The 143444-nt window shown below is 45.6% G+C and overlaps 2 protein-coding genes across 3 annotated transcripts; one reads left to right on the top strand and one right to left on the bottom strand.

Annotated features, from left to right (window-relative positions):
* Nucleotides 1–37432: 37432 nt before the first annotated feature.
* On the bottom strand, nucleotides 37433–41567 carry Tmem185b (transmembrane protein 185B). Its single transcript, XM_053743366.1, is given in 8 exon segments — nucleotides 37433–40101; nucleotides 40104–40262; nucleotides 40265–40502; nucleotides 40504–40550; nucleotides 40553–40663; nucleotides 40666–40768; nucleotides 40770–41004; nucleotides 41006–41567. Coding segments are annotated over 8 exon segments (1038 nt in total). The 5' UTR covers nucleotides 41125–41567; the 3' UTR covers nucleotides 37433–40075.
* A 27676-nt stretch (nucleotides 41568–69243) lies between these two features.
* Ralb (RAS like proto-oncogene B) lies at nucleotides 69244–111920 on the top strand. 2 transcript variants are annotated; one of them, XM_047547675.1, is made up of 5 exons: nucleotides 69244–69396; nucleotides 92214–92379; nucleotides 103180–103388; nucleotides 107633–107810; nucleotides 110383–111920. In XM_047547675.1, exons 2-5 carry the CDS (start codon nucleotides 92266–92268, stop codon nucleotides 110500–110502), a joined length of 621 nt encoding a protein of 206 aa, XP_047403631.1. In that variant the 5' UTR covers nucleotides 69244–69396; nucleotides 92214–92265; the 3' UTR covers nucleotides 110503–111920. The 2 variants fall into 2 exon arrangements, with proteins under 2 accessions (XP_047403631.1, XP_047403632.1); XM_047547676.1 differs by lacking the exon at nucleotides 69244–69396 and adding an exon at nucleotides 82124–82144.
* The last annotated feature ends 31524 nt before the right edge of the window (nucleotides 111921–143444 follow it).

Genomic DNA, 143444 nt, shown 5'->3' with positions numbered 1-143444 from the left:
TTGGGAGTTTTGTTAAGGAATTCTGATCCTAAGCCAACATGATGAAGATTTGGGCCTACTTTGTCTTCTCTTTGCTGCAGAGTCTCTACTTTAATTCCTAAGTCCTTAATCCATTTTGAGTTGAGTTTTGTGCGGGGTAAAACATAGAGACTTAATTTCATTTTACTGTGTCCCGACCCGCGGGACATCAACGCGGGACGGCAAACCTAAGAGAGAAGGAATGAAGGGACAAGAGACACAGGGAGTGACAGCAAGACAGGAATTCTGATCAAGCTGCAAATTTTTATTGTTCTCACGGGTATTTATGCTGAGGGAATGAGGGGTATGACGAGGTGCAGCCTGGTTGGTTGTATTCTTCTGCTGGGTTCCTGATAGGGTGCAAATTCGCGCTGGCGGGAAGGTGAAGTTCGCGCCGGCGGGAAAGTGTAGTCCCGGAAGAGAAGCCGTGGGCACCATGGGCGCCATACTGTCAGAATTATCAGCCAGGAGGGGGGGGAGGGGCGCTGCTGCTTATTGTAAAGGTCAGAATGTTCTCAGAATGAGAACTTCTTGGTCCCTGACATTTCCCCCTTTCTTATATAAAATTATTGACCATTTTTCGATAGCCATATTTTAAGGGGGTGATAGAGGTTATGTGGCGAGATGGGGGCACAGCTTGCCTGAACAGGTATAGGGCTGGAGTGACAATCCCTCGGGAACTGTGCCTGTCTTAGGTTTTCCGTGGCAGAGCAACATCCTTACCCGTCATTGGATAATGAGGCTCTGGCCCTCATTTCCTGTCTTAGGTTGGTATGAGCTCTCACGAATCTTACCCGTCATTGGCTGTCCAGTTCAGCTCACAGGGGTGATGGTCTTTTAAGATCACCATCACGATCCATCATCTCCAGTCGATGGTAATGAACCTGAATAGGTTTCGCCTGTATAGCCTCAATTTGAGCTTTAAGAAAAGCCATGATTTTGTTGAATATCAAAGGACCTATAGATACAATAAGCAGCAAGCAAAGGAGGGGACCTTAGCAGGGTCCTCAAGTCCTGCATGACTGTGGGAGAGCAGTGAACAGGCAGCCATTATCCAGAGAAGCAATGGTGTGCAGTCACAGGGTCTGTCATTCAGGGGATTTTTTGCATAGATTGTCGGCTGCATCTATAAGAGAGGAAGATTCATCCTCAGGGGGAAGGTTTCCGTCCCTGGGTTGTGGTAAATCATTGACCTGTTTGACCAGGCGTTCTGGTAACCATCTTGGGGCTGCTTGTTCTTGATCTAAAATACAAGCTGAGCCTCGTCCCCAAATGAGGACGGGATCTGGGCCTTTCCATTTATTTGTTAAAGGATCGCGCCACATAACAGATGGGCGAGCAGAATTAGAAGAGGGATGCCAATGTCTGTCTGCGGTCGAATGTCCTTCATTGTCTAGGGTAAGAAAGTTAAGAGCAAATAATGCATGATTAAGGCGATCCCTGGGAGTGGTAAATGCAAGGGAAGAGGCCTTAAGGCGGGTAAGCCAGGTTTTTAAGGTGAGGTGTGCACGTTCCACAATGCCTTGACCTTGAGGGTTATATGGAATTCCAGTAGTATGAGAGATTTGAAGAGTGGCACAAAACTGTTTGAACTTGGTACTGGTATATGCAGGGCCATTATCTGTCTTAATATGTGCTGGCTTTCCCATTATGGAAAAGGCTGAGACAAGATGAGAAATGACATCCTTGGTAGCTTTTCCGCAATGCGGTGATGCAAAAATAAAGCCACTAAAGGTATCTATGGAAACATGTATGTACTTTGTTTTCCCAAATTCAGGAAAGTGAGTAACATCCATCTGCCAAATCTGATTGGGCAGTAATCCTCGAGGGTTAACACCCAGATGTTGAATAGGAAGGGAGACAACGCAAGCAGGACACGCTTTTACAATTTCCCTTGCTTGTTGCCTGGTAATTTTACAGAGTAACCGAAGGCTCTGAGAATTTAAGTGGTGAAGTTTGTGTAAATCTGTGGCCTCTTGGATGGATCCAATAAGAACTGGGAAAAGGGACCGAGTGGCTGCATCAGCCTGAGCATTACCCCGTGATAGGGGACCGGGAAGATCAGAATGTGCTCTAATGTGTCCTAAGAAAAATGGATGTTTTCTAGCCTGAATTAGTTGTTGAAGCTGGTTAAACAAAAAGGCTGCGTTGGAGGAAGCCTTAATGGCGGGTGAAATCTCCAATAGGGGCACAGAATGGGCAATGTAAGCACTGTCTGTATAAATATTAATAGGTTTATCAAAAAATGTCATAAAGACTTGTGTTATAGCAAACAATTCTACAAGCTGTGCTGATGGATAAGCAGTGTCAAAGGTGGTAGGCTGATTATCAACAACAAAGGCTGCACGGCCATTGCTGGAGCCATCTGTAAAAACAGTAAGGGCTTGTGGAATAGGAGCCTTCCGAGTAACCCGAGGAAAAATAAATGGATGTAACTGAGCAAAATGCAAAAGGGGGTCATTGGGAAGGTGGTTATCGATTATTCCCAAAAAGCCTGATAGAGCAATACCCCATTCATCCCTCGTCTGTAGCAAAAATTGGGTTTGATCCTTAGTGTATGGAATCAGAATGTTATCAGGGTCTTTGCCAAAATGTTGTCGAGAAAGCAAGCGACCTTTAATAATGATAGAAGCTACCTGAGCAGGATAGACAGCAATAACTTTAGAGGATGTGGCGGGCAAATGAACCCAGAGCAAGGGGCAACCCTTATTTTTAAAATGTGGATCCCGCTGCCAGAATAGTCCCGTGGGTGTATGAGGGGTGTGTAATATAACCAAAACCAAAGGAAGGTTATAAGATATTTGTGTAACAAATTGTTGAGCGATGGCTTCTGTGACTTGAATTAATGCTTGCCGTGCCTCGGGAGTAAGCTCTCGAGGAGAAGAAGGGTCAGAATCTCCCCTTAAAATATCATTAAGAGGCAAAAGCACATAGGTGGGTAGTTTTAAATATGGTCTTAGCCATTGGATATCCCCTAGTAGTTTTTGGAAATCGTTAAGAGTGTGGAGATGGTCCACACGCAATTGTATATTAGGGATTTGAATTTGATTAGTTTGAAGTTTGAGGCCCAAGTAGGTGTAGGGGTCCTGTGTTTGAACCTTATCAGGGGCTATCTGAAGTCCCAAGGCAGTAAGGGCTTTATAGAGATCCAAATAACAATTGTTAAGATCATAGGTATTAGGTGCAGCAATTAACAAATCATCCATATAATGTAATATATAAACTTGTGGCCACCGCTCTCTCACAGGGTCTACTGCTTGAGCAACATATTTTTGGCAAAGACTAGGGCTGTTAGCCATACCCTGGGGAAGGACCTTCCATTGAAATCTTTGCATAGGGCCCTGAAAATTGATGCGGGGGAGGCTGAAAGCAAAATAGGGTCTGTCATCAGGATGTAAAGGAATAGTAAAAAAGCAGTCTTTTAAGTCGATGACCATTTTATAATAGTCCCTAGGAATAGCTACCGGTGTAGGGATGCCTGGCTGTAATGCCCCCATCGGGCGCATAACCTTATTGATAGCGCGCAAATCCTGTAAAAGGCGCCATTTGCCTGATTTCTTCTTAATAACAAAAATAGGAGTATTCCAGGGTGAGGTTGAGGGTTCCACATGGCCGGCTGTCAACTGTTCCTGTACTAACATGGAGGCAGCCTCTAATTTTTCTTGGGTAAGGGGCCACTGATCCACCCACACAGGAGTTTGAGTTTCCCAAATAATTTTGTCTGCATGGGGTACAGGAGGGTCAGGGACCGACACTAAAAATCCACATACCCAAGTCCAAATTTGTCTGTTTTTTGTATGGGCTGTACAGGCTCAACCTGTCCTTGTCCTAGCCTCCCAAGGCCTGTACCAGGGATAAAGCCCATACGAAGCATTTGATGAGTGACTAAAGAGTCGGGACTAGCAAGAATAACTTTCATTTGGCTTAGAATGTCTCGTCCCCAAAGGTTGACAGGGAGATCAGGAACAACGAAGGGGGTAACGGTTCCTTTATTCCCTGTGTTATCTTTTGTGTCAGTCCAATTAAGCACCCTGGAGCTAACTAAGGGGTTTCTTGACTGCCCTATTCCTTTAAGGTCAGTTAGTGATGAGGTGAGGGGCCATTCTGATGGCCAATATTTTTGAGAAATAACTGTGGCGTCCGCACCAGTATCTAGGATCCCTTGGAATTTCTTTCCTTCAATAAATAAGGTAAGAGTGGGTCTTTTGTGGGAGATAGGTTGGACCCAATACACATCAGAGGAACCTAAAGAGGCTGTGTTTCCTGGTGAATTTCCTGAATTGAGGGGAAGGAGTATTAATTGTGCAATTTTTGTTCCTGCAGGGATGGCAGCTACTCCGTTAACAGCTGTGGCCAGTATTTTAATTTCTCCAGTGTAATCATCATCAATGATGCCAGGGAAGACCTGAACACCTTGTAAGGTGGTAGGAGCTCTCCCAAGAATAAGAGCACACATATGAGGTGGAGGGGGGCCTACAATCCCAGTGGGTATTATTTGAGGTCCTTGCATAGAGTCTAATATTGTATCGGTGGAGGCACAGAGGTCCAATCCTGCGCTGCCTGGGGTAGCACGTTGGAGGGAGGTGATTGTGGAGAAGGACAGGGAGCCTGGATTGGGTTGGGAGTCTGAGAGGGAACAAACCTTATTGCCCCTGGGTTTGCTCTGGGGGTGGTCAGGGCCAGGGGCTGGCCCCGAGAGGAGTTTCCCGAGAAGTTAGAGGGAATAGGCTGTCCAAGGGCATTGGTCTTGGATCTACACTCCTTGGCCCAGTGGCAACCTTTACCACATTTAGGGCAAAGGGTGAGCGGAGGTGGTTTAGTCCCTGTTTGAGGAGATATGGGTCCTTGACCCAGTCTCCCTGTTGGGCAGTCTTGCGCAAAATGGCCAGGTTGTTTGCAAGTAAAGCAAGTACGTGGGCCAGGGTGGTGAAGGGCCTTGGTGAAGGCGGCACCAATGGCGAGACCCATGGCATAGGCTGTTCCTACCCCGGCACACAACCTAATGAAGTCAGAAAGGTCCCCTTTATCTTTGTGGGGCCGAAGAACATCTTGACATATTGGGTTGGCATTTTCAAAGGCAAGATATTTTACAAAGGAGCTCTCGTTTTCACTTGGTCCAAGTAAGCGCTCCGCAGTTAGATTAAGCCGAGCAACAAAGTCACTGTAAGGCTCGTCAGGACCCTGACGAATTTTTGCTAGGGAGGTGGTGGCCGAGCCCTTTTGAGGGATCCGTCTCCAAGCATGCAAACCAGCAGTTTGAACCTGTGCTAGGAGCCCAGTAGGAAAGCGTGCCTGTTTAGGGTTAGTATCAAATGGCGCATTACCCACTAGTTTAACATAGGTCCAGGATTTAGAGGAAGCCTTGGTTGAATTTTTTTGGGCAGTTTCCCGACAGTATTCCCTAAAGTCTGCGTTCCACAACAGGAAGTCACCCGCACTGAGGGTGGCTCGGGCCAAAAATTTCCAATCATTAGGGGTGAGCCACTGTGTACTATGGTTCTCTAGCAAGGCCAGTGTATAAGGTGCAGTGGGGCCATACTGTGTACAAGCCTTTTTAAGTCTTTCAAGAAAGCGGAGGCTCAGCCTTTTATAAGAACCAAGGGCTCCACTCTGTCCAGAGGTGGGCTCCTCCTCATCCCCTGATTCCTGGTCCTCCTCTTGTTCCCTCTCTGGTTCTACCTCTTGTTCCTCCCCTGATTCCTCTTCCTGACTTCCTTTTAAATTCTCTGCTTCAGTTTGTGCGGGCTGATCTGCTTGACTGCGAGTGACTGGAAAGGCAAGAACAGGCTGACCACGTGGCTTCACCTTACGAGTATTGAGGGGTCTTGGGCCAGTTTGTGTTAACTCTGTGCCCAAGGCCAGTGAGCGAAGCTCGGCATCAAGGGCTTTTAGTTCTTTTAAAAGTTGGATTTGTTCCCGCCTATGTTGGAGAGACTCGCGTAAAGGGGTTAGATTAGGCAAGGGAAGTGGGGAAAAAATGTCTGGGGGGGCAGTAGGTCCCTGAGGGGCCGGAGCACGAAAGGCAGGGGGTGTATAAGTGGGAAGTGGATTTTTAAGAGGTGGCAGGTCTGGAGAATGGTGTTGAGCCACTGCCTCCTCCAGGGTAGCCTCATCCTCTGGGGTCAACTCATCATGGGGATTTAAAACCGGATAAATCTTAGGGGGACTTTTAGGGGACTTTTTTGGTAAGGTGGGGTCTGGGAGGTTCCCGGGGTCTGGGAGGGTCCCAGGGTCCTGAGAATGCTGAGTAGGGGGCATATGAATACTAACCGAAGGGCATGCCGATGGGGGGCGAGAGGTGGATTGCATTGCCTGCTCCCCAATCTTTACAAGTTTTAAAGTACCACTGTCAAAGGGTGAGCTTTTAAGAATCTCATTAATTAAATTCCAATAAGAAAAGGCAGTGACAGGCACCTTTTGAGGACCAAAAGTCTCATAATAATCTTTGAGGCAGTCTCCTACTCTGAGCCACCTTTTACCATCAATTGACCCCTCGAGGGGAAACCAAGGACACAAATCCTCTATGTATGAAAAGAATGATCTTAAATCCTTTTTCTTAACACGCGCTCCCCGAGTCTTGAGGGCCTCCTCGAGACCCGTCAGAAACAAATCATGTGACGAAACTGCTTGTCCCATGGTGCGTCACTCACCTTGCGCTGGCCTCACTCTCCTCCTGGATCTGACTCCCGGTCGCGTCCACCGAGGCGATCCCAAATCCCGCTTGGCCAAGTCTTCCCCAGAGGGCAGCGTTCGCTTCTCAAAGGCTCGAGTCAACCACGTTGGGCGCCAACTGTCCCGACCCGCGGGACATCAACGCGGGACGGCAAACCTAAGAGAGAAGGAATGAAGGGACAAGAGACACAGGGAGTGACAGCAAGACAGGAATTCTGATCAAGCTGCAAATTTTTATTGTTCTCACGGGTATTTATGCTGAGGGAATGAGGGGTATGACGAGGTGCAGCCTGGTTGGTTGTATTCTTCTGCTGGGTTCCTGATAGGGTGCAAATTCGCGCTGGCGGGAAGGTGAAGTTCGCGCCGGCGGGAAAGTGTAGTCCCGGAAGAGAAGCCGTGGGCGCCATAGGCGCCATACTGTCAGAATTATCAGCCAGGAGGGGGGGGAGGGGCGCTGCTGCTTATTGTAAAGGTCAGAATGTTCTCAGAATGAGAACTTCTTGGTCCCTGACATTACTGCATATAGATTTCCGGTTTTCCCAGCACCGTTTGTTGAAGAGGCTATCTTTTCTCCATTGTATGATTTTGGCTCTTTTGTCTAGTCTGAGGTGACTGTATTTATGTGAGTTTCTCTGTGTCTTCTATTCTGTACCATTGGTCTGCCTATTTTGGTGCCAATACCATGCTGTTTTTTTTTTTTATTTTTTTTTATTTTTTTTCTTTTGTTTTATTTATTTATTTATTTTGCGGTGCTGGGGATCGAACCCAGGGCCTTGTGCTTGCAAAGCAAGCACTCTACCAACTGAGCTATCTCCCCAGCCCCCATGCTATTTTTGTTACTATTGCTCGTAGTGTAGTTTAAGGTCTGGTATTGTGATACCTCCTGCTTCACTTTTCCTGTTCAGGATAGTTTTGGCTATTCGAGGTCTCTTATTCTTCCAGATGAAGTTCATGATTGCTTTCTCTGTTTCTATGAGGAATGTCATTGGGATTTTAATTGGAAATGCATTGAATCTGTATAGCACTTTGGTAGAATGGCCATTTTGACAATATCCAAGAACATGGGAGATCTTTCCATCTTCTAAGGTTTTCTTCAATTTCCTTCTTTAGTGTTCTGTAGTTTTCATTATAGAGGTCTTTCACCTCTTTGTTAGATTGATTCCCAAGTGTATTTTTTTGAGGCTATTGTGAATGGAGTGGTTTTCCTAATTTCTCTTTCAGAGGATTCATCACTTATGAATAGAAATGCATTAGATTTAGATTTATGTGTATTGATTTTAGTTTTTTTTTTTTTTTTTTTTTTTTTCCCCAGTGCTAGGGATTGAACCCAGGACCTTATGCTTGTGAGGCAAGCACTCTACAAACTGAGCTATTTCTCCAGCCCTTCCACGTATTGATTTTATATCCTGCTACTTTGCTGAATTCATTTATTAGTTCTACAAGTTTTCTAGTGGAGTTCTTTTTGATCCTCTAAATATAGAATCATGTCATCAACAAATAGTGACAGCTTGTGTTCTTTTCCTATTTGTATCCCTTTAATTTTTTTGGTCTAATTACTCTGGCTAGTGTTTCAAGGACGTTGTTTAATAGAAGTGGTGAAAAAGGGCATCCCTATCTTGTTCCAGTTTTTAGAGAGAATGCTTTCAGTTTTTCTCCATTAAGAATGATGTTGGCTGTAGACTTAGCATAGTTAGCCTTTACAATGTTGAGGTATGTTCCTACTATTCCTATTTTTTCTGGTGTTTTAAGCATAAAGGGGTGCTGTGTTTTATCAAACGCTTTCTCAGCATTTATTGAAATAATCATATGATTCTTAACTTTAAATCTATTGATTTCCGGTTGTTGAACCAACCTTGCGTCCCTGGGATAAACCCCACTTGATCATGGTGCGCTATCATTTTAATATATTTTTGTATGCGATTTGCCAGTATTTTGTTTAAGATTTTTACATCTGTGTTCATCAGGGATATTGGTCTAAAGTTTTCTTTCCTTGATGAGTTTTGTATGGTTTTGGTATCAAAGTGATGCTAGCCTCATAGAATGAATTTGGAAGGGTTCCCTTCTTTTCTATTTCATGGAATATTTTGAGGAGTATTGGTAGTAGTTCTTCTTTAAAGGTATTGTAGAATTTGGCTGAGACGCCATCTGGTCCTGGACTTTTCTTGGTTGGTAGGCTTTTGATGACTTCCTCTATTTCGGTGCTTGAAATTGATCTGTTTAAATTGTGTATGTCTTCCTGATTCAGTTTGAGAGGATCATATGTCTCTAATAATTTGTCAATGTCTTCAATATTTTCTATTTTGTTGGAGTATAGATTTTCAAAGTAGCTTCTAATTATGTATTTCAATGGTATCTGTTATGATCTTTGCTTTTTCATCATAAATTCTAGTAATTTGAGTTTTCTCTCTCCTTCATTAGTGTGGTTAAGGGTTTATCAATTTTGTTTACTTTTTTAAAGAACCAACTTTTTGGTCAATTTTTTGAATTGTTTCTCTTGTTTCAATTTCATTGATTTCAGCTCTGATTTTAATTATTTCATCTCCTCTACTTTTTTTGGTGTTGATCTGTTCTTCTTTTTCTAGGGCTTTGAGATGTAATGTTAGGTCATTTAGTTGTTGACTTTTTATTTTTTTAATTTTTTGCCATCCTGGGGATTGAACCCAGGGCCTTGTGCTTGCAAAGCAAGCACTCTACCAACTGAGCTATCTCCCCATCCCAACTTTTTATTTTTTTAATGTCTGAGCTCAGAGCAATGAACTTTCCTCTTAGTACTGCTTTCTTAGTGTCCCAGAGATTTTGATATGTTGTGGTGGTGTTCTCATTTACCTCTAAGAATTTATTTATTTCTTCCCTGATGTCTTCTGTTATCATTGCATCATTCAATAGCATATTAGTCTCCAGATGTAGGAGTAGTTTTTGTTTGTTATTTTATCATTGATTTCTAATTGCATTCCATCATGGTCTGATAGGATACATGATAGTATCTCTATTTTTTTGTATTTACTAATGGCTTCTTTGTGGTATAGTATATGATCTGTTTTGGAGAAAGATTCATGAGCTGCTGAGAAAGTATATTCATTCGATAATGGATGAAATTCTCTGTAAATGTCCATTAAGTCTCTATCATTGATTGTATTATTTAGTTCTACAGTTTCTTTGTTCAGTTTTTGTTTGGAGGATCTATCCAGTGGTGAGAGCGGTGTGTTAAAGTCCCCCACTATTATTGTGTTTTGGTCTATATGATTCTTAAAATTGAGAAAGGTATATTTGACATACATAGATGCTCCATTGTTTGGGGCATAAATATTTAAAATCGTTATGTCTTACTGATTTATGCTTCCCTTAAGTAGTATGAAATGTCCTCCTTTATCTGTTCTGACTAACTTAGGTTTGAAGTCCACTTTATCTGATATGAGGATGGAGACCCCTGCTTTTTTACTGAGTTCATGTGTATGTTTTTCCCCATCCTTTCACCTTTAGACTGTGGATGTCTTTTTCTATGAGATGGGTCTCTTGAAGGCAGCATATTGTTGCGTCTTTCTTTTTAATCCAGTCTGCCAGTTTATGTCTTTTGATTATTGAGTTTAGGCCTTTAACATTTATTTAACTGTTTATTATTGTGATATGATTTCTATTCCTGGTCATTTTGGCTTATTTTTGGTTTTTAACTTGACTTGGTTTCTCCTTTGATTGGCTTTTCCTTTAAGGTAGTTCCTCCCTTTGCTGACTTTTCTTGTTTTCGTTTTCCATTTCCTCCTCATGAAATATTTTGCTGAGAATGTTCTATAGTGCAGGCTTTCTATTTGTAAATTCTTTTAACTTTTGTTTATCATGGAAAGATTTTATTTCATCATCAAATCTGAAGGTTAGTTTTGCTGGGTGTGGGATTCTTGGTTGGCATCCATGTTCTTTCAGAGTTTGAAATATATTGTTTTAGGCCCTTCTTGCTTTTAGAGTCTAGGCTGAGAAATCTGCTGATATCTGGATTGGCTTCCCCTTCTAAGCAATATGATACTTTTCTCTAGCAACCTTTACAATCTTATCTTCATTTTATATGTGAGGTATTTTCATTATAATGTGCCTTGGTGTGGATCTGTTGTAATTTTGTGCACCTGGTGTTCTGTTAGCCTCTTGTATTTGATTTTCCATTTTATTTTTCAGGTTTGGTAAATTTTCTCATTATTTCATTGAACAGGTTGTTCATTCCTTTGGTTTTTATATCTGTGCCTTCCTCAATCCCAATAATTATTAGATTTGGTCTTTTTATGATATCCCATAATTCTTAGAGGTTCCATTCATGATTTCTTAACATCTCAGTTTGTTCAACTTTATTTTCAAGATTAAATGTTTTGTCTTCATTGAAATTCTGTCTTCCCCAAGATCTATTCTTTGGTGATGCTTTCTATTGAGTTTTTAATTTGGGTTTATTGTTTCTTTCATTTCAAGTATTTGTTTTTTCTTTTCAGAATCTCTGTCTCTTTATTGAAGTGTTCTTTTGCTTCTTGCCTTTGCTCTTTTAACTGTTTATTGGAGTGATCATGCATTGCCTGCATTTGCTCTATTATCTCATCTTTTACTTCATGGATCATTTTAATTATGCAGATTCTAAACTCTTTTTCTGTCATTTCTACTGCCATGAGGTCATTGAATTCTATCAAAATAGCATCTTGGTTTGTTAGGGACACTTTCTTCCCCCTTTTTTTCATATTTCTGTATATTCCCCTCTAGCAGTGAAGATCTGAGGTACTGAAGTTTCCCCTCTGCAGGCTTATTGTGACCCTCAGTTTTTCAGTACCTCTCCTTTAAAGGGGAGATCAATATTAGCAGCACCCAATACAGAGAATAATGCAGCCCTGAGCCAGATATCCCCTATAAAGACTTTAACATTATTGTAATAAGCAGGATGAATTTGATTATTATTTACAGTATGTCTAGTGGTGAATGAAGATGATGGAGAAGGGTGTAGGTTGTAAGTGAGTAAATGGAGGTACCTGTCAAAGGGCCTCCAGTCTCCTGTAGGTGTCTCAGGAAGGGAGCCGCCCCTCCAGCGATGGTGGCCACACCCTCGGGAATAATTCAGAATGCCTGCACCAGCCTCCAAAGGAGCGGAGGAGCCGCATCCAAGGTGCACTGAGTCAGCGCAGCGGCGGGAGGGGGGCAGGTGGGCGCAGTATCCAGCGCCCATCTGCGGGGTAGTGGGGGGCAGGCAGGCTCAGTGTCCGGTGTTCATCTGCCGATACTGGCATTTCTTAATGCTGCTGTAGCTTTGGCTTCCTCCACACATCTCCATATATCACCCTCTCCCGAGTACTACCTGGGGGGATTCTGATCCTGCTTCACTTTACCTGGCCTCCTAGGCCTTCCTTTGAAATCTTGGTTGGAGCCTCCATGACCCCTTAACTCCAGTACCCTGCATTCCTGCAGAACCAGCACTACATGGTTGACAGCAAGGTCTGCTGCCATCTCAAGCAGTGGCCAAACCTCCAGGGATTCTGGCTGCAGCACCTCTGAGTACCTGGGTAGCTGAACTTGTTGAAAGAATTTCTAGATACCCTTGTGCAAGAAGCGTACCCCACTGGTCTATTCTCAAGAGAATTTTTACTTTTACTTCCCTGAGTCTGAGATGGATATGATCTTGCCAATTCCTGAGATGCCCTCAAGCCATCCTTATTGTCTCCGGGCAAAGTCTTTAGCATTTCTTTAGTGGTGGTACTGTCTTTAACAGCTGCAACTTCCTTAGCCCCAATTTACTCCCACCTTCCAAGTTTAAGTTTTTCAAATCTTTTTGCTCTGCTTTCTGCTTCTGATTATCACAAAAAATTTGACTAAGTGACACCAGCAATATTCATGTCATTGCCTGAGTGTAATGTCTAGAATCTATGCCAGATTAAGAAATCCATTGGTTTTAAAATCAGCCTCACAGAAAGTCTTAGGACATGGGCAAAGTGCAGATAACTTCTCAGCCAGAACATAACAGAAATGACCTCTACCTCAAGTTCCTCCCTCTCTGAACCTTCTTGAGCCCTATCTTCACTGTCCAAAGTCCTTTTGGCATTCTGGTCACCTGAGTTCCCACCAGAATCGGCCATTAAACTCTGCTTACAACAATCTAAACCATTTCCAACATGCATTGATACAAATCTCAAAATTCCTCCAGCAAGTTCCAAAAACCTCCAAAAATCTTCTGAACCACGTGGTCAGGTTAGTCACAGCAACAACCCCACTTCTGGGTACCAATTTCTGTTTTAGTCAGTTTTCTTGCTGCTGTGACTAAAAGACCCAAACTGTAGAAGAGGAAAAGTTTATTTGAGGACTCATGGTTTTAGAGGTCTCAATTTGTAGACAGCTAGCTCCATTCCTCAGGGCTCCAGATGAGGCTGAACATCAAGGCAGAAGAGTGTGGCAGAGGGAAACAGCTCACATGATCAGGAAGCAGAGCGATCTCCACTTGCCAGATATAAAATATATATAACAAAGACATTCCCCCAGTGACCCTTTCCCTCTAGCCACACCCTACCTGCCTTCAGGTAACATTCAGTCAATTCCATCAAAGAATTATTTGAGTGGATTAAGGCTCTCATAATCCAATCATTTATTTTTTAAACCTTTCATTTTCTCACATATGAATTTTTTGGGGGACACCTAATACCTAAACCATAGGATCAGGGCTTCAAACAGCCCTTTCCTCTTACCTCAGGTATAGCCAATACCCCTTACCTTGGGATGTTCACTCCATGTTTATCACATACTCCCAAATTTCCCAGGTGCTGTCTCTTGTGGAACTGAGTATTGTTTCATCTCTTTAGAACTCCATTGACACATTAGGAGCAGGGTGGGCAGAGGAGTCTGTTCCAAGAAAATTTAGTATAATAGAATAGATGACCATATGTGAAAATTCTAAGAAGTGGATTCAAAATTACATAGAGTGCAGTCTTTTGGGAATTTAATGTGGTCAAGAGCAAACAAGAAGACCAGTGGATCCCCATGACTTGGGTCAGAGGAAGGAAGTGTATTTAGTGGTCAGAACAAAAGTGACTTTCCTCAAACCTGAACACACCTGGTTTGTCTCAAGCTGGTATTAAGGACAGCAGGCATATTCCTGATGCTAATGGCACCTGGGTTCAGTAGTCAAGCTCCTCATACCCTCTAATGGTTTTGTTTATAGTATGCTGAGAAACTATGCACAGAAAACTTAGTCATCGTTGCTCACGGTCAGTTTTGGCATTTACCACTCAAGATGGCTGCAATCAGTGAGATGGATCTGTACAGAGGTGCTTCTCCTGGGGTGATTGCCGGCTGCTCTCACAGCTCTCTGCATCACTAACAAACTAGATGCTCAACAAAAGTGTGCTCAATGAAGCCTTCAAAGCATAAAAGTTCTCAGCCTAGAATACGAAGGCACACACCACTTTTAAGTCAGCCATTCAAAATGAATTATAATTGAATTACAAAGTACAAAAAAACCCTACTGGTAATCTGTCCACAGTCTCTTTGTCTTATCTTTGTAAAGTCGTGATAACAGTAGGAACTTGTTATGGTTTGAATATGAGGTGTCCCCCAAAAGCTCCTGAGAGCAATAGGTAACGTGATAGATTACAAGAACTGTAACTTAGTGGATTAATTCTTTTGAAGCATTAATCATTTGAAAGGACTCCGTATTGGGTATTACCTGTAGGCAGGTAGAATATAACTGGAGGAGGTATGTCGCAGATTGGGGGACATATTTTGTCCCTGGGACCTTGCTCTATCTGCCTCCTGGCTACCATGAGGGAGCAGCTTTCCTCTGCCATGTTCGACCTCACTTCAGACCCAGAGAAATGGAGTTGGCCAACATGAACTGAACCTCTGAAGCTGTTTAGTTTTTTTTCCTCCTCCAAGTTGTTCACATCAGGTGTTTTGGTCACAGCAACAAAAACCTAACACATACCCCATAGGATGTTAAAGATGAACCGAACATATGGTACAGAATTCTTAGTAGCACATGGTAATTGTTTCATGTCGGGTGGTATTATTAATGGTGTGGCAGTGGTGTGTCCCTAGCCAGTCTTCATTCCTTTGCTTCTTTCCCCCTGTCTGGTGATCCCCAATATTGGATGGATTCAGCCACCAATGGATTCAGGGTCTCAGCTGCACAGAGAAGGCACCGACCAGAGCAGATTCTTGGCCACAGCTCCTTGGGTGGCTTCACTTACAACCACTGTTTCACACAGTCTCCATTCTGTGCATTCCTGACTCTCCCCCAGCAGCCCTTCACACTGAGAAAGGGACCACCTCACCAATAAAAGCAGAATGACGCCGGCAGGGTGCTCTCAGCAGCCCTTCCTGTGTCTGCACCTACGTTCCCTCTTTCCTTCCTGTTAATACGGAAGTGCTCATCCTGTTAACAGCCTGTATCCCAGTCCCAGTCCTCCTCCCTTCAGGGGGACTTACTCTGTTATGTGCCCATCTTTCCTGTGTCTTTACATTGCACTTGACTAAACAGTTCTTTGCTTTGTCATTGAAACCTTTCCAAATGTTTCCCATTTGGAAAAGAACAAATAGAGCTTTTACTGTCGCACATCTTTCTGGCTTCATTTCACAGACAGACTTTTTTTTTTTTTTTTTTTTTTTAATGGTACGGGGGATTGAACCCAGGGGCACTCTCACTGAGCTATATCCCCAGCCCTTTTTAAATTTTATTTTAATTTCAAGACAGGATCTCACCAAGTGACTGAGGCTGGCCTCAAACTTTCAACCTTTCTGACTTAATCACTGTGATTACAGGCATGCACCACCACACCTGGCATACAGACAGACTTGAGTGTTGTCCTCTGTGTCCTGACTTGTGACCCTGTCTAGGCTTGCCTGGAACATTTTTAGCATTTGTCATTCTCTTCTCAACCTCCTCAATTCTCTTGGTTTATCTATTAGGACAGATAACCTAGAAAACACTCAGTAGTCTATAAGGACTGGCTATGTAATTTGTAGGGTCTAGTGCAAAATAGAAATAGGAAACCTTGCTCAGAAATTACTGAAAATTTCGACAGTAATAGCAAAGCATTAAGCCAAGCACAGGATCCTTTGAAATGTGGCCCTGCTTACTATAAGGTTTCTTTCTTATGTACATATTTCCACACAAGTGGCCCAGACTCAGAGTCCGGACACATGTTTTTATGAGCTCAGAGGAGGGGAAAAGGAGATGCAAGGAACCATGCTTCAGCTTGTCCCATTTCTGTTTGGAGATGACATTCATCCTTGCTTGAATTTTACTGACCAGAACAAAGGTGGAGCAAGGGCAGGGCACGTTGCAAATTTTGCAAATTCTCCTGCCAATCTGATAACTACTTGGTTTCCTTTCTAAGCACTTTTCTCCTCTGCCCAACTCCAAGGCCAAGGAGCTCTATGCTTGGTCCCAGTCTTGTTCTCATTCCCACACTCCTGAGTTTTGTTGACAGCTCCCATGGTGTCAAATCCATCCACAGCACCAGGCTTGTGCCTCCCAACCCTCCATCTCCAACACACATTTCTGCCTGGGCTCCTCCTTCTAAGCTCCACTTGGAGTTTGCACAAACACCCCAGTCTCAGCATGTCTTAAACCAAACTTAAAAGTGTTCTGCCAAAGTCCCCCACTTCTCCACACACAGTAAAAGCAATGCTTCCCAGTGGCCTTAATCTCAGTAAATTGTCTTACTACCCTTGATTCCTCTCTCTCTCTCCTCCCACCATTGTCCATCCATTTTCAGGTCCTGCTGAATCTGTCTCTGAAATCCCTCTTTATCTCTGCAGATCCATCCCTTCCTTGACCAGGTTGGCATCTGGTTTGAGCTTCCACAACTACCTGCCTATTCATCTCCTTGCATTCAGTCAGTTGAACAAGAGCATGATCCTCCTCTGCTTGAACTCCTTCAGTGGCTTCCCATTTCCCTAAATACAGAATCCAACTCTTTCCATGGCTTCAGCAGCATTTACTAGGGCTCCTTGTGAGTGACTGGGCCTTTCCTTATTGTGCTAGGACCCAGAGCTCCCTGTATGGGGCTCAGGTTGCTGTCACTTTCCCAGACATCCCTCCAAGTACCCTATGATAAGCCTATCCCCCTTTGTGGTACTTACTTATTTTCTCTGATCATATAAATTCACCCATTGCTATGTTGTGGGCACCCAGCAACCTGCCTGGCAGGCAATTGTTCAGATGTTTGTTGAATGAATACTGAATTTATTAAGCATACACTAAATTCCATTGTGTTCCCTACTGGGTTCTTAATTTAGGTTTCCCCATTTCCTTCTGTATTAGGGAACCAATAGGATTTGCATATATAGATATATAAGAGGTATTTATTAGAGAGCTGGCTCACATGATTATGAAAGCTGAGCAGTTCCATAATCAACAAGCTGTCTGCAGACTGGAGACCCTGGGATGCTGGTAGTGTAGTAAATTCCAAGTCCGAAGGCCTTGGATTCAGGGAGGCTGATGGTGTAATTCTCAGTCTGAGGCTGAAGGCCTGGGAATCCGAGGGGTAGGGTCAAAAGGGATCACTGGTATAAGTCCTGGAGTCCAAAGCCTGGAGAGTCTGGAGTTCTGATTTCCAAGGCAGCCCCTCGGCACCTTTGTGCCAACCTCCAAACCTAAGGACAGAGTAGTAAGGGTGACCGTTACTGGGAGAAAGTGGCAACTGGGCAATGCTTAGGGCTTGTGTAGGATCCCCCCTTTCTGGGAAATCCTTGCAACCATCTGGGTGTGATGCCTGTAATGACCACAGGGAGGCGCTGCAGCACTGAGAAGACCTTGCTGGTCCAGCAGGAGGGAAATTTCTCTGGTCCCAGAAAACACTTAACAATTTTTAGGAGCTGAGCCCTGTGGGAAAGTGATGGAGACTGAACATGCCCAGGTAGGGAGAAGGTATTTCCTCTCTACAAATGGAAAACTCCCAAGACAGGGCTGTCCCTGGGCCTCAGAGGTTTTTACTGGCTCGGTTTAGGTACAGCCAAGTCTCAGTTCTTTGTCTTTCTAGCCTCAGTTCTCTCTAACACTAACGAGCTGTTTCTGCGGCTCTCCGACCTCCATGCCTCCCCCTGTGCTGTTTCTTCGTGCCATCAAAGCCACCAGCTCTTTGCTTTCTTTTCCAAACCCTTGAGAAGCTGCCCAGCTTGAGGTTTAGCTGGGAAGGAGCTAATGGGCCTCAGAAATCCTCAACCCGTGGACAGCCCATTGACTTGGGTCCTTGCTCACCACAGTTCCCTGGCAGATGACAAGTGTGACACTTAGTTACCAGGATGGAAACTTTTTACAAAACAAAAGTATTTTTAGAACTACTATGAAGTATATCACACATATAAAGAAATGCACAGCTTTATTATTATTATTATTATTATTATTATTATTATTATTATTATTGCCGGTACCAGGGATTGAACCCTTAACCACTGAGCCACATCCCCAGCTATTTTTTATTTTGAGACAGAGTCTTGCTAAGTTGCTTTGGGCCTCACTAAGTTGCTGAGACCAGCTTTGAACTCATGATCCTCCTGCCTCAGCCTCCCAAACTGCTAGAATTACAGGCATGTACCACCACCCCTGGCTGTGTTCTTGGACTTTTGAGCAGTGCTGGAATGGTTAAGTCTTTGGGGACTGTGGGCATGAATGAATGAACTTCAAGTTCATTAAGAACTCTTTATTGAGAGACCACTATTTGCCCAGCTTGCTCCCAATGCTTGAAACATAGATATGAACAGACCCAACAATTGTGTGGCCCTTAGGTTGCTGCTGCTGCCCACAATGAGACTGACAATCTTGCCCCCAGATATTCTGGGAGCCTCTTTCTAGATTTTGCTCATAATTTCAGAGCTTTCTTCCCCCATCCCTTTCCTCCCTTCTTTCAGACCTGAGTAAAATTGGTATCAACACCGTTTTTGTCAACTGCAGTTTCTTACAGTTGAATCTTGTACTTCACTTCCTGGATTAAGCTCCAAATGGTTTTGGTTGCTTCAAAAAGTCAAATCCTCTGTCAGAGGACAGATATTTGCTACCCTGTCAATGTGCAAAGAATGTGCAAAGGCAGATCCAGGTGATGAGAGCAGACTTAGATATTCACTGCCTGCCAAGGTGGCAACATGGTTCTGTGTTGTGACACTTCCATTACATCATCTCTGCACCCAAACTTGTCGCTGCCTGCAGACTCAGATCTCAGATCACCTGCGGTGGACCCCAGGCTTCTGTGGAGACAAGAAGCCAGGAGGCCAAACCACCAGGGCTGGGTACCAAAAAACCAGACCCCACCCGGAACTGCCTCGTCTTGAAGAGGCCCTTGAGGAGCAGCTGTCAGTCCCCTTCACTGTGAGGTCACATGCAGCCGTCACTGGAGGTGTCCCACCTCTGTACCACTCTTGCCTTTCCCTTTCCACCACGGACTACTTTCCTTGCCATGGATCTGCCCTGGCCTTGCTATTGGCACAGACCAAACCAAGAGACCTTTGAACTCAAAACAGGTCTTATCCCTGGGCACAAATCTGATGCCCTGTGTGATCTGAGCTTCGGTTTCAGCATCCCAAGCCTTTCACACACTGCAGACTAGGATAACAGGAGGTGGCAGTAAAACCCTCCTGATCTATCCGCCAGACAGGGCATCACGCCAGCCAGGGTTTCTGGGGGATCCAGAGCCAGGTCTAACAGACCGGTGGTTCCTGTGGGCTCCTAAGTTCCCACATTCTCAACAGTGAAACCCACTACACCTGGCCAGGAAGCCAGATGGACAGGGCTTTGCTTCTCTGACCCCAGGGCACAATCAGTCTTCGGGACTGGCAGGGGGAGTTATTGAGCACCTTCTATGTGCTGTGCTATACTGTGCCAGGATGTCACCCAGCTCCCCTTGGTCCCATAAAATCTCCCCTGCCACTTATACTTGGAAGGGACAAGCTGACACAGGGCAACAAAAGCAGAGCCCTTTCTTACTTAGGCACGATGAACTTGCAATGCCACCGTGCAGAACACACAAGCAAACAAAGGCCTGGAGTGGGAGGGCTGGATCCCCAGAGCCCTGGTGCAGATCCTGGTGCAAGTCTGGGCCATCCTGTGCCTTGCTGTGGAGGGAAGGCTTGGGGTCATTCCCTGAGCCAGATGTAGGCTGGATTTCAGCGACTGTGCTGCAGAAATTGCAGCAGGAGGTATGCCCCTTTGTGTCTGTGACTAAGGTGTTTTAAGGTTTTCGCTTCCTCTGTGTCACTGGGTCACAGGAACAGATGGGTCTTGGAAGGATGTGTCTCCCTTTCTACGCCCAAGTCATGGGGTGCAGAGTGGGACACCACGGCTGACCTTCTGTGTCCTGCTCACTGAGGGAGGGAAATATGGCCGGCTTAAGAAACACCAGGAGTTTTTTCATACCATTTGGCTACAGACCCAAAGGAAAATTTGTTGGCAGGCTGCTCTTCCCACAGGCTTCTGCTCCCAGAAGTTCAGGTGCAGTGGAAGCCTGACAGCTGTAGGTATAAGCCATCCTGGTGAAGCCAGAACTGGGGACAGGCAGTTAGTGTAGCAATGGCAGATCGGGTCAAATCGAGGGAATGGAGGCCATAAAGACCATCTGCGTCTGGAAGTTGGAGACTGCCCCTGGGAGAATGGAATGTCAAGGCTCTCTGGAGCCCATTGATTACCAAAGTACCTGCCCTTGTCAAGGAATGTGGGCGAGGAGCTGCTAATTAATGTCCCCTGGGCCCTTGCCTGCCTGAATCACTTTGGCCCTCCCCCTGCCATCTGCTGCTCACCTTTTTGCTATGTCACCAGTAACTCCTGGGCCTAGGCACATAGGCAGGAAGGAGAGATAAGGGGGAGAGAACAGAATAAAGGAGACCCTAACCTATAAAAGATGTAGGGTGTGCTTACTTCTTGGGATTCTAGAACATCAGCCATGGCCCCCTTTTCCCTCCCGGGAGAAGTCTGTATTCTTACTACTTTTAAATAAAACCTGCTTAATATGCTTGCCTTGGCTGCTTCTCCAGTGTTCAGACTTCAACATTAGAGGGAGCAGAACTCGTCACCGGTAAACGGCGGTATCACTGGAGGGCCAAGGGCCGCATGGTCCAAGCAGAGGCGGAAGGAGATCTGAAGTTGCTGAGTTGTGGGAGGGTGGAGGGAGGCTTCCCCAGCCCTGATGCACCCCTGGCCTGTCTGGTGGCAATGCAGAAAGCAGAGGTCTGAGAAAAAGCAGAGACCTTCAGGAGTGTCCACCGACAGGCCCTGCTGAGGCCCAGGCGGGGAGTCAGGCTGGAGAGAAGCTGTGTTAGCCCTCCAGCTGCACCTCCCCAGATGGGCCTAGACAGGTGCCCCAATGCTGGGTTCCTTTCCCAGGGGACAGAACCAGGATTTTGAAAAAAACAGCTCTTCCTAAGAGGACTAGGGCATGCCCATGAATGTTCTCATGCCAGAGAGGGCTGCACCTGCCCGAGCTGGACCTGGCTGGCACTGATATGGTGCCACTCAACGACAGGAAGAGGTGGCTCCATTCATTAGCGCTTTTACAAAAGGATGCCTGAAGTTTGTGTTTAGTTAGTCCTTAAGTAACCTCCTGGTGCTTTGCAAGGCAAACTGGGGCTGGGGGTGTGACGCAGTGACAAGAGTGCTTGCCTAGCATTTGAGGACCTGGGTTCTATCCCCAGGACCATTAAAAAAAAAAAAAAAAAAAAAATCAAACCAGAGTTTTTTGTCCTTCCTGCTTCTGAGAACACTCCAAGGCACCAAAGAGTGCTCTCCTGTGTTGGTTTGAAGCTCTATCTGCAAAGGCAGCCCATTGTAGGAAAACATGCATGATAACCAAATGCAGTCCCATCAGGTCTACCTTGTAGTGAAAACCTTTCACCACGAGGTGACACTGTTATAAGAGAAGCCACTGCAGATTTCCAGAACCAAGAACCCTGCCCTGGCAACCTGGGTTCACAGGTCCAATCCAGCCCAAAGAGGACTGCAACCTTAGCCAGGCCACAGAACACAGTGGCCTCCTGCAAGAACCCGGCCTGTGGGGCCGGGAGCCAGCTGAGGGAGCCCCAGCTCGGGGCTGTGGGATTGGAGGAGGGCATCAGGAGGAAACATTCACATCTGTACTCTTATCCTGGGGAGGGGAGATTCTCAGGTGCTCTGGAGAGGTCCAGAGGGCCTTCAGGCCAGCGCCCCCTGTCTGTTTCAGTCTTGGAACAGAGTTTGGGAGGCCAAGTGCAGCACTGCTTTCTGGCTGCCCTTTAGGTGGGGTTCTGCTAGTCTCCCGCAAAGTGAGGCTCACTTGCCCCTCCTGCATCCTTTGGCCTGGCTTCTCTCCAGAGGACTGACTTACCAAGGAAATGTTATTCTCCCCACAATGGGGCAAAGGGAACCCACAGGTGGGTGAGCCATTCTAATTCTGTGCCCATGCCTACCTCAGACCAGACCAGCCTGCCCTGCCTCGCCCAGTAGGTGGAAGGTGCCAGAGAGAACTGTGCTGGGGCCTGGGGACTTTCCATTTCTGTGTCTGCAGCTGTCCTTTGCCCTGTTGGGAGCTCTTTCAAAGTTTATTTTTTAATTAAATTTTTTTATTGTGGCAAAATTTTTAAAATGTATCATCTTTATTTTTAAGCGTGCCTTTCAGGAGCATTAGGTTCAATCAAATTGCTGTTCATAATCACCGCCATCCTCCTCAGAACTTTTCCATCATCCCAAATAAACTGCACCCAGAAAACCACAGCTCCCCATTACCCCTCCTCTAGTCCTTGGGGACTGCCATTCCACCTACGGTCTTGTTGACTATTCTGGGTAACTTGCATCAATGTGTTCCTACAATATCTGCTCTTTTGTGACTTATTTCACATTAGCAAAATGTCTTCCAGGGTGATCCATGTTGCAGCATGGAGAAAGACTTCCCATCCTTTTTGACACACTGGTGTTTTGTTTTGTTTTTTGTTGTGTTTTGCGATGCTGGGCCTTGGGCATGCTAGGTAAGTGCTCTACCACTGAGTTAGAACTGAAAGTCTGGGACAGAGAGGGGCACCCAGATTTCAACCAACTTCCTTTTTCAAAACTGCATAAAATTCAGTTGTCTGAATAGACCACATTTTGTTTATCTCTTCATTCATTGATGGACACTGGCTTGTTTCCACCTTTCAGTTAGTGGAATAATGCTGCTGAGAACATGAGTGTGCAAGTATCTTTTCAATTCCCCGCTTTCAATTCTTTTGAGTATATACCCAGAAATGGAATTGCTGGCTCATATGGTAATTCTATGTTTAATTTTTTGAGGAACTGTGAAATTTTTCCACAGTAGCTGTGCCATTTTATATTCTGATCAGCAGTGCACAAGGGTTCTAATTTCTCCACATCCTCATCAACACTTGTTTTATGCTTTGTTTGCCATTTTTATTATTCATTTTAATGATAGTGGGATTGTACTCAGGGCGCTCTGCCACAGAGTTACATCCCCAGCCCTTTTCATTTAAAAAACATTTCAGACAGGGTCTTGCTAGCTTGCCAGGTCTGGCCGTCCTTCTGCCTCAGCTTCTGGAGTTGATGGGATTACAGGTGCTTTTTGTTTATTTTGTTTTTCATATATGTATATATTAAACATAAGTTAAATATTAGAGGTACCTATTTAATACTTAATTTATAACATTAAATTTAATGTTTAATTTATAATATTAAATTTAATGTTTGATATTTAATTTATATTAAGTTATATTAACTTAACGTATTTAATTTATAAAATTAAATTTTAATTTATAATATTAAATATATATAGATATATATAAAATAGCCATCCTAAGGGATATGAAGTAGTATGTCATTGGGGTTTTCATTTTTGTTTCCTTGATAATTAGTGATGCTGCACATCTTTTTTTTAACCTTTACTTTTAAATTTTTAGTTTTACAGAATGCATTTTGATTCATTGACACAAATGGGTTACAACTTTTCGTTTCTATGGTTGTGCATGATATAGATTCACACCATTCATGTAATCATACATCTACATAGGGTATTGATATTTGTCTCATTCCACCATCTTTCCCACCCTGCCCCCTCCCCTCCCCTCATTTCCCTCCAACACTCCTCCATTCTTCACTTACCCACCCCCACTCCCGTAAGTATCAGCATCCACTTATCAGGGAAAACATCCGGCCTTTGGTTTTTTGAGCTTGGCTTATTTCACTTAGCATGATATTCTCCAACTCCATCTATTTATGTGCAAATACCATAATTTTATTCTTCTTTATGACTGAATAATATTCCATTGTGTATATATACCACCATTTATTTATCCGTTTATCTATTGAAGGGTATTTAGGTTGGTTTCACAATATAGCTATTGTGAATTGAGCTGCTATTAACATTGATGTGACTGTATCACTGTAGTATGCTGATTTTGAACCAAGGAGTGGGATAACTGGGTCAAATGGTGGGTCCATTTCAAATTTTCTGAGGAAACTCCATACTGCTTTCCAGAGTGGTTGCACCAATCTGCAGCTCCGCCAGCAATGTATGAGTGTAACTTTTTCCCCAGCATCCTTGCCAACACCTATTATTGCTTGTGTTCTTGCTAATAGCCATTCTGATTGGAGTGAGATGAAATCTTAGGGTGGTTATGATTTGCATTCCTCTAATTACTAAAGATGTTGAGCACTTTTACATATATTTGTTGATCGATTGTATATCTTCTTCTGTGAAGTGTCTGCCCAGTTCCTTGGCCCATTTATTGATTGAGTTCTTTCTATTTTGGGTGTATAGTTTTGTAAGTTCTTTATAAACTTTGGAGATGAGTGCTCTGTCTGAAGTGTGTGTGGAAAAGATTTCTCCCACTCTGTAGGCTCTCTTTTCACATTATCGATTGTATCCTTTGCTGAGAAAAAGCTTTTTAGTTTGAATCCATCCCATTAATTGACTCTTGCTTTCATTTCTTGTGCTCTGGGAGTCTTGTTAAGAAGTCTGGTCCTAGGCCAACACGATGGAGATTCAAGCCTACTTTTTGATGTTGTACATCTTTTCACGTGCTTCACAGCCATTTACATATCTTCTTTGGGGAAATATCTATTCAAGCCCTTTGACCATTAAAACATTTTATTTTGGTCATTGTTGAGTTTTAGGAATTCTTTATACATTCTGGATGCTAATCCCTTATCAGGTATTTGATTTGCAAATACTTTCTTTCTGTGGGATAAACTTTTACTCTGTTGATAGTGCCCTTTGATGCACAAAAACTTTAACTTAAATGAAGTCCAATTTATTTTTTCTTTTATTGCCTATACTTTTGGTGTCATATCCAATAAATCATTGCCAAATCCACACACAGTTTTCCCTATGTGTTTTTTCTAAGTCTATAGTTTAGCTCTTACATTTCAATTTTTGATCCATTTTGAGTTTAATTTGGGGGGGGGTACCAGAGATTAAACCCAGGGGCAGTGAACCACTGACCCGCATCCCCAGCTCTTTTTATTTTTTATTTTGAAACAGTCTCAGTAGTCTCAGTAGGTTGCTTACAGCCTTGCCAAGTTGCTGAGGCTGACTTTGAACTTGCCATCTTCCTGTCTCAACCTCTTGAGTCACTGGGATTACAGGCATGCACCACCACACCTGGCTTGAATTAATTTTTGTGCGTAAGATGAAATTTCAACTTAAATCTTTTGCACGTGATTATGTACTTTTCCCACCACCATTTGTTGAAAAGACTATTTTCCCCTATTGAGTAGCCTTGGCACCTTTTCAAAAGTCCTTTGGCCGTATGATGTGAGGGTTTATTTCCAGGTTCTTTATTCTATTCTATTGTTCTATATATTCATCTTTATATCACACTGTTTTGATTTACTATAGCTTTGTAGTAAAATTTGAAATCAGGAAGTTTAAGTCTTCTAACTTTTTCCTTTTTTTTTTTTAACTTCTAATTGGGAAACCATTAGACTGGGATTGCCGTGACACTTAAATTCCTACAAGAACACACCAAAACCCAAGGTAAATTGGGACTTGAAGCTAGGAACTGTACCAACCAGAAACCACAAGACAACCTCTATCTTGGTACTTTCCATTCTAACAAATCAAAATTGTTTTCTGTTTGCCTTGCAAACCCATTATAAATGTCTCCCCTCTTGCCCCTTCCAGCAAAGTTCTAGCACCTTGTGATCTAGTACTGCCTCCATTTATGAACCACTGAATGCTCCAACAACCTCTTTAGGCTGTTGCACATTTAAATGTGCTTTCCTTTTATCACTTCTTTTCCAAGGTTATTTTGATTATTCAGAGTCTTGAAATTCCATATGAATTTTAGAATGGATTTTACTTATTTCTGCAAAAAAAAAAAAAAAAAAGACATCAGAACTGGGTGCAGTGGCGCACGCCTGTAATCCCGGAGGCTCTGGAGGCTGAGGCAGGAGGATTGCAAGTTCGAAGCCAGCCTCAGCAACTTAGAGAGGCTCTGTGCAACTAAGTGAGACCCTGTCTCAAAAATAAAACAGGCTGGGGATGTAGCTAAGTGGTTAAACACCACTGGGTTCAATCCCTATTACCTTCCCACCAAAAAAATGACATTGGGATTTTGATTGGGATTGCATTGAATCTGTAGATAGTTTTGACATTTTACAAAGTTAAGTCTTCTAATCTATGCACATGTGATATCTTTCCATTTATTTATGTTTTCTTAATTTCCCTCAGCAATGTTTTGTAGTTTTTAGGGTACAAGTCTTTCATGATGTTGGTTAATTTAAAAAAAAATTTTTTTTTGTAGATGGACACAGTACCTTTATTTTATTCATTTGTTTTTATATGGTGCTGAGGATCAAACCCAATGCCTCACACATGCTAGGCAAGTGCTTTATCACTGTCCACAACCCCAGCCCTCTTTGGGTAATTTTATGCTTAAATATTTTATTCTCTTTGATGTATAGATGCAATTGATATTTTTGTGCATTGATTTTGTATCAGGCAATTTTTTTTTTTTTTTTTTTTTTTTTTTGCAGTGCTGGGGATCGAACCCAGGGCCTTGTGCTTGAGAGGAAAGCACTCTACCAACTGAGCCATATCCCCAGCCCTGTATCAGGCAATTTTGATGAATTAATTTATTCTATTTTTGTGTGTATGTGTTGAATCTTCAGAGTTTTCTCCACATAAGATCATGCTATCTGTGAACAGAGATCATTTTACTTCTTCCTTTCTGATATGATTTTTTTTTTTTTTTTGTCTAATTGTCTAGTATGTCCTGGAAGAATAGAAGTTGGCTTAAATGGGAGCCTTGTCTTTCCTCGCTCTTAGAGGAAGAAAATCTATGGTCTCTGAACTCTATTACAATGTTTTTTAGTTGTGGGTCTTTCATACGTAGCCTTTGTTGTAATGAAGCACTTTCCTTCTATTTCTAGCTTATTGAGTCTTTTTATTATGAGACGGTATTGAATTTTGTCAACTGCTTTTTCTCGCAAGTACCACATGCTAACTGATTATGCCACTGGAGCTCCTTGTAAGATGCTTTTTCTGCATCGATTGAGGTGCTCATATTTTTTCTTTCTCTTTCATTCTGTTAATGTGATTTATTACCTTGCTTTTTGCTTGTGGAACCATCCTTGCATTCTGGGGATAAATGCCACTTGGTCATCCGTGTGCAGTGGTGCACACCTGTAACCCCAGCTACTCAGGAGGCCAAAGCAGGAGGATTACAATTCAAAGCCAGCCTGGGCAAGTCAGTGAGATCCTGACTCAATATACAATTTAAGAAGGGCTGGGGATATAGCTCTGTGGAACAGTGGCCCTGGGTGCCATAAAAAAAAAAATTTAAAAAAAACTTGATCATGGGGTATAATCCCTTTAATAGGATGCTGAATTCTGTTTACTAGTATTTTGCTGAGATTTTCATGTCAGTATATCCAAGAGATTGGTCTGTAGTTTTGTTTTGTTTTTCTCGTGTATTCACTGGCTTTGTTACAGGCACTTGAGCTCTTGACATTAACTTCTCAAATACCAGAGCTCTCATCATTGCGCTGTTCACTAAACTTACATCACGAAGATGCCAACTGTTAAGCCAGCAGCCATGTACTGCATTTTGGCTGTGGGCCCAACCCACAGGGGATTAAGAGACATGCTAAGAAGATAACAGAGAGAACATTCAGTCATCAGCTTTGAGACGATTCAAACTAAAGTTTTTCAAACTTTGGCCCAGAGAACCTGGGGCTCCAGGAGGTCAAAACTGTTTGCATAATAATAATGAAATGTATTTCCCCCTCATTTTGTTTGAGATTTCCACGGATAGTACAGAAACAATGGTGGGAACTGGGGGCATAGCCCAGTGGTAGAATGTGCGCACGGCCCTGACTTTCATCTCTAAGCACTACAAAACAAACAAACCGACAACAAACGACAGTGTTGGGTAAAACTGGACACCTTGGGGCAAATCAAGGCAAGTGGTGCCAAACTGTATCAGAGTCCAAGGACACTCGGGATTTGGAAAGCCTAAAATGGATTCTAGAAGTGGAAGGATGGAAACAGCTCTGGAAAATAGAATTTATGGAAATTGAGTCCACAAGGGGTCACAGAATGTGTGATTATTTTCACTGTCATCACATTGCTTCAAAGACCAAAGGGACTGGGCACAGTGGCACACACCTGTAATCCCAGCGACTGAAGAGGTTGAGGTAGGACGATCACAAGTTCAAGGCCAGCGTTAGCAATTTAGTAAGACCCAGTCTCAAAATAAAAAAAATAAAAAGAACTGTGGATGTAGTTCAGTGCATGAGGCCCTGGGTTCAATCCCCAGTATGGCAAAAATAATCAGTCCATCAATACTTTTTAACTGAATGAATATAAAAACATAAAATTTTAAAATTTGTTGGCAGCAGCTAAAGTAGTACAAGAAAAACATTGATAGCACTAGATTCTGATATTAGAAAAGAAGGTCTCATGTCAATGACCTCAGTTTATTCCTTACAAAAAACAGAAAAAAGGAAAAAGTAATTGAATCTAAGATAAAGAGAAGAAAGGACACAATCAAGAGCAGAGATCAATGAAAAAGGAAAGACAGTTTATAGAGAAAATAAAAGTAACCAAAGGATGGTTCTTTGAGAAGACCAAAAAAATTGATAAACTTCTCATTAGTTAGATCAGGAAAAATAGGGAGAAGCAATAAATTACTAATATCAGGAATAATATCTACCACTACAGAATTGACAGACCTTGTAAGTATAAATATCATGAATAACTTTATGCCAATAAGTTTGACAATTTAGAATAAATGAAAAATTTCTTGCAAGACACAGCTACCAAAAGCTCAATCTTTTAAAATTTTATTTTATTTTGTTTGGGTACTGGGGATTGAACTCAGGGCCTCCTGCATTCGTCTATTTATTTTTTAAAGATAGTGATTTTATATTCCTTGGATATATACCCATATGGCTCCGATTTGGTGCTAAAACAAAATACCCAAGGCTGGATAGTTTAATAAAAAGAAAGAAGTTCAGGTGTCTCATATTCTGGAGGTCTAGGAGTATGACACTGGTATTGGCTCTGTGAAGAACACTTGACAAAGGTGTCACATGGTGGGAGTGTGTGAGAAAGAGAGAGGGAGGGAGGTCACACCCGAGAGAAGAAGGAAGCGTGGGGAGGGGCCAGATTCTTCTATACCAACCCAGTCTCCCAGGAGCCATACACCTCCTGTTGGGCTTAACCTGCAAGACCAGCATTAATGACTTCATGAACTGCCCATACCAAAACTCAGTCTAGAAAAAACAGAAAACTTGACAAGTCATAAGTTCTTGTAATTGAATTGAAATTGGAATTGGAATTAAAATCTTCCCTAAAAGAAAACTCTACATCAGATAGTCTCACTGGAGAATTTTAACTAGCACTTCAGGAAGATATAATGTCCATTCTACATAGTCTTCCCAAAAAATTGGAGGAAAGATATTCCCACTCATAAATGACCCACTGTATTAGAAAAGCCTGTTTTGTTCAATTAAAAACAAAGACTGACAACCAGTATTTATCTGCTTCTAGAAGAAAGACAATTTTTTTCTAAGCTCAGTCAGATTGAAAATTAGTTTGGAATCAACATTAATGGAAGACAGACTTGAAAACAGTATGGGGATATAGGAGTGATGTTAGGAAAATGGTAGGGAAGGAGGTTCAGTCCCTCTGAGTCCAGGCAGCAGGAGGAAGAGGGGGCTAGGGGCTGAAGGACTTTCTGCCAGGCCACTGCCTCTCCTTCCCCATCAAGATTTGGGCCACCACTTTCCCATGGTCTGCCTCTGCCTTTGACCTGAGCCTGACCTGAGTCCAACCTGGCAACATAGAAATACATTCAGAGTTATGGCTGGGCCAGAAGAGGGTGCACTGGGAGAGGGAAAGGGGCTGCTAGGTTCGGTCCATGTGCCACACCCCTGCACTGAGGCCTAAGCAGTCACAGCACACTGCTGGTACTGACCTCACTATGCTTCTGCGGTGAGAGGACCAGTGGCTTGGAAATGGAGGTGCAAGAGTGACAAACTTGTGTCTGCTCTAGAGAAGGTGGAGGGGGCCCTGTAGCGGGAGGGCAGCCAGAACCCACTGCTGGGGGAAGTAGAGGAGCCTCAGGCTGCCTTGGCCTGGACAGTCCAGGAGGTCTCAGCCATGGCCGAGGGAGGAGGCCTTAGGGAGGAATGGCTTCTAGAAGCTCCACTGTCCAGAGGACAGCCCAGGCCTTAGCCCGGCTGCAGCTCCTTCTGGCTATCCAGGGTGACAGAAGGCCAGGCCATGCTAGGAGGGCACTGGGGTTGTTCTGCCACTGGAGCCTGGAACTTGCAGTTTCTGGTTGGATTCTAGGGGAAGCAGTGAGCCCCAGGCTCTGGCTCTGCCCCCTCTGATCCCAGTGCTACACACATGGTGAGGTCCCTTATTGTGTGTACCACACATGTGTCCCCTGGGTGGAATGGTGGCTCTGCTGGCCTTTGCCCATCTCGGCCTCAGAACCTTTGCCCTCCCACGGTTACTCCAGCACAGCCCTTCCTGGAAGTCGTGCCCAGCTTCTCCACCAACTGCCTTCTGGGGGCTGGTTACCACCTGACTCCCCAGCCTCCCTTTTCTCTGTCCCTGCTTCTCAATCCTTGTTCCCTTGGACAGTTCAGGAGCTGGCTCAGGACTACATGGATGCTTTTGTTCATTCATCTATTGTTTCCTAAAGGTACAAACATGGCAGGCCCACCAGAGACCCAGGGCGACCAATCCTTGAGAAGGTCACAGTCCTACGAAGGAGTCAGATGTAGGAACAGGAATGGGCGTGCTATGCGAGATGGAGCCAGAGACCCTGACCCATCATCAAGAGAGCAGGGACAGCAAGGAATGCTTCTGAAAGAGGTGGCTTTACCACTAGGACTCGAAAGAGCAGGTTTCATACCAACACTGGGAGGAGACCAGTGGTCTTCTGGGCCCGCGGTCGCTCCTCTGTCAGGTGAGCTGTGAACAGATGTCGCCCTGAGGGAGCCTTGGTAGTGGAAGACCCTGGCCCCGCCTCTCACCTCCGTCCACTGTGCAGGGACACAATTCCCGAAAGGGGAGCAACCCGGCTCCCAGACAGCATGGGTCAGGGCTGCTCCAGTTACTGGGAAAGTTCCCTAGACTGCTTGTCGTTTAAGGCATCTCACCCTGTGCTGAGGGGACTGAGGGTGGCAGTACCCCTGTGACCCTAGTGTTGTGTCTCCCAAAAGATATGTCCAAGTCCCAACCCCTGGCACCTGTGATTATTGGAAAAATGGGGTCTTTGTGGATGTAATCAAGTTAAGATAAGGTCCCACAGGATTAGAGTAGAGAAAGGAGAGGGTTAGGCACAGACATAGTCCTGCAGGGGAGAAGGGCACCTGAGCATGGAGACAGCATGTGGACAGAAGCAGCCACAAGCCACAGAACACTGAGACTGCCAGCAGCCACGAGAAGCCGGGAGAAGCACAAAGCATCCTTCCCTGGAGTCTTCCAAGGAGGCGCAGTGACACAGATGCCTTGGTGTTGGACTGCTGGCCTCCACAACTAGACTTTCCAGGCTCTGTCCCGATCCCGGCCTAGTGGAATGAAGGAAGTCTCTGGGGTTCTCTGCAGGATTTTCCTCCCAGGTAAGAAGACAGGGCTGGGGTGTAGCCTAGCAGTGGAGCGCTTGCCCAGCACGCACAGGCCCTGGATTCCAGCCCCAGCATGGGAAAAGAGGGGGCGGGGGAGAAAAGGAGAAGGGGAGCGAGTGCACTAACAGGGAGGGAATACACTTACAGCATGGAGCGAGCCACCTTTGGCTTGTACCTCTGTCCCTTGTCTTGGCAACCAAAGTTTGGGGTGTGTCTATAATGAGTCACCTGAAGGAGCAAGGCGAGGGACCACACCCGAAACTTCCTTCTCCCTCTCAATATTGTATGTTAGTCACCTACTGAAGACAGGGAACAGTGGGGTTATAGCTGTGAACAAGCAAAGCCAGCTGACACTTCAGGTGGCTGGGGGTGGGTGGAGGGACCCATGAAGGTCATGACCTGGGCTATGGCCAACCACTCGGAGTTCCTGTGTGCAAGTGCAGGATATTCTGACCTAGAAGACAGGGAACTGCCAGAGCAGTGAGGCAGAGGGTGGCAGGACTGCAGGGATGCCCACGGGGAAGCCTCTGGCATTCCAACCTGCTCAGGAACACCAGAGTGTCCCAGGTGGTCATAGATTACAGTGCTGACCATTGTGGTGACTTGACAAAGTTGACCCTCCAAAGCTCAGAGAGGTCAGTGGCCTGCCCCAGTCACATGGTTCACCTGGCAGTAGTTGAAACCAGGTCTCAGAGACCCATGACCATAGCTCTTTTTCCCAGGACTCCTTGCTCTTAAGGCATGTTTTGCATTTTGGCTGCAGGATGGTGCAGATGAGTTGATAGCTGCACTTGTGTGATTTCAAAGTGCCAAAGTGAATAGAGGGAGCAAGCCAGTCTGCCCAGGACCTGTCCCACCCCTGGATTCTTTCCCAGCACTTCCTTCACAGCCTAGACAAACCAGGCACCCAGGAAGTGATCTTTTTGAGGGTGGGGCTGATGCCAGCAAGCTGGTGAGGATCTGGGGCTGCTCAGGGTTAGAGTGGGCTCTGGGTGACCCCACACAGGCCTGATGGACCCGAGGGGGAAACCTTCTTTCAGCTATTGAGTGTGAATTGCTGTGTTAGGGGCAGGAGCCATCCTTCCATCAGAGAGAAAAGCCCGGCCAGGAGCAGGAGGGAACCCGGGACAGAGACCAGCTGAAGCCCCCTTTCCTTCCTCACCAGGAAGTGCTCATGAATTGTCCTCCCACCTTAGCACTTAGGTCCCGTCTCAGATCCAGCATGTCCTAAACTCCTCATTCTTCCATCCGTACCTCTCCCCAAGACCTGTCTGTCTGCCCCCAGCTCAGGTTCAATATCCCTGGAACAGTCTATCAAAATTCAAAAGTACTCACCTTTCTGAATAGAAAAGTCAGGTGTGCTTGTTGTAGAAAAATGATTAAATATGTAAAGGAAGAAGGATAAAGTGCTACTACTGTATCCTTGAAATCTTCTCCTGCATATTTTAATATAGTGCTTTTATCTCACAACCCCCTCAACTGCTGATTCACATCGTACAATTATTGAGTTTTTCTTCTGTGTTTTTACTGTGGTTTTTTTTTTTCTTTTTATTTATTTTTTCCTTTAGTACAGGGGATTGAATCCAGAACCTTGCACATGCTAGGCAAGCTCTCTGACACTGAGCTACATCCTCAGCTCTTTTAATTTTGAGTCAGGGTCTCACTACATTGCCCAGACTGACCTTGAATTTGGAATCCTCCTGCCTCAGCCTCCTAAATAGTTGGAATTACAGGTCTGTACACTATGCCTGTTTGTTTTCTTGGACTCAAAGTTCTTTGTAAACTTTTTTTTCAAAGATGGTATAATATTCCAGCATATGTGCATATAATGTATTTAACTTCATCTCCAATTCTTGAGCAATTAAATTTTTTCCCAGTTTTTAAAATCATGTTTGGAATGACCTTTCAAAACATGTGTCTGCTTAAATCCTTTGGTTTCCATGACCTTCTGGATATTAAAATTCTCCTGCTGAGGTCAGTCATGACCAATGCCTGCTAACCCCTCTCTTCTCTACCTTCTCTACCCTTTCCCCACATCCTGAATCCCTCTTCATGGTCCCCTGCTGGCTCCTTCCTGTCCTGCTGGCAGCCTGGACTCAGGGGAGCCATCCTCCACCTGTTGCAGGCTGGGAGTCATGGTAGGTGCCCTCCTGGTGGCTGCCCTGATCCCAGCTTGGGAGAATAAAGGATTCTGGACAGGGTTTCCCTCCCAGATTAGAATAGAGCAGGGAAATGACTGCTCCTCCCCTTTGGCCATCCTTGACTGTAGGCGACACCACAGCTGTGTCTGGTGACCTGGGGCAGATATCCTTAATAGCTGGGGACAAGGATGCGCATGGAAAGGTGGAAAGCCTGCCTTACCTGAGGATCGCCGAACTAGGGACCCGTCTGCAGGCCAGTGTCCTCTGGATTTCTTGAAATGTTCTGTTTAAGTCACTGTTAACTAGCACCACAGGCACCAACAGATACTTCACCCCTCCAACCCAACAGGCCCAGGCCTGCCCATGCTGTGGACACCCACTCCTACACCAGTTTCACCCCTTACACTTCAGGTGCTCCTCGGGGACAGCTGTCCTCAAGGCCCTGCGTGGTTGAGGTGGCCCCTTTCCCCCCAGTCTGTGTCATTTGTATTTCCAACATTGGACAGTCCCAAGTCTGGATGCTGGTGGGGGAATTTCTACCAGGGCATGGCCTCATCTTGCTCCTTGAGCACCCACTGCCCCTGGTCCACATTAGGTGCTCAGGAGGGGTGAGCGAGAGAATACTGGCTTGGTCCCTGCCTTTGGGAGTTGTACACTTAGCATGTGCTGTGGGGTGACTTGTGTCCCCGCCGCCCCTGCAGTTCACATGTGGAATCCTAACCCCTAGCATGACGGTGTTCGGAGATGAGGGCCTGTAGGTGGTAATTAGGGCTAGAGGGGGATGCGTGTCCTCTAAGAAGAGACACCAGAGTGCTTTCTCTCCGTCTCCTGCGGCGGGAGGACAGGTGAGATCTTTCAGCAGGACATCCCCCACCTCCTGCTGGCTGGGGGTCTTGGATTTCAGCCTTCAGAACTGTGAGGGAACTGACTGTTGCTTGACCGGATGGTGGGGTGGTCTCCTCCTGAGCAGCAGAGGGGAGGTGGCAGGCAGCCCTGGCTGGACACTACTATGGCCTGGGGCAACTGCTGCAGGAGCTGGACCCTGCTGTGTCCTCCTTGGCTGCTGGTTATTAAGTGTGTGGGGGGGCCCTGGTAAGGTCCCTGGCTGGTGGCTAAGTCTGAATTTCTACACTATTCCCTGCCCTTGATTAAGCCAGGTAATTTTCCCTTCCTGCAAGGGGCAGGGTGGGACTTCTGCCATGATGACAGTCATTTTTCCTCTCTAGAGTTGCTCAGGCCAAGAGCAGGCCAGAGGAGAGAGGAAAGAGGTCAGGATTCTGCGATGAGGACGGCTAGGGAACTCAAAGGGGCCTGGTGGTGGGGTTGGGGGTGAGCTGTGATGGAATCTGTGGCCTGAGTCTGCACTAGAGTGGCTGCTGTTGCTCCCGTTGAAAGGATGTGGCACTGGCTTCAAGGGTCTAGTCACAGCCACACTGCAGGGTGCCTGGGCTCCAGAGCCAGGGGTGGGGGGGAGTGAGTTGCACAGGGAGAGCACAGAAAGGAGGACCAGGAGGGGAGAGAGAGTGCCGAGCTTCAGCTTCGGAGAAAGATTTCAAAACCCACTTCCTCTCTCCCTGCCCTCAGAGGAACTGCTTAACAAACAGGACATCCTGGGAAGAGAGAAGTGGCCTGTGGGCTTTGGGTGAGACTATCGCCTCCCAGTTGTCCCCTTGGTAAAAAAATGATACTCCCTTTCTGATGAACTACTGTATCAGGGGGAAATGTGTTGCTGCCAGCAATGGAGAGCCAGGCTGGTGGCCAGCACCCAGGGGATCCCCTAGGCTGCTCTGAGTCCCTCCATGTGTGGCAGTGAGATGAAATGAAAGATGCCAGCAAGACTGGCAAAGGCATCAAAGCCACTTGGAACGAAGTTGTAAAATTACCTGGCTGGGTTAAGTAACAAAGGGAACCTGGAGACCAGTAGAGAGAAACCATCCTGCAATGTGTTGCGGAAATGACAGAGGCCTATATTTTCCCTTTCTTGCTGTGTCACATGGAACTTTATATTTCACCCAATTTCTATTTTCTTTCCCCCACTATAAAGAAGGGCAGCAATTCTCAAGTCCTGACCACAGGACCTCTTTACACTCTTAAAATGATTGTGGACCTTGAGTTTTTGAGTTATATCAAAAAATTTACCATGGTAGAAATTAAAGCCAATGACTTTAAAAATACTTATTCACTTTAAAAACAACTAAAACATTATGTTCACATTTTTAAAAATTGAAAAATGACCATATTTTTCAAAACCAAACCAAACCAAGCCAAACCAAACCAGTGAGTGGAGTGTGGCATCATTTTTCCACGTTTGCAAACCTTTAATGTCTGGCTTAACAGGAAGCAGCTGTGTCCCCACGTCTGCTTCTGCATTTGGTCTCTTGCAGTGCCAGCTTGGTTGAAGAACATTAGCCTCCCCCAGATGTGGAGTTGGGCAAGGACCTCACAGACCCCCAGGTCCTAGGGCCATGCTTTGGAGGACATGTTGTAGTAGTTGTTTTTAATCCATACATTCTAGAAAAAAATAGAAAACCAAGACAAGACCAGAGGAGGAAGAGGAATCCCAAACATCCTAGATCAGGAATTGGAGGATGTAATCCATAAAGCAGTTCTGGAAAGCTTCTGTCCCCTAGGGAGGGGACCGGCCACTGTTGAGGCTCAGCTGAACGTTGGATGAGAGACTTATTTTTTGAGGGGAACTTGGGAAGGATGCATGCCAGATAGCCGAAGAGTGGGAGCAGGTGCTTTTTTAACTCTGGCTACTCAGCGTCTGCACCCCACCCCCTCCTACCTTCGTGGGCAAATCCTTTGAGTTTTGGCCAAGTCCTGCCTCTTCCACGAGAGCTACAGAAGCCAGATCTCTTCTCACATTTTGGAAGCTACAGGATAAACACACATCTGAGGCTCATACAGCCATATCCCTGATGGTCCCTGAGGTATGGCCTTGACCAGATTTCCAGCAGCACAACTTCTCAGGATCCCTGTGTGCTTGCTAAATTTGACCCCAGCCTTCCTGCCCATCTGTGAACACCTGTGTCATCCTGGATTCTTTTCTAAGTCAGAGCCCTGGAGAGGACTGGGGGAAGGCCTCTGCTCAGGCCTGACTCCACTCCGCCCTTTCCTGAATCCCAGCACCCAGCCCTGCCCTTCCATAGTACCCAGATAACTCTGCAGAGAAGTACTTTCCTAAAACTGTCCTGTAAGAGCCACCAGGCCTCACTGGTTCACTGAGGGGTCTGAAGGCAGGGTCCTCCCCCTCACACCTTAGATCTGGCAACAACTTAAACAGTATTTAAAAATTAAAGAATATCTGTAAAACAGAAGACAAGAAAATAATTCATGGTCTGCCACATATTTTGTGATTCCTTTAGAAGGACCTTGTAACTCTTTATTTTTTTAGTTGTAGGTGGGCACAATACCTTTATTTTATTTTATGTGGTGCTGAGGATCGAACCCAGGGCCTCATATGTGCTAGGCAAGTGCGCTACCACTGAGCCACAACCCCAGCCCTGACCTTGTGACTTTTTAAATGCATGGGCCAGCAGCCTCTGTGCAGATTATGTTATCGTTCCTTAGGCACATGCTACCTCACCCCAAAGAGGTCACAGGTGTGGCCATGTGCTTTGGCCACCAAAACGCAGATGTGACATAAGTCACAAACATGAGTATGATGTAATATACTGTACTGCAGAAAACCAGAATATATGTGATCTATATTTGTGCTTGAAAGGCTGAGTTTAGCCTCCTTGTTTTTCTGCCATGAGAAGAGGAACGTGGCTCAGGGAATGTCGTACCTTCAGCCAGGCACCCAGTTCAGACTCCAGCCTAGAGTGCAGTTGTAGGCCACTGAAGTTTTGGAGGTTGTTTAGCAGCAAAAAACGACTGATAACATTGTTTTGCAGAAGAAACTAGAGTGACAGAATTGACATGCTAATTATTGTGGAGCCACTGTGCTGGTGACCATGTAAACCCTCGGGCACAGGTGAGGCTGCACTGACTTCAGATCAACAACAGTTCCAGTCTGTCACTCCTGTTGTTTTTCTCCAAGTCCTGAGGTAAGAGAAGGGCCTGACAGGGGGCCTAATGCAGGAGGCTGTTACCACACTTCAGACACTGGCTCGTCAGCGCCAGACACTTTGGGAGAGGAGATACGATGGCTGGGTGGGTGTGGAGAGGGACCCACCAGGGTTAAGGGATGGCACCAGCTGTCAACAAGCCCCTACCCTGAAACTAGCTAGGAGGGGTTGGTGATCCCCTGCAGCCCCCAAGCCTGCCCCTGCCAATTCCTCCAACACCTGCTCCTCCACTGCTCAATTTTAATGATCCTTTTCAGATATCTTTTGGGGGTAAAGGGGAACAGAAAGGGGAGCACTGGGCTCCTAAAACCAAAGATGGGCTTTAAGTTCCAGGTAAAGGTCACTTCGAAGCCAGCAGCATCCTCCTACAGGTTTTCCATAGCTGCTCTCAGCTCATTCCCTCCTACAGGCACACCTCTGCCATGAGCACTATTTCCTCACTGTCATGGATGCGTGATGGCTGGCACTTTCCATTATATACTACCAGTGGGCAGAAGCCACATCCCAAATACTCTCCATTGTATCCCCAACTGCCTAGCACCGTGACTGGTTCAGTGTAGGTCCTCATTTCCCACGTTCAGCCAGCTGGTGTAGACCCACTGTGTGCAGGGCGTGGGGGAGGGCTGTTGCAGCCAACATATCCAAGCTATGGCATCCTCAGGCCTGCGGGCACTCAGCTTCCCAGGACTGGCTTCTCTTTTGCTAGCATTGTTGCTAGCCACGTGTACAAAGTATGTTACTTTACCATGTTTTAAATGGGACAAAAATGGTGAATTTAGATTTATCTTTTTCTTGAAATGGAACAGGTCTGCCTCATGGCTAATAAAAGTGGGCTTCCTCCAGTCTTCTCCCCAGTAATATGAACACTCCTTTAATTGTAACCTTCTTTTGGAAGTATTTATTTGTTCTCAGTTAGAACATCACTTTTGCAGAGTCTGGCTCTACCCTTCTAATTCCCTGGTGTGCCACCAGTAACTGAATAAACACTGTACTTTCCTAAAAAATAAAGCCTGAACTATTGTTTTCCCAAAAGTCTGGACCTTAAAATAAGAGTTAATCCTTTGACCATTTCTGGTTAAGACAGCTTTTCAATGACAACTAATGCTTTACAGTATGACAAACTAAAATTCTAACATCCTCAGAAATGGACAAACCACTTGCTTATTTTGGTTGTTTCACAAGAGTTGTTACTACTTGTGAAAAATTCAAGGTAGTAAATAGCAGTGTCACTTTATGGCCTGCTACCACACTGTTTCTAAAGGGTGGTGGCTCCTCCCTCTAATAACAGGTGCTAAGAGACCTTAAAACTGAATATTCAGGTCCACAGGATTTTCTACTCCTACATTTATGCCTAGTATTTTGATACAATTCCACAACAGGGTACATATAAACATCTTATGCAGTCTTTAAATACATCTGCAATAGACATTTATCTTCACATAGAAACTTAAAAAAATACTTTAACATAATACACTGTACTGCAGAGAACTAGAATTCAATATATTACACTGCTAAAATATTCATATAAATACTATATATGCAGATTCACTCCATTAGAAAAATTCATCTATTACAATATTAAAGACCAGTATCAGCAAAGCCAAAGAAAAACTAAACAGCAGGAATGCTAGAAATAACAACTATGAGGTCTATAAACCAGTGGTGGAGAGAATTCTATACATTTGCTATTCTGGCATAACAGGCACAATATCTGAAATACAATTTTAGAGACTAGCAGTGTATAAAAATACTTTTTAAACAATACTTTTGACAGGTATACTAGCACTTAAAAAACAACAACCACCACCAAACAGTTGTGTAGTTATCTCTTTTGAGGACCTACTAAAACAATTTACTGCCCTTGGTTAGCTCTTAAACACCAACCTGGAAAGCAAGTTCTCTCACCCATGTGTACACCACACACATACAACCACAGATTAAAATAACCACCTCTATCTATGGTGCATACTGATGAGTCACTGATCTGCATCAATCTCACAAGGCATGAGCTGATGTGTTTGAAGCCTGTTTCCAGTTCCACGTTTGGGATGGATGAACAGAGGCAAAGCAAGGTGGAATTTGTGTGTGTGTATGGTTTCTATTTTACTTAAGTGCCCTGGGTGGAAAATGCTTTAGTCTGGCATATCAATATTTAACTTGGAGGTGGAGGAACATATTTTCCAGGGCTCTGTGTTATAACCACTCTGGCCTTCTTTCCAAACATTGGAGCAATTTTTGGAGCTTCTGGAACGGATGTTTCTTCAGTATCTTCACTATCTTCATGATGGAGATCATATGAAATGTTCCCATATTCTCTTAAAATGGGAAAATTTCAAGCAGAAACTGACAGAAATCTCTGCGAATACCAAACCACCAATGATTGCCTCCTTTTCGCCTAAATGTCGTAGCCATTAAAGTTATTAGCGACAGCCAAAGGGGGACAAATATGGAGATGTATGAGAATGTATTATGCCCATCCAATCTGTGAACCAGCAGGACTTCAAAAGTGAGCAGAGGCACGACAATCGTTATCCAGCTGATGGCCATGGTGACGTGTGTTTCTTCGCTGTTCGGCTACCACATCCAGTGATGTCGAGAACAGAAGGACCAGACGATGTAATAGAGAACGACCAGGCAAAGAAACGACATGAGGATCCACAGGGGGACGAACACCACCAGCCATGGCCAGTGGATAATCCTGTCCAGCCTTAAAGCAATAAGATGAACTGCAGGATGTTGACTGAGCACAAGATCTCCAGCTCCAGCGACCTATCATGTCGGAAGCCCCAGACGCAAGCGGCCACGGACACCGGGGAAACGAAGAAGAAGTGGCATGAAGACCAGCAGCCAGAAGTGGGTCCCTCTCTCCACCCGGTCGCACACCAGGACTTCGAACATGAGCAGCAGCAGGTGGATGCCCACGGCGATCAGCATGGCTTTGAACTCTACGCAGGCCTCCCCCTCAGTGCGGTAGCGAGGATTGCGGGCCCAAACGCCAGCCCCCACCGAGGCCCCTGCGATCACCAGGAGCTTCCACAGCCATATGGGGCGAACACCGCCCGTAGCTCCACTGGATGATGCCGTCCAGGCGGAGGGGCAGCAGCACGGAGAAGAGCAGCAGGCAGGCGTAGATTAGGAACTTACTAGGGTTAAAGTCCTGGAATAGGCCCCTGGGGTTCATGGCGGAAGCCGCCGTCCACCTGCCCCAGCCTTCTGCTCACGTGGCTCTGCGCCCGCGTCCCTGCAGCTCCTGGGGCCCGCCGCCTCCTTGGCTTGGCCTGCCCTGGCTCTAGGTGGACATCGGCCGGGGCGGGCCAGGAGGAGGCTCTGAGCCGCTGCACCGAGGCCGGAACACGTGCGCGCGCGGTCACGTGGCTTAGCCGGAAGCGCGCAGGGGCACAGCGTGCGCGGGCCCGGGGTGGCGCGGCGTCTACGAGGGGGCGCTGCCTCGGCCCCGCCGCCACCTGGATGGGCGCCCGCTCTGTTCGCTTTCATTCCTCACCCATCAGGGGAGACACCTGTTACGTGCAGCGCCCGGAAGGGCCGGGAGCGCTACCGATTCCTCAGCTGGCGTGTAGGCAGCGACCGGGCCGCGACCTCGGGCGGACGCTTCCTGGTAGCGGCCGGAACGTGGAGGCGGGATTGAGCTCACATCCTCCCGACCGGCTCGGGGCGGGGTTGGGGCGGGGTTGGGGCGGGGGCGGGGCCCGGGAACGGGCAGGGGCGGGGCCTAGGGGGTGCGGTCGTCACCCTGCCCCTACCCTCATCTGGCGTTGGCTGCCTCTCTACGGTACTAATCTAGGGGCTCTGCCTCCCGCGGCGAAGCTCCTACTGCCAGTGCGCTGAGGAACGGCGTGTACACGAGCAAAGGCGGGGGCCAGCGAGTGTGGGAGTTTGTGAGCAAGGGAGCGGTTGCCGGTAACCGTGTGACTGCCAAGGACCGATGTACACTTGTGAAGAGCAGTGTGGGCCAGCGCGGGTCTGTGTGCACCTTTGCGCGTGCGTGCAAAAGAGGCGCTGGATTTGACCCTCGACTTGGGAGGGAGGCCCGCGTGTGCAATCAGTGCATGGGGTACGGTCGCTTGTTAGAACTCTACCTGACTGGGCAACAGACAGTTCTCAAGCTCCATGCGAAATGGCTGTGCCAATGTCTAGGCAGCAGCGGTCTTTTACCTGTCCCTTTCACCCCAGAAGTGGAGGGCGGGTGCAGGCGAGGGTGCTAAGATTCTGCAGGACCCAAAGCAACGTCCTGAGGGAGTGGGTGAGGGAACTGGTTCCGGAGAGGGATTCTTTTTGCCCCAAGTCACTGCAACAGATTAGCTGCAAAGTTGGAATGTAGATTTAAGGCTCCCAACTTCAAGTCCCTAAGCCTCGTTTTGACCCCTGCCTAGGTCTGATTCTTGAAGAATCATGTTGGTTCTAGTCCAGGCCAGCCACTCACCAATTGTGAAACGTAGACAAATTGATTCCTCTTTTTCTGGGCCTCAGTTTCCTTGTCTATTAAGTTGGGGAACTGGTCACTAAGAGCCAGAAAAGCTGCAATGGGTCTTTGATTTGGAGCACCCCTTTCTCTCTTGAGGGCTTCGTGACTCCCCAAGGATTTCTACCTCCTTTTCTCATTGCCCCCTGCTTAGCAGAGCCCTGGTTGGTTGTCCTTTCTGCCTTTCCATCCCCACTGGTCTCACCTAGTCTGGTTCCCAGAAGTAGGTGTGGGATGCCAATACAAAAGGCCTGGACTCTGAGGTAGGGGGAAGTCATCCGAGGAATGCTTGGGCCATCAGGGTCTCTGTGGGGTAGCACTGAAGGGCTTTCAGAGGGAAACAGGAAGCTTACCTGCACCCTCACAGCCCCAGCTTCCAGCTCATCTACAGGGATGTGGGAATCAAGATCCAGACCCAGGAGCTAGCTTTCTCTGGACATGGCAGTCTTCAACAGGATACACATAAAACACCATGTGGAAAGACCAGTCCAAATGCCCAAAGGTCTCCCACAACTCACCTGCTCCCATGCCTAGCAGAAGCAGTCAGGTGGCCCTGAGGAGCAACTCCTAGCTGAGTGAGCATCAGATGATTTCCAAAGAGCCCCTAGGGAGTCATCGTGGGGAGATTCAGCTAAGTGGAACCTGACCTTTCTCCCTGAACCCTCTTCTTAACCAGAGCCGGAGTCCCTATAATCATTTTGCATAGTGACTTTTTGGTACTATTTCCTTTCAAGAAAGATCTGTCAGCTAAAACAATTTTTTTTTTAAAATCGAAAGCCTAACATCAGTCCCAACTTCTTCTTCATCTATAAAATGGACTAATTAAAGCATGTAGGATTGTTTTGAGGATTAGATGAACCCATACATGAAGCTTTGCACTTTGCATTTAGAGAAATGTGAGTGATTAATATTACCACACTGAGGAAAATAGAGCCTGTGGAGGGCAAGGACCTGCTGGCAGCCCCCCAGAGAGGTGATGGCTGAGCCAGGTCCAGGTCCACTTGTGAGAACAGTTGGAAATTCTCCCTGATCTGTGTAGCCAGGCAACCTCAGGGCCTCAGTGCCAGCTTAATGACAGGAGTTTGCAGTCTGTTTCCCCATCTTTAATGTTCTTCATTTAGAACAAGTGCACGACTCCTTCCTTCCAAGAAGGGAGTCTTGAGGTGTCCTACCTGCCTAGCTCCTGAGGGAAACCAGACTGAGCAGGGGATACTGTCGGCTGTCATCCCCTAGCTGGTGTTCCTGGCCCGCAGGCCCTGGTCTGTACCTCAGACTTGCCCCTGTGCTGTTTTTCCTGAGATAGCTGGTCTCAGGGACCTGCCCTGGTCTTTATTTACCTTTGAGGCTAACACAGATGTTTGCCATATGCCAGGAGCTGAATGGCACAGCCACCCTCAAGGCTGGCACACACACCAGAGTGTAAATTTGTCCAGTTACAGAGGGGTGTCTGGATGTGATGCTTCAGGTTACCATTGGCAGGCGTGCCTTGTGTGAGTTGAGGTACATGGTAATTAGGGAGTGCAGAGGGTCTGAAGGTCACTGTCCTGAAGGATGGGGATGTCCTGGGATGTGTTCTTCCTCCCCCAGTGTCTCTCCCTTGCTTGGTGTCCTCAGTCCCAGCTCTCCTGTGACCTCTGAGGCCCTCCTGATCTCACCCAGGCCCACTGCTGATCAGTGCCCTTTTTCATGGTCTGTCAACCTGTGACTGACTGCCATTCCTTTGAATGTTCCATGCATCATCTCCCCATCCAGTGGCTCTGCTGTTCTCCCTGAAAGTGACGTACTCTTTCCTTCCTGGACTGCCAAGATCCAAGACAGGCCTGCAAGCCCTTGGGAACTTTCTCTGTCCCTGACAGACCAGTGACTCTGGCCTCCCACATGCCTACCTCTCCTTGCAGTAGACTCCTCCTTCCCCACAGCTAGCGTCCATCCTCCCACACTCACTGTGCAGGAGGCTGTGGATCCCTGTGGCTTTGGCCTGGTCACAGGACTCATTTCCCTGGGGCTGTGTTTGATTGACTAACCTCCCTCCATGAACTTTGAAATGTAGATCCCCTGCTGGCACTTATGTCGTGGTGGATGTTTGGGAAATGGTGGTTGAATGAGTGAGTGAATGACTGAGTTCAACCCTAGTCATGACTGTCCTCCCACTGCCATGTCCCAGGCTCTGTGCTACTCACTCCCTGTCCAGGGAGATGTTCCTTTGGTAGCTCACATTTGAGCTATTATTACTGCTGGAACAAACTGCCACACACTTAGGGTTTAAAGCAACATCTGTTGATTTTCCCAGTCTCTGAGAGTCAGAAGTCTGGGCCCAGCTGGTGCTCTGCATGAGTCTCGGGAGACTGAAACCTAGGTGTTGGCACCCTGGTGATGACTCTGCTTCTGAGTTGTGTGTTGGCAGAATTCAGTGCCATGGAGTTGGAGGACTGAGGCCCTTGTTTCCTTGCTGGATGTTGGCTGGGTTCATTCTGAGGCCCTCTATTTCCTGGCTTGGCAAGTCTTCACATGCAGACTCTATGAACTCTGCCTCGCTTCCCTTTTTAAAGGTTCATAGGATTAAATTGGGCCCATCCCAATATTCCTGGATCATCTCTATTTGAAGACTAATCTATTGGTAACCTTCATTCCATCTACAAAGTCCTTAGACCAGTCCCAGTGGCCCAGCTTGGCTCCTCCTGCTCCAAGCAAGGAGATGGCCTGCCTCAGGAGCACCACTGGTCTGGGAGAATCCCATTCTCCAGGGAGAGGGAGCCCTGACATGGGTCCCTCTACCTCTCCAGGTTGCTCTTGGTGACAACCAAGCCTGCTCTCAGTCCTGGATCCTGGGCTTCAGTCAGTCCATGACCTACAAGTCTCAAAAGACAGGATGTACTTGCTGAATGTGCTCCAAGGGACTGGCTTGGCGTCAAGGATAGCCCAGTACAGGAATCCCAGGGAAGTTTCCCTTTCAGACCTGTATGTGGATTTGCTCACATTAGCTTTTTCTCAAGGAAGTCATAGCCCACCTGACCCATTCTGTCAGCTGCGGTGTCCACCATGCCCCTTAGACCCTGGACCATAATGCAACGTGCTCCCACCTCCCTTTGCAATAATCTCCCCTGCCTTCCTGCCTCCCTTCCTCCCCAGGGCTGGAACACGCCCTCCCACGCTCACTGTGCAGGCTCCCCCTGCAAATTCCAGTTCCCTGACCTTGGCAAGTAACTTAGTCTCCAGTCCTCATCTGTGAAATGGAGATAACTGCCCATAAATGTGAGAGTAAAATGAAACAATGTATCAAAACCTAGAATATGTCAATTTTCCCATCCCAGTGGTAACTGTTGTTACCATCTCTTTGGAGCCCAGATTAGGTGTCACCTCCCTGAAGAATTGGAACCAGCAATCTAGGGTTTACACCACAGGGTATTGTCATCCTGTTTACTCATGACTCTGGGGCCCCTGTGACTTTCCCAAGGACAGGGACCCCCCTCTCATCTGTATCTGCAGTTGCCAGCACAGTCCTGCAGGTGGTAGGTGTATCTGGTAAAGTGCAGGTAGGTGGGCAGCAAGGTTGGAAGTGATGTGCTCTTTTCCTAGGGCTGAGCAGCAGAGCGCTTGCCAACCTAAAGCTGACAGGCCCGAGGTTTGCAGGGAAGTGTTGCAGGGCTTGCAAGAGGACCCCCCAGGGCACAAGGCCCCTCATATTTGCAGTGAGCTCATTTTGCAGATGAGGAAACTGGGGCCCAGCACCTTGGCTACAGTTCTCTGCTAAACCCCCAGCTACAGACTTTCTGCTGAGTCCTGCTATTGGTGGAATCCCAGCTCTGTCCTGAGTCCAGTCCTATAATAATCCTCCCCACACCCCACAAGAGCCAGGCTCTGATGACCACCCAGCCTAAAGTCATCTCCCTCCCTACTTAGAGCACACTGTCTTATTGCTCCTGTTTATTGTGTGGTCATTATATGCATGCTCACTTTAGAAATAGCTGGAAAATGCTGAGTTGTTTAAAGGAAGAGGGGAGGGGACTTTTAGTCTTACTACCTACAGAAACTCACCATGAGCCTTTACTGTTTACTTTTCCCCTTCCAGTTAGTGCACCCTGCAAAGAGAGGTGATTGCCCACCTGCCATCTCATTCTGCTTGTTTTCTTAACATGAATCCCAAGACTCACTTGGTTTCTCACTTTAGTGTCTCTGGATCCTGCACTGGACAGTGGAGGGTCCCTCATAGGTACTGCTGGTCAACCTGTGTAAAATTCAGTTCTTCCAGAGGGCAGTTGTGTCTGCCCTGTCATGTAGGTGTGCTGCCAACTTGAGATGACTTTAAAGTCAAATTCAATTTCAGTGTTTGTTTGAGATGTTTTTGGACATCTTAATGCAGATCCAGACTCAAAACTGTGTTCACATTGTCAGGGTCATGGTTGAGACAGAGATTTCCTGGCTAACTGCCTTAGAAGGATGATTTATCATTTTTCTTACACCCAAGAAATAGTCCTTTGGGTCCTAGCTTCACTGAGATGTCTCTTACTGGGTAACCTCCCCTGGGTTTTGTTTTCCTTCATGATATGTGAAATAGTGGCTTGCTTAGTAATCAGCTGTGTCTTAAATGCAATGAAATGCACAAATAGAACATTTCTCAGATTGCCATAAATGTCTTCTTAGTGGTCATATTAGTATTACATCATGGAGGCTGGGGTTGTGGCTGGGTGATAGAGCACTTGCCTTGCACATGTGAAGTACTGGATTCAATCCTCAGCACCACATAAATACAAAATAAATAAGGTATTATGTCCATCTACAACTAAAAATTAAAAAAAAAATACATCACAGGGTTGGTCTAGTCCTTTGCTTATCCATCCATCCCCTTATCCCCTTGCTGTGGCCTTTTTTTTTTTTTTCCTCACATCTTCTTTTGCATATTTTAGCTTATTTCTTTGGGGTAGATTCTCTGGGTTGAAATTCTGCCTCTTGATAATACTGTTTTTTGTTTCTTTTTGGTACTGGGAATTGGATCCAGGGATACTTTTCTACTGAACCACATCCCCAGCCCATTTTGTGTTTTATTTTGAGATATGGTCTCACTAAGTTGCTTAGTGCCTGACTAATTTGCTGAGGCGGTCCTTTAATGTGATCCTCCTGCCTCAGCCTCTGAGTAGCTGGGAACACAGGTGTGCCTGGCAAGCATAGTATTTTTGGAGGTTGATACTTTTCTTCTGTGTTGTCGTGGCAGAAATGGAGTTGAGGCCACCCCTGCTGAAGGTGTGAATGTGACTCTGTTGATAGCAACTGGCAGGGCTCATGTGGTCTGGAAAATTACACAGGGGTGAGGAATTAAAATTAATGAGATGACTGGGTGAGGTGGTGCACCCCTTTAATCTCAGCAGCTTGAGAGGCTGAGGCAGGAGGATCATGAGTTCAAAGCCAGCTTCAGCAACTCAGGGAGGCCCTAAGCAATTCAGTGAGACCCTGTCACTAAATAAAATATTAGAAAGGGCTGGGGATGTAGCTCAGTGGTTAAGTGCCCCTGGGTTCAATCTCTTGTACCAAAACCAACTAGCCAACCAAACAAATTATTGAGGGAAAGAGGCTGAAATAAAAGGTAGGCTCAGGTAAGGCTGTGTAAGATTAAGTCAATTCAAAATTAGGAGCAGTATTGGCCTGTGAGTGTACCTGTGAATGAGTGGCTTATTTGGGTCAGATCACAGCCTCCAAATGCTATGAACTGATAAAGTGGGCACCAGGATAGTTTAATTTGAGGCATCTAAATAAAATATTATTCATAGTTTTCTGTGTATTGCGTATAGGTGGTGGGAAGCCTCCTAAATATTGGAATATCATTAAAGAAATAGTAAGCACTTCAAGCATTGATTGGTTGAAATTGGCACTGCTAAATGTTTTTACTTTGCATTTACAATTTGAGCTTTCTTCCTTGGTCTCATTTGCACTATTAATTTATTCAGTAAAAGACAATTTTGCTCAGCCCTACCCTCACCTGGATTTGTCAAAAATTCCTGAGATGGTGCCATGTGGGCAAATGATGTTCACTGGCTCACAAACAGACATTTGAAAAAATTTATTTCTAATTTCACTTGAGTTACATAGCATTCTACACTAGTTAGTGCAAAATAGAAAAAAACAAAACAAACAAAACAAAACAAAAAACAAATAAATCCAAATCCTCTGCATGCCCCTCAGAGCCAGGCCCTATAGTTGCTCCATGAACAATTTGGGGTTCTTGTCTTAGAGAGGCTGTCCAGCAGTGCAGAAGCTGACAACACAAACAGGTGACATTGGGGCCATAGGAGCCTGGCACTGCCCTGCATCAGAGCTTTGGTGGCTTCTCATTTCTCAGCAGAAAATCCAAATGCCTTCCCATGCCCTTCAAGACTATCTGACTACCGTAGTCCATCTCTCTGGCTTCATCTCCCTGGGCCCCAGCTTCTGTTTCTTCCTCAGAGCCCCCACCAGACCCATTGCCACCTTGGTCATCTATTGGATTTTATAGGAAGATGTATCTGAAAGAGGCTGGGCCCACAAGTATGCTTGCTATGGTTTGGGTGCATGTGCTGTGGGCGTGGTCCTCAGTGTCAGTATGAAGAGATTGGAGAATCTTTAAGAGGTAGGGCCTAGTGGGAGGTGGTTAGACCATTGGGGGTGTCACCCACACTCAGAAGGGACTAATGTTGATCCCTCAGAGTGAGTTAGTTCCTTTGAGAATGGGTAGTTATAAAAGAGCAAGCCAAATCCCGGAACATCTCTGGTTCCGGTCTATGAGATTGCTCTTGCACACATTTCAGCCACTGTGATGCCTGCCAACTGCCATGAGACCCTCACCAGAGTGGAGCAGAACTTTGAGCTAAGTAAGCCTCTTTCCTTTATAAATTTCCCAGCTTTGGGTATTTTGTTATAGCAACGGAAATCAGTCTAATATAGCACTTTAAGCTGTTCACTCATCACTCAGCTGTCATACCTAGATCGTCTGCTGGGGCCTGCTGTGGATCAGGCACTGTGGATAAAGCAGTGCCCTGTGATCCCTGTCCCAAGGACTGAGTATACTCCTATACAGTTACAGTGCACAGACATGGAACATTACAAAATCCTGAAAGAAACAAGTCGAGAACTGGAGGTTACTGGGCTGAATACAATTAAAATTCAACCAAAAACTTTAAAAAAAGCATTGAAAATAAACTTTAGGGTGACAGTCAAGCCTGCTGGGTGACCAGCGGAGAAGGTTGTGCTATTGGTTGGCACAGAACTCCAAACTAGACCCATGCCAAGAGAATCCTGGGGTATTTAAGCTTGAGTCAAAAAAGGGACTACCTGAATTCAAACCTTGCTCTACCATTTAATCAGCTGTATGTCCTTGACCAGATGTCTCAGGCTCTCTGAGTCTAGGGGTTCTCATCTGTTAAGATGGGGATATTAATATCTGCTTTACAGGTTAGGAGTGAGCTAATGGAAATATGCATTCATACACTTAGTACATGCTTAACATATGTATGCATGCCTCTCCCCGCCAGTCCCCTGGTTATTCCTTAGATTGTCTAACTTGAGTTGTCCTTGAGTTATACCCCACCCTGTGCTAACGTTGATCACCCACTTTCCTTCTTCACCCTGGATCTGGTTCAGCTTTATAAACCAAGGAGGTCTTGGGTGGAGCAGGGGTCCTCGGATGCAGGTCCATGTGTTGCTGGCTGAACATATGCAGATTCCTGGTCCTCAACCCAGACTTACCAAGTCAGACTCCTTGCCGGTGGGGCCCTTCATCCAACTGTGGCTAAAGCTCCCCAGATGATTCCAGTGTGCAGCCAGGATTTAGATCCCTCAGCCATCTGTGCCTCAGTCCCCAATCAAGTACCTTGTGCAGTGTGGGAGCTCTTCCATCAGCGACTGGGCCAGGGCCCATCTTCTGCTTTTGTCAGGGAGATTCTTCTGGTATTCACCCTCCAGATGAACCCCAAGACCACCAGCTGAGTCCACTGAGTTCAGAAAGAAATCTAGCAACTATCTGGGGCTGTGCTCTGAGGTCTTCTGCGAGGAGGGCAAATAGCTACCTTGGGACACTTTCTCACCAGTAGAGTCTAAACTGAGAACAAATCTCTGAGTCTGGAGACACACGGTAGGATTAAACCCTTAACCAGCGATCCTCTCCTTCTCAAGGGGCAGTTCCCACCAAAGACAGAAAATGAAACTCCTGGGAGCTCCCACTTAGATTTTTCCCTTATAAAAACATAAAAATTATTTTCTGTTGCTGAGGTTCTTTCCAAATTGCTCAAAACAGCCATAAACCTCCCAGCTTTATCTAGGGAGGCTTTGGGGTGGTAATGGGTGGCTGTTCAGGTAATACATTCCTACTGCAAATCTAGCATTACAAGATTTTCCCCACAAAGACAAGTAATTTCTTGACCTCCAAGTGTCTGCACAGAGCAGGAGGGTAAAGAAAGAGGTTGCTTTGCAGTTTCTAAGTGGATTGATAAACTCAGTAAAAATGGAAATGATTTACAATCATTAGCTCCAGGATAGATAGATCGGCAAAAACGAACTTCAAAAATGAAGTGTTTAGGGTGTGTTGGGGTGAACAGGCGTAGAGGTACAATGAACACCTCTAAGATATTTTTCTTTTAGTTAACAAGAAACCAGGGACGTATTTAAAAGTGAACAGAGGGCCCAGTATTCCCCTTTTGGTCTGAAAGGGACTTTGAAAGCAGGAGACAGAATTGACATTGATAAATAGTGTGACAATGACAAGGATGATGGTGATGGTCAGAAGAGCTTCTTCATTGTATTCACGCATCTGCAAGGACTTGGACTTGCCCATGGCACAGGGGAGGAGAGGAGGCTCAGAGGGTCCAAGCACTCAGCGCAGGCACCAGGCGCCCACTGAATATGTCTACAGTGGTGCAGGGGATGCGACAGAATGAGTGTCCACACTAGTGTCCAGCTGGATGTACCTCCAGGACAAAAGCCTTGACAGTTCTATCAAACAGCTGGTTAGAAGTCATTTTAAAAATTTGTTCTAATTGGTTATACATGACAGTAGAATGCATTTTGACACATCATACATAAATGGAGTATAACTTCTCATTCTTCTGGTTGTTCATGATGTATAATCACACCGGTGGTGTAAGCATGTATGTACATAGGGTAATAATGTCCGATTCATTCTACTTTCCTTCCTACTCCCCTGTTCCCTCCCCTCCCTTCACTTCCCTCTGCCTAATCCAAAGTACATCTATTTTTCCCTAGCCCCCCACCCCTGCTTATTGTGCATTAGCATCTGCATATCAGAAAACATTTGGCCTGGGTTCTTTGGGATTTGCTTATTTCATTTAGCATAATATGCTCCAGTTCCATCCATTTACCTGCAAATGCCATAATTTCATTCTTCTTTAAGGCTGAGTAATATTCCATTGTGCATATATTTATATACCACATTTTCTTTATCCATTCATCTGTTGAAGGACACCTAGGTTGGTTCCATAGTTTAGCTATTGTGAGTTGAGCTGCTATAAACATTGATGTGGCTGTGTCACTGTAGTATGCTGATTTTAAGTCCTTTGGGTGTAAACCAAGGAGAGGATAACTGGGTCAAATGGTGGGTCCATTTCAAGTTTCCTGAGGCATCTCCATACTGCTTTCCATAATGGTTGCAACAATTTGCAGTTCCACCATCAATGTATGAGTGTATCTTTTCCCCACATCCTCATCAACATTTATTGATACTTGTATTCTTGAAAATTGCTGTTCTGATTGGAGTGAGATGAAATCTTAGCGTAGTTTTGATTTGCATTTCTCTGATTTCTAGAGATGTTGAATAGTTTTTCATATACTTGTTGATCAATTATATTTCTTCTGTGACATGTCTGTTCAGTTTCTTAGCCCATTTATTGATTGGGTTAGTTGTTTTTTTGGTGTTAAGTTTTTTGAGTTCTTTATATATCTTGGAGATTAATGCTCTATCTGAGCATTAATAAAGCATAATATCTGTGCATGTGGTAAAGATTTTCTCCCATTCTGTAGGCTGTCTCTTCATGTTGTTGATTGTTTCCTTTGATGAGAAGCAGCTTTTTAGTTTGATACCATCCCATTTATCAATTCTTGATTTTACTTCTTGTGTTTAGGAGTCTTGTTAAGGAAGTCAGTTCGTAAGCCAACATGGTGAAGATTTGGGCTTACTTTTTCTTTTATCAGGCGCAGGGTCTCTGTTCTAGTGCCTAAATATTTGATCCACTTTGAGTTGAGTTCATGCAGGGTGACAGATAATTTCATTTGGTGACATATGGATTTCCAGTTTTCCCAGCACCATTTGTTGAAGAGGCTATCTTTTCTCCAATGAATGTTTTTGGTGCATTTGTCTAGTATTTTAGTGTTCTGTAGTTTTCATTGTAGAGGTCTTTCACTTCTTTTGTTAGATTGATTCCCAAGTATTTTATTTTTTGAGGCTATTGTGAATAAGGTAGTTTTCCTGATTTCTCTTTCAGTAGATTCATCACTGATGTACAGGAATGTGTTTGATTTATGGGTGTTGGTTTTATATCCTGCTACACTGCTGAATTCATTTATTAGTTCTGAAGTTTTCTGGTGGAATTTTTTTGATCTTCTAAATATAGACTCATGTCATCTACAAATAGTGATAGCTTGAGTTCTTCTTTTCCTATTCATATTTCTTTAATTTTTCTCTTCTGTCTAATTGCTCTGACTAGAGTTAGAAGTTGTTTTTAAAGAATGGTTTACTAAATATTGTAGTCTGATCTGGCTGCCATAACAAAATACCATACATTGGGTGGCTTAATCACCAACAAATGTTTATTTCTCATGCTTCTAGAGGCTGCAAGTCCAAGATCAAGGTGATAGCAAATTCTGGCAAAGGCTGCTTCTTGTGTGTCCTCAGGAGCTGAAGGGACAAGTGAGCTCCTGGTGTCTCTGTTAACAGTGTCCTCTTAACAGAGACACTGGTGGAGTTGGAGCCCTCATGACCTCTCACACTGGGGTGATGATGTCAGCAGATGGCTTTCAAAGGGGACACACACGTGCATACCATAGCACCAAATGATCAATTTCTAACCTTTAAAAAATATATTGACCCTGGGGGAATAGACAGGTGGAGGAGGAGAACCCCTCCGTGATGTAGTAACTTAGGCAGTGCAGGAATTATGATTTTGAGAGGATGCTGGGAGGGGACTTCTCCTCACGCCTGGAACTGAGGTGGCTGTGCTCCATCACCCACTGAGCACAGTTCCCCAGAGTAGCAAGTGGGGCGAGGTGAGTGGCGTGGCCAGCTGAGAGGAGAGGGGCTGGTTTTAGCTGAATTTCTGTTTTAGTGGCCTGAGGTCAGGGCACTGAAGTGCGTGTTGCTGTCACCGAAGGCCACTCCAACCAGCAAGCTTTGCATGCTTTCCATAGGTGCCACGATGGCCACCTAGGGCCCCATCTTCCAGTACAGAACCTGGAGGCACTCCTAGGTCTCTTCTGTTTGTCCTTCCAACCATACACGGGGACTGAGAGAGATGCTGCAAAGAGAACAGGAGCGACAGACTTGGAGTGGAGCCAGCATGCTGTGTGTCAACTGAAGTCTGACTTCTAAGGGCCATGGCAGAGGGTGGCAGCTCCAAGGGCGAATGCCCTGAGCAGGGCTGGTGGGAACACACTACTAGGCTCTTCTTCCAGCTCCTTGGTCCACTGTCAGCAGCCCTAGTTTTCTTGACCGGCCGTCTGTCCCCTGGCAGGGCTGCTTCCTTGCTCAGTGCCCTTGAGGCTGGATTCTCGCTTCCATTTGCAGTACAGAGTTAAAGTCTGGGCTTCACGCTGGCCAGCCCTGGTCCGATTCCCCCTCTGCTACAGTTAGGAGACAATTTGGATGATACAGCGGTTGACCAGCTGCAGGGTCCTGGGTAAGCATCTGGGTCATTGTGTCTGGGTCTGTGCCAAAATCCTACCCACACTGTGCCACCAGGCCAGTTCCTGCAGTAGAACACGAGAGACCCAGGTATCCACGTCCCCCTATCCTCTAATGTTGGATGCTAGCTTTTATTTTGTTTCAACTCTTTGTTTGATTACAGCTACATTCTTCTTTGGAGATAAAAAATAAATTATATCAATCACTTCCATGTTGAAACTGTGCCCCTGCCTACAGCAGGCCATAAGACTGTTATGGTCTGCATGTCCACTTGTGGGCCCCAGTGCTGGTGGGCAGCAGAGCCAGGGGTCCCAGGCTGCCAGGGTTTGAACCTCCTGGGCACAGGCTCCTCCACTCAGTGAGGACAAGTAGCATTTATTGAGTGCCTTCTATGTTCCAAGTGTGCTGTAGGGAGATAAAACCGAAACCCCTGGTTCAATCCTCCTCGAGGAAAAGGAGCTAGAGAGAAAGGGAAGGAGAGGTAGTGGGCAGCTTGGACCCCCTCTGGTAGGACAAGCGCCTGCCAGGGCCTGGCAGGGCTGAGTTGGTCTGAGCCCTCGCTGGGCAGGGCAGAGGCTGCAGGGACCTGGCAGCCTTGGCTCTCCCTGCTCAGGTGCAGTGGCTCCTCGGGGCAGATGACCTAGAATGCATCCGCTCATTAGCAGCCGCCTTGGAGACTGGCCCTGTGCCCTTCCCTCAGGCCTCCTGAGTGCAGAGGCTCGCCAGCCCCAGCAGAGCAGGCGCAGTCCCCAGGGCTGCTTTCCTGGGCTCATTGCACAGGCAGGTGCGGCCCAGGTGTCTGACAGCTTTGGCTCCAGGGTCATGGCCTCCACATCTAAGCCCTCGTGGGATGCCCTGGGGCTTGGGTTCGGAAGTTTGGGTTGTAGAATCCAAAAACCAATTAATGTGGGGCTTGGGGAAAAATCTGTCTGAGCAGTGATTTGGCCAGATCTTCAGTCACCTGTAAGGCAGGAGATCCAGGTTGTGTGTTATGGTTGTGCTCATGACTGGCTGCTGCCAAGCAGAAAGGGCCCCCTGTGATGCCTCCGCTCCCGTCTCCAGCTGTGTCTTCCTGCCCAGGTGCGGCGGGTGTGTTTTGGGTTAAGGGCTCTCTTGGCAGCTTTGCCTTCTCCCTAAGTATCCAGAAGCCCTTTCCTTCAATGCCAAGCAACAGCCTTTTTGAACATGCAGTCAGCTCTGAGGCGGAGAGGGCTGTGATGTCACTGAGGGTCAGAGCCGGGCAACTGGCAAAGCCTTGGTGGGCTTTCTGCCTTGGCCTCCTTAATGGACCCAGAGTCTGGGGTACACAGAAAGCCCTGGCACTGCTCTGAACCAAGTCTCCCCTCTAATCACTCTGGAACAAGTGCCATGAGCATGAGTGGGGTGTGTCTCCAAATTGAAGCTGTCTGGAGTGTTCCTCTGTGACTTCTCTCCTTCATGTTGGTTTGGCAGCCAGTATGAGACATCACTAGGCGCCTTGGGCTCATTGATGGTTCGCATGTCCTGAATACTTCTGCAGACTGGTCTAAATTCAGCCAGGGCATGTCCCTCCTGGGTCAACTGGTGGAGCTCCAGGAGCATCTGGCCGGGCCAGTCGGAGCTGAGCTTGCTGGAGGCCTGAGCTGCATGCAGATCTTGGGCAGGTCTCAGGAAAAGAGACCTTTGGGCCTACTTTTGCTTGTTCTGGCACATGTACATGAGCACATGGGTATGCATGTGCGCGCGCACACACACACACACACACACACATACAGTTTATTAAGGAACACAGACTCCAGTCATGGTGAGAGAGACCAGAGCAAGGGTCTGAGGAGGTTGAGTGAAGGAGTACTCAGCCCAGGAGATTCCTGGGAGAAGTGAGTCATTGTCTAGTGTTGACAGCTGGTTTGCCTCACAGAGCTCTTTGGACCCTGAGGACACAGGCCTCTCACACTGCATCTTCAACCCCTGGAAGGCTTTCTACATGGTGGGTGTCCACAGAGGTTTTGCTTCTGGAAACACTACCCACCCTGCTCAGAAACTCCCTGCCTCCACCAGGTCAGGTATTCTCCCTGCCTTTCCTGGCTTCTGCCCCTGCGGAACATACCCCAATTCTCTGTGACACAGTCCTGTTCAGCCTCATCAGCCCTTCTTGGGCTCCTCTGCCTCTGCACCTTTGTTTATCTCGGTGGCTCCTGCCTTGGTGATCTCCTTCTTCAGTGTTTAGCAAAATCCTCTTTATTTTCCAAGCCCCTCGAGCCCCACCTCTCCTGGGAAACACCTGCCTGCTTTGCTCCACAGAAGGGCTCTTTGCTCTGAAGTCCTCTCTTCTGCTGAGGCCTCTGTTTCCTTACCTGTAAAAGGGAAAACCCGTGTCATGAATGTGTTATGAATATTATCTGAGATGATCTTCATAAATGTGGCCAGCACACAATAAATGTGTCATTCCTTTCCTCCTGCCAGGTGCAGGAGTACAAAGGTAAGATACGACCAGCCTCTCGGGAGTGAGGGGCAGTGGCTGGAGGAGCTGGAATGGGGACTCCCTACCTCCCAGAGGTGCCAGGGCGGGGGGTGCTGTCTGAAGAGCAGAGGAGGCGGGGCTGAGCCTGTCCTTATTGGGAGGAGGAGAAGTCAGTCACCCAGGGAGCTGAAGGGGCCGTTCAGGTCTTGGTTCCCAGCACCACAGGTTGGGAGAGACCAGCTGGCATGGTGGTTCCAGGGCCTGTGAGGTTCCTCATCCGGGGAAGGGCTGCATGCAGGGCCCTGACTCAGGCTCAGTCACAGCCTTTGGCCCTGGGCTCTCAACCTTGTTTCCTGGAATAAAAATTGGAAAACAAGGGTTTGCTCTTTGGGTTGTCATTGAACTTGGCCCAGGTAAGGAGGGTGGTGGGCCCTTCCAGGACCTCCCGCTTTCATTTTCCTATGCCAACTCCCTTTCCTTACACCATGATTGTGATAATAATCTCTGCCAGAGCGCCTGGGCCTGATTCTCCCTTGTGGAGTTGGATCTTTTGTTCCACCACTGTGTGGTGCTGGGGATAGAGCCCGGGCTTTGCAACCATAGAGGTACATCCAGTGCCCAAGCCTGTTTGACAGCCCCTCGTGTGCAGAGGCTTAACTCAGCAAGGAGTGCGGGGGTGGGAGAGGGGAGGAGGATTGCCCTCTTAGGGTCTTCTGTCCCTGCGGCCCCCGAGGGTCTATTTGGCTTATGGTGCCCTAATACCCAGCACCTGCCCGGCAGCTGCTAAGTGGTGCAGAAAGAACTGTTCAGTGAGTTCTCATGGAAGGCCAGGTGCCCTGTGCCTGCAAGTTCCAGGGCCACAGTGGGTGCACAACATGTGCCCCTCCCCTGCCCCCTCCTCCACGGTGCTCTCAATGCCTGGAGTGACAGCAGCAGAGGAGATGACCACCATGGCCTTCATCAAAGTCAACTGGCCCCAGCCTTCTCAGTTCATGGCAGGAGTCACGTCCTGAGGGGACTGTGGCCCAGGTGACCTGTGACTGTGAGGGAGTGTATGCAGCAGGGGTGTTGCCTCCATTCCACGTCTCTGAAATGTGCTGGCCTCTCTGGGAATGGCTCTTTTCTTATCACTGAACTTGGCAGCTGTTGGGGAATTTCTGGAGGGAGGGTGGAAGATCCTGGAAGGAAACTGCAGTGGGACTATTTCCCCAGAAGCCCAAACACAAAGAAAGGATGGAGTGGAGGTGGTGTGACGGAGGGGGTTGTTTTTTTCTCTTAAGAACAAGCCAACTCATGTCAGAAAAGGAAGGCTGTTATCCTTTAATCTCACAGGGTATTTTTCTCCAAAGGAGAGTCTAAACGTGTGGGATTTTGGCAGTGGGGGTGCAGGGATGGAAGGAAGACAGCCTCTGCAGTAAATAGTGGAAACCTGGGCTGGCTGGCGTGGCAGGGAGGACCCAGATTGCCCTGTGAATTTGCATGTGTCCCTGTGACTCAGTAGTAGTATCCTGACTTGACAGATGAAACTCAGAGATATGAAGGGCCTTGCCTGTGGTCACACAGCATGTGTTGGTGGAGCTGCTATTTGAATCAGGTTCTCTGTGGCTGCAGAGTCATGTTAAAGCATCTCCCTCAATGGGAGAAAGAGCAGGCCTACTCAGGCCTGCTATCCTGAGTCTCGTTCTAGATCATTCCAGACCCTCTCTACATCAGAGCCTACTCTTTCTGTGACCTCCCTGGTGAGCCCCAGCCTGCACAGGCTTTTTCTGCAAGTGATGCTGAGTCAGAGGGAGGCTGGCCTCCAGGCACTGTGCATGAATGGGTGGGGACTTTGGGAACCAGTAGCCTCATGGTGGGATTTCGGGAAACAACCTGCTTTGCCTTTGAGTGGGGCAGAGAGAGTTGGGCTCTGGGGGAAGAAGGGAGCCTGTCCATGGGCACTGGGAACAGCCACAAAGAAGTTCCTGCTGCTGGATTGGAAGCAGTGTCCACAGGACCCCGGACCTGGTGCGTTAACTAGGATGCTCTGGCTGGGAAGCCACCTGGGGGTGAGAACTGCACCATGTACAAGGCCCCTCTCCTCCCCCTGCAGGCGCCTGTCCCTGAGTCTGTCCTGTAATCCCTAAAAGCTGCAAGGCTCAAGTCCCAGCCCCTGGCTCAGGAAGGGAAACAGGCCCTGTTTGCTTTCCAAGGAACCAAAAGAGCAGGAAGAAAGCTCAGGACAGGAGCTCATTCCCGGGAAAACCATCCATGGAATGCCTGCTACAAGCAGGGCTCTGCTGGTGAGTGGGTCCCCAAAGGCAATGGCCACCTCCCACCCACCAGGGTGGCTGCTGTAAAAAGAACAGAATAGTAAACCGTGGTGAGGAAGGGGAGAAACTGGAACCCTCATGCACTTCTGGTGGGAATGTTCAATGGAGGATTTCCCTAAGACCCAACAGCTTTACTCAATGGAAAGCAGGGTCTCAGAGGTATTTGCACACCCGTGTGCATAGCAACAACAGTCACACTAGCCAAAAGGCAGAAGCAACCCGGGTGTTCATACATGGTTGCATAGATAAAATGTAGAATAAACACGCAAGAGGCGATTATTCAGTCTTAAAAAGGAAGGAAATTCTTACACAATACAACCTACATAAACCTCAAGAACATTATCCTAAGTGAAATAAGATAGTCACAAAAGGACAAATGTGTCAGGCTTGGTGGCACATGCCTGTAACCAATCCCAGCAGCTTGGGAGGCTGAGGCAGGAGGCTTGCAGGTTTGGGGTCAACCTCAACCTCAGCAACTTAGTGAGGCTTTAAGCAACTTAGTGAGACCGTGTCTCAAAACAAAAAATAAAAAGGGGGTCTGGGGTTGTGGCTTGCCTAGCACATGTGAGGCACTGGGTTCGATCCTCAGCACCACAAATAAATAAATAAAATAAAGATATTGTGTCCACCTACAACTAAAAAATTATTTAAAAATAAAAATAAAAAGGACTGATGTGGCTAAGTGGTTAAACATCTTTGGATTCAAGCTCTGGTACAAAAAAAAAAAAAAAAACAGGACAAATGCTATATGATTCCACTTCTCTGACTAGAGGAGTCAAATTTACAGAGGCAGAAAGTGGAATGGTGGATTCCAGAAGCTGAGGGAAGGGGCACCACCCATCAGGTCAACCACACCAAGTGTCCCCAATCCATTCCCTTGTCCTCAAGCCTCTTAATTACCCTGCTGTAGTTCAGATTTTTTTCAATCACTGGGGTTTGAACTCAGGTGCTCATGCACCCAGGAAAGCACCCTATCACTGAGCTACAGCTCCAGTCCTTTTTATTTTCCTTTCAAGACAGGGTCTTGCTGAATTGCCCAAAGCAACAGAGTCAAGCAACCATGGGCTAAAACCATGAGCCAAAAATAAACCTTTATTCCTTTTAAATTGCTTATGTCAGGTATTTGTTCACAGTGATTTCAAGCTAACACACACCCTTCCTCCAGTCTCCCCCACCCACATCCATCATTTGCTCACAGGTATTTGTTAAGGCTTTCTGTGTGCCAGGCACTCTGCTCTGCAGCATCACAGTTGCTAGGAGGAATTCAAGGAATCCATATCTAAGTGTGAAAGCTGACACCAGCCATGAGATGCAACTTCTGCTTAACCAAAGGACCTAGTCTGCAAGGCTTGAACATCAGGTGATCTTGGGAGAGATGCTGAGGACACTAGCCGCTCGGAAGAGAGCTCATGGAGAAGTCCGTAGGCTGTGGTAGGACGTGGGCAGGAATGTGTGGGCCGGCAGTCCCAGGGCCCCAGGGGGTCAGGGAGCTCAGCCAGCTCTGCCAGGGGCAGGAGCAGTTCCTCCGCCTGCTCTTTCCTGGGTGGCCTCCATTTCCTTGGACACCCTGGTACCATGTGCCCACCCCTAGGGGGAGAGTTGCAGAACCTGAGGGAGCTCTTCTCAGGCAGCCAGCAGCAGGTGCTCCATAGAGATATGCAGGTGGATCACTGCTTTTCAAATGAGGAACTTGAGAGAGGGGAAGTGACTTGTCTGAGGTCGTGCAGCTTTGCCACCACCATGGAGGGTGTCACCGCTTGGATCTGGAATGCCCCCCAAAGGATCACGTGTTTGAAGACTTGATCCTCAGTTGGTGGTGCTATTGGAAGTGGGGGAAACGTAAGGAGGCAGGGCTTACTTGGAGGCAGTAGGCCACTGGGGCTGTGCTCTGGCACGGTATGTTGGGATTCTGGCCCCTTCCTCTGTGTCTGCTTCCTGACCACCACAAGGTGAGCAGCTTTCCCATCATGCTCTCTCACCACCATGATGTTCTGCCTCACATGCTCATAGTAATGGAGCCAGTCGACCATGGCCTGAAACTTCTGAAACCATGAGCTAAAATAAACCTTTCTTCCTTTGAAGTTGCTTTTCCTCAGGTATCTTGTCACAGTAACAGAAAGCTAACACAGACAGGAAGGTGGTAGGTTAGACAGTGGGTTTTGTTTTCAGGCACATCTGGTTGGAGGCTTGGTCTGTCCCTCACTAGTTGTGTTGACTTTGGACAGATTTAATTTCTGTCAACCTGACTGGCCTTAACTATAAATAGGATATCTTGTCTCCCTCTTAGGCTGTGTGAGATGGTGCTAGGAAACACTGGGTACAGGACCTGGAGCAGTGGGGCCTGACTACTGAGAGAAAGCCTGTGTCGCATGAGAGGGTCCCCACCGCTTCACCTTTTCCAAACATGTCCCTGGAGGCCTCTCCTCACCTGTCCAGATAAGGGCAGGGAGGAGCCACCTAAGGGGCAGGAAGCAGGCGTCTGACCTCTGGCCAGTTGGCCCTTGCCGTCACCCTGCAGGAACAAGGCGGCCATGATATGGTCTGCACAGTGCCTGGAGTGTTCTCTGTGACTATGGCCCTGGGTTTCAAGGCTAGATTTATTGCTTGCTCAGGTGACACACACCGCCCAGAGTCTTCACAGTGGGGACCAGGCCTCAGTAAGGCCCTGCCAAGGCTGCTGTTTTCCCACCTTGGACACCACATAAACCTCACCACTGCTTTATTTTTATTTTATATCTGTCTGCCAAATTTCCTCTTGGCCATTATAAAGGTTAAAACCCTGCAGTAAAATGTATTATAGGAAGGGGAAACATCCCTATTCCCATATGGAGATGGGCATTGCTGTTTTTTGTTTTTGTTTTTGTTTTTGCAGCTGCTCAGGATGGAGCTTGGGCCCTTATCTGCTGGGCAAGTGCTCTAGCCCCAGCCTGAGGGGTGCACTTGAATGGCTTGGTGGTCTTGCTTCAGGAGAAGGAATGAAGGGCTGGGCATGTGACCGTCCCTAACAGTTCCATCTTCTTACCATGGCAGGCTTCCCTGGCTCAGGAGCTTCCTTTTCCCCGTGGGCCACCCTGCATCCCTCACACCTCCTACCCTTTGGCCTTGCCCTTCCTGCTGGTGCAGATGCAGGGAGAAAATGGGGCTGTCCCTAAGGGGGGGGGGAAACTGCATTTAATGTATTTATTTTTCCCTATTTTTATTGCTGCACCATAGTTATACATACTAGTGGAATTTGTTGTTACATATTTATGCATTCCCAGGGTGTAACAGTATAATTTGGTCAATATCATTCCCCAGTATGTCCCCTTTCCTTTCCCTCCTTCCTCCCACTGGTCCCTGTCCTCTACTCTACTATCTCCCTTAAATTTTCATGAGAGCCCCTCAGCCACCTTGCTTGTCCTGTATCCCCTCCAGCTTCTACATATGAGAGAAAACCTGACCCTTGACCTGAGTGTGGCTTATTTCACATAACATAGTGCTCTCCAATTCCATCCATTTTCCTGCAAATGACACAATTTCATTCTTCTTTGTGGCTGAATAAAAGTTGATTGTGTATCCATGCCACATTTTCTTCATCCACTCTTCCACTGACGGACACCTAGGCTGGTTCCACGGTTTGGCTCTCTTGAATCGTGCTGCTATAAACATGGGCATGCATGGCTCACTGTAGTATGCTGACTCTTCAGGATGAACTCTGAGCAGTGGTAGAGCTGGGTTACATATCTAGTCTTTTGAGAAATCTCCACCCTGCTGAAAGTCACATTTAAAGAATGGTGGGAGTAGGCACTCACCAGGAAGTGGGTTGGCATTTGTGGGTGAGAGAGACAAAGTGATAGAGGTTGACTATCTGGGGTTGACTGAGGGGTCAGGAGGCAGGTAGTGCTGGCTCGTCCCAGCTCTGGAGTAGGGTGGGGTAGGGTGGGAGACAGATGGGCTTGGAAGATGAGAAGAGAGAGAGCATCCGAAGAAAGGCCTGGAAGAGCACTCTCCCTCTCCCCCAAGTGAGTTAGAATCAGCCTCAAGCAGTAGGCAGTGACTGCAGGTCCTGGACCACTGTGGGAGACTCTGGCTATTGGGGACTAGGACAGGAGTAGTAAGAGTCAACGCAAGCTCTGGAGTGAGTGAGGTCCTCTCTGATCTCTTCCTCCTCTGAGGCCCAGTCCTCATCTGCAGCATTGAGGAACAACAGCGGCTTTGAGGAGTCTCTTGTACAGGGCACCAGGGGGCACACATCAAGTGTCTGAGAGTGCCAGGCATGTGGCAGATGTTTGGCTAACATCCTTCCTTCCCCCATCCTTCTTCCTAACAAGTTTTCATGTTCTCATTGCCTCATTGTCTGTCTGTCTAGCCATCCAGAGCTGGTTGACTCCTGCGGAAATGTGCACAGGTGGATCAAGAGTGCACCTGGCGGGGGACCTGATCTTCTTGGGTGTGCTCAGCAGATACCAGTTGGGCGAGAGGCAAGTGTGGATGTGGTTCTCAAGGTGAGGAGGACCGGACCTTCTGGAGTTCTGAAGTTTAAGGAGCAACAGAGGCCACTGGGGAGTCTGAGGAGTCCTCTGGCTGATTCTACTTCCTTGTGCATCTGTGGTCCAGGCAGCCTCCAGCGAGGACCTTATGAGGCGGGGAGGAGCACATCCTATCTGAGGAGAGGGAGAGGGACCCCATAGGGTCTCTTCCTGTTTTTCAATGTTGGCTTCCTGGGAGACTGCAAATAATAACTCACTTTGGAGAGAGCTCAGCACAGAATCTAGACACTCAAATCTCATTTTCTCTCACAATCTGGTGCTTTGCAGCTGTCACCCCACTGTGGTTTTTATCTGGTTACCTGGAGGTCAGTGGCAGATTTGTGGCAGCTGCTTACTGGGTGGACTTTAGGAAGCACAGACCATGGGGCTCCTCGCAGCTGGAAGGGAGGCCAGGCGCGGGCGTGCAGTGCAGATGAGCAACAGTGGCGAGGACTTACTCGATTACAGGGCAGACTGGACTTCCTTTCTGGGAGATGAAGTTGTGTCAGCTACAGTACAGTGGCCAAAAGGTGAGTCCAGCTAATTCAATAATTTAAAATAGAAACAAATCAGGTTTTTTTCTAATGTGTTTTCCAAGTAGATTTGTTTCTGTTGAAAGACAAAAGCTCATCCCCAGGCTAATTACTTGGGCTGCTGCCTTTCTGGCAGAGGGATTCCCAGGAATATCTGCTTAGACCCTTCTGGCTGCTCAGGGCCCTGGAAGGGGCAGTAGAGATTATGGAGAAAAATGGTAGTGAAGGAAGAAAAGCTCTCATGAGCACTTAGGAAAAAGCACTTTTTAAAACCCCTAGTAACTGTGTTAGTAGCAATTACTACATTAAGCAACAAAGTCAAGATTTGAATATGTTTGGGAATAAGCGAATACACAGAGCTGGTTTTGGGAGCTGCCAGCAAGAGGCTGCAAGGTAAGCGCCCTAGGGGTGCTGCCCAGGCTAGAGAGGGAGGATGCCAATCATTCAGTATCCCACGGGGGGCGCTGGGTGAGAGCTCAGGAATCAACCCTTCCCAGAGGAGGTGTAAGTCACTGTCCTGGTAGTGTGGATGAAAGGTCTCAGGTGCTTCCTGAGACCCCCTGTGCTGCTAAAGGTTCAGAGACTCCCTGAGCTGGGACTTCAGGTTCTGATCAATTGTATGCTGCAAATGTTCTGGAAGGAGTAATGATACATGACACATTGAGCTGTCATTACTCATTATTACAGGTGAAACCTGTTCCTGAGAAAAGAAGTAGGTTGTAGAAAGTGGGGAGAAAACATCTGGGCACTGAGAGGTGGAGAAACACAGGACAGAAAAATGACCAAAATGTTGAAGGTTAAGTTCGTCTACATAATTTTGGTACTGGGGATTGAACTCAGGGGTACTTAAACACTGATCCACATTCCCAATCCTTTTTATATTTCATTTAGAGTTAGGGGCCTTGCTAAGTTGCTGAGGCTGACTTTGAACTCCTGATCCTCCTGCTTCAGTCCCCCAAGTCACTGGGATTACAAGTGTGTGCCACTGTGCCCAGCAAGTCCATTTACTTTACTGATCAGAGTTGTTCCAAAACTTCTAGCAGGTAGGAATGGCTCTCTGCCCCCACCCATCGGTAGATTGGCAACCTCCTTTCTTTTCTAATTGAGGCAGTCACCAAATCCCAAATGCCCACAGGGATGCTGGGGCTTGTCTGGGCTCTTTCTAATAATATCATCTATTTATATATCCTGCCAGCTCAAGGAAGCAAGTCTTTAATGCCTGATGATGTTCGAGGAAATTGGCCAGCTGTCCTTTCCACACCCTCCCCCATTTCCTGTATGGCTTTTAGCACCCACCTCCCTGTGTCAAAGCACCTCTGGGGACCTGTATTGCAAACCTTGCCTCAGGCTCCTCTGGGGTTTGGCAGCAGGACTCTCAGGGTTATCTTTCCAGCTCTCTCGCTCCTCTCATCTTGCAAACTCCCCACATGGTCCTCTTATCTGAGGAATGAGTCCCCTCTCTAGCTTCTGCCTCTCTGGACCTCTGGAATGGCCTCCTAACCTTCATTCCCACATCTGCCTCTTATTGTTCATTTTCCAGTTAGAGTGATCTTTTAAACACCATGTTACTTGGCTTTCCATTACCGTGACAAAATACCTGAGATAAACAACTTAAAAGGAGAAAAAATATTTTGGCTCACGGTTTCAGAGGTTTCAGTCCATGATCACTTAGCCCTGGTCTCAGCCTTTAGCAGCACAGTATCTCATGGCAGGAGCGCACGGCAGACTCCTCTGTTCACCTTATGGCAAAGAGAGACAGAAGGGACCAAGGGCTCAATATCCCCTTCAAAGGCACACCTTCAATGACCTAACTTCCTCCAACTAGGTTCCACTTCCTAAAGGTTCCATCTTCTCCCAAGAGCCCCACAGACTGCTGAACAAGCTTTCAATGCATGGGCCTTTGGAGAACATTCAAGATTCAAATTGTAGCAAAAACCTAAATCAAAGCATGTCAGCCTCCTGGCTTGAACCTTGTTGGCAGCTTCCAGCACACAGCAGTAACCTACTTAGCAACACCTAGAAACCTCTGCATGATCTGCCTCCCATCCCTCTCCAGTCTTGTGTGGCTCAACTTCCTTGCTCAGTTCCAGTTCTCCTGGCTGTTCTCAGTACCATGTTTTTTTACTCTGCCTGAAATATTCCTCTGTCCTTCCTCTCAGCCCCAACTTTGGCCAGGATGGATCAGTTCCTCCTCATTCTTCAAGTACTAAGTCACCTTCTAGGAGAGAGCATTTTTTTATTCCCCAGTCTAAAATAATTTATAAGAACACACTGCTTTTTTGTTTACTGGTTTATCTGTTCTTTGGTCTGGGTTGTCCATCACTATATCCCAGCACCATGCTTGGCACATCATTGGACCTTTTATCAGTCAGTATGGGCCAAGTTATGCTGCAGTAATAAACAACTTCCAAATCTTAATGCTATGGTTTTGGTGTGATTTGCATGTCCCTAAGGGTCCATCATGATTAAAACCTTGGTATTCAGGATGGTGCTGTTGGGAAGTGATTGAACCTCTGGGAAATAGGGCCTACTAGGAGGTCATTAGGTCGTTGGGGGTACTGTCCTTAGAAGTGACTGTGGGGCAGCAGTTTTTCTCTGCTTCCTGTTGGAGATGTGACTACTCACTCCTATTTGTACTCCTGCCATGATTTGTCCCATCTATTGTGTTCACCAGAGGTCAAATCAATACTCCCCAATCTGACCTTGAACTTTGAGCCTCCCAAACTGTAAGCTTAATAAACCTTTCCTTTTCACAAGTTAGCTGCTTCAGTTATTGTGCTATAGTAACAAAGAACCAACAAATATAGTGTCTTTAACCCATAAAGGTTTATTTCTCAGTTATGCTGAATGTCCATCAAAGGTTGGTGGGGGGTTGTGCTTATTGTAGGAGCCCAGGCTAATGGAGAAGCTACCCTATCACACATTCCCAGCACCAAGGATGAGACAGCTCTTCAAGGATTCACTTTGGCAATTAAATTCTCCAGCCCAGAAAAATGTATATGTCATTTCTGCTCACAAGTCATTGGTCAGAGCTAGTCACATGGCTCCAACCAACCAGAGGCACCTAAGAAGTTCAATTCTATCCAGTTCTTAGAGAAGAGAAGTAGAAATATTTGACAAATGACACTAAAGACTCACACAGTACTTAGTAAATAGTTCTGAAGGAGGGAGTGCCTAGGATGTTTTCATAGCACAGTGAATTAGAGGGGCCTTACAGAGTCTTGCTGCTCAAGCCCCTGGCTTTACCAGGAGCCAGACTTCTAGCAGGAGAAGCTCAGCAGAAAAGAGATCCTCTGAGACCTGGCAGGAGCCATCCCAGAGACAGCTGAGGCCACTGGCCTCTCAGTGCCCTTCTCCAGGAGGGACACTTATCTGGCCCAGTATCCTGTATGAAGCAGCAAAAGGGTTCACACAAAAGGGTCCTAACCACTTCTCTTTGACTTTGCCACACTCAGCTCAGGGCCTGGCAGGAGCTGAATAGATGATCCTGCTGCTGGAGTCCCAGTAGGATCCTTTAGAGTTCTGGAGGTGGAGGGGGTGAGTAAAGAGTGAGTTAGCTTTTCTTAGACAATCCAGCACATCCTGCTGTTAATACAAAGGAAAGGTGATTTGTCCAGGAAAGTTATTTTAACAGGGTCTTGAGTGCCCATCTCTGGCTGCTGCCACAGGTCACAGCGTAGACTCACATTTGTGGAATTCCCACTGAATTAGCACTGGGCACTGTACTTTGAGCTGTAGGTGTAATTTCACTTAAATCTTTATGTCTAGAGTGTGTACTCAGCTGCTCCTATTAGACATCTGGGAAACTGAGGCCCACAGAGGTTAAGTAACTTCCTAAGTAAGTTACATGTAGAGCCTTCCTTTGAGACTAAGCTTCCTGACTCCAAACTATCATAAATCCATAGGAAAAAGTTTTGGTGTGATTCCCTTTCCAGGTCATAAAGACTGGGAAGCATCCTCTTTGAAAAGTCTCCTACCAGTTCTTCCTTAAGAGTACCCAGCAAAGTTTGTCATATCATTAACACTAAGTCCTACCTATGCACTATTACAGTAAAAGTCGAATACTTAAGAGACTAAAAATAGGGCAGTCTTCTGGTTGCATTTTTTTTTTTTTATTAAGCCTCTGGACCTTTTGCTATAGATATTGAAGAGGTATCTGGATCTGCTAATATATAGTGGTCTAATCAAAGCACAAAGCTGCTAATATAATACACATGTATCCAACTTATAATGATTAACAACAGAATAAGTAATTATTCAGTGCTAGCTGCTGCGGCTAGCACATTGAACAAATTTGGAGCAGAGGCCTACATTTAAATTACAATACAGTGTAACCTGCCATGTTTGTGTCAGTGGGGCCACAAAATGTGCGGAGGTGCAGGTGGTTAGTAAACTCTAGAAAGGGAAGGCTAGTTAGGAAAATCAACATGGGGAGAAGGCCTATTTGATAGAAAACCACAAGTTTTGGGGCTCTGAAGGATGGGTAGTTTCTGGGATAGTTTGTTGGAGAAAACCTCTGGCCTTGAGCTTGCCCATTGAACTTACTGCTTCCATCTTTACAGGGGTTAGGGTTCTGGCCCTTGGTTGTGACCTCGGTTAAGTTACAGTGAGGCACGGGTTAAAAAACTCCATTACTGCTAATAGGATGTCATTAGCTAAACTAGTGGTGGGGCGCATGGAGGTGCCAACCCAAGAGCCCCTAGCTGGTGTCTCCAGGATTATCTGGACCCTTCCGAACATACTTGACCTCCTCTTAATCTTCCGTGGTTTCTGTATATGAGGTCTATCCTTCCCTTTTGCTTTTCCTTACTTTGGCTTCGCCTGGCCTACATCTCACAATCCGAGCGCAGCTCCACCCGCCCACGCCCAGCGTCCCCAGACCAGTTCCCGGCTCTTCCACTGCAGCAGCGGTCACGTGCAGCTAGTCCGGCCAGGGCAAGAAGGAAATTGAGGTGGGCGGGGCAGGCCTAGCTGGCCCGCCCCTCCGGCTGGAGTCGGCTTCCTATTGGAGAAGTCTCCTTCCCGGCCTCCCGCGGCTTGGAAGACCCGCTTCGGATTGGCCGATAGGCGCCAAAAGGGCGTGGCCTGAAGGAGAAGGGCTAGAGCGGAAGGAAGGGCGCGCTCTTGAGAGGGGAGGTTGCCTAGGCGACGCCGGGGGCGCGCTCGGGGGTGGGGAAGCGAGCTGGAGCTGCTCAATGACAAATCGGCTGGGAACTGCTGGGGTCCGGCCCCGGGAGGGGGCGGGGCGAGTTTAAGAGCCGCGGGCCGGGCGCGGAGGGCCAAGGCGGCGCGAGAAGGGTCCCAGGTAAGAGCGCTGCGCCGGGGCCGGGCCCCCTCCGGGCGGGGTGGGGCGCGGACTGGGGAAGTGGGTGCGCCGCCCTGTGCCCTGCAGCCGCCTGTCCGCACGCTCTCCGCGCGGGGCTGTGGTTGGGCAGCGACCGGACACGTCTCTCCGGGGCCCGCGGAGGGCGATGCCCGGGCAGCTGCCCCGTTTGGCTCGGGGAGATCCACCCTGGGGGAACCGCGGGCCTCTCACATCGGCTGGGGCTGAGGAAATGGGGGCGGTGCCCCAGCCTCTCCCTGGTCACGGTTCCTTCCCTTTTCCCACAAATGGCCACTGCTTCCAGTTCCTGCACTTTCGGGTCTCCAGTCTGAGGATGGTTTACTCCCTCGGTTCCTTAATTGCCACTGCGCTCAGGAAAAGAGCGATAAAGTGTTGCAAAAACTTATTACCGTAGGAACGCGTACTGGGGGGGACCCGGGACCGGCTTCTAAAAGTTTTTTGGTTTGCTGTTTGTTTGGGGTCTTGTTTTGTGAAGGAGCACAGTTCCTTCACCCCCGTTCCTTTCTGATGGTATAGAAGCACCAGGACTTTATCTGCTCTGACCCGGCGTCTCTATTCTTTCCTTCTTGTTAGTAGAGTGTCGGTGGTTGGTTCAGAACTAACTGCTGGTGGCAGAGATCGCTGCGTCCAGACTGCTTGTTTGAACAAGTGCCCTTCCTCTCTGCTCATTTTCAGGTGAATTCTAGAAACATTGGAACTTTGATGTTGTTATCAAGCGAGTTTTCTGGGGAGAGGTTCTCCTGTCAGGTGGACTGATTTTGTCCGAGGAAGAGCCTTGGATGATTGTTCATTTGAGTTATCTGTGACTTGACTTCAACTTGTAGAACAGAACTTTCTGCCCTGTCCTAGTTTCCTAACCCAATTTCTTCTTGTTAAGTTTTGGGAATGGAGAGTGGGCACTTATTGGCAGAGGGTATAGCATATCTTTTAGATGTGCAAATGACAGATTTTCTAAGCGGATCAGCAAGATTCTTGGATGTCAGACCTCAGAACGAGGCCGTGTTCCTTAAACCTGGAGCAATAGAAACACAGTTCTAAGAAACGGGGTGACCATGAAAGGTGGTGCTAAATATTGACAAGAACAGCAGAAGAGTTGAGTTTGTGGAGCTGGGTTGAATACTGGTTCCGGAGCTTTGTTATGGTCTGATCTGGAGCATTTTTTAAAGTTTTTTTTTTTTTTTTTTCCTTCCGACCTCCAGAATCAACTGTTTAAAAGGGTCATAGTTATCCTCATTGTTAGGATTAAATTAAATAAGAACTATTTAAAGTGTTTTCTGTAGTAATGGGGGTGGTGGTGTGGTTTGGTGTTATCCAAACGCAGGTGTATTAAAGTCTTGTTTGCCATCCTGTGGTGCTGTCCTGAGGTGGTAGAACCTTTAAGAGGTGGTGCCTAAGTAGGAAGATTAGGTCTCTGGAGGTTGTGCTCATGAAGGGGTTATTTGGGACCCTGGCCTCTTCCTCTTTTTGCTTCCCAGTCACCATTAGATGAGTAACTTGTTCCACCACACACTCCCATCGTGATCAAAACAGGCCCTAAAGCAACAGACCAACCAACTATGGATTGAAACCTCCCAAAGTGTGAGCCAGAGTAAACCTTTCCTTTTTTTAACTTGAGTATCTCAGGAATTTGTTACAGTAACAGAAAACTAACACAGGAAGAAGCATCAGGTAGTCTACTTTATTCTGACCACATCCTCTGCGACTTTCCTTCCTTTTTTGGGAGGGAGGAAGAGAGGGTTCTAGGAATTGAATAAAGGGCCTCATGTATGCTAAGCATGCTCTCTATTCCACTGAGCTACACCCCAACCCCTTTTCTTCCTGTTCACATTATTTCTCATTGGAAATAGGAGATACTCTTATTTGAGATTCTAGCAAGACTCTCCTATGTCTGAGGAGTAGACATTTTTCCAGAATTTGGTGTGGAAAAAGTATAGATATAAATTACTGGATATCTTTTGGGAAAATGGAACATAGACACATAAAGAGAGGAAAACAAGAATTAAAACCTTAAGTGGAATTTGAAGAGGTCTTGGTGAAAGGTGGAAGAAGTAGAAAAGTTCTAAATTCTTACCTTTAAATTCAAGTTTCTTGTCGTAGAAGGCTTGAGACTTCATGAAAAATGTTAAACCTGAGAGTTGAGATAATCCTTTGTACCATACCACTCAATCCCACTAGGCCTATCCACATTCAATCACTAAATTCTTACTTGCTCATCTAATATGAAAGTCAGAAACATTGACGACCTTTTCTGAAAGCTTAATTTGGAGACAACATAACAACCTAGAACTGCAGGGTTGGAAGAGATCTTGGTGAACTTGGAAGAGAACTTGGAGTATTTGAAGGTTTTCAGTGTAACTGGTCTCAAGATAAAGTACAGGACTCCCACTTTTCATTGGCTCCAATTACTGCTAAACAGTCCCCTGCTGTAGGACATGCAGGACACTTGTGTGTTTTGTGTGTATGTGGAGCGGGTGGTGGTAAACGATACATATTGTTGAGAATTCTGAATGTTAGGGAGCCCAGGGTGCTAGGGAGAATGGGACTCTTCCTTACTTAGGTGATGGGGTGTGTAATAAGGAGAGAAATGAATATTGAGCATCAGTTATCTATTTGGCAGACACCCACTGATGTAACCAATGACGTATAGATATGTGGCCTCGAAGATTTGACAGTGAGCTATTTTCTTTAGTGCCATAGTTCTTCTGGAACTTAGGAATATGAACAAGGGTGTGTATATGCACATATTCTTAGATGTTCCAAAAAAGTAATGGGGCCAGTAGGCAAGAAGGTGTATAAGCTTTTGGATGGCAAGAGAAAAAAGAAAGATATAGAGAATGCAGAAACTGAGTGTCAAAGCGGAAAGTATATGTGGTTATTATGACAAATAGAAAATGCCAGCCAACTCTCAAATTAAGTTTATAACACTTAAAGAAAAAACTGCTTACAGTTTTCCTGAGTGTCCTCTTGAGGGTCCCTCTACCCCCTGCAGTGCTGGGGATTGAACACAGGGACTTGGCATGCTAGGCAAGTGCTCTGCCACTGAGTTAGACCACTGCCTGAGAGTTTGTTCTCCCCACCCCCGCCAGTTAACATATAGATGTAACCAGGTGTGGTGGTGCACACCTATAATCCCAGTGATCGCAGGGGAGGCTGAGGCAGTAGGGTTCCAAGTTCAAGGCCAGCATGGGCAACGTAGGGAGATCCTGTCTCAAAATAAAAAATAAGAAGGGCTGGGGGCACAGATCAGTGGTAGAGCTACTCAATCCTCAGTACTGGAAAAAAATGCAGAAAAAGGTGTTGTTAATTGGTAATCTATATTGTTGCCATTGCTTTTTGCCATTGCTTCATGGGTAATTTATAGCACATTTTAGACCTACTAGATTAGTAATTGACAGAGCAAGTTAGGCCTGATCTAGATTGAAATATTCCAAGCTACATAATTTTACTTAGTATATGACATGAGTTGAAGGAAATACAGACGCTGGGCCCTTTGTGATTGGCTACCTCTAAAGTGTATTTGCCTTTTGAGTGAGTTTTCTATGGTGTGTAACAAATTTCCCTAAATTTAGCAGTACTACAAACTTTAGTAATTATTTCACACTATATATTTAGTATTATTTCACAGTTTCTGAAGTTCAGGAATCTGTTCAATTGGCCAAGTGCTTTCGGCTCAGGTTCTCCCTTGAGGTTATAGTCGCTTGAAGGCTTGATGCCTGGAGGAGCTGCTTCCAAGATGCCAACTCACATGTCTGTTGGCTGGAGGTCTTGGTTTCACACCACTGCTGTATAGGAGACTTCACAAGATGGCAGGCAGCTAACTTTCTCCCCAGAGCTAATGGCCTGAGGGAGGAAGTATATGATAGTGCTCAAAATGGAAGCTAAAGTATCTTGGTATCTAATCTTAAAAATGACAGAACATCACCTCTGTCAGTACACAGAACAAATCTGATACAGTGCGAAAAGAGACTATCTAAGGGGCCTTTGGCGTTCTTGGTGGCCAAGTACTACATTGTTTGTTTTGGCAGCAATGAGGATTGAACTCAGGGATGCTTTACCACCTAGCTACATCCCCCAGTTCTATTTCATTTTTTATTTTGTTACTGGATCTCCCTAAGTTGCTGGGGCTGGCCTTGAACTTGTAATTCTCCTGCCTCAGCCTTCTGAGTAGCTGGAACTACAGGCATGGGTCAGAGTACCCAGCTCACTTTTTTTTTTTTTTAACATTTAGACCAGACATTATTGAAAAAAATATTTAAGATAATTACTAAAGTTTGTAGTACTATAGGAGATTAAAACAGCTGGAGTTTTGCTGTTCTGAAAGCTTTTGGTAGTATACTTGAAACTTTATGTTCTTTCTTCTGGTTCTTCATTGTCAGATGCTAGAATTAATTAGCCAAATATGCAGTTGCTTTGGAAATTAGAAATTTAAATCTTGCTTGTCCCTAAACCAAATGGAACAGCTGAGATTTTTTTTAACCCAAAACAAGTTGGTAAAAAACTTATTGCCAAAGTGATTTCCTTGATGAACAGCTTAAAATTAGTCATTAATGATTTGTGTATTCTAAAAAATAAAGCTCATTGGCAAAGTAGCCAAAAAGTTTGAGAATTTAAACCCTCTCTCCTCGCCTGCATAATTTAAATCTTTGGACAATGTTTATTTGCCTAGCAATTCTTCAGTTCTCTCTCAATCCTCACACGTTTTAATTATCCACTTGGGTAGAAGGACTTCATTCTTCAGCATCCACATGAAATCTTTCTGAGTGACTATAGGTGGGGAGCAGAGTTTAGGAAACGCTAGCCTGCGGCCTGGCTAAAAAAACCTCCCTGTTTTCTTTCATCTTTGAAATTTCTGTGATTCTAATATTTTCATGTAACAAATCTCTTTGAATGAAACATATTTATAACAAGAAAGATCTCATTAATCATGTTAAGTTGCAAGAATTGTATTTGTTCTTTGCAACCCATTTGATTATTGGTAGAGTCACAATCAGAAAAGTCACACAATTTGCATTTCCTCCTCTTCCTATTTTTGGCCCTAGTCCCATCCTCTGTCCTACTTATGAGCTAGTTCCTTTCTTTTCTTTCATCCTACCTTTCCCACAATCCCCCTTCTTCCTTCCGCAGGAAAGGATTGGTGGCCAGTCATTTACTGTTGGTTAGCTAGTTCTATTGTTAGGAAAGATTTTTATTTTATTTTTGTGGTACTGGGGATTGAATCCAGGGCCTCCCACATGCTAGGCAAATGCTCTCCTGTTGAGCTATATCCCCAACCTTTAGGAATGAACATGAGCTAATGGGCTACCTCTATTAATACTTGCATATTGAAAATTTTTAAAATTTCAAGTTATATCTGTTTGTTCAGTAATTGCTGCCATTTTTTAATGTCCTAATTGTTCTAAAATCTAGCCACTTCCCCCACGTCTACCATCATTACCTTTGTCAAGCCACATTGTCCCTGGTTTGACCTGCTGCATCTCACACATTTGTTCTTGGTCCCTCTGTTTTCCATTCCATAGCTAGAGTGACCTTTTCAACATGCAGGCCCAGTGATGCCACTCATTTGCTGGAAACACTTCAGTGGCTTTCCAGTGCCTGTGGGGTCTTGAGTGATCTGGCCCTTATTTACCTCTCGAGTCTTATTGCATGCCAGACTCTGCCTCTTTCTTTTTGCTTTAGAGAGTCACAGAGGTCTTTCTTCAGCTGCCAGTCTGTACCTTGTTCCCCTTTGCTTCGGTTCTTCATAAATGCCCTGAGAGGGGAGCAGAGCATGTGAATGGAACCATAGGTAGGAAGCACTTAGTGTGTTGATGAGACTGAAAGAAGGCTGTCTGGGCAAAGATCTTGCAGACTGCAGTCAATGGAGGGTTTGGGTTTTAGTCATGGTGAGCCATTAGACCATTAAGCACACTGTCATTTACGTCCTTAAAAAATTTGCACGGTGGGCCGTCTGGACAGCAGATTGGATTGAAGAGGGGTTAAGGTGGCAGCAAGGAGGAACCAGTTGGGAAGCTGTGGCTGGGACTCAGCTGTGACAGAGAAAGTGGACTAAGTGTTTGAATTTGAAGGGTATTTTAGAAATGAAATCAATAGAACTGGTCACAAATTGAGTTGGGGAATCAAAAATAACCTTAAGGCTTCTGGTGTTTATAACAGCATGGGCACTCCTGGGTTTTTTGGTAGCTATTAGATGGGGAGTGAATGGTGGAGAAGGAACAGATTTAAGGGGGAGGAGCAACAGTTCTATTTTGGGACTAAATTTGAGATTCTTGTGAGACAGCCAAGAGGGGTAGCAGGAAGGCAGAGGGGTCTGGGTTGCATCTTAACGGTTTGCAAGCTGCACAGAAAGCCACTAGAATGGATGCCATTGCCTAGGGAGAGGGAGCGAGATGAGAGAGTGTGTGTCCAAGCCTCAGGAATACTGAATGGCAGATGCCAGGTAGAGGAGGAAGACCTGCTTTTAAACATGGAGAAAGCCGCAGACAAGTGAGAGCCCTGGGGAGCATGTGAGCTCTAGATGCTGGAAGGGAAGTGCGAGGAGACCTTCCCTTTTCCAGGCAGAGCTTCATTGCAGTTGCTCTGTGCTCATTTTAAAAAGGGGGAGAGGTTGGAGAGAAGGGGAAAAGTTTTCTTTGGAGTCGGTTACATGGTGTTTGTTGGTGACCTTACAAGAATCAGTTTGTATGAGATTATGTGAGGGAGTAAGTCAGATTAGAATGCAATAGTGAGAGAAGGAAGCTCCGGCCTTTGCTATTCAAAGAGGGCTCTGTGGGCCCAGAGCGTCACTGAGGTAGATTACTACTGCAGAAACTTGGGCTCCACCCCAGTCCTGCTCAAACCAAATGTGCATTTAACAAGAGTCCCAGTTCATTTGTCACTACATTAGAGAAGCATTGGTTCTATGGCTTGGATGCAGTTTGGCCTAAAAGTTTGTGTGCTGGATGCTTTGTCCTCAGTGCAGAGGGCTTGAGGCAGTGGAACCTTTAAAAGTGGGAGATGGTTGGCTCATAGATGAGGGACACGTGCTGCCCTCGGGAAAGAACAAGGTTCTTATGGGACCTTGGGTTTAAAAAAGAGCCAGCATGACCCCTCCCTGTTCTCTGACACATGTTCCTGCCCTGATTCCATTCTTCATGAGGCCCTCGCCAGAGAGAGGCTGAAGAGATGGGGCTGCCTGATTTTGGACTTTCAGACTCCTAAACTGAGCGAAATAAGCCTCTTCTCTTTGTGTGACCTAGCCTCAGGTATTTTGTTTTAGCAATAGAAAATAGACTAATACAATTAGTATAGTTAACCAGATAGTTCCAAATTGTGTAGGTAGATAGAGAGACATATGGGGATCAGGGGTGTATGTGTTTAGGATGAAGATGGAATGGAATTGTGTCTTTGCTGTGGGGATGATTGTGCAGCAGGAGAAAACTGTTCATTGAGGAGCCATGAGGGAGTTTGTGCTTGGTGGCTTCTATGTTCTCTGGGGAAAATGAGGCAAGGTCATCTGTCAGGAGTGGGCATGGGGAGGGAGAGTCATGGCGAGATTTCTAGAACATGTGGCCTGAACGTGCAGTTCTGATTTGTAATCATAAATGCATTAAAAGCGAATTCCATGGGACTGGTTACATGCTTTCATTTCTTGCCAGATCAGGTGTGGAGAGGAGAGCAGTGGTGCGAAGGTGCCTGGAGGAGGCGCAGAGGCGAGGCGCTGGGGAGAGGGCACTTAGGATGTTGTGCTGAGGGGCCTAAGAGGTGAAGGAGGGCATTGGACCTCAGAGGAGTTGGTAAGCAGAGAGAACCTGCTGGAGGCCAATGCCTGAGGTATCACGAGGGTGGAGAGTTATGGCAGGGGCTATTTATAAATAGCAAGGGAGGGTTGGGGATATAGCTCAGTTGGTAGAGTGCTTGCCTCACAAGTACAAGGCCCTGTGTTCAATCCCCAGCACCACCAAAAAAAAAAAAAAAAAAAAAAAAAAAGGGAGCTGGAAGGATTGAGGCTGGAGGGTGGGAGGAGAGAACTGTTTGGTGATGTTCATGTTCAGGGTATGACCATGGCTGTGATAGGTACAATGAAGGAAAAGGTTTTTGGAGAAGAAGAGTTCAGGTCTTTGAGGGCTCTTTGCTGGGTCATCCATGTGGGTATAGAAGTCACTGAGGAGGATGACGGAGCTGGGGTAGGAAGGAAGTCTGTGAACCAGAAGCAGATGTCCCTAATAAATGAGGGAAGTGACCGGGAGGTAGTAACAGGGTGAGGGACTGGGTAGTATAGCTGGGAAGTCCAAGCCTCAGAGATACAGCATTCTGCAACATGGAGGGGACAAGAGAGGCACTGAACTGAAGTGACGGTGGAGAAGGAGGAAGGACACTTAACTGATCCCCTGTGACCTGGAGGCACATGGTATGGGAGGTGAAACAGTTGCTGTTTAAAATCTGGAGTCCCCAGGGCACACCCAGGTATCAGGCAAAGCCAGAGTTGGGAACGTTTTAGAAGAGGCAGAGGCTCTTGGAGGCTTTGCTGATGTCCCTGAGAGTGCAGGAAATAGGGGCTTAGTCGTTTCAGGGAGTGGATGCAGTTCTGTTGGGCTACATCCTAGTAATGAGGAAGCTTGGGGATGCCTGCCTTTCCGGTGGTGACTTGGTCAGAGAGATGTTCGGGGGTGTGCCACCCCTTGGAGAAGGGTGGGTCTCCTTCTAGAGCTGTCCTTCCCAAGCCTTGGCCGAGAGGAGCAGCTCGTGCATCACACACTGACACAGAGGGAAAAAGATGAGGAACTTTCTCTTAGAGCAGTTCCAGGAGCTGCTGGGGGAAGCTAGGATAGGCCTGTCCTACAAGGCCCATTGAGCTGGTGTGCCGGCATGCAGCCACAGTCCCAGCTATTCAGGAGGCTGAGGTGGGAGAGGCAACATGGCAAGACCCTGTCTCAAAAACAACAAATGCCCATTGGCCATACCTCTGAAGGTAACAACATTGTCTTTCGGGGTGATGGAGAAGAAAGAAGGGTGTTAGGGACCAATGCTGATAGGAATATGCCTAGGCTGATTTCTGTGTTGATGGTGCATTTGGTTCATAGCCCCCATTTGCCCCTGCCTGGTTATCCTGTAAGATGGGCAGGGCAGATCTTGGCCTGTTCTTTAGTGGTGGTGGAGGCCCAGGGGATGAAATGTCTTGCCTCTGTGGCCAGGTAGGGGGCACATGGCTGAGACTAGAAGGCAGGCCTCTGCCTTGCAAGCATATGCCCTGGATACTGACTGGTCTCTGTATGAAGAAATCTCCCTGCCCTTTCTTCCTTCTTTAAGGACCAGCAACTCATCCTGACTTAGCATAGACTTGGCTCTGAGGCTAATGTCTTCCTTAAGGCTTTCTAGAATTTTAGAGTTGACAGGTATAAAGCAGTTCCATACTTATTCAGAACTTATTTTGACAGGTACCTTTTCATTTGATCTCCCTAACAAACTGAGGAGAGAGCTATCTTCTATTTTTTATGGCTCAAACTGTGGCCAAGAAATGTTAACCAAAGTTATTATCTTCCCAAAGGCAGATTTCAGACTTCAAGTCAAATGTTTTTTTCCTGGCTTATACTGTAGTTGATATATAATTACTTTTCAAAACATTGTGGTAAAACATTCATACATAAAGTTTACCATTTTAACTGTTTTTAAGTGTGTCTTGAGTAGCATTAAGTCTGTTCCCATGGTTTGCAGCCATCACCACCACAACCACCCATCTCTAGAATTTTTTCATCATCCCATATGAAACTCTGTCCCCATTAAACAAGTCCCCATTTCTCCCTAACCCCAGTGCCTGGCAATCACTTTCCGTCTCTGAAGTTGATTATTCTAGGTGTCTCATGAGATTGGAATCATACTATATATGTGCTTTTTTTAAAAAAATATTTTTTTAAATTGTAGATGGACACAGTATCTTTACTTATTTTTATGTGGTGCTGAGGATGGAACCCAGTGCCTCACACATGTGAGACAAGCACTCTACCACTGAGTCATAGCCCCAGTATATGTGCTTTTGTGCCTGGCTTATTGCACTCAGTGGAATGTCCTTAGGTTCATTGGTGTTGTAGCATGTGTTCAAATTTCCTTCCTTTTAAGTCTGAACGATGTTCTATTGTAGCTGCAGGCCACATTTTGCTTATCTGTTGATGATTCCTTGGGCTCTTCCCACCTTTTGGCTATTGTGAATAACACTGATGAACATGGATGTGAAGCTATCTGTTCAAGTCCTTGCATTGAGTTTTTTTGGGTATGTAGTACGTTTCCTCCCAGGTCTTTGTATTTGTGTCTCTCTTTAAGGAGCTTTCTGACCCCATATCTCTGGGCCCTGTAATAAGTTTCAGTATTTCAGGCCCATATTCAAAGGGCTTCCCCACCCCAATCTACACTGTAGACAGTGTAGTGGCTCAGAGTTCTGACTCTAAATCTCAGACTGCTGGGGTCCCAGTCCCAACTCAGCCTCCTCTCGTTAGGTGACCTCAGGCAAGTTATGCCAGCTGTGTGGGTATCTAGGCAGGTGATGGAGGAAATATTTCAGTAGAGGGTGCAATTATATATATGTAGTTGTAGGTGGACACAATAACTTTATTTTACTTTTACGTGGTGCTGAAGATCGAACCCAGGGCCTCAGGAGTGCTAGGCAAGCATACTACCACTGAACCACAACCCCAGCCCTCTTGGTCCTTTTTTTTTTTTTTTTTTTTTTTTTTTTTTTGCGGTGCTGGGGATTGAACCCAGGGCCTTGTGCTTGCAAGGCAAGCACTCTACCAACTGAGCTATACACCCAGCCCTCTCTTGGTCCTTTTTGATGAGAAGGTCTATCCTGGAAAAGGACTAACATGAGCCTAGAGGCATAAACCAGAAGCCGGGTGCTTCTGATAAGAGACTTCAAAGCTTTTATTTTTTGTTCTAGTTTACTTCATTTGTTTTTGTTAACCTAGGTTTATTATTATTTTTTTAAATTTTTCGTGGGGATCGGGGGAACGAATAAAAGAGCTATTCATTATTCGGCAGAAATACCTCAAACAAATTTCTTTAGGCCCACCTCTGTGTCAATTTGAATTGTTTTAAAGATCTAATATCAGGGGAGAAAATCCCCCAAATTAATAGGGAACTTAAGATTGTTTAATTCAGCTCCCTCGTTTTTGTAAATATTGAAACTGAGTCATGCATGTAAGTGCATATAAGTGTTCCCTGGCAATAATGACAACAGCAGCTACCCAAAGAAGGGGAGTTTGACCAGGGAGGGCACTTGACCCAAGTGAGTTCTGGGTATGAGACTGAGAGGGCTGGGTCCCTCATGGCTATGCTGGGGACTGGGAGCCAGAGGGTCCTGTGCATGAGTGAAGCAGGTAGAGGAAGACAGGAGCGGCCCCTCCTGTGGCCTTGCAGACAGTGCAGCCCCTTCCAGAAGCACCGGCCTTCCTCAGCACCAGCCAGTTGCCTGGATTTAGGAATGTCAGACTTCTGATTTTTCAAGAGGTGCCAAAAATTTGGATTTGTATGTAAAATTCCCTTTAAAAATGTTAATAATTAAATCAATTTTTAAAAGCACTGTGTGAGCAAACAAAGCATGCCTGCAGGCTACCAAATTTTACAAATTGGCAGTTCTGTTTTTTGCCAAGTAGTGAAAGCTGATCTATAGCAAGAAAGAGACAGAGCCAGCACATGGAGGGAAACACAGTGACAGTCTTGGCAGCATGCAGGGTGCTGATTCCAGCTGCCCCCAAGTCCCAGCCATGTCTTCAGCCTCCTTCCTGTGCTTGTGGATTTTTTTTTGTTGTTTATGTTTTCTTCAAAAATTTTTTTCTTTGTATCAGTGATATACACTAGTATTTTCCTGCTAAATCCCTCTGGGTATAGGAGTTTATTTACCTTATGTTTCTTTATAATGGGGATTTTTAAACATATACAGAAGTATAGAGAATAATATAATGAGTCACTCTGTCCCTATCAGGTCAGTGTCAATCAATTTATTACTAATCTTATTTCACCTCTATCTCTATTCACTCTCTTTCCCTTGATAATTTTGAAAAAAAAAAAAAAAAAGCAGCTCTTGCACATCATTTAACCTCATTACAAATGAGGTTAAATGAGGTATTTAAAAAAATTAAAACACTAATTCCTTAATATTATTAAATCTAGCTAGAATTTCCAATTTCCCCAGTTTTCTTATTTTATTTATTTAAATTAGGATCCAAAAAAAGTGTCTTTGTTTCAACTGGTTGATAGTCTCTTGGGTCTTTTAACTTATAGGTTGCTTTTCCTTTTCTTTTTTCCCTTGAAATTTGTTTACTGGAGAAATTGGGTACTTTGTTCCTTTGAGCTTCCTACAGTTTATCTATCTCTGCTGTGCATCTCTGTTCCTTGGTCTCCTGGAACTGCTATTAATTGATGGTTTGATTTAGAAGAAGTATTTTTTTTTTTAATTTCAAGACAGTATCATTGATGTTATATCTTTTTCAGATGTCATTTATGCCAGATTGTCCTTTTTTTTTTTTTTTTTTTTTTTTTTTTTTTTTTTTTTAACAGGATCTCACTATGTCTCTCAGACTGGTCTTGAACTCCAGGGTTCAGATGATCCTCCTGCTTCAGCCTCCTGAGTGGCTAGGACTTCAGGCACATGCCACTGCATCTAGCTGTGTTGTCTCTTTTTGTGGTGTTAGCTGCCATTGATGTTCTACAGCCAGATGCTTAGCATAAGAAGGTGTAAAAGGTGCTGCCCAAATTTTTCCATTCCTTGGTTTGTGAGATTATTTCTAGAAGGAAAAACTTTGCTTCAGCTGTTAGTTACCCAGTGTTACAGTTTGCATGGAAGCAGGGTACATTTTTGATTATTTCCTTTTATTTGCCTATTTTAAAAATAATGAGTTGTCACCTCCAGAGGTGACAAATGAGGTGCTTTTTAAGTAGCACCATGAACAAATTTGATGTTTCAATCTATTGCAGTTACCTTTCTTGATCTTTAACTGCCTCTCTGACTAGTCTCTTCAAATTGCCTCCCAAGTATGTGGGGGTGGACAAGTTTGTATTTTTAATTTGTTATTTTTGGTAGCTAGTAACATTTATTGTTAAACCACACTAAAAATCTCTGGGAACACTGCTGCTTTAAATGCTGCCCTTTTGGACAACATTTCTTTAATGGAATGTTAATGAGAATCATGGAGCATGTGTAGAAGAAAATTGTTTACAACGGGTCCTCTTTTTCTTAAAGCTCTTCACTCATGATTCTTCCATCCCTTTATTCATCCTTTGGGCATTCCTGGGTTTCTAATGCACTGTAGCTCAAAGCTGTCCCTGGGGACTCACATGTGATTAAGATAGAGCTTCTCTGGCAACAGACTGGACATGACACGTGTTCTAGTTAGCTATAGGGTTTGTGACGTGTCACATTAACAGTGTGTAGGGACTCCAGGAAGGAGAGGGAGGACCATCAGTGAATTTATGCTTACGCGCACAAACACGCAAACATGGATACTCAGATGCAATTCCTAGATTGGTGATCTTGTCACAGCTAGTAGTAATTTGGTATTAGATGCTAAGAAGTAAGACTCCAGATTGATTTTCAGTACTAGTGGAAAATGAGAACTACTGGACAATGTCACTGAATTTTACTTTTAAATTATGCAACACTTATAAACCCTGAGCGTCAGTTTGTTTCCTGTGCTACTTCATATGTGAGAGAGCTACTCCATGGGGGTGAATCCTTCATGACTGAAATTTAGGTCGTGAGCTTCCTAATTTGGATGGTAACAGGAAGTGGTATAAACAAATGGAATTTGCTTTGGCACCTAGCATGGGGCTACTTAAACTTTACTGTGCAGAGGATTCTCCTGGAGACTTTATTAAAGTACAGATTCTGGTTCACAGGTCTAGGGTACAGCCTGAGAGTCTGCATTTCCCATAGGCTTCTAGGTGTGACTCAAAATGCAGTCCAGACCCGATCGTAAACATCTTTGTAATAGCTTCTCTCTGTAGACTGTAGGGACTTAATGGGGAAAAAATCCTGGTAAGTTTATGTGTTATCTAGCTGTTTAATTTTTAAATCAAACTTTAATATTTTCTTTTATAAAATTCATCATATAATTCACATTAATTTTGAAAATTTAAATGAAATGGAGATGTGTACAAGAAAATTGAAGTTGTCCTACTGGCAGTCTGACTCCATTGTTGCCAGTACTAACAGTGTATATATTATTATAAATTTATATATATATGATCTTATTATGATTATATATACATATGCACATATATTTTTTTTTAACAAATGACATTACATTTTGTGAAACTTGTTTTTTTCTACTTAATGATACATCTTCACATTTTTCTAGGTCGGTACATACATATTTTCCTCTTTCTTTTGAGTAGTTGTATATCTAAAATTTGGTTTTATTATAATATATACAAGTATTCCTATGGGTGGATTTTTTTCAGATTATTAGAGTATTCTGTGTAATCACAAAAAAATCATTCTTACAAGGATATATTTGCATTTTTATAGACTACTTTCCTATAAGTTTTTCAGATTTTTAAAAATTTTAATTAATTTTGTTAATTTTTCCTCAAAAGGTTGTTGCAATTAATATATGATCAATAGTATCCATTTTCCCAGATTCTTGACAGTACTTTTTTAGCCAAACTGAAGTTTTATTTGCATTTCCTTGAGTAATAGAGAAATTGGATATGGCTTCATATACTTATTTATGAGCTATGTTCACTTCTTTTCCTGTGAATTACTTCTTTTTTTTTTTGCCCATTAACAAACTGGGTTTTGACTTATTGGTTTGCAGGAACCTTTTATATTTTATAGATACAACTTTGTCATATGTTGCAAATATTTTCTTCCAATGTATTTGTCCCTCAATCCTTATACTTCTCTCTTGTTCTTCATTGTTTTTTCACTTTATGACTGTTTAATTTAAACTTTCTTGCTATGTTTGATTCCCTGCATCTTTCCATTATTGTTTCCTGTTGGGAACACTTATTTGAAGAAAATATAGAGGTTGAATATTTATCTTCCTCATTGAGCATGAGCTTTTATAAATAAACATGAAATTTCCTTGTTAGCCTAATGTTGAAGCACATAATCTGCAGCTATAGTCTACCAAATACAGTACCACATGAAGTGGTACTGAACTTGAAATAACCAATAATAATTGCTTAATAAAAGCCTCCTCCCCCTGTACCATGTTCTTGCTTCACTGTATGGGGCAAAGATGGTTCCTAGAACCTTTGTTAAGCTACATGTACAGCGTTTAGGGGGCTGTGGATGCACCTGGGGATTGTACCAAACCTAAAGAGGAACTCTACAATGTTCTCCAGGATACTTGAATTTTATGTGGTGTGTGGGGGAGTGAGTTTCCTCTAGGCTGGTAACCTTCATATCTTTCTTTAACCCCTGGTATCTGAGTATTGTGGAAGGAGCTCAAGGGATGAAATTCTCAGCACCAGCGGTTGGCCCTTCTTTGGCAAGGGAATTTTTTTAGGTAATTGTTATCCAGATCCTGTTAATTATCTTTAATGTGATTAAGAATCACCTGGAAGAGCCAGGCTCGGTGGCGCAGGCCTGTAATCCCAGAGGCTCATGAGGCTGAGGCAGGAGGATTGTAAGTTCAAGATCAGACTTAGCAAGACCCTGTCTCAAAATAAAAAGGGCTGGGGATGTGGCTCAGTTGTTAAGGGCCTCTGGATTCAATCCCTGGTGAAAAAAAAAAGAAAAAAGAAAACAGAAAAAGTAAAATAAAGAAAGAAAAAAAATCACCTGGAAGAGTTCTTTTGTTTTTGTTTTTTGTCCTGAACTATTGAGAGTAAGTTGTATAAGTCATGACTTTATTTCTAAGAATATGGATATTCTCTTATCTGAATATACTCCAGGTATCAACACCAGTACATTTAACATTGATACAATACTTGAATCTTGAATCTATTCTTGGATTCCAACTTTGTCAAGATGAGGGTCTGTCTGACGTGTCCTTATGGCTAAATGTCCTGAAGGTGCATGTCTACCTGCTCTACCTTGGTGTTATTAATTTTGATCATGTGATCAAAGTATTATCTGCTTTTCTCATGCCATATGTACTATTTTTTCCCTCTTGTAAGTAAATCTGGGGAGACACTTTAAGATCATGCAAATATCCTTTTCCTCATCCAGATTCTCCCCTTAGATTTAGCATCCACTGAAGAGTCTTACCTGCCAGTCTTTAAACTGTTGTAAAATACTGATTTTCCAATTCAGGTATATCCTCTGTATTTACCAGACTGTCCTTGGCCTTCTATAAGCAAGAGTCTCCCTTCTTTTTTGTTTATTTAATATTTATTTTAGGTCTAGATTCCTAATATTTCAGTGATTTGTTTCAATACTATCTTTGTTTTGGTGCTGAAAGTGTCTCAGAGTAATGCTTGTTATTAAAAGGATTGAAAACCTGGATAACATTTTGGGAGACTCAGATATTATGACATCCAGGTTACCTTCAATTCATACTGTCTGGAGAAAAAGTGCTAAATTCAGTTCTTTGCGGTGTGTCGTGTTGGGCAGTGTGCTGTGTGCTTTGCATACCGAATTACCCGGGCTATTGAATTTTTTGAGGTATCTGGGAGAGTTGGCGTCCCCTAGGTTTTCACATTGTTACTTGAGTTTCATGACAACCCTATGATACAGGCAACATGGCAGTCGGATTCTTTTACCTACACATTTCTTTCTTGATTAAATTAAAAAAAAAGGCTAGTGACTGTTCTCAACCTGTTAGACTAAAATTCACTGAAAACACCCCTTCTTCCTAACACAGATGGATGGTTTATGTTCACTGAGATTTGCTTTCAAAATACATTTTACTTCTCAAGTGTATATGTGTTCTTGTATTTGGCTTTATGCTAAGTGGTCCTGTCTAATATTACTGTATTAGAACATTATGTAGAAAAAACATTTCTGAACTCTCTTGACTCTTTCCTAAGCTGATTAAATGAAGCATTCTTAGTTTGGAGCGTCTTGTTTTTTTCTTTCTTTTCTTTTTTTTTTTTTTTTTTTTTTGCACCAAGGATTGAACCCAAGAGCCCTTAACCACTGAGACATGTCCCCAACTCTTTTTTGTATTTTATTTAGACAGGGTCTCCCTGAGTTGCTTAGGGCCTTGCTGAATTGCTGAGGCTGGCTTTGAACTGGAGATCTTCCTGCCTCAGCCTCCCGAGCTGCTGGGATTATAGGTGTGCTGTGCACCTTGCCCAGTGCATCTTGTTTTTCTTTCCAGTGTCTGTGTTTATTCTTATTGATTCAGTGCTCCTTACAAACTAAGTGGGACTAGAGAACTCACCTTGCAAGGCCTCCCCATTTGCTCCAGGATTAAGCACATTTTCTTACAATGGCATTTTAGGCCCACTTGAGGATGGACAGATCTATTTTTCAAGACTCATCATTCAGGCACTTCTCCTCTCATGCCTTATGTGTTAGTATTATGTGACACCTGACCAGACTCTGATCTCCTGTACCTTTTCTTTAAGATGCTTTGCATCTTTACAGTTTGCAAGCTGCACAGAAAGTCCCTGGACTGGATGCCATTGCCTAGGGAGAGGGAGCAAGACGAGAGGCTGGAGTGCTCTTCATCAACTTTGTCTGCTAAGTGGGCTCTGACTCAACTTTGGAGCTTTCCCATTTTCTTTTTCCTAGAGTTCATATATCTTTCCATTATATCGTGTATCATCTTTATCAATGCATGTGATATATTAAGATATTTGTGTATATGTCTTTCATAGAAGTCTAAATTTTCTAAGGACAAGACCCAAAACTTGGTTCAACATAGAGTCTAGGGCTGGGGAGATAGCTCACTTGGTAGAGTGCTTGCCTCAGAAGCACAAGGCCCTGAGTTCGATCCCCAGTACCGCAAAAAAAAAAAAAAAAAAAAAAAAACCTATGAACATAGAGTCTAAATGGTTTTCGAGCAAAAATGAATCACACTAGAGTGCTTTTGTGCTGGTAGGTGTGCTGTGCTGGTCACCTTGGGCTGCCATAGTAAAATTCCATAGTCTGGGTGGCTTGAACAGCAGAAGTTTGTTTTCTGACAATTCTGGAGGCTTGAAGTCTGAGGTTGAGTTGCCCTCATGGTCAAGTTCTGGTGAGGGCCTCTTCCAGACTTGCAGACAGCTTTCCAGCTGTGTCCTTACATGGTGGAAAGAGTTCTGGTGTCTCTTACCCTTCTTACAAGGACTCCATATCTGTAGTGTCAGAACTCTGCTCTTGTGGCCTCATTTAACCCTAATTGCCTCCTTATGAGTTCAGTCCTTATGAGTTCAGTGACATGGGGCAGGGTTAGAGCTCAGCATAGGAATTTGAGGTTGGACACAGTTCGGTTCAGGTAGGTGCCTGTTAGGATGTTTCTAGAGTCCCCTGTAGAAGACTGTAAGGTAAGAAACATGCCAAAATGTGTAATGGGCTCCGCTTTCTCCCTTTTGGGAGATGTGTGTTGTGCCTGTCTTGAATTTGCTATCATCCCAAATAATTCATTGAATAGATGAGGAAGTTTGCAGGTGATCCTAGCCCCTTAGATATAGTTCTGATATGGTTCTCAAAGTCAGTGGGGGAATTACACTTGCTTTGGAAACAATAGATGTCTATGCCAGAGTTAGGGATAAAGTATACTGTTGTCTGTAACTTACACGGAAATGGATCAGAAAATAAGATGCACTGATTAGTGGATAGAGGGATCACAAGTGAATGAGTGAAGCAAAAATGTCGATTATAGAATCCATGTGGGTTTGTGGATTCCCTCTAAGGTTCCTTCTTTCTCTTTTTGGTAGGGGGAATTGAACCCAGCAGTGCTTAACCACTGAACCACAGCCCCAGCCCTAGCCCTAGCCCTTTTGTTTTGTTTTGTTTTGAGATAAGGTCTCACTAAGTTGCTTAGGACCTTCCTAAATTGGTGAGGCTGGCTTTGAATTTGAGATCCTCCTGCCTTAGCCACTAAGATTACAAGCATGCACCACCACACCTGGCCCCCTGTAAGGACTTTAAACTTTGCTAAATGTTTGAATTTTCCAGAATAAACTGTTGAGGAAAAGGATGCCTGTAATTTTTTTTAAGAGCACATTTATCGACTAAGTATATCTATTGTAAACTACCTATTAAATGTTCTATAATCTGTTAAATCATACACATGAACTTCCCAAGCTTCATGGATTCTTCTATTTTTCCCCCTCTTTACTTAACTCCTTCAAGTCTGAGTCTGTAAGTTGCTTTCTCCAGGAAATAGCTGTTTTCTCTGTTTCCAGAGTGCCCTTTGAATACTTCACCATAGAATTTGTCACCCTGTACTGTCATCATTTACTGTGTTTGAACAAGTAGACTGTCATTCAAACAAGTTTGTTATGGACAAAGACTATGTTTCTGTAATGTTTTCGGGCAAAAGTAAAAACAAAATCAACAACAATAAGTAGCCTCTCTGAGACTTCAGCAGTTAGAAGTTTCTTATCTCTAACACCAGGAGTCTGAAGGTCAGTATTTCCAGGAGTGGTTCAGTGAGGGGCACTTGGCTGCCACTTCTGCCTTTCTTCTGTCCTTCCCCTCAGCATGCCAAGTTGACAGAAGCAATGACGTAGGTTGGAATTGTCCACCATAGTTATTTCCGGTTTTGGACTTAGAGCATAGATGTTTTAGCAAACATATGTGGATTTGTTGAATAGCCTTCAGTTTATTTGTGCTTGTTTCTTCTATAGAAATTGATGGTGCTTCTTGAAAATAGTGGTTCAGAATTAGACATATTCATGTGTTTGGATAGACCTCTGTTTTTAGCCTGAAAAAATATTTGTCCATTTTTCATATAGTTCACAAAAGGTTGCCTTGGAGAAATTGTGGGACGCATGGCTGACTGATTTGAGTGTTGCAGCCTCATTTGGTCTTTAGGAAACTGCCGGGGGCCAGAAATGAGGCCAGAAGTAGTTGCACGTTCCTAGACTGAAGCCTTTGGGGGAGGCCTGCCCCTTATCCCATTTCTTTTATTTTAGTCACAATTTAGATGTGCTTAATTATCTAGTTAATTGCTTTGCTCACTTATTAAAAAGCACATAATTAGCAAAGAGGGAGTGGAAAGAGTGCCTGGTGTAGGCAGGTAAAAAGATGGTGAATTGCAAGGGTGGAGAACCAGTGGATGAGCAGAGCTGTGACCTTGACTTAGAGCAGCCCAAGGCCATTCACATGCCTGTGTGCAGCTGAGGAACCATAAATCAATGTGAAAGCCTGAATTTGGTTCAGTCCACCTATTTCAGAAAATAGGTATAGCACCTGGAAAACTTGCAAATTATTTAAATATGATCTCAAACTTGTTTTAAAAGTAGGAATATATAGATTAAAATACTGGCAGGAAATATAGTTAGCAGTGAATATTTCCATATGGGTGCTTTTTTCAAAGATTGTGTGTGTGTGTGTGTGTGTGTGTGTGTGTGTTTTGTAGGTCTGCTACAGAATATTGTTAACTTTTCTTTTTAAATATTAAAAAATATTTTAGGCATTTAGAGTGGTTCTTATTAAAATCTGATCTTTTGATAATATTGTGTTTCTATTACATATGTGTGTATATATATATATAAATAAATATGTATATATATATATATATATATATATATATATATATTTTGGGGAGGGGTACTGGGTATTGATTTCAGGGGCACTCAACCTCTGAGCCACATCCTCAGCCCTTTCTTTTCCTATTTTAGAGATAGGGTCTCACTAAGTTCCTTAGGACCTCGATAAATTGCTGAGGCTGGCCCTGAACTTGTGATCCGCCTGTCTCAGCCTCCTGAGGTGCTGGGATTACAGGTGTATACCACAGTGCCCGGCAATGTTGTGTTTTAAGTATTGCTTTTTGTTTTTATTGCAGTTGATCACATAATCCTTTGTTACCTTTCTGAAAAGTCCCACTTGTTGTGTATGCTGACTCCTGTGTGGTGATTTTCCTGTGTGTTCCACAAGTTGGGATGGTGGGCGTTAGCTGTGACACTCCCCAGTGGTCTCCATTGCCCTTGTCTCCCCAGACAGGTTTTAGTGAGCACTCTGCCAGGCACTCCGGTACTCCTACCAGCCTGGGACCACTTTGCATGTTCATTTCTTGGTTTTGGAGGACTGCTGTGGTTGTAGATTTTTAAGTAAAACTTCCCTACAGCAGGGACTTTGGCAAATAAGCTTCTTTGTCATTGTCCCCTGTTGGTGAACATGTTTTCCTACTCCATTCTCCTTCTGTGCTCCTTCAAAGGCCTTGGCCTCTCAGTTCTCAATTGAGAGGTTGTTAAAGTTCTCACTCCTCTCTTGTGTGGGCGTTGGGTCTCCTAGCTCTGTGTGTTAAATCCTGTTACCAAGAGCAGCCATTCAAGATGGCAAGATGAGCAATTCTTACTGCTGAGTGTCCCTGTCCCCCCTCTGGGGATTGCTTCTTTTCCATTGAGCTCAGCTGTGCATTTCAGAGAAGTTCTCAGCCTTGGCTGCCTACTAGAGTCACCTGGGAATCTTTAGAAGTCCCCAGTTGCAGGTTGCATCCCACACCTATCCCATCAAAATCTCTGGGGTGAGACCTGACACCAGAATGTTGTTATAGCTTCCAGGTGATTCCATTGTGCAGCCCCAGGGATGGGAACCACTGATTTAAGATGATGTTTTATTTTACCCAGTAATTTGTGTGTTGTGTGTATTTGTTTTTTTCTAGTGGGGGTGTTTTCAACTTGGCAACAATTCAAATAGGAGCCCATGATGTTGTAATTAAAAAAAAATACCATGTTAAAATTGGGCAATCAACCATTATTACATCCCTACTCTGTGCTAGATCCTGTGCTTAGACCTTTCACATGTTGTCTTCTTTACTCCTCAGAACCATGCAAGTTTAGATGTTGATTTAGTTGTATTTGCAGATAAGAAAACTATGTAACTTAGAGAAATTTAATAACTAATCCTAGGTCATAAATGGCACATAGCTCACAAAAGGCAGAACTAGATTTGGGTCCGTTACCTTTTGCTGAGGTGTATGTGAAATACAGCTCTACCCACCATACAGTTTTTTTTTTTTTTTTTTTTTTTTTTTTAAAGATTAGCTCTTGGGTCAGAATAGTGTCTAGGTATCTGTTGAATTTACTTACGGGGAATATTTCATCTCCCATAATGCCAGGATTGCTCTACTCATTTTCTTACTTTTGAGGAGGACAAAATAATAGATTATTATTTTTAAAATTTTACATTCTTTTAGTTCATTACTTTAAACAATTTAAATAATTACATGCTTCTTTTAAGTCTGTCCTGCATCATGAGGGGGTACTTACTATTAAAAAATATATTTACTTGTCCCTCTTCAACCCACCTCCTTAATCTATGTAGAGTACTATTAGTGCGTGTGTGTGTGTGTGTGTGTGTGTGTGTTGGGGGAAGAAGGACAAGGACAAGGAGAGGAGTGAGGATAAAGAAGTGGAGATCCTGGTCCCCAAGTTGTTCCCTGTTGTACCAGGTGACTTGGTCGAGCGGTGGGGAATTGGGTGGAGTCTACCTTTTGGCCATTCTGCCTCAGTGAAGCACTGTGGGGGTGTATTGACTTTTAGTGACAGTGTCCTCCCCACCCTCCCCAGTGATACAGGCTTGGGCTATGTGTGCCTGTGTCTTTTCTGTTGACTTGGCATTACTTTGGCCCTGGATTCTGTGGGGGTAAATGACTTCCAAGTGTCATAGGGCTCTTATCTTTGCCTAGAGCTGAGAAAAATCCCCCCAATTCCCAAAGCATGAGAGTGTTGTACTGCCTCTAAGTCTTTGTCTTTGTCACCGGCAGCTCTCCTACTGGCTCTTCTGTCCCTGTGCCGTCACATCCATAAGCCAGCAGGATGGCTACAAACAAGAACAAGGGCCAGAGCTCCCTGGCCCTTCACAAGGTGATCATGGTTGGCAGTGGAGGGGTCGGCAAGTCAGCCCTGACGCTTCAGTTCATGTATGATGAGGTAAGACACGCTAGCACACACTGCCTATGTGAACTCATTGTCTGTGGCAATGTCCCAGCCATGTTTTGGTGCCCTTCCCCCCATGTGCATAGGGATTACTGGAACAAATTTGTTCAAGGGGGGTTTCTCAATAACTTTCTAGGGGGACTTTCCAGCATAAGATCTGGGGTGCTGATTTTAGATAGTAACTTTAGCTCTGGCGGGTATGTGACGAGTCTCTGCTCACATTATTTCCATTTTTATTCTTGACATTTCTTTGTGACAGGAGTAAGGGAGGAGAGAGAGGCCTTTGTATAGGTACTATAGTTTGGATCTGGAATGTTCCTCAAAGGCCCATGTGTTAAATCTTGGTCCCCATCCTGGGGTGTTATCAGCAGGTGGTGGGACTTTTAGGAGGTGGGGCCTACTGGAGAAAGTTAGGTTATATGGAGGTGTGTCCTTAAAGGAGATTTTGGGACCTGGCCCCATCTTGTTTCTCTTTTTGGCTTCCCAGCTGCCACGAGATGAGCACCTTCTTCCACCTTGTGATCCTACCATGATGTGCTGCCTCACCACAGGCCCAAAAGCAACAGGGCTTACTAACCATGGACTGAAACCATAAGCCAAAAATAAACTTTTCCTCTTTTAAGCTGATTATCTCAGGTATTTTTTTCACAGTGTTGGACACTGACTAACAGCAAGTATTTCTAAAGAACATGTTAAATAGTTAGCTTTGTGCCTAGTCAATTTGGGGAGAGAAGGAAAAGGGAGTTGAGTTATTATAAGAATCTAATTTTTCCTAAGTGATGGACATCAAATTCTTGATTCTCTATGCAGTAATAGAGCTTGTGCCATCCTTGCCCAACACTTGTATTACTTACTTCATGTGATATCAGTGGTGTTGAGTCCAATATGACAACATAGTCTTGAGTCCTCTGGCAACCAGAGTTCCTGCTGGATGGCCATTAGCTGGAACTTCAGCTAGAGGGCATGTTCAGAGCAAAGCCTACACCTCAGGGCCTTTCCTGTGCATAGCATTCACACAGGTTTATGCTCTATGAAATTTGCCAAAGAGCAATACTAGACCACAGTTGGCAAAGATCACTATCTCTCTACTAGACTTTTCTTTGTCCCACTTCCTCTTATGTTGGGTGCTGTTGGAGTGGCCATGGACATTTCAGTATCTAGCTGAGGGAAGTTCAATTAGGGATAAGGGTCAGTTGGGGAATACTTTATGTGTGTGTATATGGAGTCACGATAGTGTATGGTTAACTTGTGGCTAGCTATGGGAATATTCCTGCCACCCACTGTGCTGACTCACTGCCATTGTGATGTGTATTGCAGGGCCGGGGTGGATCGCAGCATGAACTTGTCCTGTGGTTACCTGGCACTGCAAGTGTGGGGTGGTGGAGGAGAAACAAGGGCAAAATATATGGTGCTAGCAACTGATCTGGAAAGTTCCTTCAGATCTTACATAGATCTTACATCTATTTCATAGATGTTTCTTTAATGTGACAGTGTATTTGTCTCTTTGGATCTGTGAAGGATTGGTTCCAGGACCCTCCAAAGATTCCAAAATTCATAGTCCCTTTATAAAATGGCATAGTATTTGTACATAATCTACACACAGCCTTTCATATACTTTAAATCATCTCTAGGTTTCTTATAACACCTAACACAATGTAAGTGCTATGTAAATAGTTGATATATTGTTTTATAGAGGGAATAATGACAAGAAAATAAGTATACATGGCTGTATAAACATTTTTCCTCTGTGATTGGTTGAATTCACAATTGGGAAACCCAAGGATATGGAGAGCAGACTATAGTATTAAAATTTCCATTACCAATAATGTCATGTACTTGTGAAGCTGAATAAACCTTTTAAAACTGTCAGTACAAGAGAAATTTCCATCAACCATGGCTAGATTATTTTTTATTCTTTATAGAAAATATTTTAAAGTTGTTGGCATATGACAAGATAGAGTATACAGTCAATTTTTAAAAAAGATACTCTAGAGATGTCAAGCAGTTAATTAATAACAATATTATATTATCTGGCTGAATTTTGTGATGTCAATATTTGTACTATTTTCTATAGACATGTAATAGATGACTGCAAATTTACCAAATACATGTTGAAAACCATTCTCAATTTCCATGGGTCAAGAGTTGGAGTGTGGCTTAGGTGGAGCCTCTGCTCAGGGTCTCATAGGGCTCCAGGCAAGATGTTGACCAGGGTTATGATCTTGTCTGTGGCTCAGTTTTCTTCCATGTTCCCTGATTCTTGGCAGAGTCTAGTTGTTTGTGGATGTAAGACAAAGGTCCTCATTTCTACAAGTTGCTCCAAGTCCCCTGCCACATGACCCTCTTCATAGGCAGTTCATTTGATGGCAGCCATCTTTAAGGCCAGCAGGAGGCTTTCTGGACTTTACTCAGCTAAGACAGAGTCTTATACAGTTGTTGTTTGGTATCTTTGGGGGATTGGTTCTAGGACTTCCTGCTGATACTAAAGTCCACAGATGCTCAAGTTCCTTATGTAAAATGATGTAGCGTATTTTAGTCAGCTTTTTGCTGCTGTAATTAAAAGGACCCAGCCAGAACAACTGCAGAGGAGGAAAAGTTTATTTGAGAGCTCACGGTTTCAGAGCACTTAACCTATAGACAGCAGGTTCAATTCCTCAGAGCTTCAGGTGAGGCAGGACATCATGGCAGAAGAGTGTGGCAGAGGGAAATAGCTCACATGATGAACAAGAAGCAGAGAGAGATCTCACCTGCTGAGAGAGATCCCAAAGCTATGCCCCCAGATCCCACCTCCTGCAGCCACCCCCTATCACTTCAGTTACCACTCAGTTAATCCCTATCAGGGGATTAATTCACTGTTTAGGTTAAGACTCTTACAACCCAATCGTTTATCCTCTGAACTTTCTTGCATTGTCTCACACATGAGCTTTTGGGGGACACCTCACCTCCAAACCATAATATAGCATTGCATTTAACCTACCACATCCTCCTGCATACTTTAAATTATCTCTAGATTACTTATAATGCCTAATACAATGTAAAGGCAGTGTAAGTAGTTGTTACAGTCTACATTGTTGAGGAATAATGACAAGGAAAAAAGTCTATCCTTGTTCAGTACAGATGAAACCATTGTAGGCCTAACGACATTTTTGATTTGTGGCTGGTTGAATCTGTGGATAGAAAACCCATGGATATGGAAAGCGGACTGTATAAGGAAAGGGACTCTTGGGCCTAATTCCATCATGGCTGCCATATTCTATGACTAGAAGCAGTTCCAAGGTGTCTGCCTTCACGGGGAGTGCATTATCCACCGGCATGACTCACTGGGGATTACCTGAAAGTACATGTACCCTATCTTTCAATTTTTATAATGAATTGTGATCGCTTTTCTCATCAAGATACTCACTTTTGCATCCAATATTACTTGTGTAATATTGAGTCCTTTTCTTAAGGAGGATCCCTCAAATCAATAAGCATCAGGCCAAAACCTAGATCCCCTTCTAGGTCATACCACTTGTATCTTTTTTTTTTTTTTTTGCAGTGCTGGGGATTGAACCCAGGGCCTTATGCTTGCAAGGCATGCACTGTACCAACTGAGCTATCTCCCCAGCCCATACCACTTGTATCTTACAGTGAGACACTTTTGTGGTTGATGCCTACTTCTTTTTATCTTAAACTAGGTGCTGAAGTGGATAAGTCTAGCACAATCTGCTAAATATACTTCAATCATTTTTGCTTAAAAGAAGAGAGTAAAGTTGAGAACTCTGCTATGGAAGTCTTTCTTGTTTGTTTTTGCTTAATAACTTGTAAATTGTTTTCTAAAACTTACATATTCTTCTTTTGTAACAGAGCCTGGGGAAAAAGAATGAGGAGGGAGTTAGGATGAAGGAGAAAGATTAGAAATGCAGTTGTTAACAGAGGTGGGGAAGGGGATTTTGTCTTCAAGGGATGTTCAGCAATACCTGGAGCCATTTTTGATTGTCACAGCTGGAGGGATTTTTGATTGTCACTGCTAGAAGATAGAGGCCAAAGATGCTGCCGACCATGCTACCATGCACAGGACAGCCCCAAACAAAGAATTATCCACTGTAAAATGATTCTGTTGAGAAACCTTTTGGGACTGTCTTTGTCTATTTTCTGTTGCTCTAACAATAGCTATGATTGGGAAATTTATAAAGAAAAGAGGTTTATTTTGGCTCGTGGTTCTGGGAGTCCAAGAGCATGGTCCTGCATCTGCTTGGCTTTTGGTGTGGGCCGTGCGCTGCTGCATGCATGCTGGAGAGCAGAAGGGCGAACAGGAATGTGCAAAGAGAGGAGGGTACAAAGCAGCCAGGTGCTGTATGACCACCCCTGTCATGGTAACTAACCCACTCTTGCAGGAACCGTTGTTTCCTTTGTGAGGGTGGATCCATTATGGTCTAATTGCTTTGTGAAAGTCCTCTCAGCTTGCAGTATTCTTACGTTGGCAGCTAAATTTCAGTGTGAGTTTTGGCGATAGCCACATCCAAATCATAGCTATGGTGGATCAGAGAATGGAGACTCCTGTAGAGCAGGTGATTGAGAGGCCTCAGGGAGTAAAATGCAAGGGCAAGTTTAGATACAGAGTCCAAGTCCCCGGTGACACTAGGGACCTATTTTACAACTCAACTATGCTACTGACGCTAGGAGACTAGGAGAGCCTAGTCTGGATTTGTGTGTGTGTGTGTGTGTGTGTGTGTGTGTGTGTGTGTGAAGAGGGGAGGGGAAAGATGCAGAAAAATCAAGAGGGTTTTTTTCTCTCCTTCATAAAGACAAGGGAAAGCAATGCTTTCTTCGTCTGTTTTTCTTGCAGGCTAAGATTATTTGAAGATCAGATATTGGTGGTTTTTTGAAGAAGTGGTAAAATAAAATCAGGACAGGAAAAGAATAGAAGTGAAGTGATGTGTATCTGGGGGAGTCTTTAATTGATTTTCTAAAATGCTGTTGTGTAGTACATTTGAAATGTGGTTAGTAACTACTGTATCAGCAAGATAGCTCTGGGGTCAGAATTTGCTTAGTAACTCAGTAATTATAATTTGCTTAGTAATTTGCTTACTAAAATTTTCTGATTTTTCTTCTATAGTGTAACAGAGGCTGGGGACATTGAGGGGGATTAGGATTTGGGATACCTGTGACTATTATGTACTTGAAATGAGGCTCTAAGGCCACAATATTGGGCAGGATAGTTCTAGAATCATAATTTTGGAGCTTGAGGAGACCCCTGGCAGTGATTCCTAAGCATAGCTTGAAATAGACTCTCCTTTTTTAAAAAATGCCTTCTGAAAAACATTTCTGGAGTTTAGACCTAGCCTCCATTTCTATAATGCTCTCCAGGTGCTTCTGATGTATGGCCAGGTGTGATAACTCCTACCTGAGAGATCATGAAGTCAAGCTAGATTTCACAGAGGAGGACACTGAGTCTTATGGTCAGAAGGCCAGCTAACTCATGGGGCATGAAATTCTTTGTTCCTAGTCCAGTGCTTTACCCTTATGTTAAAAACGTTTTAGCTTATATGATGGGTTTTTTAATGAAAATTGGATTATGGAAGGAGCCAGTCTTTGTTTTTTTCTAAGTTCTCACTTTGACAGTAATTAGAGAGAACTGCCATGGGGTTGATCAGAGATTTTAAATTTCTAATCCTTGGCCTAACATACTTGAAGATTGTGTTAGTACTATGACAGATATCTGATATATTAAATTCATAAAGAGGAAACATTTACTGTGGCTGGGTTTTCATCTCTGTGTTCAGTGGACCCTGCTGTGTTTGACCTGTGACAAAGCACATATCCTGGTAGGAGTACCTGGTGGAGAAACCACTCACTTCGTGTCTGGGGTGCAAAAGAGAAAGAAGAGACTGGGGTCTCACAGTCCCGTCAGGGGTGCCCTCCCAGGGCCTGAGGGCATCCAGCAGGCGCCACCTCTTACAGGTTTACCGCCTCCCCAGTAGCTCCATGGACTGGGACGAGCCTTTAACACATGGTCCTTGGGGGATGTTCCAGGTCTACACTACAGCAAAGATTTTTAGTTTTTAACTTTTTGCTTTTTCCTGGGAATGTGAGGTTGGGGATGAGGATACTTTGGCAGCAGCCACTTCAGACTCAGTCTCCCCCAGTCATCCTAGAGATGGCTCAATAAGAAGGGGTGTGAGGACTGGGGTTGTGGCTCAGTGGTAGAGCGCTCACCTCCCACGTGGGAGGCACTGGGTTTGCTTTTCAGCACATAAAAATAAATAAAATAAATGCATTGTGCCCACCTACAACTAAAAAAAACCAGAACCAAACCAAACCAAAACAAAACCAACTACAAAGTGTGTTTAAAAAAAAAAAAAAAAAAAAAAAAAGAGAAAGGAGGCATCTGAACCTGAATCACACAAAGCTCTGCAGGGCCAGGAAAGGATGAGTATGTTAAATATTAATGGAGATTTTGGTGATTTTCTAATTCTACCTAAAAAATGTAAACATCAGGGTTGCAATAGAATGTCCTAATAATCCCAGGCTTTACTTAGTGCATAGGTATGTGGGTTATGTCTGGAAATTCAGACTTCCCTTATCAAAAGGATCAGTGAAACTGTGGCTGGCTTTCTTCTTGGAAACTCAGAAACAAACAATTGAGATGTTTATGGTAGTATGCAGAGATTCTGAGTGATGGAGGGATGGTGGTTTTGTCTGTTTTTTTTTTTTATCCTGTATTGGTCTCTTTGGAAAGTTAAAAGAACAGATACTGTTGCAAAGCATACGTAAGTTTTCACATTATAATTATTAGTATGAAGTTAAGATAACCCAGTATTTAAATATTTTAGGATTTTTTTGTATTGGGGATTGAACCCAGGGTCTTACACATGCTAGGCAAGCACTCTGCCACAGAGCTGTCCCTAACCCATAACTTTAGGATTTTTAAAATTTTTAGATTTCAAATCATTTAAACTGGTAGCCATTAATTGGTAATACAAAGCTCTTTTTAGGAGTGTTCTTTGAAGGACCCTTAAGTTTTGTTGATATTTGCAATTCAGTTTTTAGATTGTAAATTTTTTGTTACAAATTTGAGTATATTTCACATAGCATAAAAGTCACTCTGTTAAAGTGTATAACTCACTTCTTTTGTATATTTATACAGATTTGCAACATTCACCATTGTCTAAATTTCATCACTCAAGAAAAAACCCTCATGTGTTAGCACCCATTACTCCTTTCTCCTCTCCTGCCCCTGGCCTCTGGCAACCACTTTCTGTTTTAATGAATTTTCCTATTCTGGACATTCAATATAAATGGAGCTATACAATATGTTGCTTTTATGTCTTTCACTTAGCATCATATTTTGCAAGTTCATCCATGTTGTAGCATGTAATAGTACTTCATTCCTTTTTTAAAAAAATTGTGATATGATTCACGTAAAACCTTCTCTTTTAAAGTATGCAATTTAGTGATGTCAAGAATATTCACAGAGTTGTACAACCATCACCACTATCTCATTCCAGAACATTTTAATCATCCCAAAGGAAACCCTATATCCGTTAGGAGTTATTTCCTATTCCTCATCCTTCAGCCTGGTCAGCTACTTTCTATCTGCAAAGATTGGTCTGTTCTGGATATTTCATATAAATAGACTCATACAGTATGCAGTTTTTTGTGTTTGGCTTTTTTTTTTTTACTTAAATTTGACAAGATTCATCCAAATTATAGCATGAATCGGTACTTCATTACTTTTTTTTGGTACCAGGGACTGAACTCAGGGTGTTCAGCCACTGAGCCACATCCCCAGCCCTTTTTTATATTTTATTTAGACAGGGTCTCTCTGAATTGCTTATGGCCTTGCTAAGTTGTTGAGGTTGGTTTTGAACTCATGGTCCTCCCGCCTCAACCTCCCGAGCTGCTGGGATGCTGGGATTATAGGCGTGTGCCACCCTGCCCGGTCTACTTCATTACTTTTTATGACTGAATAATATTTCATTGTTTGGATAGGCCACATTTTGTTTTTCCATCAGTTAATGGACATTTGGGTTGTTACTGCTTTTTGGTTCTTATGAGTAAGTTGCTATGAACATGGGTGTTCAAGATGAAGGCATCTTAAATCCCTTTGGGTGTACTTGCAGAGGCACGTGGTTACTCTATTATAATTCTTTGATGAATTGACAATCTGTTTTCCACAGCATCTGCACCATTTTTTCACTCTTACCAGCAATATTTGAGGGTTCTTCATATTGTAATTGTTCCCCATTATTTTTTTTTGTCCTGGGAATTGAACCCAGGAGTACTTTACCACTGAGCCATAGCCCCAGACCTTTTTCTGTTTTGAGACAGGGTTTTGCTGAGTTGCTTAGGGCCTTACTAAGTTGTTGAGGTTGGCCTGAAACTTGAGAGCCTCCTGCCTCAGCCTACCAAGTAGCAGGGATTTCAAGCATGTGCCACCACATGCTTATTGTCTCGTCTGTTATAGCCATCCTGTGGGTTTGAAGTGGTCTCTCATTGTGGCTTGACTTGTGTTTCTCTAATGATGAATGACGTAGAGCATCTTTTCATGTGCTCATTTCTTGTTTATCTTCTTTGGAAATTGTCGATTTAAATTCTTTCCACCGTCTTCCCCTTTTTTTGATCCTGAGGATTGAGCCCAGGGCCTCATGCATACTAAGCCATGTTCTACCAGGGAGCCACATCCCCTGTCCCCTTTGCCTGTTTTTAATTGGGTTCTCTCTTTTTTTATTGTTAAGTTTCAAGAGTTCTTTATGTATTCTAGAAATCAGTTCCTTAATAGACATGTGATTTACAAGTATCTCTCATTCTCTGGGTTGTCTCTCACTTTTTTGATAGTGTCCTTTGAAGCGTGAAAAATTTTAATTTCAATGAAGTCCAGTTTACCTGTCTTTTCTTTGTTGCTTGTTCTTTTGGTATCATATCTAAGAATCCGTTGCCAAATCCTAGGTCATGAAGATTTGCACTTTTTTTTTTCTTCTAAGAGTTTATAGCTTTAATTCTTATATTTAAGTCTTGACTATTTTATTTATTTATTTATTTATTTAGATTCATTAAGATCACTTATTTTATACATACCAATATAAAGAAAAGCTTTTAAATAATATCATTATTACTAAACAATACAACCACTGAGAGGAAGTTTAAGATTTCTTTGAGTTTTTTATCCTTAGTTTTTTTTTAAAAAATAGAATGCATTTTTCACAATTCTCTTCTGAGTCTCATAAATTAATTCTTTTCCTGTGTGTCTTCATTAGCAAATGAATATTAAGGTAGGCTCATTTGCTTCAGTTTTTCTGTTTAACAGCTTTCAATTTTGTCCTTTCAAAGTATCTTTTTGGAAATACATACGTATGTAAAATTGCTCTCCCTATTTCCTTGCGCGGAAGGTTTTTATGTATTGGAGGTCTCAACATATTTGTGGCTGCACAGTATCTCCTGAAATCCCATCACTGGCTGTTTGGGAAGTTTTTAATCTGCAGTTACACTCAGTGTCACAGTGAATACTTACTTTGTAACTTCTTGTGCAGGCTTTCTGGAACTTAGATTTCTAGAAGCAGGATAGCTAGGACAGAGGGTAAAGAATTTCTCTAATTTTATCAGCTGTGACAAATTCTTCCTTATGGGAATTGTCCTGCTTTCCACACCCATTAGTGGATGTATGACAACGTCTTTTCCCTAATGTTTTCAGACTTTTGGAATTTTGCCAGCTGGTTGGTGAAAAATGGTGTCTCAATGTAGTTTTAATTTTAATTTTTTTTTAACTAGTGAAGGTGAACATCTTTTTATGTGTTTAGCACCAGGGATCTATTTTTCAGTGAATTATTTATGCTCATTACCCACTTTCCCCTAATGGATTGTTGATATTCTTCCTCTGTTTCTAGGAACTTTTTATGTATCAAAAAGATTAACTCTTGTGATACGGATTCAGATATTTTTTTCCTGTTTGTCATTTGCCTTTGTTTATGGTGTGCTGTGCAGTACTGAAACACTTTTTTTTACAACTTTTTTCTTTTTTATGTAGTCTAATTCATCAATTTTTTCTTACATGGCTTCTGGATTTTGAGTCATAGTTAAAAAGGCCTTCTCTACTTCAAGGTAATAAAAGGATTTCACCCATTTTTTTCTTCTAGTTCCTTAGTGGTTTTCTTTTTAACATTTAATCTCTGACCCATTTGGAGCTTTATTGTATTGTAAGCCTCTTGCTAAATGACTTTTCAGTTGATTTTTATATTTCTGTTAATTCTGAGTAAGAACTGTTTCTCACACTTTCCAGTGTTCTATTATAATTTTATACTGTACTGACAATAATGTTGCCAAGTGTTCTGCTTTGTGTTTGGTTTTCTCGTCTGTAAAATGGGAGTATCTACCCTTGTTGTTTAAAGTCAAAATAAAAAGTGGTTGAACATAGCTATAAAGAAGTGAAGTTTTGCTAGGTGTGGTGGCACACACCTGTAATCCCAGCAGCTCAGGAGGTTAAGGCAGGAGGACTGAGAGTTCAAAGCCAGTCTCAGCAGTGACCAGGTGCTAAGCAACTCAGTGAGACTCTGTTTCTAAATAAAGTAAAATAGGCCTGGGGGTGTGGCTCAGTGGTTGAGTACTCCTGAGCTCAATCCCCAGTACTCAAAAAAAAGTGAAGTTTCATATAAAGTGTTATTTTATAGTGCCTTTTACATCATATGATAATTATAGGCACCCAATGAGTACTCAGGTGGTTATAAGCAAAGTACCTATATATTGAATTTATTTTGAGGCCACTTTTCTTCTCCTTAACATTTTGCTAATTACTGATAATGATGTTTATTTCCTCAGTTTGTAGAAGACTATGAACCTACCAAGGCTGACAGTTACAGAAAGAAAGTGGTTCTTGATGGAGAAGAAGTCCAGATTGATATTCTGGACACTGCTGGACAAGAGGACTATGCAGCTATTAGAGACAACTACTTCCGGAGTGGGGAGGGGTTTCTGCTAGTGTTCTCCATCACCGAGCACGAGTCCTTCACAGCAACTGCCGAGTTCAGGTGTGTTTGAAATGAAGTAACCTGGGCCCTTCCCTTCCTCTCCTATGCCTCAGACTAGAAGGAGCCTGGGGCTAGGCATAGGTGGAGCTTGGTACTAGGGAGAATTCTGCCAGAGTGCTCTAAGACTTTCTGAATCTCGGCACATTGTATGCCACCATTGTAATCTCTTTAGGTTTTCTTGTTTTAGGATTTCTGGTGTAAATTATCTTAAGAATCTTGTCTCTGACAGATGAAGCTATTCCGTATACTCAGGAATGTAATTTTGTTCATATAAATCCTGAGACACAGTGATGAATTAACTTTTTAATTTTTAAAATAATTTTACTTATAAATGACAATTTTGATCTATTTTGGTGTTTATGAGACATGGGTAGACAGTGAGCAATGTGAATCAGAATGACCATTTGTTGCTACTGCAAGGACTTTCATGGAAGGGAAGAACCTGGTTTAAACTCTGATTAGACCTGCTTTGAATGAATCCTCTTTGCTATTTACCAGCTTTTGATCACGGGCAAGTTTACTGAGCATCAGAAATTGTTTCTTTCTCTGAAAATGCAGGTGTTAGTGGAGAAATGAAGTGAAACCATGCATTAGACTGAATTCCATTCAGATAGGAACTGCAAAATCCATTGTGTCCCTGGCCCCCTCACAGTGCAGGCATATGACATATGACACAGTGGGATATTTACTGCTATAATTCCTTTTGAAGTGACAGTTAAAGATACCTTAAGTGTGTTTTATTATAAAGAAATAGTCTTTTGGACATCCTTCCTATCTTTCTCTACCATTTACCCTTTCCATTTCTTTTATACAATTGCATATTTTCATATACCATACTTGTAAACATAACTGTGTTAATGAACTTTCCGTTGCTGTGACATAGTACCTGACATTAAAAAAAAAAAGGAGGAAAGGTTTGTTTTGGCTCATGGTTTCAGAGGTTTCAGTCCATGGTTACTTGGCCTGTTGCTTTTGGGCTTATATAAGTCAGTACATTGTGGTGTGAATTCATGGCACAGGACACCTGTTTGTCTCATACCAGCCAGGAAGCAGAGAGAGACTATAGTCCCAAGATGCTCCCAGTGACTTAATTCTCTCCCGCTAGGCTCTTGGTCCTAAAGATTCCATCACTTTCCAGTGGCACAGACTGGGGGACAACCTTTCAATAAGTGGGCTTCTGGGGACATTTAAGATGTAAACCATAGTCATATCCAGATGATATTTTAAGAACCAAAACTACAGTCTAACAAGGAAGTAAAGAGATAAGAAAACAAAACCCAAGTAATTTTCTTCATTCTTTAACAAGTTCTGATCAGAAAGTAAGATAATCAACCAAAGGTGAAATGAGGCCACTAAACATCACCCCAAAATTTGGAAGAAAGTATCAGTGAGCCAGGGAGGCCTTGAGGGGTGATCGCAGAGAGAGTGGAAGGGAGTGTGAGGTAGGACTTCAGTTGTTCAGAGTTGAATGTTCCAGTTCTGTGAAACTGTAGTGTGTATGTAGTAGTAACTGGTTAGAAGACTGGGACTTGTTATGAGAAGTCTTATTAATTTTTCAACTTTTCAGACATACTTAGAGGTTTCAATATTGGATTATAACCCATGCATTCATAATTATGTTTGCCTCTACATAGTCCTGTTTCGATGCTGTCTTGAATACAAAGCAGGACAGAGGTACACACTGCCTTATTTTCTTCCCTGTCCTGAGCCTTCTGATTTCCCATTGCTCCATAAGTCACCAGAAGGGACATGCTGGACAGTAGCAGAGTCATCTCTAGAAGACAGTTTCCCCTGTCCAGCCCCCTGGGTCACCACACACATGCAAAGAGTATTCATGTGTTCTCATAGAGTTACAGCAAGCCTTGCCTCACCATGGAGAAGGGTTTTGGTTGTAAGGGTTTTGGTGGGAAGAGGGCTCTTTAGAAGAAAAAGGATAGATAAATCCCTGACACAAAAAAGAAAGGGAAATTGGTTCTTCCTATGTGAACTCTGGACTTCGAGATACAAATCTCAGAACTCTCTAGCTTTCCTATGTGTTCAGAAACAGAAGAATGGAGGTGGATCTTCTGAGCGCTGGTGCTGACCTCAGTCACTTCAGGTCTGTTAGCAGTTTTAACCCGTCGCATTTCTGTATTTATCTTCTAAATGGAAAGGCCCCAGCATAAAATGAAACGTTAATACTTTCTATCTTCCCTGAAACTTTTCCTGGACAGTATCCCACGAGCTAAGAGAGATAGCATGTCATAAGATTCCAGAAGTTGGTACTCCCGTTCTTGGAGCAGTATGTTGATTAATCAGATATTTATACCCTGCAAAACTAATGAGCCCAGAATCTATCAGTTTTTTTACTCTTTATAGTTTATATTAATTGCATAACTTCTAAGTGTGTTTTGTTCTTTTTTTTAATTTTTATTTATTTAATTTATTTTTTTGGTACCAGGGTTTGAACCCAGGGGCACTCAACCACTGAGCCACATCCCCAACTTTTAAAAAATATTTTATTTAAAGACAGGATCTCACTGAGTTGCATAGAGGCCCATTAAGTTGCTGAGGCTGGCTTTGAAATGGTGGTCCTCCTGCCTCAGCCTCCGAGCCTCTGGGATTACAGGCGTGCGCCACTGCACCTGGTGCATCATGTTCTTTGACCCCGTTCAAATGTAGGTTATAACAAAGCTACTTAGAGGTAGTTTTCAAGCATCAACTTTTCTTTCTTTTCATTTGTCTTAAAATATTTGATATCTGGTACTTAAATTGATTATATGGAAACTTTTCAGAACTATTTTTAGTATTGTGAAATGTTGCCCTGTCATATAAATACTGGTGCAGAGATCTACAGAATTGTTTCAGAGGGGACTCTTTTTGGAATGTAGTAGTAAAAGTGTCCCTACTGGTGCTAAGTGGTAGAGTACTTCCCCAGCATGCATGAGGCTCTGGGTTCCATCCCCAGCACCCAAAAAGAATCCCTACTGGAAGCAAAAAGTGGAAGTGGAATATTTAATTTAAAAAATACTTGGTTTTGGTTAATACTTTTAGGTATGTGATCATTTTTAGAATAGGTAAAAGTGAATGTGCTACAGATTTTTTATTTTAGAGAAGACATTTTGAAATACTTTTCCATAGGCCTTAGAGTATTTTCTTTCACTTTAAAGTAGAAAAATGATGTACATTGGAATGTGATTACTGCCTAATGTAGCTGTCCCCATTCTGTTGCCTGGTAACGTTTGCTGTGGCTAAGTGGACACTGCGGTGGGGTGAACACTGAGTTGGTCCTCCATGTGTGTGACTTCCTCTTCCTCAGGTGGAAAATGTGGTTAGGCCTGTGGTGGTTGCTCCCGTACTGAATATGTGCAGGCCTTTTCCTTGTTTCTCTTCCCTGAACAATACAGCCTAATGATTATTCACATACTTTTCACACTGTATTAGGTTTTGTAAGTAATCTAGAGATAATTTAAAGCATACGGGAGGATAAGAATCAGTTATGTGCAAGTACCGTACCATTTGATATAAGGCACGGTGAATTCTGGTATCCTCAGAGTGCCCTGGAACCAATGTCTCTTGGATACCGAGGGACGCTGTGCGCACACACAGGACTAACTGAAGCAGAAATTTCACAAACCAGTACTTACTGTTTAAGATCCCTTGGATGCTTCTGTTCTGTTATCTCCTATAATCTATTTTACGAAGAAAAAAATTACTGCTTGTTACCCCCTAAATTGATTCCAAGATCAATTAACAGGCTGCTGCCTTCCGTATGAAAAGCACTAGACTTCATAGCTTTTACAGTCATAATTCATTCCCTTTTTCTCCCACCAAGGGAATTTATTGTGGATTTTGTGAGATACTTCTTTTAGCTTGTTTGTATCCCAGAGATTCACAGGCTTTTCTCCTTCCTGTCCTTCCTTCCCCTGCCCTCCCTTTCCTTCCTTTGTGTTTGTAAGTATTAATTGGGGACCCTGTAGGAATGCATATCCTGGCCTCCTATCCAGACATCTACTTCTGTAGGACTGTTGGGCCCCTAAACCTGCGTTATAAAGAGTGCCCTGGGGGTTCCAATACAGGCCAATTGGGAACCAGACTTGCAAAACGACTTGCCTGGTTGGCGGCCGCCTCTCCAGAGTGCTTCTTGGGAGCATGCCCTAAATGGAGTGGTTTCTTCTGCCTTAGGAAAGCCTCTGTTTGGACAGTTGATGAAACTAGGTTCTTACTGTAGTTTTCTTGGCTGCTGTACTTTTGTTGTAACACAGGGAACAGATCCTCCGTGTTAAGGCTGAAGAAGATAAAATTCCATTGCTGGTCGTGGGAAACAAGTCTGACTTGGAGGAGCGGAGGCAAGTGCCCATCGAGGAGGCCAGGAGTAAAGCGGAGGAGTGGGGTGTGCAGTATGTGGAGACATCGGCCAAAACGCGGGCCAACGTGGACAAGGTAGGCCTGTGTTCTGGGTGTTTCTTGGAAACAGGCTTTTGGCCTTGGCCAAACAGATATCTCACTCACTTGGTTTTGAGGAAACCATTTATGGAAGCCAGACAAGGACTCCGGTTTCTCCAGGTTTCTATGCCATTAGAATAAGAGGCACCGGGCAGGTCTGACCTGTATTCAGAGCAGCCCATGGAGACCTTTCACCTTGCCAGGGGGATTCGCTAGAGAATGCCCGTCACTGGTGCTGTCTCGAAGTCTGGTGAGACGAGGCTGTGGATTGTGAAGACAGCAAGGACAGACACCATTCACTTTCCTGTGCCTCCTTCTCAACAGCCTGTGGCTTCAGGAGCAGGACTGCTTCTTAGATGGCCTTGAAAGAAGCATGACATGTCTTGATTTTGCTCCTGTTGAGTTGCTGATCAGATTTGTTCTTTTCACCTAAGTGCACGCACAGAGCCCGGTGCTCTGCCTGTAGATTAGTCTCTCAACAGTAGACGCTCTCAGAATCAGCTGTGGATCCCTTTTGTCTCTCTACCCCATCCCCAGTGCACTTCTCCTTTCAGCTTCCTGAGGCCCCCAGAGGAGCAGCCATGACAATGAAGAATGTTGACAATTTGAAAATCTACCCACCAGGGATTACTACTATTAGGCCTTTCTTTTTCTTTTAAAGTAGGGTTCGAGGTGGTTGCCACACAATGAAAACAAGCAAGCATAAAGCTGAGGCTTTCCTTTTGGCCTTCACTGGTCACTTGGCTCTCATTTCATGACCCCTTTCTTGTGACACCTGAGCAATTCACTTGGGCACTCGAGTGGTGGTGTCTGTATTACACAGCAGAGCAGCAGCTGAACCCGCCCCTGCATGTCCCTTCTCTTTCTCTCTTGTGGAGAAATGATTCCCCTGTGTTTCTTACCTGATGGGGAGAGATTTTTCACCAGGCTTTCCTGGAGCTTGAAGTGATGTTAGAGGACATTGGCATTTGGATGCTGACTCTGAGCCCCAGGCGACGCATGCAGCAGATGTCTGCAGTTGTTGGCCACTTTTTCTTTACATTGTTATCTCAACTCTTAAATTGATTCTTATGCTACTCGGAATCTCTATCAGATGATTTCCTATCTGTGGGGAACACACAGGAAATGCACACATGTGCTTCATTTAGAAAAAATCGGGATGACTTCACAAAACTGCTGATGTGTGTTATTTGGTGGGACGGGGAGCCGGGTGGGGGGTGGCTATTGCACAGCTGTCATCTCCCCCTCCTCTGCTGGACCAGCTTGACCTGCCAAACAGGAACCAGCAGAAACTTATGACTGGCAGCATTGTATTCACTGGTAAACACTTTACACGAAAGAAGGCTGTCGATAAGATCAGCCCGCAAACAGCTTTGTCATCATTTTAGTTGGATGAGCTCCACGCCCCTCCTCTTGCCTTTTGCTCTTAGGATAAAAAGAAAAACCTATAACATTGGGAGCTATTCATTGTTGCTTTTATGGGCCCTGTGTTTCCTGAGAGGCCGTCAAAAAGGGGTGCTTAGGTCAGCCTGATCCAGTTTGAGGTTCCCTTTTCTGTGCCTGGGGCTGGAGGTAAATGCACGTGGAGTCCCACTCTGCAGAAAGTGATCTTGCTTTTCCCCAAAAAGAAGCTATGTCCATGAAAATAAATATGGGAGCTGAGGTGTCATGCAGCTCTCCAGAAAGGAAAACCCACTGCTCCCTGTCTCCCTTAGTGCATGAGGTCTCCCAGGGGTCTCTGCAGGAGGCATATTTTGGCTGCTTGGGTCTAGTTGGTCCTCTGGCATGTCTGCTGGCTGCAGAGCACAAAAATCCAAACTATTGTGACAAAGGATAATCCCCAGCCAATTAACACATTTAAAGGCCTAGTCTCACCAGTTCTTGATGAAGTTCCCCTCAGCTAACATCACAAGGCACGGAGCATTGAAGTAAGCACGTACGTGGGGAAGAATAGGACAGGACATCGCATTCCCTCCTCCCCAGTCCCGGGGCAGGAACCTGCCCCTCACCCAGATACCTTCCCAGCCTGCTGCTGTGGGGTTAGGCTGGGAAGCTGCCGGGCACGATGCTGTTCCGGCCTGCGCAGGTCCTTACAGGGATGATGTGAGGTGTGTGTACAGTGCAGTACCCAGCTGCGGGCGCTCACGCCATCCTTTCCTTTTCTGGTGGTTGGAAATGCTAGAAAGTCTGATTCCCACTGTTGTCCTCAGTTTTTATGAACTTCTCAAGTGGGAACAGATCTGTTCTCTGCAAGAGCACTTCAGCCTTCATTACACTTATCGTAAGAAAAGATTTTATCATGTTGAGATTAGCTGTTGAGTGGTAGTAACTGTACGGTTCTGTTCTGAGCTTGACCAGTTGAATGATATGAGCAGAGATGTTGTGCATTATGGGATTAGTATTCTTATTTCCTCTAGACCCTTTGTTTTTGAATGCATGTGGTTTATAAACCAAAGTTTAGGGATAGGCTATAAAAATGAACTACATATCCTGCTCTTTTGAGTTGTTTCATTAAAATCATTAAATGACTTTTTCCTCCCTCTTCTTTTTACCTTTCTCCCACTCTCAGGTGTTCTTTGACTTAATGAGAGAAATCAGAGCAAAGAAGATGTCAGAAAACAAAGACAAGAATGGCAAAAAAAGCAGCAAGAACAAGAAAAGTTTTAAAGAAAGATGTTGCCTGCTGTGAAGGCCACGGTGGTGGATGAGATCCATTGCCACCAAGGACATAGGGCTGGGTGGATAAATGGAAGGCGTAGTTGACTTCCAGTTGTGCTTCCTGCTCTCCCCAACCTTATTCACCTGTACTTCTTTAAATGGGGAAAAATAGTCATGAATCAGTGACTGGCAGAAGAAACAAGCCCTTGTCCATGCAAAGGAATGGCCGCTTTGTCAGGACTGGAGTTCTGTCCTTCCTGTGTCCCGCCCCTCCCTCCCGGAGCTTAGCTAGGCGTGTAGAGCTATAGGTAGGAAAGAGTCAAGTGTTCATTAAAAAGAAAGAGTAGTGTCACAGCATCTTATCCCCTGCCCCCCAGGTTTTTAACATTACCCTCTTGTTTTGAAATAAAACATTTTATTAGGTTTTGGAAGGGGGGTACTGAGGCAGACCCCCCAACCCTTATCAATGTAACAGTAGTACTCAGAAAAATCCATTACGCTTTAATGACACTGAAATCTAAGGTTTTTTTAAAGACAAGTTTCTAGGAGATACCCTGTGGATCTGAAGCATAACTAGAAAAATGAACTTGATTTGGGCCAGATAGTCAATACCACACTCACAAATCCTCCTCACATATGAAAAATAAAAATAGTAGGTTGTTTTCTTCATGTTTGAATACTGGCCATTTACAGTCTGCATTGCTGTTTTCTCCTGATTGTTGTGTAGGAACTTTTTTTTTGTGGCCTGGGTGAAGACTCAAGAGTGGTGTACTTTACCAGTGACACTCGTTTCTGATGGGATGTCTTTGATGTCTTCTCCATTTGCTGGTCTCATGGCTAGGCCCCGATTCTGCACTGTGATCATGTCCCTGTCTTCTCCCTCAGCTTCTTTCAGCTTGCAGAGGTTGAGCAAAGCTTCTCTTTTTGTCAGTGTCACACAAGTTCTTCTGAAAAATGTGATGAATTAAAATGGTGTTCTAAAATCATGAAGCCAGAGCCTTCTGCTACCTCTCATAGAATCGCTCTGTGATTCTAAATTGAAAGAACAAGTAGAGAGAAGTTAAGCCGCTGCCCTGTTACCTCTGAGAATTGACTGCTGTTTCTAAGGTAATTCTTGTCTGAAATAGTCATAGTTAGTTAGAAAAGATTTTTATTGATGAGATATTGTTAATCTTTCTTATTGTATCAGTATTCTAAATTCAACATTCAGAAGAATTTCCACTGGGAGAGGAGTACTGTGGTAAAAGCCTGGTATTTAGCACATTTCCCCCATTTTCCAGAAGTGAACATTTCATGTTTAGGTGCCAAAAGTGAATTGGGGTGGGGAGAGCGGGAGCCTTTGAAATTGATGGTTATAGAGATTCTGGAAATTATGATCTAACCCCTACAAACCAATCTTGTATCACCTCCCAAAGAATCATGGACTTTTTGAATTAAAAAAAAAAAGCAAACAAACTTTTTCAAGATTTTGGTCTTTTTATTTCATCATCTTATCATACATGTGTCATGCAAGTAGTAAGGGAATTGATGGTAAGTTATTATTCTTATCAGATGTTCTGTAATATCAGACAAGCTTTATTTCAATTAATCCTTTGAATTAGGAAATAAAATTATAAACAGTGATTTTAACTCCATCCTTTCCTTTCGGAAAGAATTTTATAATTTTAAAAGTGAAAGGAATCATATTCTTGAATTTCTGAAACCTTTATATTTTCATCCTGTTATGAATTCTAGTCAAGAATATGTACAGATGAAGTAATGACAGTGTAAATTTTAAAAAAGAAGGTATGAATGACTTCATGTTAGAGAAATCATATTTGGTTTATGTTAGTATATTTCTAAAATTATATTCAATTGGATAGCAAAGATGGGTATTCCTAACAAAATAATTTATTATACATATGAGATTCTGTGCCATAAGAAAATAAAGAAGCAATGGTGTATATAAATTTGAAATAGTTATTGAATGATTAGATACTATACCCATAGCTTAGCATTAAAGTGCTCATTCCTGAGTGCTCATGTCCTGAGGTTCCATCCTAGGTGCTGGGGATATGGTGCTGAACAAGACAGGCCAAACTTCCAGAAACTTGTTTTTGTGAGGAAAGAGAAATTGAAAATCTTAGCAAAAGGACTTTGAAAATAAAACTGGGTAATGTGATAGGAACTGTCTCTAGGAGATAGAGCTTAGACGTGGTGTTCAAAAGGCTTCTCAAGGGAGTGACACTTAAGATGGGACCTCATGACCTGAAGGAGACTTCCATGTTAGCAGTGAAGTGGACAGGACTAGGGACCAGCTAATTCAAAGTCCCTGCGGTGTTCGGGAAGCAACCAAATACCAACATATGGCTGGGGTATATTGAGGGAGGAGCAGAGTGTTAGAAAAAGACAGTAACTGTTCATGGTTTCATAAAGTAACATGGGAAAAATACCTAGACAGAATTTCCTACAAGGTCCTATTTCATCAAATCTAAGGACACTAATAACTGCAAGACAACATCATAATTTCTGTACCACTAACAAAACCACCTGCCAATTAATGAAGCCATCCTGATTTTACCCACACAAAAGTACAGGGGGAAATGAGTATTTTAGATGAGGTAAATAATGGTGTATAAATTTAAATTAAATGACAATAAATGAAATATAAAATACACCTCCATTGGCCTGGGAAGCTACATTTTATTAAAGCACCCTAGAAAACTTTCACAGTCCCTTAGGATGTCTGAGAGTGCTGTTACTTCTGGCCTTTATTTCATTGCTGGTTTGGCTTGGAGTAGGATTCTGGGTTTGTAGAAGCTTCACAGTGCATAAAAATTGACAGCACAAAGTATTATGCGTTATAAACTTCACTTTGCTATTTTAAAAAATTCAATCAACATTGTAACTACACATGCTTTAACATTCTGACCGTCTCTTCTCCCAGATCATTCACTGTGTACTCTGTATTTCTGAATAATATTTTTGTGCCATTGTTGGTTGATTTTCAGCCTCTGACATTTCCAGTGAGGACTGGACTCAGTAGATGAGGATTTAGCTTCCTACATTTCTGTAACTCACCCTGTCCCTCTATCAACAGTAATATCACTGTTATAATCCCTTTATTCGTGGCTGCCATATCTTTTTAAACTATATATTTAAACTTCTGTTGTTTATTATCTTTTTTTTTTTTTTTTGGAGGGGGGCGGTGTACCAGGGATTGAACTCAGGGGCACTCGACCACTGAGCCACGTTCTCAGTCCTATTTTGTATTTTATTTAGAGACAGGGTCTCACTGAGTAGCTTAGCACGTCACTTTTGCTGAGGCTGGCTTTGAATTCGGGATCCTCTTGCCTCAGCCTCCTGGGCCACTGGGACTATAGGTGTGCACCGGTGCTGGGCTCTGAACTTCTGTTTATCATCAATCAGTTCTCAGATGTGTCGATTCTCAACTTTGGAAGGGGAGCAGTTAACACTCCTGACTTCACCTTTGACCTTTTTCCACTGCCAACTCTTGGCAGTTCTTCTTTCTCTTACACCTTTGCCTTTCCATTATCAAGGTGACTGGCATGTGTATTCTATCAAAAATTCAGACTTTTGTGCTTTCTCAATATTCATTCTAAAAGTCAAATACCAGTCCACAATGATTCAATTATTCTGACTCAGATAAATAGGGCCATTGCTGAGGCAAGCCTATGAGGCAGATGCATTTCCTTTACAGTTCCAGGGCCACTACTCTAAGCACAGTCCAGTGTCCAGTGAAGGGGACTCTTTCATCGGTTGCTGGAATCATGCCATATTACGGCTTGCTTCATCTCTGGACTATTTCATATGCATTATCCTCTCTCCTCCCACCCTCCACCTTGCCTGAAGTTTGGGTGATTTTTCTTTTTTGAGTGACTACGTACTCTTTCATGATGCCAGTTTCTTTTGGTTTCTTTCCACTGCTTGGAATCTGCTTCCATTTTTATTTTTCTTAGAGCTTGTTGATTGCCCAATTGATGTAATTTGGACTGATCACTTTCTAGCTACTGAGAGTTGCTTTTATCGGACACTTGGGTTAATTTCCCACTTTCCTGGCCCTCCCATTTCCTTTTATTGGTTTTCTCTCTCATTGTGCTGGAATACATTTTCAGGAAGAATGCACTGGAGGTAAACTTCTGCAGTCCCCTAGTACATCTGAGAGTATGATTACTGTGGGCCTTAATTTGGTTGCTAGTTTGGATTAGAATAGAATTCTGGGTTCAAAATCATTTTCCCTCAAAGCTTGAAATGCTTTACTCCAGTGTCTTCAAGCATACCTTGCTGCTGATCGATCTGGTGCTATCCCAGCTGTTGTCCTTTTGTGTAGGTGCTCTGCATTCCCCCTCTGTGTCAGCTTTTTGCCACTGTGACAAAACACCTGTCTAACTTATAAAGAGGAAAGGTTTGTTTTGGCTAACCATTTTGGAGATGTCTGTGGTTGGTTGGCTCTTTTGCTTTTGGGCCTATGGCGAAGTAGCATACCATGGCAGAAGTGTGGGTAGGGGAAGCCACTTCAGGACAGCTGGAAGACAAAGAGAAAGGAAGAAACCAGTCAATATCCCCTTCTAAGTCACACCCCCATTGACCTAACTTCCTCCCATGAGTCCCCACCCCTTAAAGGATCCATCACCTCCCAATAGTGCCACAGGCTGGCAACTAACCCTTTAGCATATGAGCCTTTTGGGTGGCACTCATCAAGATGATAACACCCTGTCTGTCCCCAATCACTGAGACTCTCCTTGTCTGTAGTGTCTGAAAGGACATGGTGGTGGAGTTTAGTGTGGGTCTTTGATGATCCATCCTGCAGCAGTCTTTCGATGATGGCTCCTATTCAGCTCTACAAAAGTATTTTTGACATTTCTTTTAATTGTTCTCTTCTGTTTTCAGAACTCCAGTTACCAGATTTCAGAGTTTCTAGGGTTATATGTGCTTCATTATTTCCTATATTTTGTATCTTTATTTTCTTTCCAATTCATCTTCCCTCCCTGTCTCTTTCATTGCCTGTGCTTTGCCAAGTAGTGGTCTAAGTTCTCAAGATACAGCAGTGAAAAAAGCAGATAAGACCCTTTGCTCTCCTGGAGCTTGCGCTAGTGAAATCTACCTCCTCTTCTCATCTGTACATTCGTGTATGTGAACAAAAGCTTTCTTTGTCTATAACTGTGCCTCTTTCTCCTAACTACTCTTTTTGGCCTTAAGGCTTTCTAAGGATGTTAGAGCTTTTGGAAGTCGTATTCTCATAATTGCCTTTGTTTACTTTTTTTTTTCAGATTTTCCCTTTGTTCATTTTCGAAACTTCTGGTTTCCCTCAAACATTGAGTGATTCCTGGTTGTCAGCCATATTCTTAGGAGGAACTCGGAAGTCGGCCAAGAGCTCTATGGAGCTGAGTGGGGCCTGTGAGAGGGTAGGCTAGACTTGGAGGGGAATGCATGGACACCAACTGCCAGGTTCTCTCCAGACACTTTCCATAAAGAGATAAGCCCTGGTGGCAGACACAGTTGCCTGCAGGGTGGGGCGAGCCGTTTCCTAGACAGACCCCTCATTGGTCCCTGTGCCGGCTGACCGCAGCCCCGCTTCTCCACCTGCCACGTTAGCTCAGACTGGTCCTGTTAGGCGGGTCAGCTTGTCTGCACACCCCTGCTGTTGTTTCTACCAACTCTTCCAGATTTCAGTGTCATTCATTTGTCAAACAGCCGCTGGTGGCCTTTTCCCATGTTTAGGCCCTTTGGACCTTTTTTTTTGGCTTTGAACTTGAGATCCTCCTGCCTCAGCCTCCTGTGCTGCTGTGATTATAGGCGTGTGCTACCACGCCTGGCTTTTCATCTTCTGAACAAAGGAATCCTAGGTTCTCCCTAAGCCTGAGTTAATTTCATTTATACTTTTTTTCTTTCCCTGTCAGCTGATGAGTTTATTACCTGCTGTGAAGTAATAAATGTGGTTGACTTTGGATGATTTCTTCTTCTCATATGGTTAAGAAATTTGTCAACATACCTGTGCTGTTAGTGACTTTATAGATGTCTTGTCATCAGGCTATGAAGTTTTTGCTTTCCGGTTGTCATTGGTGTGTTGTTATCTTTGCTTCTCTGCAGTGCTCAGTGGTAGAGCATGTGCTTAGCATGCAAGATGCCCTGGGTTCATCCCCAGCACCAAAAAGAAAACAAAACATATATTGCTGACATAGACTTCCTAATTTCACAAATTACTGCTACATGGTTTTCACTTTGATGACTTTTGGAAAGTATGTTATAAAAATTTTGAAACTGATTTGGGTCCTTGGAACTATGACTGGTCTTCTTTCTTTGAATACATGTAGATGAGGAAAGTTACTTGCTCCAACACCCCCTCCACGTCTTTGTTTTCTTTAAATGCACGTTCTGACATGCAGCACCCAGCTCTTAACTTCCACTCATTCAGTCGTGCACCACCAGGCCCGATATTTTCAATTATACTCATAGTTCTGTCAGAAGCATTGCCAGAATGATTCGCTGCCATACATTGTCACTTATTAAGTCAGAAATGGGGTCATTAGTTGTGGCTGAGAAGCTCAGAAATATGGTGGAGCTGGGGATCAGCTCCTGTCCAGGTTAGTGGAGACTGCTCAGTTCTGTGGGCAGAAATGAATCCCCCAACCAACTGAGGGTGAAGTGGCTTCTGCAGCACATCCCTTGCCCAAAGGTCAGGCGTCTCATGTGGCATTGAAAGACCAGGGATCTGAATGATCTTCAAGTTCCAAAATCCTTTGGAAAGTTAAGCTCTCAACTTGATATTTTAAAACAAGTTTAATTATTTCTAGTACTTAAATATATCTTAAGTGTTCATATGAATAAAAGGGCTAATTGGGTTAACTTCAGAAGGCCTACGTCACCAATTAATTCTTGTGTGTTTTTGGTAGTTAGAGCTGGAAACACTTTCTTAAAATCTGATTTTCTCAGTGAAAACAAATGTATGATATCATCGTTTTAAACTCATGGTAAAAATATGTAAATATAGGCTGTGACTTACATTCATCAATCACACATTGGCTTGAGTGAGAATGCTAAGACAAGATGGTATGTTGGCCCAGCAAGCGTCTTCACGGCTGCACAAATGAAAATGTAGTTGCAGGCCAGGGTTTCTGGGCTTACTGGGAGGGTCACAGGTATCTCAGGGATTGGCGGCCAGGTACGGATGGGAGGTGCTGGGTTCTGGATCCTGGCTGTGGAGACTCTCAGTGGAGTGTCACTCACCTGTGTGACAGTTGTCTTGATATCATATCTCTGTCAAGATAATGTGTAACTTTAAGCCAGCACTTTCCCGAGTGCAATTGGCTATCTTAACTTAAGCTATGCAAATCATGTTCTTTGTTTAAGAAAAAAAATTTTGATATGTATTCAGATTTTTTTCCTTGCAGAGACCCTTGAGTTTTATAGGCGTGGGACAATATGATCCTTTTTTTCTTTTTGTCTTTCATGGTTAAATCACAGTACTTCTCTCAGGCTCGGGGGCGTGGGCTTCATGTTCCAGAAACACAAAATGGTACCCACTTCAGTCTGCTCCCCTTTCTGCCAGGCTGTTTGGGGCAAAGTCCCAAGTAACTCTCTCCTGCCAGATCAGAGGGCCTTTTTCAGTCTCTACAGCATTTGCAAATGTTTCCATGGCTTCCCCTTCTCCTGTTCTCATCACATCTCTGACTCCCTGACTTCATCTCTGACTTCATCTCATTCTTTTCCTGGTGTCACCCTCTGCTCCCACCCGCAGTGGGTTCAGGTTGATGAGGCATAACGGCCTGGTGAACTATCTTTATAAAGCCCAGATGTGACGCTCGCCTCGCCCTTCCGTACCCTGGAGCGCAGGGTGCCATGCAGCCCAAGCACCCTTGCTGCCGCGGCCTTCCTCCCAGGCCTCCTGGCTGTGTGCCAGCCCCCAGGGTGCTGAGGGCTTTGCTGGACTTTCCTCCCCGTCCTCTCCCTGTCCTCACAGCTCCCTGCTGCCTCCTGGCCTCCTCTCAGTCCCCATGGCTGTGTGAGCAGCAGTGAGTCCTATGGGTACCGGCCAGGTGTAGTTCAACTCTGTCTCCACTGCCTCATATCATTTGGGGCTCACTGTGGGATCACAGGGGTCTGCTAAACTGAATTAAGTAGCTTAAATGTAATGTCACATGGTTTTTAAAATATATATATATATTTTAGCTGTAGGTGGACACAATAACTTTATGTGGTGCTGAGGATCAAACCCAGGGCCCTATGAATGCTAGGTTAGTGTGCTACCACTGAGCCACATCCCCAGCCCTGCCATGTGACTTTGACAAAGTGTTAAAGTTTAGGACTGGGCTGGCGTGGTGGTTCATGCCTATAATCCCAGTGGTTGGGGAGACCAAGACAGGAGGATCATGGATTTAAAGTCAGCCTCAGCAACTCAGCAAGACCCTAAGCAACTCAGCAAGACCCTGTCTCTAAGAAACACACACACACACACACACACACACACACACAACACACACGGGGCTGGGGATGTGGCTCAGTAGTTAAGCACCCCTGGGTTCAATTCCCAGTACCTAAAAAAGAAAAAAAAAAGTTTGGGGACAGAACCTAGGGCTTGGCTTATGTGAGGCACCCCCTCTTGCCCTGAGCTCCGCCCCCTGCCCTAAGGCTCAAGGCTCTCTTATAAGGACTAGTGCCCAGAGACACAGGGAAAGAAGAGCTGGAGTACTTACCCCCCACGTCTGCCGAGGTGTTTCTCCAAGCCCAGGTTCGAGACAGGTGTGTGCCCGCAGTACGGAAGCCTTTTGCTGTGCTGAGAGGGGGTTTGCTGTGGGCCCTGGGGCCAGCCTTCGCCTCTGTGGAGGAGCTGACCTTGGAATGCTTGGCTGCCCTCTATTTCTTCCTGTGTGTTGGTTCTCCTTTCTTCTCCCTGGCCGCTTCTAAACATGGATATTGTGTTTTTATTTTCTTTTTATCAGTACATTATAATTATACATAATGGTGGGATCCATTGTGACATATTTGTACAGGCACATAATTTGGTCAGTTTCATTATTCCCCGTTGCCTCCTCTTCTCCCTCCCTCTGATCCCCTGATCTCTTCTTCCTCTACTTGACTCTCCCTTCAATTTTCATGAGGTCTTTTTTTTTTTCCCCACTTTTTTTCTCTCTAGTTTCTCCAGTTTTCTCTCTAGTTTCTCTAGTTTTCTCTCATAATGAGGGAAAACATTATGACCCTTGACCTTCTGAGTTTGGCTTATTTCACTTAACACAATTGTTCTTTAAGGACATAATTTCATTTTTCTGACTGAGTAAAGTCCATGTGTATACATACCACATTTGCTTTATCCATTCATCCATTGGATGGTTCCGTAGTTTGGCTATTGTGAATTGTGCTGCTCTAAACATGAATAAGCATGTATCACTGTAGTAAGATGACTTTAATCTTCAGGATAAATACTTAGGAGTGGTACAGGTGGTTCATATGGTGGTTCCATCCATGCCTAGTTCGGTTTTTTTTTATATATATACAGGGTCTCACTGAGTTGCTTAACGCCTTGCCGTTGCTAAAGTTGGCTTTGAACTTGCAATCCTCTTGCCTCAGCCTCCACAGCCGCTGGGATTACAGGCGTGTACCACCCCGCCCGGCTTCTATGCCTTGTCTTTTGAGGAACTTCCATACTGATCTCCAGAGCCCTTGTATTAATTTACAGTTCCACCAACAGTGTAAAAGTGTTCCCCCCAAATCCTCTCCAGCACTTATTGTTAGTAGTGTTCACGATGACTGTCATTCTAACTGCAGTGAGAAGAAATCTCGTATATAAACGAGGATATTTTCGGCTATTACTTTTAATTCTGCTTTCCTTTTTTTCTGACCCCTCACACTTTGGGGACACACTGGTGGTCGCAGTGGTCTTCCTGCTCAGGTCTCCCCTGTCTCACAGCTGGTATAAAACACCTCCCAGATTGTACCCTTGCTGGTGTCTACAGAGTGAGTAAAAATTATTTTGCCAGCATTCAAAGCAAATGATGGTGCTGCCTCAAATAAACACCTCCTGAGTTACGATCATGGCTATCAAAGTGCGCTTCTCATAGGCCCCAGCTTCTCCCCTGCCGCAGCGATTTCTCCAGAGCTCTAGAGATTCTGCAGCACCCCGCCAGAGCTGCAGGGACCTTCCCCCACCCCCGCATCAGCCCTTACCTCCACCTGCACCCTTGCCAGCCTGAGCCCTCCTGCTTCCTGGGCAGCCCCCGGGGCGTGGTGTAGGGAGATTGCTGCAGCTCTGGGGTCACCCACACCTCTGAATTCTGGCTCTGCCCCACGTGTGCTTTGGTGGCAGGGCACTTCTTTCCCATCTGGAGATGGAAAAAAACGCTAGGCAAGCCCTTTCATTTCCCCTCGCTGTCTTTTCTCACGCAGTTCATTCAGTCTGCAGTCTTTTCCTCCTCCAGTTCCAGACATGCGCAGCAGCCGGAATCTCTCATGGTGGACCCCAGTGCTAGCCTGTTCAGGCACCTCGACTTGGATGCTGTCTCCTCCTCTCAGAATCGTGTCCTTCCTCTCTTCAGCTCCTCATGGACTCCTGCCTTCACTGTCTGCTCTGATTCCCCTCTGACCATCCTCTCAGGCGGAGTGAGGCGGTCCTCTGTATTCTTGTGGCATCTGACTCAGTTCCCTCCACAGCAGCCCACCAGGCATTTGCCTTTGGAAGGGGATACTGAGGGTACAGCTTCTTTCACAGGAAAATGGCAAAAGCTATGACAGAGAGAGCCACGCATCACATACCCCGTGCCCCAACTGTCTCGTTGGCACGTTTCCTGACAATCTTTCTGTTTTATGGCCTGGAGGATCTTTATCTTTCAAAGACCACTCAGCTGCAACTGGGGGCTTCTCTTTCCAAGGCTTTCTTGAAATGAGTGTGAAGTAAACAAGTCTAACCATAAGAAGAAACCAGCAGAGTGCTTGCACATACAAGGTGTGCAAGAAAGATTTGCTGAGTGTGTGAAGCTCACCTGTTGTGTTAACTTGAAACTGAGTTATTCCTGGGCATGGCATGCTTCTTTGCTTTCTGGATAGATTGCTACATAGACTTTGCAAGTAGGCATGCCCTGCAGCTCTGTGGTTGTGGTCGAAGGCTCAGAGCTCTTGCCCTAAGGTTTGACACATGGCAGGTCTGCTCCAGGATTTGAACTTGAACTGTGCCAGTGCAGACAAGCTCTGTCCAGTACCATCATGTGGGTTATTTACCTGAAAGTGTGTGCTCACGGTCAGGTGAGGAAAATGGCTCAAGATATTTCAGAGGCCCCACAAACACCCACGGCACTCTGGCTTGTGTTCAATGTCACCCTGAAGGTGGTTGTGAGCTTTGATACTGCACTAACTCAGGGAGAGAATAATTCTGGTAGAATTTCTGTTTAGCGAAAGAAACAAAACTTTTTTTCCTACTCTACCTATTCATCAGAAAAATAAGTGCCACCCTCCTCCTCCAGAGAAAGCAAAGACCTACTCAGAAGGTGAGTATAATGCCCCTGATAACTGAGTCCACATTGTTAAAACAACCTGTGGAGGAAAAGGCATGATGGGATAAGGCAACATTCCACTTAGAGAAGGTACATGCCTCTCTTCCATACAGAGCCCCTGGATGGTTTTTGTAGACAAGAGCCCTGTATGTATTATATATATGTAAAATCTCTTACTGAACAATAATAATGATTTTTTGCTGGTGGGCACAGGGGTAGGACTTTTTTTGAAAATAAAAGTAATTTTAAAATATGCCTTTGGGGAAAAATACACAATGGTGTACCATTGTCTGTATTTAAGTTATTTGGGATGTTCATGAAAAATGTCTTTATGCATTTTTAAATTGAAAAATTCATAGACTTTACAACATTTTGTAATATATGTTTATTCACAGCTACATCAGATGGGCCTATTACCAGTAATTAAGAGGTCTGTCTAGTATTTACGCTTCAGTTCTGTGGCCGTCCATTCTGTTGAGGACTAGGACTCTGGGCTGTCAACCTGTGCTCTTTCTAGGCAGCAGTGACCTGGAATCACCGCTTCCTCCTGCACTGCAGACACTTGGCCGTGCTCAGTGCTCCCTGGACCAACACAGCCGGCCAGGACCACTAGAGGTCATTCTTCCGCCTCAGTCCTGTGTGCTCCAAAAGCTCCCAGTGACTGGCTGGCAGCGCACTGAGGCTTCTTAGCACCCAGGCGGCAGCCCAAGGTCATCAGGAAAGTGCCTGAAGGTGAATGGGGCTGTCAGGGCTGCTGGCCGATACTCCTTCCCTGGGAAGGAGGACCAGGAGCCCAGCCCGCCCGGGGGAAGCAAGTGGTCAGTGAGAACAAGTACTTCCTCCACTTGCAGGAACGCCTGGGCGGGTGGGTGCCAGGTGGGTGGCGGAAGGGTTTCAGCAACGAGTGAACACCAGCCTCGCCTCCCCCTGCTCACACCCCCACTGCTGTGCTCTGTCCCAGCTTTGGGCTGAGCAACAGGGGCGAAAAATGGAAGAGAACATGGCCCTGACCTCTGGGAGCCTCTGGGCTGTTGGGAGGACAAGCGTGGACACTGATAAAAGTGAAATAATTGGCCGGTGTAACTAGCGATCTCGGCAGGGATAGGGAAGGGCTGACCACGTGCCTCTGTGTTAGGAAGGCAGGGGAATCCATAGTCCAGAACTGTCGTGGGGGAAGGCCACAGTGAACTGAGACTTGAAGGACGAACCTGGAGGGAGGCGGCCAGAGGAAGTGTTCAAGCCAGAGGGAGAATTTGAGCGCAATCAGGAGGAACCGCCTGCTGCACGTGGGGGCTGCCAGCAGCTCCACTGACCTGACTGGAAATGGAGAAGCCAGAGGTGACAAGCTGGAGGTCACATTGTGGAGGGGACTCAGTTCCGCTTCCAAGTGTCTCTGCGGGGAGTGGCCTGTCAGGCGTGGGCAGCACCAGGACTCTAGCCATGCCGGGTCTAGTGCAAACATCCAAGAAACTTCTGAAAGGTCCGGTCCTTCCTCCTAACTGCTACCTGCAGGGCTCCATCCTCGAGGGCGAGATCAGGGAGTCCCCAGCAGCGTGGGTATTTTAGGGAGTGGCTGTGCAAAAGCAAGCTTCCAATAGGGCGGCTTCAAGTCTCGGCACCAAAGTTCTGCGCCTGTGGGAGTTGTTAAATCTCTCTGAGCATCATTGTCTCATGATGTCTCTGAATGGAAATAAGGGCACTTTTCTTTTGGAGGTTTTGAAAAGATTGTTTTGGGGAGTGTTAGGGCTTAAACCCAGGGGTGCTTTACCACTGAGCTACCTCTCCAGCCCTTTCTATTTTATTTTAAGACAGGGTCTTACTAAGTTGCTGAGGCTGGCCTGGAATTTGCAATCCTCCCGCCTCAACCTCCTGAGTCACTGAGATTACAGGCGTGCAGCACCATGCCTGTCTCTTTGGAAAGATTCAAGGAGCGTGTGTACATAAATATGACCAGTGCTTAGCTTGTAGTAGATGCTGAGTAGGATGGCCTGGGATGAGCTTGTCTCCATGAGCAATATTTTTAAAGGAATAGAAGGCTGGAGGAAGTGAGCTCTTGAAGAACTATTTGAAGGAAAGGGTTTGAACTGGATGGTGGCTAAGGAGACACAGAGAGGGTTTTGAGTTGAAAGATTTTTTTAAGAGGTAAAATCAGAAAGACAGTGATGGATAGAGATTGCTGTGGTCTGAATATGGTTTGTCTCCTCTAGAACTCATTTTGACATATGATTGCTGCTGTGGTGGTGTTGGCAAATATGGTCTGTGAGAGGTGATTTAGTCTTTAAAAGGAATGAATGCCTTTCTCCTATAAGTGAGTTCTTGCTCTTGTAGGACTGAATTTGTTAGGACAAAGTGTGCTGTTATAAGCAAGTTCACCCCTCCTGTTTTGTCTCTTTCATGTCTACCCATCCTTCCACTTTTCGCCATGAGTTGAAGCAGATGGTGCTATGCTCTTAGACTTCCCAGCCACCAGAACTTTGAGTCAAAAAAACCCTCTTTTCTTTATAAGTCACCCAGTTTCTGGCATACTGTTATAGCATCAGAAAACAGACCAAGGAAAGGGGTGAAGAAGGGATCCACAATGACTTCCAGATTCCTGCTGTGGGTGATGGAAGCCTCATGGTTTGCCATCTGAGAGAAAGACTACAGGGAGATGAACCGTTTCCAGGGAAAGATGGAAGTAAGTCAGGGAAGAGATGCATAGGAGAGCCAGGCCCATATAGGGCTTGAATATTGTCCAGGATGCCTCACGACTCTCGCTGGCCCACTTAGGGACAGATCACGACTCTTGAGGGCCCCCTCAGGGACAGGCATCTGGTGCTCCCTTCCCTGCCAGCAGCCCCTGTCTGTGACCCAGGGCATCTCTTCCTATGTTTGCTACATCTGCTTTGCTGCTGTCACCACCAACGGATTCTGTTTCTGTGCATCTCAAGTTGAGCCTGACATTGAACACCCTTGCTTGGTGGGGGTATTCACTACATGGATTATCTCACATTTCTGTGGGTCAGGGGTCTGGGTACAGCTTTTCTGGGCCCTGTGCTTGGGGTCGCAAGCTGAAAATGAGTGCCAGCTGGGCTGTTCCCAGCTGGAGGCTGAGTTGGGACAGAGGCCGCTCCCAAGCTCCTTCAGGTTATTTATTGATAGAATCCATTTTCTTGCGAGGAAATAAATTCTGTCAACAACCTGAAGCAGTGTGGACGTGAGAGTTTCCGTTCTTGGCTGACTGTTGAATGGAGTCTACCCTCATTCCTGGGGCTTCCACGGTTTCCTGCTGGGTGGCCTTTCCAGGGGCAGTTTGCAACATGGCAGCCAGCCTTGGGCAAATTGTAAGGCAACCTGAGTCACAGTAGGACGTGTTTGTCACATTGGCCACATTCTATTGGTTGGAAGCAAGTCACAGGCCCTGTCCACATTCCAGAAGGGAGAGTTACACGAAGCCAGGTGAGCAGTAGAGGTAGGGTTCCCGGGGACACCGTAGGCTCTGTCTGTTGCCACAGTGGGCTAGTCGCTGGGCTGGGTAGTGTGTACAACAGGCCGGGTGGCTTCTTTTGGGACTGGGCACAGTCCTGGGCCCAGCTGCTGTGGCCAGAAGTGGAAGGTGTCCTGCAGTTGTGAGCATGGCGGTTTCCTCACACTAGCTGCTCTGCCTCCTTGTTCCAGGGGGTGTCTGGCACTGCAGGCTCAGGGTGCTCTGCAACTCAGAGCAAAGCAGGGGCTTGCTTGCACCCTGTGTTAGTCAGCTCTCTGTCACTGTGGCAAAATACCTGAGTTAACAAGCTTGAGAAAAGAAAAGGTTTCTTCTGTTTGGCTCAGAGTTCCAGAAGTTTCAGTTCATGGTTGCCTAGACCATTGCTTTGGACCCTGGGGGAAGATTACCTCAGGGCAGGAGCCTGTGGTGGTGGACTGCTCACCTCTTGGTGGCCAGGAAGCAAAGAGAGAGACAGGAAGGGACCCGAGTCCCCATATCCCAGGTGGGGCACAGCCCCAGGGAACTCACTCCTTCTAGGCCCCACCTGTTAAAGATGCTGCCACCTCCTAGTAGCACCGCAGGCTGGTGACTAGCATCTCACACGGTGGTGAAAACCAAGCTACTTGTGGATCTGCTTGCTCTAGTGAAGTAGGGACTTCAGGTCATCTTTTTAATGATTGAAATTGACATTTTGAGGTGTCTAATCCTTCCTGTGGTCCCACCTCCTCAAAATTGGCAATAGTACCTTTATGGAATTTTCTATAACCCTCGCATTAAGTCAACTTTTCAGTAGCTGCCTTCTCTTCTCATCTCCTTTTAAAATACTCAGCATTCTCAGTTTTCTGAAGCTACAAAAATTTTTGACATATAATAAACAATAGTTTGATAAAAATAGTCACTGCTACATATGGGAATGTTGTCTCTAATTTAAAGGGAAAGTCACATGACTTTCTGTGCTTCAGTGCTCAGTCTGTAAGCTGCGGGAGGCAGCGAGCTACCTCTCCATCTCAAGGCTCTGAACTTTGGGGTTGCCATCTCCCGGGTCCCATGGTGAGGAGTGGAGAGAAGGCGGCCAGTGAGGGTGCTGGCTGCTCAGACACAGCTGGTGCGGCTGCAGTGACCCTTCGGGGTCCCTCTGTGACGCTGCAGCCTTTCTAAACAGTGCTTCCTTCTCCAGGATCTCACTCCTGTTTATCTGCAAAGCTGATGGCTTTTCAGAAACCTGTTCCACTGGGTGAAGTTCCAGCATGACTTACTGAACCTTAGGCCCCCCAAGGTCACTGGAAATGCTCGTGACAGTTTGGCTCTGTGCTTTCCTGACTACACTTCCGCTGGTGTCCGTGCACATTTCCCTCTCTTTCATCACGTCTTTGTCTTGTTGCCATGACTTCAACCAAAACCGAGGGCTGGGAGCAGCTCAGGGGTAGGGCGCCTGCTTAGCGTGCTCAAGGTGTGATCCCCAGCCCTGGGGGAAAACGAAAACAAAAACAAAATATCTCCACCAAATTCTGTAGTAGGATAGTTTATCCAAGTGCCAGGAAGACATAGGTACCACAACGTGACTTCCGGTCAATACCGTCTTGAACGTTCTATACAATTGAAGTACTCCTCAAAAAATATTGCACAAAACACTAGCTCTCAGAAACACTACTTGACTTTTTTAGGAAAGAATTCTGTGACCAAACATGCTCATGCAACACTGCCTGTTAGAGTCCACCTTTTGGGACATCAAAGTGCTCATTAGAACACGTTATTTTTAATTCAGTATTTTCTGAGCTTCTTTGAACAGGATACACTTTTTTTATTAAAAAATTTTAAAGCAAAACATCTTAACATCCTATAGATCAGAGCAGCGCTACATATGTGCACAAAAAGGGTTTCTTTTGAACATTTACTTCAGTTCTGGAAGACCCTAGACCTAGATGCTGCTGCCTAAATCCCGTGACCTGATTCCTTTAATTTTAGACTGCTTTTTAAAAGCACATAGGCTGCTTTGATCAGTTTCTCTTTCCTTGCAGTTTCATGGTTCACTTGGAACTTAGCATGAGAGTTCCTCTTCTGGTTCACGAGGGGTCATCCAGCCTTTCCTCTTGACCCCCTGCAGGCTGGAGCCTCATTTCCAATTCTGCAGTGGCCTGGCCACCCTTCGCCATCTGATGGTTCTTGTGCCTGTCTGGCGGGTCCACGGGCACAGTTACCTGGCAAAGCCAGATGGGAAAGTCAGCCATGGATCTCCAGTGGCACTGTCCTCCACATTTCCAGAAGCACTCGGGCTGGGAGATGGCCCAGGAAATTCAGACTCACTGGCACGGGAAGTTCTGCAAGGGCTCCTCTGGGTCCACCCCTTTCCTTCCTGCCTCCTCAATAAAGTGAGAGATGGATTTCTTCCTCACCATATTTGAGGACTTCCCCCATGTAAAAATTTCAGGTGCTTCTCATAATATAGATCTTTTATTCCTTTTGATGTGGACAGGACAGTTGCTCAGAAAAATGACATTTTAGTAAGTCCCAGGATATGCACCCCGCCCCACTTTTTACAAATGCCTAGCGCCACCTAGCGGCCACAAGGAGGTTCATTTTCCCAGTCAAGTGCCTGGCTGGTTACATCCCCATTGTAGAGAGGGTAGGTAGCGTTTGATAACACCTTGTAAACTGATTCCTGGGGAGAGTGCCTGCCTGAATCACTCCCTTGAAAAAGATCCAAATGCAGTTGTTAGTTTAATGACCTGCGTTATTATAGGCTTTGGATTTTGTGTGTGTGCCAAGCCAGAACGGTGAACAATACACAAACTCTTGAGGGAAACGCTCCCGCAGAGTGGGGCAGACAACATAAGCCCCACTGTCTGTGAGGGCTGGTGGTTTCAGTCGCATTTTTATGGCATTAATCAATTTGCATTGCAATTTATAGGAATATTGTTCCCACACTGAGTTTTGTTTACTGAGAAAAGATTTGGAAGTTAAAAGGGAAGCCCTGATCCCTCTCCAGAATCTCAGCTAACTTCCTCCATGCAAAATGGAAGCAGATCTACAACCCAGTCAGACAGAAAGGCCTGCCAACCTTGGCAAAATATCGTGGTCCCCCCACCCCCAAAGAGCACCCAGACCTTGATTTTAAGAAACATTTCTGCCAGGGGTCAACAGTAGCCCTGCTTCAGTAGTTGCTGCTGCGTGCCATTTGGCTGTGATCAGATGCGATGGCCTCTGCTTCAAGGACTGCTTTCTTCTAGCCCAAACAAACTGACTTCAGAGGCCCGAGGCAGCTGGGCGGGTGGACACATCACTACCGTCCACGGGCAGTCCGAGTCTGACCATGACCTGTGAGCAGCACCAACAGGGCACTTTTTGTGCACTCTGCTTGGGAGGGTGGCGGGTCATGGAAAACCCTGCGCATTGTATTTGAACTGCATCTGCATGATGCAGAGCTATGTGTCTGTCTCTCTCAGTGGCAGAGAGTGGCCCTGGGAAATGGGCTCACCTCTCAGACCCTGCAGCTCAGCCCTGCCTGTGGTAGTTTAGGACGTAGCTGGCAGAGGAAAGCCACTTACTTGCACACGCTGAAGTTGTGACCATATGCTGTTTTAAATTTCAAAGCAGACTTTTAATAGCAGTTTCGTGTTACCTAGCTAAAAGTAGCTGGGGCTTCTTGCTATATACTTTCACACCTCTTCCCCCTTGTCCTGGACCATTCCTTCTGTGCTCCCTAAATTGCATATCCTGGCTGCTTTTGAGCGTCAAAAGACATCTTTGGCTTCCGCTGTTCGTGGACGCAGGTGCTATGTCAGCGTGGCCTGCCCCAGCTCCCTCTGCCCCAGTCCCTCCCCAGCCATCTTCTCCAGCCCTCCTCTCCTCCACCTGTACGTGATGGTTCCCTGGACTAGCTCCAAAGCACTTTCTTTCATCCCTTGATTGGGGTTTTATTTTTAAGAAGAAAGCCAAGCACATTTTTAACAGCCGCAACCAGATGGACTGAGCTCCTCCGAGGCAGCGTGAAGGCAATAAAAGCCTGGGCGCTGGTGCGGCCAACCCAGTGAGAGGCCCGGGGCCTCCTGCCAGCTCCCCTCACCTTGCCCAGTGCCTCTGCTGTGTAGGAGGCAGATAACCTAGGGCAGTGTTTTGCTGACTTTTTCTGTCCTTAAAACAATGACCAAAGTCTGTGTCTTCCTATCCCCAAGGCTTTTCCATCCCTGTCTTGGATGCTCTTCCCTCCTGTGCTTCGTGGTAACTTTGCCTTCTTGGGAGCCCTCTTTGTGGGTAGCTGCTTCTTGCCTCTTCCCTCCTTCTCTCCCTCCCCCTCTCTCTTTCTCCCTGTCCTTCTCCCTCTTGCTCTCGCTCTCTCGCTCTCCCTCTCGTTCACATGGACATGTTTAGCCATCATTATGTCTTTTCCTTTGAATCATAATCCTTTTCTTCCCTGCTCCTGCTGACCTTCTGGAAAGGACTCTGGCCTGCTCGCTGAGGGCAGCCTCCCACCCTGAGCGTCAAGGACCAAGGCTGGACACCCTCACTCTTCCCTGGCCTCACCTGGTCACTGACTCGTGCTGCCCTTTCTCATGCATTTCGAGTGTGCTCTGTCCCACTGTCCTGCTGCCCCTTGGCATCACTCCACGGCCACCGTTTCTCACCTTGCTGCCCTTTGTCTCTCAGACAGTCTTTTACACTAACGCCAGCATTTTAAATAATGCTCAATGGCACAGGTCTGAAGGTGCCACTCACCCTGTGGAGGAGCCCCTGCGACCACATATCCCACCAACCAAGTGGGTGTGGGCCTGGCAGAGCCCCTGGCCCCTCCCGAGGAGGGCACTGTCCCTGCTTCCCCAGGTTTCATCCCAGAGCATCATTTCCACCAGCTGGACGGGACACAGGCTGGGCACGCTCACCCCATGGCGTGTGACTTGTCCTTCTCTGGTTGCACCCAGTACTGTGCCTGTGGTTCAAAGTGCGCCCCTCCCTACAGGCTTCACCCATCTGGCTCCTTCTGTTTCCCAGGCACAACCAGAACTGGCTTCTCCCCAGCATGGTGCAGGCCGCCCCCACGGCATTCCTGTTGTAACCTCTGGACACAAGCTCCTCCTCCGGAGCCCTTGGTGGACCTCGCCCTTGCTCAGCAAGTACAGGTACAATGAGCAGAAAGCATCTTTCCAGCCCTGGTGGCAACCTCCGTCACTGCCTAGTCCTGCCACTGTTTTAGAGGTCAGTAACCTGAGGCCCTGAGGGGTTGAATAACTTGCCCAAGTTCATGGACTGCAGCGTAACCACAAAGCCTCTGGAACATTTTGCAAAAAGTGAAGAGGTGGGCCTGACTGCACTGAGGCCAGGGAGGGACAGCCTCAATGCCGAGGCTGAGGAGCCCAGGAGCTGTGGTTGGTTCAGAGGATGTGCCCGGGGTGGGGGTGGTGTTGGTGGAGGTCTGCTCCAGCTCTGAGATGTTGGACAGTCAGGACAAACCGGGAGAGAGAACTGAGACACACAGTAGGACAGCCCTTCCAAAACCTCCAGTGGATGCCTGGAATCACAGACAGTACTCACCCTTATATATCAGCACTACGATACCATGACCGTCTGTCTAATAACCAGGATGGCAGTGATGTGATTACTGGGCAGGTAGCATACACAGCATGGATACTCTGGACAAAGGGATGATTCATATCCTGGGTGGGACGGAGCAAGATGGTGCCAGATTACATCACACTGCTTAGAACAGTGTGTGATTTAAAACTGACCATGGTAAATGAAACTGAGGAAAGTGAGACCATGGACAAGGCGTGTAATGCTTAGGATCTGGAATGTCCCTCAAAAGCTCATGAGTTGAAGGCTTGGTCCCCAATGCAGTAGTATTCAGAGGTGGAGCTTTCGGGAAGGCTCTGACGGCACCTGTGGATTAGTAATTTAATGGCAGTATTGGGATCGTAGAAACTGTGAGAGGTGGGCCCTAGTTGGAGCCCCCATCCTTGGGGGCATGCCCTTGAGGAGCACATCTCACTCCTGGCCCCCTCCTCTTTCTCTGCTTCCTACTGCGAGTAGAGGAGCAGCTGTCCTTCGCTGCACCTGTCCACCATGATGCTTCTATCTCGCTGCAGGCCTAAATGCAACGGAACCAGTGGACCATGGGCCAAAACCTCTGAGACCGTGAGCCAAAATAAATGGTTGTTTTTCTCAAGCATTTGGTCACAGCGACAAAAATACTAACACAAGGGGGGACTGCTTATTTCAGAAGACCTCGAGGGACTTGGAGGGCGAGTTAATGTGAAGTGGGAAGGAGAACAGAGACATCAGGAGGTCTGGTGTTCTGATCTGGGGATTGGCGGAATGGGTGCCGTTGCTAGAGAGGGGGAGACATGAGAGACGAGTCCTGCTGGGCGGAGGTGAGGGGTGCGAGGGGACCACGCTCACCCTGATGGAGGGATTGGGTGGCAGCAGCTAGAGCTGCTGGGGTGGGCTGGGTCCCTGCCGTGTCAGTGGTGGAGGCCACAGAGGGTTTTGCTGAACAGAGTGTGCAGGGTCATAAGAGGACCCAGAGCAGAGACTGGGGACACAGCAGCATGGGGGGAGGTGGGCAAGAAGCCAAAACCGGGACCAAGGGCAGGCAGCTCACAATTGGCCCACCTGGCTGCCCATCCTTGCCGATGAAAACTCTGTCCCTCCTTTTTTTCTTTTTAAAAAGTCTAACAAAATGAGGTTCTCCTATAAGGGAACCTTTCCTGCCTCAGCTGTCTGTGGGGGGCAGTCAGAAAGCGCCCTGGCCAGCTGGCTTCTCTATGTTACCACCTCCTGGTGTCCCAGCTCCCCTGGGGCCTCTTTAGCATCTGCGAAGAAGCTGTGACTCTTCCTTCTGTATCCACACCGATGGGCCCATCAGCCCTCACTGGCTTGGTTTAGAGCTGCCCTGGCTCCCCTTTCAGAAGCACTGTGCTTCACTAAGCACTTCTCTACTCACCCAGGGAAGGAATGGAATGTGCCCTCCTCTCCCTCCAAACCAGAGGTAGATAAGCCTTTTCTATAAAGGACCAGATGCTTTGGTTTCACAGGCCACACGGTCTCTGTCATAGAACTCAAAGCTGAGGAAACAGCCCCAGTTGATATGTAAAGGAACAATTGTGATTGTGTTTCAATAAAACTTTATTTAGAAAAACAAGTAGAGGGCCAGATTTGGCCCATGTGTTGTTTGCTGACCCTAATCTACTCTAATCATTCCTCATCCTGCTGCTGGATAATACCCAAACTTTCTAGAACCAGCAAGATTGGGACTGGGCCCCTGGTAAATGCAAATAAATATCCTACCATGGAAGGGGGACGAGAGAAGTGGGACCGAGAAGTAGGACTGTTTACTCCATGCCCAAGTGCCAACCATTGGAGCAATTTAACTAATTTTTCTATCTCCATGCCGTCAGATGAGAAATTGAAGCTCAACGTTAAATGGTTCACACAAAGGACAGGCTCAGGGATAGATTCGAACTTGGGGCTCTCAAGTGTGCTCTTTGTGGAAGCCCTGCTGGTGCTCCGCCCCTGGTAGCATGGCCGGCCTGATGGGGTGGTGCAACTCTACCCCTTGGGAGCAGAGAAGGGGATGGTGAGTCGGGTGATTCCCTCAGGAGGGATGTGGGGGCGAAGGGGTTGGATACATCGTTCTGTGCAAGAGGTGAGGTTGAGCAGGACGGCAGGATCGGCTGAAGGGACTGCAGAGCGGCCCAGGGTCACCTGAAGCTCCTGGGAGTGAGCAGGAGGGTCATGACCAGAGGCAACCTGTGTGGGAGAACCAGGAGACTCGGGGCTCCTTCCTGGGCCCTCTCCTCTGCCACCCTCCAGCCTCTCGCCCAGTGACAGGCCTGAATGGGTCGGGCGCCCCGCCAAGCTCCACTCTTGGCACATGCCCTCCACCCTAGCCTGGAGGGGCCTATGATTACTGTGCTTCCAGGTAGGCTGAGAAGGGAAGCTGTTTTCAAGAATGGTGGGAGGGGCGTGTGGAAACCAAGCTGGCAAGACAAAGGCCTATTGATGGGTTTGTTTGTAATGCAGGTGGAGAGAAAGGATGGGCGATCCTGGGGTCTGCGGGAGGGGCACTGGGTTTTGAGGTGGGGGAGGGAAGCCTGTCTCCAGAAACCTGTTCCAATGTGAATATCAGCCTTCTGCCCTTCTGAGAGGGTTCCCAGCCACCTGCCCAGGACTCTGGGCATGTGCTTTCTGCTCCTCTAGGGCCCATGGGACCAGGCATTGTCTGGTCAGTTGTATAATGACCCTGATGTGGCAGAGGGCGGAGAGGGCGTTTCGAGGGGAGTGGAGTTGATAGGTTCCAGAGAGAGCGCAGGCAAAAAGCAATGGTTTGGGCTTCTTCTTTTTTTGGTACCAGGGATGGAACCCAGGGAGCTTAGCCACTGAAACACTCTTTACGTTTTATTTAGAGAAGGTCTCCCGGAGTTGCTTAGGGCCTCGCTAAGTTGCTGAGGCTGGCTTTGAACTGGAGATCCTCCTGCCTCAGCCTCCGGAGTCGCTGGGATTACAGGTGTGCACCACTGCCCCCAGCCTGGGTTTCTTCTCCTTCTCCGGGGGTTCTGGGTGTTGCTGGGCACTGGTGTATAGGCCCGTTACCTATATCAGTATCCCACCGTTCCTGCTCCTCCTGGCAGGTCCTACTGATCACTCTCAATTTATAGATGAAGAAGCAGAACCATAGAAAAGTCAAGTCTCTCGGTGTCACAGAGCAGGGAACAGTACGGTGGGGCTGGGTCTGTCCGAGTTCGGTCCAGGACCACCCAGCCTGACCAGACTCTCCCTGTCTAGTGTGTGAGTCCCCAGGTGCTTGGAGAATGCTGGTGCAATCTGAGCACCCCAGCAGCGGCAGAAGCCCTTCCTGCACCCCTGCTGAGCTAGTGAAGGAGCTGTGTCCAAGGCTCAGGCCCACAGGCCTGCTTTGAGCAGGTCTGCGGAGTTCAAAGCCATCGGGATGTTGTGCCGTTTCCTGCACACCTCCAGCCTGCCATTTACAGCCTCATTAGATCCCCAGGCCTGCCAAGACTCCGGCTGCCTGACTGCTGCTCTCCCAGCCTCCCGTCTCCCTTCGCCGGCCTCTGCGTGGGCTGCGGGAGTGGTGGGTGGTAGGTGTTTTGGGTTGAACTTTACACACTAAAATCAGAGGTGGCTGAAATGTGGCTCTGGAGGTCCCTCTAGGCTCTCGTCTTCTCTGTTCCAGGGCAAAACAGTGCCTGTACCCAAGGAGGTCTGTGCTAGAGCCCACCGCACCGGCCCTTGCTGAGCAGTGGCGTGTCCATCTGTACACTCAAGCAACTAAAGGAGCAGTTAGGCTTCCAGGCAAATGGGGAATGAATGAGCGTCTGTTCTCTAACCTGACCACATGTGTTGGAGGCAAACAGACACCTCGCGTTCGCCCTGTAAACACACCTTGTGCAGGTAGATGCTTGTCTGCTCCCCTTGCCTGCATGGGAGTGAGCGATGCCCTTCTCGTGCCCTGGCATCGCTGGCTCTCCACTGCTCAAAGGACATTGCAACTTTGAAGCAGCTGCCTGCCTTCCTTCCAGCAGGGATGAAATGATCCATCAGCAAGGCCTGGGCCCTCAGCAGAGCCTGGCACGGCCCCTGGGAAGGCAGGTCACCATTGAGCAACACCGACACAGTCTAGCATTCATTTCCAGATGCCTCTGGGGCTCGATTGTTTTCTTCCGCCCTCCCTCCCCTTCCCTCCCTCCCATAGTTAGATTCTGCAAGATCCGCACAACACGTGTGTATGGATCCATGCCTCCTAAGTCCTTCGGATCCTCAGTGCTGTGTTGCTTCTGCTCTCTCCAGCGCTGATGGTTTTCATCAGCTGTGCATGACAGAGCTTCAGGATGGAAGCTACAGGTTATTAGCAGCACTCACGTGGCCTCCCTTGTGGGCCTTTGTTTTCTTGGAGTGGGATAGGATGGGCAGTACAAACTTCTCCAACAGGCCTGGGAAACTTGTTCTGAGTTTTAAATGGAAGACAATATCCTTGTTTGTGATAAAGAGAAGGTGTGGGGAACTCTGGGTTCCTACTGAAAAAGTCAGTTCCCAGAACAAGAATCAAAGGGAAAATGTTGAGATCTCCTTCAGACGACCTTCTGCACATAATTCCCTTTCTGAGCTGGTGTGACTGTAATGGACCAGCAAGGCACGTCTCTATCCAGCTGGTGGGGTAAAGATGGTGGGATGCTCAGCAATGCCTGTGGAATTCTGGGAGGATCATTTGAAAAGCCATTGCTAGGGCTTCGTGTCTTGGGATCGGGGGAAAGCATTTTGCTGCAAATACTGTCCATCTTAGGTGTCAAGAAACAGCAAATACAGCTAAGGACGTCTTCCTGTGGTACAGATGTGTGACCAAGGCTATATGTCCACATCTTGGAAGCATAGAATGAGCCAGGGTTTTGCAAAAGATTGGCTGAGCTGACACAAGTGTGATGAACAGGTCATTTCCCATCACCTACGTATGTGATTACAGCCACAACTCATGAACTCTAATTACTGGAATTTTCTCTTCTTTATCTGAGACCTCATTTGGGGGCAGAAATGGCTGTGTTTCCATCAAAATCTGTTTTCTTTTCTTCTTAGGCACCCAGGGAGACTACTTTTTTTTAGCTCCCGTTGGGTGTGGCTGTAATACTGGGGCCTGACCAGTGAAATGTGGGTGCCAGTGTGGTGTGCTGCTTCTGTGCCTGCCCAGAAAGCTTCCCACATGATTCTCCACCTGCTTGCTCCTCACTCCTCTCCAGGGATGGTGCGGACACCAGAGGGAAGAAACCTGGGTCCCTGAATGTGCAGAAGACTGTTGCTCTCTGGTAACATTGGAATTGGACTTTGAAGGAATGAGAAATAAGCTTTCATTGAGTGAATCCCCTGGGACTTGGGCATTGCTTGTTATAGCAGCTAGCATTGCTTATCCTTTCTACTATAGACTGACAACACTTCCTTGGCCCCATCCCTTGTCTTGCTTTCTACCCTGGCCCTGTTTCTTGCTTTTCTGGGCTGCTCTGTGTCCTCTGCATGAATTCCAGCCCCTTTGGCTTGGTACGTCTTTATTCCCAACTCCCTTTGCCCATCCTTCTCTCCTATTGCAGAGGATAAAATGTCTTTTCCTTTCGAATCTAATCTTCCCCGCTTGTGTCCTTGATTCTGACCCCACCCATCTTAAGTTCCTCTTCAGTTTTGCCCTGTGAATACTTTTTCTCTCCCACAGTTTAAATCCTTATCTTTTCTTGGCTTTGTTCCTTCTTGTCTGTGGTATGTTCCAACAGCCCCTATTTAAAAAAAAAAAAAAAATCCCCTCCACCTTGTTACTCATGTATCTGTTTCTCTTCAATCTCAGCCTTTTGGAAAAACAGTCTCCACTGGCAGCTTCCTTGCGGTGGCCCTCCTCCCCCCTCGGCAGGTGCACTCTGCCTTGCCTCCCACCACCTTTGGCTGATGACCTGCCCAGAGCCAGTCCCAGTGGTTACATTTGCCAATGTCTTTGCCGTTCCCACGCTCAGCCTCCTCCTGGCACCGGGCACCTTCTGCCAGGCCCTCCCTCCTTGATGCTTTCCTGGTTTTCTGGTAGCTCTTCCTTTTCCAGCTCTGGCTGGCTCTGGGTCCAGGAGACAGGAAAGGCATTCCTGTCTCAAGTTTTCTCCTCATATTCTCATTTTCCTGCTGCCCTCTCCCTTGTCACCTAGGTCGGCTTCTTGTGCCCCTGTGCCCCAGCCTGCCACTTGTGGGAGTGTCCCTGATGAATGACAGGTGTGAGTGGGCAGCCCGGAGCCCTGTTGGTTCTCTCCTGAGACTCCTGAGTGTGCCCTCCTGGTGGTTATGCGGTCTCCTCCTCGTTCTCTTCTCTTAATCAAGCCTTTGAAGCGGCCAAGCGACCACCTCCTTGTTCCTCACCTCCCTTCCATCCCACCTCCTTTTCCTGCCAACCTCCAGTGGGTGCTGACTGACAGGGGTGGGGAGCATGGGCAGGCAGGTGGACACGTCGCGTGCCTGGACGGAGCGCCTAGACGGGAAGAGCGTGGGCCATAAGCTCAGCAGATCTGGATTCCTGTCCTGGCCCTGCCACCCAGGAACTGTTGACTTTGGCAATGACTTAATCTTTCGGAGGCTCGGGTTGTACATGTAAAACGTGATAACACCTACTTCAACCGGGCTGTGAAAATCAAGTAATGAGGCGCGGCCACCCCCAGGGCGCATGACAGGTGTCCAGTGGCCACAGCTGCCTGTCTCCCTCTCTTCTGCCGGGGGAACACCTGGCCTGGGCATCTGTACTGAGTCCGGGCCTTGTGGACTTGGGAGTGTGAGAAGTGACCACAAATTCGTCAGTCCTTCAAGCTGCCTGAGGGTCTTGCAGGTCCCACGAAGTACCCCAAGATATTAAGACAGGATCGTTCATCCCCCCTTTTTTTCAGGATACTGGGGATGAACCCAGGTCCTTGCACATATTAAGCAAGTGTTCTTCCACTGAGCAACACACCCCAGCCCTTGACCCTCATTTGGAAACTTTTTATTTCTAGGACATTTATACAACCTCCTTTAGAAAATTAGGCCACTGGAGACTCAACTGATGTGCTGAGGATGAAACGAGGAGGCACGGGGGCCTTGACGAGTGAGGACCACCTCTCCAGGAGGGCTGCTGGCGTTGGGGGGTGCGTGGGAGGCCAGGTGGGGCAGTGGTGCCTTAGGAAGAGGCCCTCACAGTTGTGACCAGACCAGGACACCAAAAGGGGAAATCCCACACAGCTTCTGTAAAGTGTCAAGGGTGGCCCTCAGGAGCTCCAGCAAGGCCAGCACCTGCCCAGTTCCAATGTGTTTCTGGTTCTTTATAAAGGCCTTGAAAGTGTAAGCCAGGCTTCTTGTAAAGGTTAAAAACAAATACATAAAACTGTGAAGGGGCCCACTGCAGAGACAACCAGATTTCAGAGGGTCCTGTACCAGTCCAGGGGCCTTCGCTTGCCTGGTGTCCAGCTGACCAGCACTTCCTCTGGATACCTATTGAGGACAGTCTGGCCTGTGGGGTAAAGAACACTGGAGTGCCATGCTGGGCATTGCCACTCGTCCACTGGGGATTCCAGGGCAATCTGACCACTGGACCCCCTGGATGTCCAGCCTTGATGAGGATCTGCAAAGCTCGAGCTGGTGGAGCGTGTGATGGGCTTTGTCCCCTGAGCCTCACAGGGGCTTGTGTGGCAGCAGGGCCTGTGCAAACCTGGTGCAGATAGGCAGTGAGGCCGGGGACCCAGAGCCAGGCTGCCCAAGGCCTTGACTGCCCCAACCCCCATCTTCCCAAGGGGGCATGGAACTTGACAATGTAATGGATTTGAATGCCCGTGTCACCGGGTCAGGAGGACGCAGCCCTGAAACGTCTCTGTTCCTCCTAGCTTTGGAGAAATCTTAAAAAGACAAAACCCAGAAAACCCATGGACAGAAAATTGAATGGCTATTGATGAGGTGATGTTTGTTCCTTGTTAAGTTTTATACTTTTCCCACACAATTTAATTCTTTTTTTCTATTTATTTATTTATTTATTTATTTATGTACTGGGGATTAATCCCTGGGGTGCTCTACCACTGAACCACGTCCCCATCCCTTTTATTTATTTTTCTTATTTTTATTTTTTGAGATAGGGCCTTGCTAAGTTGCTAAGGCTGGTTTTGAACTTCTGATCCTCCTGTCTCAGCCACCCGATCTGCTGGGATTACAGGCGTGTTTTGCTCCACCTGGCCATTAGTGATTTTTTTAAGAAGAGGATGAGATACCCTAGCCACCATGCTTGCTGTCCATTGTCACGTGGTGCCCTCTGCCACATTAGGACACAGTAAGAAGGCCCACACCAGGTGCTGAACAGATGCTAGCACCACGCTTTGGACTTCTCAACCTCCAGAACCCTGAGACCATACTTCTATCACTTATAAATTCCCTGGTCTTAGGTATTTTGTTATAGCCACAGAAAATGGACTTATACACATCAATCTGTCCCAAGTTCAGAGATGCCTAAGCTCTTGATTGCTGCGGAAACATGAAAGGAGAAAAGCTTTTGCCAAAAATGGAAACAGGCAGTAGCAGAGGTGAATTCACTCGGTATGTCTATACCTCACCTAATAACAGACCAGAAATACTTTAAAGTCTGGGGTCACCTGTTCACGACAGTCATTACTAGCCGCCCTTCCTGCTGAGACGGAGGGAACTACAGTTGTGGGAACTGGTGGCCCTGGTGGGGCAGCCACCTACTGCCTGGTTGTCCTCTGCAGGTTCCGGTATGTTCAGCAGGAGCACGGAGGGGAAATTATACCTTCACACTTTTTTTGGGTACATGAGCTCTTTTGAAAAACATTTTAAAACAGGTATATCATTGTAGTGGGTGTGGTTAACATTCCATCAGGGACAAGTCTGAACACAGACCTTGGTCGTGGTTTTGGGTCCTGCCTTTCATTTCTGTGTGAGGACAAAGAGAGGTAAGGGACTCATACTAAATTAACTCGAAATGAGCTTGGTCAGGCCAGCGTCGTCATAGAACCCCTGAGGGCTGCCTGTCCCCTTTGGATTCCCCAAAGTGCAAATGTGGGCCTCTGCATGGGACATTGGGGATGCTTGGGGAACTCATATGAGGGTCTCCTGAGGCTGACATGCTCTCTGTCACTGTGTCCAGGGTACCTCTGGGCTTCAGGTCAGCAGCTGGGTACTCAGTTGCCCAAGGAGCTTCGTCGGTTTGGGAATAAAGGAAAGGAGGCAGGCGAAGAGAGAGTAGGGGTGGAGCCAGTGAATGTAGAGGAGGCACCCTACGGAAGTAGGACCCATGGAGGGGCCAGGCAGGGTCTGCCTGGGGGACTTCTGCAGGGTGGGGAGGAGCGGGGGCTCTGCAGGCTTGATCCTGGGGCCCTTCTGCACTTCAAACTAAGTGGGGTGACCTTGGGCAGGGTGCTGCCTGCTCTAAACTGCTTACTTCACTCTGACATGGGGACCCTGGCGCCTTCCTCCTATGGCGGTTATAGGACTCAAAGCATTGCTATGTGTGAAGCACCCAGAGACCTTGCTCTGGAGGACCCCCTCGTGGGAGCTCAGTCGAGCAGGTGGAGAAAGGAAGGAGAAGCTTGTCGAGGGCTTGACATTGAATCTGAACTGGACAGATGAGCAGAACTTGGTCAAGTGTGAACTCAGGGAAGGATGTGCCAGAGAAAGCGACCACCAAAAGTGCAAAGTCTGAATGGGCCTGGTGTGTTCTGGGAAATTTCAGTGGGGCTGGTGGCAAGGCGATGTTGGTGAGCCATGAGGGGCAGGGCTGGCTGGGCAGGTACTGGCCACGTGAGGCTTTTTAATAGTCCTCTCTCCAGGTAACGACTGGAATCCCTTGAGATCTAGCTCAGTCTGTGAGACCTAATCTCTCCAGAGAGCTAATCCAGTCTCTCAAGAGGCACCTTATGAGGTGGTGCCCCATGATCTAATCATCTCCCACCAGGCCCCATCTCTTAAAGGTCCCACCGCACTGGGGACCAAGCTTCCAACACACAGACCTTTGAGGGATAAACCACATTTAAACCACAATGCTTAGATTTTTAAAGACATGATTTTAACTAAAGAAGAGTCAGTTGGGTATATCTTTGTATCTGTGATTCAATGTGTTCACAGACATGTCTGTGTGTGTGTGTGTACGTGCTTGTGCATGTTATTAACAGGTGGAGAAATTCACAGGAACTCAATAACCTGAGAGGTGCTGGGGTTCTCAGGGGCTCCATTTGGGGTCCTCAGTGTCGCCTATAGTAAAATAGCCTCCATCTCTTGGTCACTATGGGTGCTGAGTCGGGCCGTTTAATAGCGTGCATGCTAATGGAAGTTCTGCTGTGTGCTGGGAAGTGACACAGGGTCTCATGTGTGTGACAGTCATTTTTGGAAATGCTTTCGGGCAGTCCTCAGTGGAGGACTTCCTTGTCCCTATTCACCCCAGCACTGGGCCAAGGTCCCTCCATACAGCCTTCAAGGCCCTGTCCACCTCCTCCCATCTGCATCCCACTGGGGACCACGGCACTTGGCCTGGGAGTCTCTCTGCCTGTGGCTCTGGCCACACGTGTACTCCTGGCTCCCTTGGCCTGGAAATCCATCTGTCCCAATGCTTTTCACCCAAGCCTCCCTGGGCCTCATGCACCTCCCATCTCTCCCATGGAGTCCGCCCACTGCCCTCCCTGCCCGCCTGTGGGTGCCCTCCTCCCCCAAGTGTGCAGCTTGCCTTCGTTACTGTTTGCCTTAAAGTCTTCTGTTCCAGAGCTGAGCTCTTTTAAAGGAGATAAGTTTCCTCCACATCTTCTGAGTTCTTAGTTCAAAAGCAGACCCTCAAAAATGCATATATGTAAATTAACTGACTATCAATAAGGTGAGTGAATGATGGGTTAAGTGCTATTGTATACCAGGCTTGAAAAAACAAGCAGATGGGCACACACCTGTAGTCCCAGATACTGGGGAGGCTGAAGCAGGAGGATTGCCAAGTTTGAGGCCAGCCTCAGCAACTTAGCAAAACCTGGTCTCAGAATAAAAAATTTAAAAAGAGGGGCTGGGGATGTATCTCAGTAGTAAGATGCCCTTGGGTTCAACCCTTAATATTGGGGTGAGGGGAAAAAGCCCATCTGATTTCAGAGATGGACGGAAAAGTGACTAGAAATGCGTAAGGACTATAGCCTGGATGCAGACCCTCTGAGTTTGGGACGACTGTCAGATGATCTTGACCATCTCTTCATCTTGCTTGTCTTTTTTTCCTGAAATGGAGAGGGTCTGGCTAGCTCTTGGTTGAAGGTTACGATCGATCCTGTGGGGCTTTTCAGGAGCTGCAGAGCGACCTCCCGACCTCCCAGAGGGCCTTCCCACCACCTTTGCATAAGTGCCTGTGCGTGCAAGACTGCAGGTGTGGAGGCACGCCCCGCTGCATGCTCCGCCCCATCTCCTGTCCAACGGTCCCATCCGCCTTGCGCTCTGTTGGATGGTAACCCTGGCAGCTGCCAGACAAGTTGCTATCTGCAACTGTACCAGTGGGTTAGCTCCAGGTGGGTCGCCCAGACCGGGCCACCCTGTTACTGCTGGCTCCAGGCCATTGGGATCCCTCAGCTACTGTCACTCCTCAGACGTTAATGTCTGCCTGACATCCCAGGGCAGGATGGGAACCACGGAGGTCATCTAGTTTCCCATCCTGCCTCTAGGTGAGACCACACCCAAGTTCAGCCCGATGGCTGAGGATCAAGCCTGTTGGTTAGAACTCAGAGGTGCTTCTCCCAGGTAACTTGCTCCAGCACTTAACCAGCCCTCTACCTATGCATCCTTGCTTCGAATCTTGCTGCTGCTTGTCACCAACGGGGTTTTGAATACCCACCTCTTAACATCTGCTGACATGCGTGGGAAATTGCCTAGCTGCCATTCTTGAGGCAAGGGCAGAGTGGACCAGCAACCCAGAGAGTGTGGGGGTAAGGGACAGTTGGGCCACCCACCCATCTGTGAGCTGGATGGCACCCCAGGGCAGCCCCAGCTCCAGACTGCCCCTCCCTCTTGGTGGATGGTGAGTCTGGTCCAGAATTCTACCAAGCTCTAGCCCTTGTTCCTGAAAAAAAAAAAAAAAAAAATGAGGATTTAGCAGGAACGAAGTGAGGCAGAGAGGGAGGACAGTCAGTCAAAACCGGCTTCTTTGCCATCGCCATCGTTCATCCAGCAAGTGCCTGTTGAGCCAGGCCACGTGTTAGGCTGTGCTAAGCGCTACCGGGTGTGTTCCCTTCCCTTGGCTACAGTGGGCATTTCCAACCCCAGCTTGCAGGACACCAGAGGGGCCTATGAAGTCTGAGCCACCCCTGGGCAGATAGGATTTGAACATATGAAGGCTCCCCCTCTCCTACGGTGGTTCCAAGACCCCAGCAGATGCCTGCACCCCTGGATAGTACTGAATGCCATGGATACTGTTTCCTCCTATACATGCACTCCTATGATGAAGTTTAATTTATCAGGCACAGTTAAAGATTAACAACAATTATGAATAATAAAGCAGAATAATTATAGTGATATACT

This window comes from Sciurus carolinensis, chromosome 3 (genome assembly GCF_902686445.1).
Source record: "Sciurus carolinensis chromosome 3, mSciCar1.2, whole genome shotgun sequence".
In the NCBI taxonomy this organism is placed as follows: Eukaryota; Metazoa; Chordata; class Mammalia; order Rodentia; family Sciuridae; genus Sciurus; species Sciurus carolinensis.
Note: the sequence above shows the minus strand (reverse complement) of the source record. Positions and strands in the feature narration are given on the sequence as shown.

Excerpts from the sequence above, each read along its gene's own strand:
- Ralb (XM_047547675.1), top strand. The coding sequence starts at position 92,266 with ATGGCTACAAACAAGAACAAGGGCCAGAGCTCCCTGGCCCTTCACAAG. Across the intron at positions 103,389-107,632 it reads ACAGCAACTGCCGAGTTCAG|GGAACAGATCCTCCGTGTTA; the intron begins GTGTGTTTGAAA and ends GTTGTAACACAG. Across the intron at positions 107,811-110,382 it reads CGCGGGCCAACGTGGACAAG|GTGTTCTTTGACTTAATGAG; the intron begins GTAGGCCTGTGT and ends TCCCACTCTCAG.